The sequence below is a fragment of the Haemorhous mexicanus genome, chromosome 3, assembly GCF_027477595.1.
Source record: "Haemorhous mexicanus isolate bHaeMex1 chromosome 3, bHaeMex1.pri, whole genome shotgun sequence".
In the NCBI taxonomy this organism is placed as follows: domain Eukaryota; kingdom Metazoa; phylum Chordata; class Aves; order Passeriformes; family Fringillidae; genus Haemorhous; species Haemorhous mexicanus.
Genome location: NC_082343.1, coordinates 46,322,732 through 46,466,910, shown reverse-complemented (window position 1 = coordinate 46,466,910; position 144,179 = coordinate 46,322,732). Strand labels below are relative to the sequence as shown.

At 39.4% G+C, this 144,179-nt stretch overlaps 2 protein-coding genes across 6 annotated transcripts; both read left to right on the top strand.

The window, feature by feature from the left end:
- Positions 1-49,454: 49,454 nt before the first annotated feature.
- Positions 49,455-126,841, top strand: LYST (lysosomal trafficking regulator). 3 transcript variants are annotated; one of them, XM_059841643.1, is made up of 53 exons: positions 49,455-49,569; positions 62,766-62,850; positions 64,042-64,240; positions 65,161-65,251; positions 67,176-69,252; positions 70,850-71,882; positions 72,796-72,957; positions 73,564-73,720; positions 76,083-76,309; positions 77,023-77,089; positions 77,886-77,995; positions 79,024-79,447; positions 80,507-80,651; positions 81,415-81,588; positions 82,980-83,140; positions 84,547-84,737; positions 86,272-86,517; positions 88,076-88,249; positions 88,511-88,660; positions 89,296-89,433; positions 91,144-91,342; positions 92,544-92,675; positions 94,792-95,434; positions 95,878-96,055; positions 96,940-97,109; positions 98,514-98,744; positions 99,653-99,819; positions 100,299-100,451; positions 101,621-101,812; positions 102,309-102,487; positions 103,466-103,672; positions 104,922-105,098; positions 105,555-105,631; positions 106,549-106,737; positions 107,460-107,605; positions 107,694-107,790; positions 108,459-108,520; positions 108,903-108,958; positions 109,964-110,116; positions 110,453-110,697; positions 111,382-111,448; positions 112,318-112,474; positions 112,860-113,000; positions 113,410-113,627; positions 114,968-115,198; positions 115,897-116,086; positions 116,961-117,097; positions 117,842-117,940; positions 121,383-121,522; positions 121,817-121,914; positions 122,916-123,072; positions 123,283-123,354; positions 124,707-126,841. In XM_059841643.1, the coding sequence occupies exons 3-53, from the start codon at positions 64,049-64,051 to the stop codon at positions 124,843-124,845; spliced, it is 11,418 nt and encodes a 3,805-aa protein (XP_059697626.1). In that variant the 5' UTR covers positions 49,455-49,569; positions 62,766-62,850; positions 64,042-64,048; the 3' UTR covers positions 124,846-126,841. The 3 variants fall into 3 exon arrangements, with proteins under 3 accessions (XP_059697626.1, XP_059697629.1, XP_059697627.1); XM_059841644.1 differs by lacking the exon at positions 49,455-49,569 and adding an exon at positions 50,176-50,784; XM_059841646.1 differs by lacking the exon at positions 123,283-123,354.
- Positions 126,842-130,200: 3,359 nt separating this feature from the next.
- Positions 130,201-143,955, top strand: GNG4 (G protein subunit gamma 4). Of its 3 annotated transcripts, XM_059841641.1 has the most exons (4): positions 130,279-130,405; positions 130,674-130,715; positions 136,739-136,844; positions 143,181-143,955. In XM_059841641.1, exons 3-4 carry the CDS (start codon positions 136,749-136,751, stop codon positions 143,307-143,309), a joined length of 225 nt encoding a protein of 74 aa, XP_059697624.1. In that variant the 5' UTR covers positions 130,279-130,405; positions 130,674-130,715; positions 136,739-136,748; the 3' UTR covers positions 143,310-143,955. The 3 variants fall into 3 exon arrangements, with proteins under 3 accessions (XP_059697625.1, XP_059697624.1, XP_059697623.1); XM_059841642.1 differs by lacking the exon at positions 130,674-130,715 and having other exon boundaries at positions 130,201-130,405; XM_059841640.1 differs by lacking the exons at positions 130,279-130,405; positions 130,674-130,715 and adding an exon at positions 130,455-130,673.
- Positions 143,956-144,179: the final 224 nt, after the last annotated feature.

Sequence of the window (144,179 nt, the reverse complement as noted above, 5' to 3'; positions counted from 1 at the left end):
TCCCTCTTGTACCGCAGGCTTCCCCTGAAAACACAGTGTTTCTTGTGTTTCCATGTCTCTTGTGTTTCCATGTCTCACATGGCACCGCCCAGAGATCATTTTGCCATTGTGACATCTTCCTTCCGTGCCCAGTGCTCTCACCACTGCGCATAGACCAGAGCTGCTTCTAGGGCTTTCCTTTTTAAAGGGTGCTTTGCCCAGTTCCAAAGAAAGCAGTGTCTCTCACTTTTGGGGACACCTGTTCCCCCCAAATTTCAGCTCCTGGGACCAAGGGGTCTGGAGAACAGAGATCATCATCTTCTTCTTCTTCCTGAAGACAGAGAGCACCACCACCCTCCTCACCCATCATCTCTGTTCACACCACTCCTTCACATCTCATCACTGCACTCTCTTGGCTCTAAGCCATTGCCTCCCCCCTAAATGCAGTCTCTGCGTCACAGGAAAAATGGTTCTGTCCATGGCTATACAAGATCAAGAGTGCAGCCCTCAGAATTTGCTGCAAAGATACATATGCTGCAAATGCAGGATGGGGACTAAATCAGTAGCACAAGAAGGACCTTAATCCAAATGATTGATGTTATGTTGAAGTGAAGTCAGGATTGATGTTGTCATAGGAAAGGGATCCTTATGAAACACATTTAAATTAAAGATTCTGTCATTCCAGTTACTAACAAGGCATAATATGAACAAAATTATGATTTTAATGTAGAAATCTAAAGTATAATCATGGGTTTGGAAAACGAAGAACTACTGCTGTATCAGAAGGCTATGCTTCAGATGAGACCTCTTATAATCTGTATCTCTCTGATGATGCTGAAACATTCAGCAAAATACTTCTCAGTGCAGTGTACCTTCTGGCAAACCTCAGAATTTATTCCTTACTGCTGATGTCAACCATCAAGTTGTAAAACACAACTAATGTTTTAAACTTTTAAGTACTGTATTAGTGTAATCAGCTAAATAGCCATCTAACTACGGTTTATCATCCTCAAGTTAGCCATAACATTGCACATGGCTCAGGTATAATTTTCTTAATTTCAAAACTGCCCAGTATCACTTAAATTACATTAATTTCTGATTCAGCATTTCAGGTGGTTAAGCAAGTCACTAATTCCAAAGGGAGAGCCTTCAAGTACAGTTTTCTGTTTGTTTTCATGACTTGAGATGCTTCCCAGAGTTGTGCAAGAGAACAATGTTTTATTCTTTGTATCTTGGATCAGTGTGCTGCCTTAAACTCCCAAGATGCATCCAGCTGCAGCTGCCTCAAATGGAAAATAGATTGGACATCAGAGAAGGTTTGGGGTTTTTTTAGGCTGCTTGTAATCAGATCCCACAACCTATTACTTTGCTGTGCAGTCTCCTTAGAGCACTCAAATGGCTGTAATTCTTGTGTTTTAGAGAAAAAAAAGAAAGTAAAATTGAAGTTATTCTGTAGAAAATGTTACTTTGAATTAATCTTATTGCCAGGCAGCTGTTGAATGGTTTCAAATGTGCTAAGTTACAAGCTCCAGATGTGTGGGAGAGACTACGTGCAACCTGACTGACATCAGTGAAAAGAAATTGTGGTGGGTGCACTGATTTGTAATATTCTTATAGAATAAGAGCCTGCTTTGTGCTTGTATGTGCAGTATCACTGAGGAAAAGCTCAAAGAGGACTCTCTTAAATTATGGCTAAACATCTCTGAACTCATGAGTTTCATCACTGACTAGATGTCCTTCACGCACAGCACAGGTAGCTCCAAACACCCTCAACACTTGAGCTGATCAAAGAGTCTCAAATACACTTTTTAAAAACTCAGTTTTAAGTCACTCCATCCCCCATTTTCATAGCAATAAGGGGGATTTGTTATTTTTCCACCACAAAACCGTACTTTGAAACTTGTGATGCAAAGACCGAGCTCGAGTCACTTTTCTAGTCATTATACTGCAATTTTCTATGTAGCTGAATTTTAATGCTCCTTTTCTGTTTCTTCTCTCTTGCTTAAATGAAGTCTTTGAAGTGTATTAATTCAGCAAGTAAAGAGTTAATGTGGTTTCCTTGGTCGTGAATGACTGAGGCCCCCTGGTGCCTTATTTATTAGCAGATCTGGGAACACGATCGAAACATTGTGGTTCTGTTTGTCCTTTGTGTTTAATTACACGGGTAAAACAGATAATGCTCTTTGCCGCTACACATTTAAGCCTGGACCCCACGTTTCTTCCGTGCTCTCATACCGTTTCTTTTTCTTGCAGTTTTCCTCTCAACAGCTCTGCAGTAGCTCTCAAAGGAGAGGTAAAACACCACAAATACCAAGCTGCACAACACACAGAGCGTTTCATTTTTCTTCAAACTGACTTTTATGGTCCTTTGATGCTTGCTAAGTTGGACAGTGGTGCTGGTTTTTGCCCTCTGGACTTTGCATTGCTCTCTTTTTTCTTCTCCCCCTTACTTTTAGAAAAGATATTTTGCATTGCTCAAGCCTGGCTCACATTCCCTTGGTTGCAGTTAAGGTGCTCTGTAGTTCATTGCTTCTGTTTATGCAAGAATCCTCATCAAAGACTTCATCTTTTCCCTTTTAAAAGACCATACAGAGATCAAAAGTAAGACTTGAAAAGCCAAACCTCCCTTGAAAATACCATACCCAAAAACATCAGCAAAAACTGTAAGCACGAGAATTCGGCGAGTCTGAAGTTTGTTTTTTGATTAATGCAGCTGTGGTTACAGCTCAGGTAACTGGACACCATCTAGTGGCAGAAGATCAAAAAATAATCTGATTACAATAATGTTGATCCCTCCTCTGGGGTTTATTCAAATGCTCACAGTGCTCTGAAGGTTCTTTCTGAAGATCTTTGTGTCCACAGACAAAAAATTTACTTGTTGTACTGACTCAAAAACTCAGGAAATTAAATGTCAGCTTCTTGTCAAATAATCTATTAGTAATTTGCAGCCCTCAAGAGGGTATTTACCATTTGAAATTATTTTCCAGTGCATGTGATCAATCAGTATCTTGATTAGGAGTAGTCCAATGTGTGAAATTCAGTAAAGCATTTAAAACCAGTTGGCTCCTAAGTGTACATGGGATTTTTATTTGGGTGTGAGTTGGGTGTTGGGTTTGGCGTGGGGTTTTGTTTTGTTTTCTTTTGTCAGCTCTGATTTAAAAGCATGAACCATTTGAGTGTAGTATTTAGAGCAACTCAGCAAGGAAAGTGCTGCTTAGTATTTGCAACACATAATATTTGCTTAAAACTTCATGTATTCGTTGTTTGGAGGTTACTAGAGATTGCAGTGTCTTAAAAAACAAAAGACAATTCAGTGTTTACTTTGGATTTGGTTTATGCAAACAAGCATTTGTTAAGGCTTTAGTGCCATTTGCCCATTTTTTGTAAACGAAATACTCCTATTTTTTTTTACTTCTACACTGCAAATAAGATGTTGAGAAACTCATTTTCTGTTGGCTAGCAGAGCGTGATGGATGAGTTGTAGAGATTCTTGGCTGATAGTGTAGATTCCTTGTCTTGGTTTGTTCATAGCATAATAAAGCCTTATTTAAGAATAAAGAACAAATCTCAGCCTTCATTATTGAGTTGTTATGTACTGATAGTATTTGCTAAAGCTGAGAACAGTACTGGATACTTTCTTCTCTAGAGGTCTGCAAGGTCTCTGGGATAAATATTTGTCAAAATAAGGTGAAACTGAAGAATAGTAAAATTGAAACTCATCCCTTTCCTCTCTAAAATACGTATTTCTTGTAAGCACAGGAAGCTGATACAAAGTCTGTGCCTTTCTCACTGGACCTGTCTCCCAACAGAAGTAGATGTCACTATTTCCCTTCTTTGTATGACAATCCTTTTCTCTTCAAGACCTAAGTGAAAGGCAAGGTCACTGCTTGGAAATGTCTTAAATTGGCATTTAATAGCAAAGCTGCTGAGAACAAAAAAGAACTGTCCCAAAGAACAGACCAGCTAATTCACAGCATCCAAACAGGGAAGTGCAATTTAGGAACTGTGAACTCCAGTCCAAATTCTATGTTTGAAGAGGAGGTGAAATTTGAAACTTCACAGCTGGATCTCATTCTCTTTTATGAAAAGACCCTTAACTTTTACCAGAGCTTTAGGCTTTGCACAGAAAATTTGAGACACTAACCTCTGTCTTGAAGTAAATGTGTTATGCAGGTTATGCACATAAAAGCAGAAGGAATGAGGGATCTTTTGCATCGACAATCCTTATGAAAAATCCCAGTAGATGTAGTCCTGCTTTATCCAGGGTCTCAAATGAACCACAAGTAAAATTGAGATCCATGTAGCTCGTGAAGTAAATTTAAAACCTTTATGAAGTATAGCTCAAGCATAACTTTAAAAATTCCAAGCCTTAAAACATAGCTTTACATTCCTTTATACAGGAAACACAAATGGTTTAATCAGTCCCATTAACACTAGGAACAAAATATTTGCAGCATCAAGTATTAAACATCCCAATGTTTAATTTTCTCCTCCCTCACTTTTTCCTGAAGCACCTGTGAAAGCCCATCCTCAGCCAGTCCTTGCGGGACCACCCAGGGGCCACATCAGCACTGCTCCCAGACTGCTGCCAGCACTTTGAATGACCTTTTCTCCATTCTTAGGAAGTATCAATGCACCAGCAATCTTACACAGCTGCAGGTTTTCACACACCCAGCCACCACCATCTCTGTCTCTTTCCAGCCCAACATCAGGAAGCTTGCCCTAAACCCATCCTCCTTTTATAATTTTGCTGGCAGCTGCCTGGTTTTGTGTAGCTCTAGCAAAGTTGTCTTTGATGCTGCTTTTGGCTGAGAACTCAATTGCTGGCAATCCCTGTTATTAGAAAGACCTTGGATTCGTGGGAAGCTCTGATTTATTAGGGCTAACAGCCCAGGGGAAACAGTTTTAAGGCACAGGTGTGAAATACAAGTAACATACTTCAATTATGGATTAAAAGTAGCCACTCTGAATTTAAGAGTATTAGCACCTACTGAGCAGAAGTTGTTAGAGAGGAAAAAGGTTTGGTGGTTAGTGCCTGTTAGAGTTAGAGGTCAGGAGGTCATCATGTGAGTTAAAGTTTTGCAGCATTTGTTGGGGGATATGAATCTGTCTGATTCCTCTGCTCTGTGATCTCCTGTGGGTGCATTTTCTGCTTGAATGGTGTGCAGAATTGCAAGCTGTGCATGGTGAAACTTTTACAGGCTTGAAAAGAAATAATTGGCAGTTTCAGAAACATTATGTGTTTTAGTTCTTATGCAAGTCAACTGTGGAAGAGAGTGCTGAGCATACCACATTCAAAGCTTAAGCACAAGGGTCTGCATTCAAAACTTTTCTGCTGATAATTTTGAGGCAGAAAGACAATGTGACTTGCTCATTTATTTTGCTCTAAAATTGGGGAAAATAAGAGCTCCTCACCCCATGGGTTTGTTGCCAGGATCAAATTTAGACCATGAGTATGAGAAGGGCTACAGAATTTCCAATTGTCAGAAACAGGGCAGATGCAGCTTTGGTCTTATGTGAGGAGGTGCAGGAGGAGAAAAGCTGCCTAGATCTGCCCACGATGGCTGCTCCACTGGCAGGGACAATCATGAGCCACAGCTCTGCTGCCTGCTCAGTAAGTCTGTCTGTTCCTCACTTAGACACAAGAGAGTCCTGAATGAACAAGCTCTCACACAGGTTGAGGGGCTAAGTCCTGACTCATGAAGATGGAGGAGCAGGAGATGGAAAATTTTTGGCCCCTTCTGCATTTTAAAGAAATGGAACCCTGCACAGCCCTTCTCTAAACTAATGATTGGGAAAAGGCTTTGTCAGCATATCTTTGCTGCCTAGAAAAAGGTTCTCAAACTTAAGGCAATGAAGAGCTTTGTCTGATGTGGTTTGATTTAAATTCTAGTCCATATGTATATGCATGTGAGATAAATACATCAGAAAAATTACAGCACCATCCATGGAGGGTTACAGGCTTAAACAAGATGTGTGATAGGTAGGTGAGCCTGAACAGCGGGCTGGAGCTGGGCCAGATGAACAGAAACCAGGTAAAAATTGTGTCCCTTGTCTTCAGTGCTTACCTCTGTTATTGGGTCGGAGTTAGCAGGATGCATTAGAGAACAGCATTCTTTTAAATTGTACCACTGGTGGGTTTGGTGACTTGCAAGAGGAAGGTTTTTCTGAGGTAACCTGGGAGGCAATGTGAAAGTACAGGAAGAGAAGTAGAAAATCAGCCTTCTGCTAGGATAGAACTAGCCTGTGAATGTTTTTGGAGCAAGGACAAGAAATACGTAGGAGAGGCAACAGGAAGTTTCAGAAATACGTTACATAAAGAACTGCTGAACAGTAATCATCCCATACCTCACTACAATCCCCAACTAGTGGGCTGTGATCCTTTGTTGGTGAAAAGCTGCTAAGTTGCAAAATCAGCTGAAAGAAAATGTCAAGAGTTTTTGCAAAAAATGTCTACTTTTCTTCCAAAGAAAGTTGAGGTTAGATAGAGTTCTGCACTATTGCATGTTTTCACTACATATTTAAGCTGGTGGGATAATTAACATTTCTTTTGTACTTTAAAATCTGCTAACTAGCAAACAAAAAGCAAAGAGGGGGAATTTCAGTCAGAGAGGAAATATTTAAGGTCAGTACTCACATGCCTCATCTCAGCATGAAATATGAATGCTCTGCAGTGGCATATTCACACTGATAAATCAGGGAGCAGAATCAGATGTAATATTTTATCTTACAGCGACACTTACTTTTTGTGGGACGTTCTTCATCTCTGTGTTTTGGGGAGTGTTTTTAAGCGTCCCCTGTTGTCTGGTTTCTCAGGGCCAGCATAGCATCAGAGGAAAACATAGCATCCTCAAATCTTCAAAAACGTGTATTGGTTAAAATGTTACAGTGTCTTTAGCCTAATATGTTTTCCACACCTTCTGTTGCAGGGCCTGAAAACCAGAGTAGAGGTAGAACAACTTTGATGTTGCCGTGTTAAACAAGGAACCCTTCTTCAGCTGAAGGCACGTCCTAGTGTCCTAGCTTTTTCCTTCCTTCTGTCCTTTCCCCAAGCTGGGTTGTGTTGGTTGTGTAGAGTGGCTGAAGGGTCCTGCTCCTGAGAGCAGGCACGGGGTGTCTGCCTAGGCAGCTGATGGCCACAGCTGTAGTTTGCCCAAAAGGACCAGAGCCACTTTGAAATTTGGATCTGTCTCACAGATCAATATCCCAGCTGGCTACCTAACCCTGGAAGGGGCAGTGAGCTCCAGAGAGCAGCAGGTTCTACTGAGGCAGTCCTTCAAGGTCTCTGCTCAGACACAGATTTAGCTCTGTGTGCTGCAGGAGTGACAGATGGTTTGGGCAGAGCTCTCCGTGGGACAGACAGCCAATTTGGATCAAAGAGCCATGGCGAGAATCGATGCTGCTGTTCAGAGCGGCTTAGGGAAACACCCCTATCAGCCCGAAGGTGCTGCAGGAGCCGTGCCTGGGAGGAGCACGAGCAATGCCTTTTCTCCAGACTTCGCCCAGAAACCGTGAGATGAAGTTCGGAAGCCCGGCGGGCTGTAGGGGATTTGTCCCACGGCACTCTGTGCGGGAGCAGTAGGTACCACTAGGTGGTGGCGTATGGACACAGAACGCCTTTCCACAGCTGCTCTCCTGCCGAACCTGGAGCAGGGGCAGCCAGGCTGAGCTTGGAGCAGGGAGAAGCTGGGCAGGCTTTGGACCCGCAGAGCTCCTGCTGTGATTCCTTGACTACAAAGGAATGTAACTTTGCACGTTCCCTGCAGAACCTGTGGTGATCCTGAATTTGAATGGTAACATCAGGAAATACAGAGGCTTCAGAAAGTAAAATGTTAGTAGAATATGGAACAAAAGAAAGATAAACAACCAGCTGGGAATTAATCCCTTTTCTTCCCATTGCCAATAAAAGAGCAGCAGAACAAAGAGACAAGCCATAATCTGGCCGAAGATGCTGATGAGGTACCCCTTGGTATGGCACTGTCCCAAACAGACTTTGTAGGTGATTGCAAAAAAGCTGTTCTGAGGAAGCTGCTATCAGTTTATTAATCTGGCTTAGAGCTCTCAGCAGCTATCATGCTACTGAGATGACTCTGCATTAAGGCATCTCAGCCCTATGCAGTCTTTAGTTTATGGGTCCCTGGAGAGTGCTGTGCTTCACAAAAGATCTTCTGAAAAGCTGAACTGAATTAGAGTTTAGTTCATTTCTATCATTGCAATATACCAATATATATTGCAGCAATTGCTGTTAGTTTTCTTGAGCAAAGACATTATGAATGAACCTCAACATTGACAATCTGGGAGACTCAAACAGGCAGAAAGGAGCTCAGACCTGTGAAAAAAAACTTTGTTCTGCTCTGTACCAGCAACTGCCAGCAGTAACATTGGGACTAGTTAGTGATCCTCTCATTAACTAGCTCCCTGTGGAAACAAAGTTTCAGCAAAGCAACTTGTTGTGAAAATTTATTCCAGTAAATGCTCAACAAACCCCAAAATACCGATTTTTCTCCTAGCACACTCTCCTGACTGTCAGTCAGTCCATCTGCCTGGCAGCCCATTGGGACCATCTGCCATGTCAGGCCACCGGTGTCCTGGGTTACCAACATGTCCCCAGCCTTGGCAGAGCATGGAGCACCTGCCCATCAGCCAGCCAGACTGCAGTGGAGCCACTGGAATGGGCTGTGGGAGAAGGTTCAGGACTGTGACTCATCTGATATCACTGAATCTTTGCAAAATGTATTTTTCTTGTGTTTATCCCCCTATTGTTTTTTTCCAGTCATAGGGGGAAAAAAACTCCAAAATCTTCCTTAGGATAGAAATTGTGGCACCTTTTCAGGACTGACCACTGTGCCTATCAGGAAGGTGTTGTAATGAATGTCTTCCCATCTTTAGAGAGCCATCGCCTTTCAAGTCTCCCAGGATTTTCATCCACCTTCCTTTATCAAACAGGGATTGTCAGGCTGTTGATGTAGCTGAGCCAATTGAATGGCGTTGTAGTTTAAAAAGCCCAAAATATTCAAAAACATCTTCTTCTGGAGCGTCATGACTGGTCCTTGAGCCAGGGTCTGAATAACTCTGAGGTAGATGGCCTAGCTGTTTTCCTACTCCAGTGTTTCAGGGAGAGGTTCCAAATTCTGAGCATAGTGATTTAAAAGAACTTTCTTATGGAGTAGTTCTGGGCATTACAACATGTTTTATTAATTAATGAATTAATTGACCCCTCTATGTTTTCTATTATAGCCACAAAATACTGAGGGTAGTTACTAGTACCTTGCAAAAAATAATGATGGAAGGTTTAACTACAATAATAGGATCATCTAAGTGTTTGGAAATAAGGGATAATACAAAGCGAGAATATCAGAGATTTTTTTAGATTGTCTCTACATTATTGTGCCATTCAATTTCCTTCTCTGTGCAAAATATTTTTTATACATGATACTTTGAAATAGCAATGTTTTGAAGCCAAGAACTGAATTAAGTACACATTTGTAGGCTTTATATTGCACGGACTTTAGCAAATTTGATATAGCACTTAGCAATTGTCTGGGAGCTTAGTACTTGGAGAAATCTTCCAAAACTGAATCCAGTTGTCTGCCATTGTAAGCAGCCTTGTCATATTATCCTTTTAAAGGATTTATTAGGCTTCATCTTAAAACTGATTAGGCCTTTTCCAGTTACTGTTCCTGACAGGAAGTCTGTTCCAGTGCATCACTTTATTGATGAGTAGAAATAATCCCCAAACTCCAGCCTAAATTTGTATGTGGCTGGTTTACAGCCATATGTTCATGTGCCAACATTATGTCATTTTTAAGCCTTTCTTTCCCCCTCTTCATGTCCCTTTCCAGTGTTTTTACAAAAAGCAATCATATGCCCTCACAGACTTTTTGAAATGAAACAAACTTAGCTGGTTTAGTCTCCTCTTATAAGATAGTTTTAAATCCCCAGCATCTTTCTCTGCATTCCTTCCAACATGAGTTAGGTTTTTTCTGAACATGGGGACCCACTATGCTCTGCCTTGTCCTGAAAAAAGCCTCACCCAGGCAGTGCCTCACAGCGTGGCACTCTCACACAGGGTTCTCCAAGAGTGCTGCACTGCGTACAAGCTTTTGGCAACCAATCCCTTCATCCATCATCACAGGCATGCCCAGCTCAGTTGAGTGTCCTATGTCTTTACATCCCTTCTGCTGAGAAAGCAAACTGCAGGGGAAAAAAAATTAAAAGAACTGGCACGAAAAGGGAAATTCATCTTGCAGCATCTTCCCTTAAACAGGACACATCAGACAATCCTTTGAGCGGTGTGAGTATAGGCTTTGTCATTTCTGAATTGGTCAAGCCGTAATAAGAGTGTGGGTTTTTCCCTGATTAAATCTTTCCATATCCCAGTTCTATAAATACAGTGGTAAAATACTAGGTGCAGCCTGTGGTATATATTTGATGGGATTTGGAGGTCTTCCAGTGTGGCCAGATAATGTCTGATGACAAAGTATTCCCAAGTAATTTTGAGGCATGTGGATTGGTAACCAGTAAAAAAATATAACAAAGGGTCCCAGATACCTGCTACACAGTGCAGGTATCTTTTTATTCCAGATAAAATTTAATCCATGATACTTTATATTCCAGAATTTTTTGAAATTAGAACATTTTAGGCCTACTAATGTTATTTAAAGGAGAAAGCCATATCTGAGTTGTGCCTAAGCCTGCTCTAACTTAGCAATCTTCCTGTAACTGGGAAAATGCCTTTCTGTATTTGCTGGATTCTTAGTTTGTGACAAAATGGAAGTAGAGTGGAATTCTCACCCATGAAGAGTGTTTGGAAGGACACCGTAAGTTCTTGTGTTAGAGATGCCCTAGGGATAGATACAGCTACTGTTTTTTGAACTAAATTCTCATATTTCCTATACCAGGTAATATTGGTTGGCTCCTTTGGAGTAACTTCTCACTTACACTGGTACACAGTCAGAATACAAGGATATGGAAAAGACTCCAGAGAGTGTTTTTACAAAACAAAAAGCAAATAATATATTTTGTTCAGTTCCATGTTTTTTTCAAGATAATGTGGCTCAGTCTAAAGAAATTAATAGTAAAATATGGCATCCAGAGCCATTTTTAGTCCTTGAGTCTATTTTTTGTTCTTTCTATGTATCATGTTCCAGATTTGCTGCATTTCTTTCTTCAATTGTTTTGTTACTGTATAAAAGTCAATGAAGTGTTAAAAAGATAAAAAGCTGTCCAGATGCAGAAGCTCATGACAGCTAAATAGATCAGCTTGATCATTTTTTTAAATAGATCTTGAGCCAGTCAATCTGTTCTGCTGCCTTGCTCTGCTGAATAAGGCGTACTTCACTAGGCTACACTGCCTAAAAGGCAAGCTGTACAGAGGACAGGTGTGTAGCTGCATCTTCCTCTGAAAAATTATCAGGAAAGTATGTACAAGGAAGGGCTTCATCAGTAAACTGATCAGCTAAGAGAAATATTGTCAGCCTGGGAAAAATCACATAATCCTCATTCTCTTTCTCATTTTTTGCTAAATATTTATTATTAATTACTATTTTTATTGAACTGTCACTGTCTGGTACAAGAGAATAAAGATGAGTGCAAGTTTTTATCAGAACCCTATTTTTCATTAGGCTGTACCCAGTGAGAGATGTTATTGCCTCAGTATGTTGCAAACCATATGGGGAAAGTGTCCTGTGAACTGCTTTTCTCGCCCACCAAGGAAAGTCCCTCAGGAGAAGGGATTTCTTCAGTATGAGGCATATAAAGAACCACTAATCCAGAAAGATTGTGCTGCGAATCCCAGAGTTTAGTTTCGGGATTAGGTGTTCTGCTTGAGATTTTGCCCTCATTTTCCATCTCTCTGATTTCTGAAGGCCTTTTCCTTTTTCCTGCCTGCAGTCTCTCATTCTTCCTCCTGGAATGACAAAGTAAGAACAAACTTTGCATCTATTTTATGATCTAAATGCTTGGAATTGCCATAGAACTTCTGCTGTTGCTAATGATGGGACAGACATCTCAGTTGCATACATAAGGCTCATGCTCAGTACTTATCAATAAAAGGATTTGATCACTTAAAGATCTTGACTAAATCACAAGCAGACTCATGCTTTAAAGGTTACTAAGTATAATAAAGGTAAGTCTTTGCAGACAGGACAGGTTCTAGTCATAAACTTTTAGGCCATAAATTTTAGGCCAACAGACTTCTTAATCTATGGAGAGCACCACATAATCGTTGTCCTTATTAAAACCTCTTTTCTGTTTTGCTGTATTTATACACTCAAATTTGAAGTTTCTCACCTCATTGAACAATTAGCACAGGTAGAGTGTTTTGTTTTGTGCAGGTCCAAGAGTAAATTGGGGCTGGGGGGGCCTTTTGGTTGTCTCTTTTTCTTGTACATAAAGTAGAGAAGAGGTCCTAACAACTGCATGCTCTGATGGGGGACTGGAGATAAAATTAGCAGGCTTTTTAAAATACACATTTTACCTGAAATTAATTTGAAAACTGAACGTGTTATCAGGAATTGTCCTTCACTGTCTTATTTTTAGAATTTGTGGAAAATACCAAACCATGTCATTTAGGCTGACAGTTGTTCTGTTTCCTCAACTGGAGCTAATGAAACAGTGGCAGATGTTTATAAAGCCTCTTCTGCAAGCTCGTTATGATATATGCAATAATTAGCTCTCCTGGGAATGTATTTCTCAGCAGCCTGCACAAATGACTCACACTGACTTCAGTGGAAGCTCCGTGCAGGGAAGTGGGTGCCTTTATGTAATCTTGGGAAAGGAAAACGCTGTCATCCCTACTTAGAGAAGACAAGTTAAATCTGCAGATACAGCTGACTATTTTTATGTCATCCTCCCGTTTTACCCACTGCCATTGAATTCTGCCTAGTTTTATTACTCTCTCAGAGATTCCTTCCTCCCACTTCTCCTGTGGTGTTTGATCTACTCAGGCACTGTGACCCATGTTTTCCTTTTAGGCACATCATCCCCACTGATGGCAGCATCACTCAAGATGCAGAATTGATTCCTCTGGCTCTGTCTGTAAGAGAGTTCTCTTGTCTCCTAAAGTCCCCTCAGTAACAGGCAGCAGTTCAGAGTTTCATCCTCCTCTTACGAACTTCTGCTATACAGGACTGCAGCTGGGATGATTTTAGCAGACCAAATCCTGGCATACATTGGTGTCAGGGAGCTGACTGCTCTCACTGTGTTTTGCTTAGGTTTTAGCTGTCGTGTTTGCACAGTGCAGTTTGTGAGCCTGACATTTTGTGCATTGTATAAGCTCCAGATGATCACAGAGGCAAAGATTCATGGGAATCTTTCCAGTAACTTCAATAGGCTTTGACTCAAGCCTCTAGCACCCTCGGCTGGAACAGATGGTGTGTCTGCAGGAAAGCAGGCAGCCTGATGGACATCATTTAGGGCTCTGTGATGTCACTGACACTGATTTGCATCAGTTGTTAATGAAACCATAATTCACATACATGGCAATATGGAGAGGCATTCACAAAGCCTCTCCTAAGTGTTGCCATACTGAGTGCAAACCTGTTGCCCCTTTATTCCATTGTTCCATCCCTGACAGTAGGGAGCAGCAATAGATAGATGGGGGGGGTAACTCATTTCTATTACAATCTTCTCTCCTAAGCATTAGGAACTGGGACTGATTTAGCTCCTAAAGCATGGGGGGCTTTTGATCTTTTCACCTTCTCGCATTTATTTTTTAAAAATTCAGCATGGAGGGGATGAAACACTTTAGTAGAAATTTACTATTTGTAATTTCTACACAGAGAAAACTGGAAATGGTAAAATTGACTTCAAAGGTAATACAGTAAAATCTGCTTACCCATGACACAACCTTTCTGAAGTCACCCAGTGATAGAGGGAAGCAGCCAAAAATGTATGCTTTGGGGTACTCGGAAACCTTTAACAGTTGTGGAAGTATCACCAGGTATTTGCTGTCTGTATAAAAACAAAATTACTCCTGCTATGAAATTTCCATCCTAAGAGCTGACAGCAGGTAAATCACACAGCACTCTGTCCTGCTGTGGGAAGGACTCACGTTGTAAAGACTCGTGCCTCTAGGCAGGCTACACATACATTTGCTGACTGTCTTTGAAGGGACATGCAATGACCACTTCCTTTTCGTTGTCTTACTCTAAATGCTTTTATTTAACAGTAAAATTCTGGAAAGGGTAAAAAACTTCACCACTTCTTAGTCTGGGTAATTCAGCATTTTCCTTATGCTGGCTTTGTCTGTCAGAGCTACTGACCCCCAGGCCAGCGTGATAGCAAACTCTCAGAAAGAACAAAATTCCTACAGGCTAGGAGGGATAAGAAAGCTCTTCTGTTCTGCCTTCTAAACTTCAGTGGTGGTTTAGATAATTTACTGAGCTTGTAATTTTCAGTGAGAATGAAACTGGGGAACTTTCAGTACAAAATAGCCAAGCAGCCATTGATCAAGACACAGAATGCAAGAGTGAAAATTTAAATCTCTATGTTTCAAAAAGCATATGGAGGTGTCAAACTGAGCACTTTCTAGATGCTTTTCTAGAAAAAAAAGTTGCAATCAACCACTTTCACGTGGTATAATTTCTTCTTAACCATTAGCACAAGGACCTCTCTCACTGCTCACGCTCCAACAGGCTCATGTTTCAGTTTTCCTCCTGAGGCAAAGGATGGGGGAGAATCCTTCTCATGGAGAGTACAAACTTAATCTTCAACTGAACAAAGGCTCCGTGACTCACAAGTTTTCTCCTCAGGTCAGGTCAGCCACTGCCAACAGCTTCCTCTGTTTACAGTCTGCTGAGCTGCAGCCAGGGGTGTGGATTGTTCATGTTGCTGCTCACTGTCATGCCACTTATGAAAAGAGACTTTGTCTCTAAATAAAATGTTTGTCTCTAATAAAATCTGTGAAGTGATTAAAAAAATTCAGGAATGAAGTCACCATCGTCTTTAAAAGATAAATCTTCAGAGATTTGGTTATCCTTCTAATATTTAAAGGAAAACAGACATTTACCTTGTACTGTCCCAAATTATTAATAAAATGCTTATAATCTTTAGGGAGAAAAACAGTTAATGGCTTTTATTGGCTTAGGACTTTTACTAACTGAAATTATTCATAATTTGAGTTTGTAACAGGTATCACATATTTTAGAGTTCATTTTTTCTTGGAGAAAACCAAGATATTGAACAGAAAACATGGGTTTGAACAATACATATAACATGTCTGTCTGCACATATACTGTCAGATATATATTTAATAATGATGTACTGAATCACAGGGTTCTTTCCTTCATTTATGAATGTCATTAAAAATTTGGCTCAGTACTTTATGGAAAAACTTCCTTCCTGAGTGTCATGTTTTGCCAGTAGCTGAAGCTTCAGGATTTTTCATATATTGCCTCAAATAAAAAAATTCACATTTACTATGATATTAATCTGAAACCTCAATTTAAAAAGTGCATGCAAATCTACTTGCAGGTAGTGAGGAGATGTCAGTGGTGGTCTACACAGGTATGGGGCAAACAAAGAGATGAAGAAAAGAGTTACTAGCTGTGAATTCACATGTTTTTATTTTAAAAGTGGTCTTGCAGGATTTCTTCAGCAACATGTGCCTGTATCGAGGCACAAATTGCCTATAGTGGCTGGGAGAAGTTCGCTATCTATGTGTTCCCTGTTCCTGCTTTAGGATATTAGACCGCTCCTTCTGCTTCCTCTTGTGGCTGAAAACAAGCTGGCTCACAGATAGTCCAACTCTGTGTGCACATTACTAGAGATAAAACCTGAAAAAGGAGAGGGCTGTTACCCCCTTTTTGCTGTTCAATGACAGAAAACGAGTTCATGGTCAACATGCAGATGTGCACACCACGGAAATATCATGGCCAGAAGAAAATTACACATCAAACTCTACTGAACTGGAGGGAGCTTGTTGCTCTGTATGAAAAAAACTCACAAAAAATTTTTTTTTTCTTTTCTGGGAAGGACTTATTCAACATCTAAGCAGTAATTTAGATGCAGCAATAAGATTAAGCAGAGCTAGATTACTACTTTTCAATTTGGACACCCCTAAGACCAGATAAATAATGGCATCTTTAGCCCTTGTGACCTGTCTAGAGCCATTGGATTTCCTCTCCATTGTCACTGCACCTTCTCACAGAAGTCTGGCTAAGTACTGGGGGCTATGTTTACAGGTATAACGTCACACCTGTGAAAGCAAAGTCTTCTAGCATTTCAAGGTTTGTTTATATTTTTTCAGCATTTGAATTTTTTTTCCATCTATGTTATAATGCATGGTTGAGAGCTTGAAGAAGCTTTCCCCTTTGTGTGAGCCACAGCCTCTGTGTGCTTCCACTAGAACAGAAGAACACTGATTTCTAATGGTCTGACATTTGTCTGGTTGAAAAGAGCCAGAAGGCAACTCTTAGGATCTGGTGGTGGATTTCATGTACATTGAATCAGTCCGTGTCAGGATTTCAAGTGCTGCTCACAGGTGTCATGCATAGAAGCTCTTCATTTTAGATACAGACCACATTTTCCAATGCATGTCAAGTTATACATGGTGCCATGGGTCATATATCATGATACTTTCCTCTTTTGCATCAATATGTATGACATCTTTGGTTTCAGTACATCTTGCAAAGTGATTATTTTATAAAGCAGGAGTATAAAGCTGCAGCCTCTCCATGCATCACAGAAACTGACTGATTAGCAGAATCAGGCTGTTATTATTCTACTTCCTTAAATGTTCTGTGTAACTCCATGTGTAGTGATCAGTCCACGTCCAACAGTTTACTAGCATGACCTACAATGTGTATTTAACTATTATTTTTTTTGTCTGAGACCATAATTTCATTTAACAGGCTGTTGGGCATAACACATTTAACAGGATCGTCTGTTGCACAATGTCTAAAACCTGAAGAGTTAATAGTCCACATTAAATAAAAATGGAGTCCAAAGCCTGTGGATAAAGCATGTACTTTTCACTGAATATGGGAAGAGAACGAAGAAATCTTATGCTTTCTTAGAATAGATGTAGTCCCCACAATGTACTTCATGCTCAAGAATGAAAGCTGAGGGAGAGCACTGCAGAGCCTGCTTCCATCACAGCACTAATCCAAATAAACTGCTGTCCACGAGAGCTCATCTTGAGTTAGCTTGTCAAGTGTGAATGTCAACTCCAGAGCTGCACGGATTTGCACTGCAGAGCAGCTCAGTTTGTACTCTCAAGTTGCAAACATGTGATGACAAATCTGCCTTAAAATTTTCCTCTCTCCCTCCCCGCTGCAGCTGATTCAATGGGTTGTGTTACTGGACTCTGAACTGTGTCTGAGAGAATCTGTATGGGTGACAGCATCACCTTCTACAGGAGAGGAAGGGATGACATTCTGGGTGCAGGGAACCTCTTCAGCTGGATCTTTTGGTGATGGAGCCCCTGCCTGCTAGGTCTGTGAGGACAAGCCTGGGAACTCATAGATAGTTACAAGATGAGCTGCTTTACTATGTGCTGTTGTGTTGTTCCTGTACCTGTCAGAAGACCATTCCAAGCACATCTCTATCTCTGCTTATCACTGGCCCCTCTGGACTGTACTCCCTCTCTTGCACTGTCTTTTGTGAAATCCCAGAATAAATCATATTGTGTTCATCTCTAGGGCTGACCACTTTTTACCAACCACAGCTCTTCAGAAGTTCCAGGAAATTCAGCAGCTGTGAGACTTTTCCTCTGGGGCTGACAGCAGCAAACCCACTGAGTCACATTTGATCAACTCCTGCTCTCTGCAGAGGCTGTCTAAATCAGTCAAATGAAATGAAGTGAGTGACTTTCTGTTTAGCTGGTGTACAGGAGAGATGAATTACCCACATGCTGGACTTAAAGGCACAATTCACAGTCAAAGGTCTTCCTACCTCATCAACTATTTTCTAGAATTCTGGCTGACAAAATCTTGTGCTCACTCTTTCCTCCTTGCTTTCTTTTTCCCCTCCACCCAATTAACAACAAACTCAATGGGAGATTGCACCATTACAGGATTGCATACCTGGATTAGATGTTTATTTTTGGCATCATTCATTGAAAACTATTGTGTGGTTGCCTTTTTTTTTTCCCCTCCATTGAAATACTAGGGGTTGTATTTATCCCTGCAAGGGGATACATTAAAATATTCACAGAAGTGAATGTTTAAGGAAAAGAAAAGCTCACACTTTGTCTCTCTTACTGGCTGGGTTTCCTCTCAGTATCTTAGCAGGGTCTTTGCCTTCAGTTCTGCTTTATTCTCCCTCCTAAGGACCTCAGGTAGGAGTTCACTCCAAGCTACCGTTGTTGTCCTGGTCTGGATTCAAACTTTGGGGGTTTTGACTGGGATAACAAGATTGAATGCCTGCCTGAGCAACTTCTGTGGTCTCCTTGGCTACCCTGGCCTCAGATGACCCAGGCAGGATTCACATATTATTAAACAGATAAACAGTGAAAGTTCAAATATTAAGGCACAGCATGACTTGTCAATGCACCAGCATGTGCATGTACACTTAACACTCCTTAGACACCTTCACTGGCAAGAGGTTACTGGACACTGTCAGAAGAAAATATTCTTGGAAAAATAGGTCTAGTTCCTTCTCTTCAACATCCCAAAGAATTGTGTTCCCTCTTGTGATTAGATATTATTCTTTTTTATTTTGAACAACTACTTGTTTTTATAAGATAAAATTTCTCCCACCAGTTAATACCTATTTTATTTAGTTAATGCCTAGTGCTATTTGTTTGCTTGAGAGGAGTAAAATGCTATCTTCCTTTACTTCCTTTGCAATTTGCACTCGTAGAATATCCTATTTCAGGGATTAGGCTAGCTACCAGAAGCAAATGTATTAGCAAATGTGTAAAGTCTGCAGAGTGTGAAACAGAATCATGGTAGCAACTTAAGTTGTTCTATCAGAGCATATGAAAAAACTGTAAGAACCTCCAGTTCTTCACAACAGAGTACCAACAGTGTATTATGCATTTAAAATTAATTTCCTTTTTGAAGAAAAAGTAGGTATTCTTTTTCTTCATAATGTAGAAAAATAATGGGAATAAAGATGAGGCAGTTTTTCTAGACAGTCTCAGAATCAGGACAGGGACCTACAAGGGAGGTGGTGGGTTTTTCTTGTACAGAATAGGTGTACCACTATGTGCTTGGTTCCAAGTAAATTTGAAAATTCAGAATTGAAAGCTCATGCAAATATGAAAGCCAGTAAAATCATAATTAGCTGATTTCTGTTTTGCAGAAAGCAAACTCACTGATTTCATACAGAATTGGTAAAAACACCCAACATCCTCCCCTGCAGAGCTACCTATAGAAGCTAGGAGAGATCATAAGCCAACTTACATTATTAGGCAGGAATCAGGAAGAGAATGTATAATTGGGCTCATGGGTATTTCTTAGTTTAAAAAGAAACAAAATAGTATATTCAGCTCTTATACTTTAATTCTCAAAATAATTAGGAACATTTTTATATTAAAAATTACTACTTAAAAATTTTTCAGCCTGTAGGATGATGGGAAGTTTAAAATTAAGAGTTCATAAAAGCCACCAATTGACAAGCTCTCTAATCCTCTGATTTTAGTAAATAAAAACATTAGGTAATATTAGCAAACATCAGACTCTTTCACAAGCTTGCTTTTAAAAGCCGGAGTTCATAACATTGGGGAAAAGTCATTGGTCCTTTGAAGGCCAAAACAGTTCTTTCTGTCTACTCTTTGATGGAGGAGGATCAAGTGGACACATTTTCCCTGTGGAAATTGTCACAGAAATTAGGTCAGTAGTAGGGGTTGTGATTTTGGAACTTACTTTATTTTCAAACATATTGATTGTATTCCAACCCTGCTCATTAGGGGTACTTGAAGAAAATGTGACTCATCAGCTACATGGCCTTGCCTGAAGAGATGAGATTTCAGAGATCTTCAGTGGTTGATCTGCAGTTACTACTAAGGCATGACAAAAAAGATTTCCTGGAACTGTGATCATGTGAGGGGAGGGAAGGATAGTCTTGGATTTTATTAGAGTGACTCACCTTCCCTCTGGAACAAACGTGAAAAAATCTATTCTCATCAATACATCCTGCACCAGCTAAGACATGACTGCAAGGACTGCATGAGCAGACCACTTCTAAAATTACATTAAAACAAGATATGTCATTGACATTGTGTGATTTACACTAGCTGGCTAATGATTTTTAGCTGAAATTACCACTATAACTCAGCCATGGTGTGCAAAAGAATTGAGTGAGTCAGCCTCTGTTCAAAGGAACATGAAAGTCATTTTTCTTCAAAGGACTTCAGATTTGAAACCTTCTTGTTTCAAAAGCCCTCTCAACCTAGGCAGTAGCACAGGGCCTATAACAGCTCCTGGTTCTCTGTAGAGGTAGCAGCCATGTAGGAGCTGGTGTCTTAAGACAAAAAAGGGAATTGCAGTCAGTGTTGTCAGTGCCTGTCTTCACTGGCAGCAGGAAGCAAAGAATAGATAAAGATGCGCTATTTTCCGGTACACTTAACTTCTAACTAAGTAACTGGAGCCCAAAGGGGCATGTTCTTGCATGTATGTAGTTGCTGTGGATGGAAAAGCTGCTGACACTTGCACCTCCTTGAAATCAATAACATGGCTCCCCTTGCTTTCAGGGGGAACAGAGGCCAAAGCTGCAAATCCTATTGGATAATTATGAATCAAAGAAAGAGTTGCAGTATACAGTAAAGCTCCACATGGCGATGAATCAGAAAAGTACTCCGTGGTCTTTGTTAGGGAAGTAAATCATGCAGCAGCAGGAGACATCTTCTGCATTCTAAATGCTCCTCAGGAAAACTAAACTCAATTTTGACTGTGCAGGTTTATGGACCTGATGCCTTCATGAAATTTTTCCACCTTTGAGGACTGTTTGTGATTGTTTCCTTCAAAAACAAAAACAAAAAAAAAAACAGAAACAAACAAAGAAACAAACAAAAATCAAACCCCAATTTTCTCTTATTTTAATATTTTCCAGTGTGCATTTGTTTCCACAGCTGATCACTGAAAACCCAAGGAGGCAACAGCTGTTGTGAATGAACAATCAGATTGCCCAACTAATTAATGGATTTAAATGGACTTTGATGGTTTTTTGCCACTCCTTCTTGTGAGGTCAGTGCTGATGAAACTAAATAAATTCTAATAAATTCTTAATGAGGAAAAATGTTACATAAATGTTGGGTAAAGCAGGTCTTTTGTATTCAAAGCACAACACATAGTTTAAATGTATCATGTATAGAATCAGAGCTTCATTTAACTCATCTCAACCTACCCACTCTGTGCTGAGATGAATATATCCTGCTTCTCATTTGATGTGTCCTGTTGTGTTAAATGTGCCACACTGATCTAAAAATGGCAGATTCTGTGGGTGCCCAGGGTTGTTATCAGAACCAGATGCTGCACTCTTGCAAGACTGCCTCCACAGAGTGCTTCTACTTAGAAGAACAAGAATTGTGTAAAATTATCACACTTCTCCTTTAAAAACAGGTTTCTAATCTATTTAATCCATTCCTTGCAAACAATCAACTGAAAATACAATTTCCCTGTTAAAATTGACAGTGTATTATTATTTCTTTTTCTGTAGCATTTCCTGGTTTATTAATAGTAAGATTATAATCAAGAAAGAACAGTCCAACCTGTAAGGAATTTTTTTATTAGTTGGAAATCATTACTTTTAATAATTGCTAAAGAGGATGCCTTCTTAACATAAATTTTTGAATCATACTATTTTTTTCCAAGAGCTTTCCCAAAATTGCATTTTAAGAGCATGATTTTTAAAGACAGAGTGTTATATTTTAGAATCACTAAGCAAAGGTTAAAATCTTCAAAGTGGAATTTTAAGGAATCATATATTATGGTAAACTCTCATTTTTTAATAAAATAGGTATGTGTCATCAGCTCTCTTTCTGGTGTAAAATTCTGCTGTATTGTGCTGTATTGTGTGTAACATTAACCAACCTCAGAACACTGAGAATTATCTAGCTCCTCTTCACTGCCATGGGAAGAAGGCTATGTAAAATTATGCATATCATACCAGAGACCCAAAAGCCACAAATCAGTCTTCCTATTAAAAAAAATGTTTTAAAACTCATCATGTTTCTGAAAATACTAAATATTAATTTAGTTTTTAGCCTTCTGTTTTCTGAGACTTTAGCACTTTCATTTTCTGTGTTTCGATTTACAGCTCTGAAGATATGAGTAACTTTTAAAGGGGAAGTGGAGTTTCTTCACTGACCACATAAATGCAAGAGCTGGGCTTTTATGAAAGATAATTAAATATTATGAAACCAGGGGTGAACCAATCCAAATTGACATGGCTGAGACAACAGCCCTAGAGCATGAAAAGTACTGGGTGCTAATGAACAAGAGAGAAGGGAAAATAAATAATTCTGAATCCTGGCATTGCATCCCAACAACCAAGTACCTGCATCCAGAGTTCAGCTAAATTGTTCCTTTCCCTTGCAAGGACCAGACAAAGGTTTTCTTACATGCCCTTGTCTATATTGCTGGGCAGAGATTTATCTTATATACCTAAGGTGAAACTATTTGATGATTTCTACCCATTTACCACATGTGCCCTCCTCACAACTTTAGTTTTTATTGGTGTTTTAAGAAAGAAATTTGGTCCTTATGCACCTCTAACTCTGAGGTTAAATTTTCTTTAAAAGCTGTTGGCGTTGCAAGGTGCTGAGTATATGCAGTAACAAAGGTACACACGCTTCTGACCTATATTCAGGGGCCAGAGATGTGGATCAGAAAGAGAATGAGCTTTTCCTCTGTTTTGGCAGTGATATCCCAGCTGTTTTCATTGCAAATGTTGGAGCAGTGCCTCTGTGACTTCAGTAGGTAAGGTCTGCCAACCTATTAGCTGAGTTGTTTGGTGTGGACTTTGATTAACTTTGTACAAATTCAACTTTCTCCTGGAAAACCTAGCTGTCTGTTTTCTCTTGTTGCTACAGTTGTGGCTAATATATTGAGATCTACATTGTAAAAATGAACAGATAACTTACTGTATTGATACAGACTTTTGTTTGGCATCAGCAAGCTGCATTCATGATTACTGACAGCTGAAGCAGCCAGATGTGTGTGTACGTGCACAGTTCTTCAACCACATGGGCTTTTGCACAATAAGTCCATTAGTGCTGATTGCTTCCCTTTCTCCAAAAGGCCCTGCTTTTTCACTTCATTTTGCCATCTCTTTCTCTAAATCAGCAAATAGCTTTTAGTAAAATCCTAAAGGGCTGGACATTTGTGAATTATATAATTTAATGCATTAGTCACAAAATTGCAGACGAATTTGTTAAGGGTGACTCATAACTTTATTGCCCACATCTTCTAGATGTAAAATGGACCTTTATCACTTGGGTTTTCTTTTCTTGCCTTCAATCTTCTTTATTTTTTTCTGAATGACAAATGCCTTGCCTGTTTTATGGCTAGGAACACATATTGTATGATAAAGGCACCTGTTTGCCCTCTGAGAGGGAGAGACGGGGTCAGGGACCATCTATGTGGTACAGTCGCTCGGTGGCAGAACATCCACCTCTCTTGAAGGCAAATTATAAGTACATTTATGGATGTTGATTGTCTTGGACTTGAAACACAGCCTGCAACTTGAAAGTCAACATTCTTTCACAATTGGTATGCTACTTTGGAGTCTGGCAACTGAAGGTAGTTAGAGAGAGAAGTGATTTCCCTGTGACCCCAACTATTTGTTTCACACCAATGTTTACAAAAGTGTTCGCACATTTCTCAGCACCCAAAGCTGTACATGGTGACGAAGCTGTAACAACACCACCCTGCCAGCAGAAGGAGAGGGCTTCCTTCCTTTCCATCCCCATCCAACTGCCCAGTCCCCTGCTCTCCATTCTGCTGTCTGCTGCTTGTGTGACTGGTCAGAGAGCTGGGCTAGCCCTGAGGACAGCCCTGAGGGCCAGAAGAGGAGGAAGAAAGAGAAGGCTGGGGTAAGGAAGAAGATTCCATTTCCTTTTGACAGTTCTAAGATCAGCTAGTGCCACAGCCATAAGGCATGTAGATTGTCCCAAAGTTTGAGTTTTCCCTTCCCTGGGTGGTTAGTCCATGAGTCATTGCCATGCAATACAGAAAAACATTTTTTGAAGACTTGGGAAATGCATCTGGATGATCATGAGATATGAAAGCCTCTATTGGTTCCTCCTCAGGGAAGAAGCTTGTCACAGTTTTTTTCTCAAAACAGTCTCCCCAAGTACACCCTTAAGTAAGACAGAATGCAGCTTCTTCATGAGGTTGGTCCTCAAGACAAGGTCCATGAGTCAAATTCTTACTCATTTCCATTGACATGCCAAGGAGTCTTTTTTTATTTGCCTTCTCGGCAAATAGTGCCATCAGAAATAATTGTAGTGATGCAGCTCTTCCTTCCAAACAAGCCAACATTTGTTAATGCACTGGAAATAGTTGTCAGTGCCCTTTGATTACAGGGCTGAGTCAAAATTCAGATTATGTCTACAGGTGCAGGAGTACCCATGCAACAAACTTTGCTTTTCCCAGAAAATATCTTGCTGCTTTCTCTCCCTCTAAATGATTCTTCTTATACAGCTTTGCTTACTATGGTATGGTCCTTTAAAATTTGAATTGCTGAAGTCACTCCTTAGCTATTGGACCTTCTGTTATCTCCACCATCATGGTTTTCCCCTTAGGAAAACAGCCCAGTCATCTCTTGACAGAGCTCTTCATACCAGCCTGCCTGCCCTTGGTGCTGTTTGCCATAGTTTGCTTTCTACAGTGAAAGCTAGTGATCAACTGATTTCTGGCCTCTTCCCTGCCCAGCAGTACACAAGGAAGCTGGAGAAGCACAAATAAAAATGATACCCAAAGCCCCTCTCTACCTACTGAGGGTTTGTGTAGGGGTACAAAAAGAGTTGCCCCAGGAGTCTGGAAATGTTGCATAAAGCAATGAGTTAAGTATTCTCATTCACATGTGCAAATGGAACTTGTCAGGAGTCTCCAACTCATCACCTGCATCTTTGAAGACCAGGAGTTTTTATGGGCTTTGTAAAAAAGGATGTTTTTGTCAATGGTTAGCCAAGTCATTAACAAGACTAGGAAAACTGTTAATGATGTACTTACCTGAAAGCGCAGCTAGAGCAATTTGCAAAATTTGCAAAATGAGGTATCATATCCACATACATATACAGACATATATATACAGACATATCCCAGGGAAAAATGGGCAGAGTGTCATGAGTAGAGTGCAAGCTTCCTGACTAACAGGGCAAATAATACAATCAGGGGAGTATCACTTGGAATGATTCTTTCCAAAAACCAGCATTATATAGGGGTAAAATTCACTCCAGTTGTGGTGGACTTCATTTCATTTTTGCCTGCCCACATTTATCAGAGCAATAACTTGTGCCAAAGAGTCTGACTCAGGAACACCCAGGTTCCTGCATGTTGCTGTGCTGATTGGACACTTTTGTTATGCAAACACTAAACGATGTGGAGTACAGGCAAAAAAGAGAACTGGTTTGCTCTGGGGCCCTATGGTGCTCAGTCACCCCCTCCATTTCAGCCCCACCTCTGAAGAAAATGGCTTCTTTGCTTATGGATGCTATGTAGAGTGCCAGTGACTGCATATTAACGCCTCCTTTGTTCCCTGCCTTTGCATGAGATCAGCTTCTCAGGGACAATCCCACTCCCTGTGCCACTTTTGTACTAGCCTCAGCCTGTGCATTGCAGCAGAGTGTGCTCATCAGCAGGGCATGGTTTTGAGAGGCCTCTGAACCACCATGGGCATGCTGCTCTGCAGGCTGGGGAAAGGCTGCCACTCTCTCCCACCTTTCACTGCCTCTCTGGGGGCCTCACTGACAGCAGCAGCTGCTGGTCTGTTCAAAGGCAGCTTTCACATCTGTCTGTAGCCATGGTGACCAGTGACTTGGGCCCCGTATCCTGCAGTGCAGGAGCTACAGATGCAAGTGCATGTGTAACGTTTCTCTTCTGTGGCACCTTCTCTTTTTCCTGAAAATAACTGCATGTTCTCCTCATACTGTAGCCCTGGAGTTCAGGTTTATGGAAAGGAGTTTCCCCTTGCATTTTCAAATACTTTTAGAGGCTGTTTTTCATTTCCAAGGGAGAAACACTCAGCTTCAAAGAATATATTTAAGACAACATCACTTCTGTGATCATCCTTCATGCACTGGATGCATAAAAACATATTCAGTCAGAAAAAATTCACAGAAGATTATTAATACAATGCAAATCTTATTAAAATATGATCTGTCCCTTCGTTTTGTATTACAAACTGTGTGTTTGCTGAGTACTTTCTCTTTGTATTGAGGCTCAGTATTGCTGCTTGGCTTTCTGCCACTTTTCATTGCTTAACTACTTTTGATATTTAGCAGCTCTTCTGTTTATTAGTTTTGTATTAGTTTAGTAAGGCATCTCCACTGGGCATGGGTAAATCTCTCTCTCTCTCTCTCTCTCTCTCTCTCTCTCTCTCTCAGCACTCCTCATACTTAGTGACTGCTTTCTCCTTTCTCTGCAACTCCATTTAGTGACCTCCCAAGCTTCTCAACCTAAAGTGATGCACACAGTCAGTGTCACAGCCTGCAGCAGTGCAGGGCAGAGGAGTGTCCTTGTCACAGGCTGACCCCACAGCCCACTGCTCTTGTATAGGAGTCCAGATCCCACGGTGGCTGCTACACAAGTAAATGGCAAGCCTGGACACTGGAGGCTTTGCACATCCCTGGGGATCTGCAATCAGAACATGGTTAAGCCCTAACCTTAGAGACTCTCATATAAACCTTTTGAAGAGAAGCAACATAAAAGCACCAACATCTGTGTAATATGTTTGTATAATGAAGTTAGAAAGTCACTGGGTATCAGAGTGACCAAAGGGGGTGATGTGGGTTCTGCTGAGGCCTGGAGAATTATTTTTGCTGCCTCTTGTGCTCTGTTTGGGCTTTTAAACTGAATTTACTTTGTCATGTACACAGCTTCTATGGAAGCACATCGATGTAAATATTTACTAAGATAAATACACCAGCTTTAATAAGTGTCTCCTCAATGAAACCTGTCCATCTGGTATAACACAGTACAAATATTAAAAGCAGGGGTAACAAGTAGAAATTTCTCCTTTTGTGTGTCACAGTAGATGTCAACAAACTTACCTGTACTGGCATGACACTGTTATCTATACCATAAGTGGTCTCTAGGCTCACACACTGCTTGCACTGGGGAGATGGAAGAGAGGAGGGTTTTCCTCAGCACAGCCAAACTTCAAAATGGGAATTCTATCCTTAAGCATGACAGAGATGACCTTGTTTTTTTCAGGAATGCTTTTAGAGTGCCTGGGAACTCCATTTATCTGCCACAGAAAAACCATGGGCTGTAGGAGTCACTGCCACAGCCATGTCTACTGAGTGTGTAGCTGTCACACGGGCAAAGCTCCCACAGCCCAGGGGCTCTGCAGCTCCTCACTCCCCTTGATCTCTACAAAGTGACAGACCTGCTCTGCCTATGTTGAAATCTCTCAGCCTCCACGGAAACTACCTGAAGTGGAAAGTTCTAAACACTTTCCAGGAGCTATTTGACACTCTGCAAGCTGAAGCTGTAGCAGTTTGTCATTTATTTATCTTTCATTTGCATGTTGGCCACCTTGCTGAATGGTGCCTGGTGCATACTTACACCAAGGTAAGGCTTCCCTGGATCTCTCCAGTTAAGGTGTGGTGATGGCACTCAGTCTATGTGAAGGTGCACCTGTGTGGTGAATATATGGTCTGCAAAGCCCAAACTACCTTCTTTCCCCTCCCCCCCCCCCCCTTCCCACCCCCTTCCCTCTCTCCCTCTCTTTCTGAAAGGCTGTCAAATGCTGCTTCTCTGCTGTGCACTGTCAAATAAAGGTGCTTGCGAAGAGACAAGCTTGAATTTACAATAAAATCTGATAAATGGAGGAAGGAGGAAAAAAAGAGCAAGAAAACCTAACTACCTGCGTACTGTAACTTGTCACTGGTATTCTTATGTTCCCTTCAGACCACTGAACCCTTTTAAAAGAATAGAGGTACAGCATATGACATCTCATGCTAGCAACAAACTGGAAAGTTTGGAAACTGAATCTCAGGACCTGTGCCTACTGAAGTCTGACTAATGTTTTGTGTCTTTGTTACATTGACTTGATCTCCGGTTCAAATTACAGCTCAGAAACTGAGACCATAGAGAGATAAAAGAGAAGTTTATCTGTATCAGACATAACCTTGTGCTTAGTCTCTCTGTGGCTGAATTGGCATAGCTTGACAGGATGTGAGTGAAAAAGGAAATAAAATATTTTCAGATATTTTATCTATACAAGAACCATCCTTGCTCAACTTACTCTACTTTTGCTTTTCTTTTATTTTCTACCAACTTTTGCAAAAGGTGTTTCGTTTTGCTGATATTTCTTGGAGATTTTTTTTAACAGACCAGTTTTAGATAAACTCACTGCATAGCAGAAATAATGCATATGGTTTAACGAATGAGTCACATGCAACAAATAATGAATTATGGATGGTAGAAGTCAAAAGAGAAGTCACAAGCCTAATGCAGCATTTAAATCCTGTTTGCAACATCAAATGAATGTGCTTGGATTCAGTTCTTTGCATATTTGCCAACAAACTGGCAACCTTTCTGGTTTCCATGACCCAGAATGGAATGTCACTGATTCCCCTTTGTTTCTTGCTTTCCAATCTATTAAAATAAAATTTAAAACAACAACAACAACAAAAATTAAAAATAAAAAAGGAAGAAAAAATAGGAAAACACAAGAAACATAGAATCAATAATTGTCCTTTAGGTGAGACATTAAAAAGGGCAGCCATTGCCCAATGCACAGACAGCACCACAGCTGCCAGAAGTGCCAGCATGTCTGAAAGAGTGAACCCAGAGAGGAAGGAGCAGGTGCCTGTGAGAGACAAACTGCTGCAGCCCCTCTGCCCCCATCTCTGCAGCCCCTGTACCTGAATGAGGCACATTAAAGGCCCTGCTTATGCTGGGCTTGTCTTGTGGTTAAATATACACAAATATACACACTTTCCAAAGTCCTCATTTTGGCATTTCTCACAAGTGTTCTGATCACACATATTAAATTCATACGTGGGCATGGGTAGAAGAAACACAAAGCACATTTTAGTTAGCTGCAGAAGAGTCTGAGGTTTGGAATAAAAGTGTCACTGCAAAATTCATAACATCCCTACTTTGTGACCAAGATTGCATCTTTTGTGTATCAAGCAGTCAGCCTAAATAGATGCTTGTTTTTGCACCTCCTGGCACAGACATTGGTATGCTCTTGATTCTACACCATCTTTCTCTTCAGGACCACACAGCTCAACATCTGCTCTGCACATACCAGCCTGACTCTCTGACCCCACAGGCAGAGCTGGCTGATGCAGGGAGTGCATTTGGAGCAAAAGCAGGGAGGCAAAGCTGGCTGGCATTGCTCCTGGACTGTACTGGGTCCCTGCCTACCTCCTCTGCACATTGGCTATCAAGCCCAATCTCTTGCCATTCCTTTTTCCCAGTTCCTTCACTTCCAGCCAGTTTCACTGCCTGGTCTTTCTCTTTGTCCATGGTTTACCTCCTTCAGCTTTGGTTTTCTCTCCTTTCCCAGATAAAATTGTGATGGTCTGTTTTCTCCTCCCTTGTTCTACTTTTTACTAGTGGGCACACCTGCAGTGCAAGCCCCTTGCAGCAAAGCCTGCCTTGCTGTGAGTTTGTTCAGTGCCCACCACACAAACGTCCCGATGCAATCTGAGCCCTCTTGCTGTTGCTTAGCCAGCCCAACCACTATATGAGGAGAGCCCTGCCCTCTGTCCTGGGGATGTAACAAGGTGATTTTGGCCCCTACTCTCTCTGAAGGCCCAGCTGAAGTCACATCTCATATGGGAGCTGCCTGATGGTGAGCATCATCTTCAAGGAGTAATTAATTCTGTGACAAGCTTCCTGAAGTCTTCACTTCTCTCTTTTACCCTCTCACTCTTCCACCGCTCCATGGCTTTTCCACCCTGCAGCTCCAACAGCCAGTGGAGGCAAGGTCCTGTGTATTTCCTTGTCCATGCCTTTACAGGCTTGGTGGAAGCCTCGGGTATGATTTCCTCACACTCCTAGGACTGGAGGTGGCGAAGTGGCATAGGCGGAGCAGGGAAGAGACACCCTGTTTCTCACAAGCAGGCAGAGCTGTCCCAGGCTGGTGGCCTCTTTCTGCTCTGGCTTGTGAGGTTGTTGCCTGCTGCCTCCTCCCCTGCCTGAGGTGAGGGAGCTGCCTGCCTCCTCCAACAGCCCCAGCCGGCCCAGCTTGCCAGAGCAGCCCTGGGAGACCTGGCCTGGCAGCGCCTTCCCTGTGCCTGCGAGCTGCAGGGCTGCCTCTCTCCACCCAGCACCACGGGCTGCCGTGGGCTGCTGCTCACTGTCTGCAGGCTTCTGGGCAAGGCACAGGCTCCAGCGAGACTTCCCAGGCTTGCTTGGGAGCCCAGCATCAGCTTGTGAAAAATGTGTATTTTATGATTGGCTTTTTGCAAATATTAAAATGAATATTATATGTGTTACATTAGAAAGTTATGCTGTATTAATTCTCTTAAGTAGTGTGGTAAATATAGTTTTAGGTTATAACAAAATGTTAAAATAGAAACTATGCTATGTAAGATACTTTTTTTAAAGAAAGAGCTCACACTGAGATAGCAGCCACAGGACATCTAAATCTTTCAGAGAAAGGGAATTTATTGCTCCATTAGCAGAAGAAACAAACTTCTTCCTGCCTCACGCATTCGGGATGACGCCGTCAGGATTAAGAGGAAAAAGCTGACACTGACCAGACAGAATGCTTTGTTTGAATGGAATTTATGCATCATGTATGAGGTGTATGAATATGCAACAGGCTATTGTTTTTAAGGGTTAATCCTCTGTTATGGTGGGTCCTTTTGCAGGCTTGTGCTGCCCAGAAAAAGGTACCCGGACTGTCCGTAATCTTTGTTTCTATTGTCTCATGTTGTCCTAATCCAAATTGTCCAAATTATTATCACTCTAATTGTATTACTATTTTTATAACCATTCTATTACTTTTAAAATTTTAAAAACAAGTGATTGGCTTTTTTCACAGCTGAGGAGATTTGGAGGCTGCCCCAGGGCTGAAGAGGCATCTGGCCACATTGTAAGGAGCTGAGCAGGGTCTCACCATTCAAACACAGGAAGACAAAGTAGAGCACTTTTCTTTCCCATGTGCTCCATGTCCATTAAGTCAACCTAGAAAATGTTTTCCTGCTAATACTCTGTTAATGTGTTGGGATTTGGGGAGGTCTCATGGCAAAGAAGAATTCTGGGAATGGGTCTGTGAGAAATGGTCCCAGAGAGCTGATGCTCATGTAGAAAAGGCAGCGAGATGTCTCCTTCCCATAGGCCCTTTACAAAGCACCTTTGCAGGGACCTTGCTCCAGCTTGCCATCCTACCCCTGCAAGCAGCTGCCTGGCTCTTGCAGTTACCCAGGAATCACTGTCTCTTCTCCTCCCTCACTGTAAGGAGACAGGAGTTTTGAAAGGCTTCTGGAACCTCTGTTTGCAAAAGCAGTTCCTCCCACCTTCTAGCCAGCAATCAGAGGTTGCCATAGGAAGTAATGTGGGCACTTCTGCCACGTAGTTGATCTTTGTGATTCTGTGCCCTTGCGAGGCAGTTTTATCTCTGAGCTGCCTATGGAACCTGCTTTAAGCCCTGGCTCAGGGCAGTCAGCAGCCCATGAAGGTGCCTGCTAACAGAAAGGCCATGGAGAAGTGAGTCTGGCTACTATTTATAAGGATAGACATTATTGTCAATGAACCACTCTTTGTGTGCAGCATTTGCTCCCACTCATGACACAATGTCACTCAGCCTGTGGCCTTATTCTGTAGTGTAGGAAAATGAATACTTTTGGTCAGCTGATCCATTCCTATTTGGAGGCAAATTTCATGCTGCAAAATGAGTGTTTAGTTTGCTGACAGAAAGGAAACAAAGGCAAAACTTTTCTCTACTACACTGAATGTTTTTATTGTTGAAAATGATGCAATTATAATGAGCCCAATTCATTAGCTCTCTTTTAAGTCACACACCTTTGTGAAGATATTGAGAGATAACAATCTAGATTTTAATTCCATTTCTAAGTGACTCGGTTTGACCTGTTTTGCTAGAAATAGTAATCCTGCTCATGAATGCCATCTGCCCATTCAGACTGCTCGTGTACCAAATAATATCTTAAAGGCCGGAGCTTATGGCTTTAACTATCACATGATACACAGTCCCATGCCTCTTAATCAGAGCATCAAGTGATTTATTCAATGTGCTTTTTTATTTCCTGCCACGGCCTGCCCTCTCAGAAGTTTCCAACAGCTTGAGGCAGACAGAATTCATTCCTAGGGCTGTCTACTTTCTGACCAGCACTGCTGTTTATAAGCTGCAGCCTTTTCTGCTTTATCTTGCTGTATTTATTTCTCTCCTTGTAAACTTCTCCTTGTAAAGTGAAAGCCCATGGGAGTGGGGGGTGGGGAACAAGATGATCTTTAAGGTCCATTCCAACCCAAGCTGTTCTATGATTGTACAATTCCCACAATGTCAGACGAAGCACATAATTCTGCAACGAGTGTAGCAAGATCTTCTCTGGCTCCAAAACCTGCTTTAAGGAAGAAGATAATTTATTTGTACCCCATCTGGCCCAATGGATCCCTGAACCAAGGCCAAAGTTCAGGCAGTACTGCACTGTAAATGTAACAGATTGACAGGATTGCATGAGTAACACTACATGATGTTTCTGTGTCACATTGCTACAGAAAATCTCAGTCTGTAATGTATTTGGCAAGTGGGGTATTTTTGTGTTTATTTTGCCATGACCTGGAAACAGCATCTCATAGGTGAGCCATGGGTCAATCACTACAGCACTGAATGCTTACTCCAAGCTTGCTTTTAAGATAAGCAGCCACACTGATTTAGACACATGCAGAGCATTAATTTAGTCAGGTTTTCTGTTGGAAATGTAGCTAGCCCTAGTTAACCAAAATTTGATCTAAGCACCACACTTTAAATCCAACATGTTGTGGTTTTATTCTTAAAAGTTCTTACAATCCTGTAAGCTAAGGAAGCACATCACTCACTCTTTCCTAGGGCAAACAGAGACCAAAACTGCTGAGAAAAATTTTGAAAAGCTTAATGTTGATCTCCTGACTGTAGCCTTTGATTATAATCACAAGACCGTCCTTTCTTCTGTTTAAGTAATAAAAAGCAACAACAAAATCAGTCTGAAATGAGAAAAAAAAGTCTCTCTTTTGTTGGAAAGTGATTAAATATTAAGATTAAGGATATGTGTTGCTGTTTGTTATTATTATAGGTCACAGAGGAGTTAAGGAAGGGAACTTTCTCAGCACCCTCCTTTAAAATGTTTGTCTCCCTGAATGTAGGGATGATCATCAAGATGATTTGATTCTGGCCATTTTATTGCAATGACAGCCTCCATCTGTGACTGAGTTGCACTGTGTTTCTCTTACAGCTGTGCAAGCAGATTGTAGGAGCTGCTACACTGTACACAGGGTTGGGAGGGAGGGAGGCTGTGATGAGAGCACTGGAGCACAGAGCCAAAGGTACCATTCCCAGCCTTTCCTGACTCCTAAATTACATTCTGCATTTTTGTGTTTTAGGTGGAACGTTACAGTGGAGCTGAAGAGCAGAACTGCCTGGGATGAGTCATTTGTATATCCTGTGATTGTGGTTTTGTTTACCATCCTGCCAAGATAAAGATTAAAATCCTGCGAAGGATGACTAAAAATTGTTGTATGTTGCTGCTAAAAAAGCATTAGCTGTCTAAATTAGTGTTATCTTCTAATTTTTGTAATCTTTCTCATTCATCTCTTAAAGATTTTGTGCTAACAGGAACAGACATCTAGCTTTCTTAAAGGGCCTGGCACTGCTATGGCTGGCTGGGACAGCATTAGGGCTACTGAGGTGATGCTTCTGGGGACATCCAAAGCATAGAGCAGGATTTCCTGAGCATGTTCAGTACAAGTAGGATGTGCTAAAGCAGCTGGCATGTAGAGTGCATGCCACAGGGGAGAGTCTCTGATCTCCAGCATCACCTTGTGAAAAATATGCATTCAAGAGGTGACCTGTCAAGGCATCACCAGTGTAAGATAAGCTGATCTCACTTGTGCACTGTAGAGACATCATTCCAGATGCAAGGGTCCTTCTTCTGTCTCCATGGTGTCCAGATGAGTTCTGTCTATAGCCATGGTGACTTGGACACCAGCCTCAGGCCCCTGAAGCAGTAGCATTTTCTAAGTTTTCAAACAGGGACCCTGTTGTACAGTGGGAGAGGATGGCATACATAGTCTGCTGGGCTACTCCACTCAGTCCCCTACTGCCAACACCAGTTTAAAGTTATTTTTTTAGAAGACAGATGAAGATGATGATAGGCTTTCATTTCCTTCCTGGTCATGAATACCTGAGAGGTGTCTGAGTTGATTTCAGGACATGACAGGACTATGTAGGAGGAACCAAAGCCTCAAAGACCACTTCTAAAATTCATGATGTTGTCATCAGACACCTTTTAGCAGCAGCCTGCTGCAATGGCTCCATGCTGCACCTGAAACAATTCTTTGTGACCTCTTTTAGATACAGACTCTGACCAAAAACTGATGTTCTTGGGTCTCAAAGAAGACTAGCAACTGTAGAACAGCTGGAGGGGGAATGAGTCTGAGTTTTCATCAGGAATTTGGCACCACTGCTCCTCAGCTCTGCCAGTTTGAAAAGGATCACAGCGGTGGCCATCTGGAAACTTCTAGTTTGTTCTAGGCAGTGTCACCCAGACAGTGGCTAGTGGCTGGGGGAGCTGCAGTGGGCATTGCTGCAGTGCTTGGAAGCAGAGGTGAATGGTACAGCAGCACTCCTGGAAGTGCTGATAGATGAGGTCCCCAAGAAACCTCAACAGGAACTTAGTCTGATCCTCTTCCCCAGAGAGTCCTGAAGAACCATAACCTAACCTGATCTGTGGTAAAGCAGATGTTAGAGACACGTAGGGCTGGGGCATGGATATCACATGAGGGGACACACTGCACACAATTATGGTCCATATAATCTTTTTTCTGCTGAACTACACTGGAGCTATTGTTACTGTCTTGCTGAGCATCTGACTGAACATCTGCAGCAAACATTGGCAAGAATTTCTTTTGACCACTTGTGTGACCACATGTAATATTACTTGTGATTTTGATTAACTCTCTTGCCAGGATGAAATTTAGTAGAAATTGATGAAGAAAATGCTTGAACAAATTACTGTAATAAATAACTGACATCTGATGCCAGGTTTTCCTCAGTTTCCTCAGGAAAGGACCTGGAATGCATGAGCTAAGTAAAAGTTATTTAGAGATACAATCACAAATAGTGTAATGCTGCAGTTAAGAAACCAGTACAGAGAAGATCTAGTAGCTGATCAGGTGATGGTAATTTTATAATGTGGTATTTGCAATGAGTATCTTTTAAAGGCAAATCTTAACAGACTCCTCTGATTAATTTTATTTGTCAGCCAAAACAGACATGTGGAAACAGTACCATTTGTGAGTGTAATTAATATACTTGTGGGAAAACCAAGCATTTCTGTAGTAGAGAGAGCCAACCAAATACTTAGTGCAGTAAAAACTGACAAGTTATGTGGTATTTTACACCTCAATAATGTTTTGATATTTAGTCACAACTTCATTCATAATGAATATTATGTACTTTGTTTTCTCTTCATTGCCAGTATAAAATGCTTCAAAAGAAAATCCCAAATACCCTGGATTGCGAAGTCTCCACAGTGCTAAGCTGAGCTAACAAGAACACCCTGCAACTAAAAAAAAGAAAGAACAGTTTTCTGCGCATCAGGAATAACAAAAGAAGCAGGAGCTATGATCATTACATTAAGCTCTGCAGCCAGTTGCCAAGTGCTAATCAATAGACACAGATTTAGAAACAAACGTAAGTCCTTTCCAGTAACAGAAGTAAGCAGAGAGCTCAGGAACAGCATAGCAACAAACCTGCTGTGCCTGGAGGAAGCCATTTCCATCACTCGGGCTCCGCTGCCGTCAGCGGTGACACACGTGGCCCTGGAAATGGGACTGCTTCAGCTCTGAGTGCAGGCAGCACTGAGGCTTCTCTGCTCCCAAATTACACACACTCGCCTCCTTGGCTGAGCAGAAATGTCTCTTTAAAATTGCACTCACGGTAAGATTTATGTTCTACCTGGCCTGGAGCCAGCAAGTGACAAATTGACTTTGTACAAGATGCATAAAGAGTTGCAAGCCTGATGCTCTCACTGTCAGCCAGAAGAGCATTTCCAGACTTTTAAGTCCTGCAGACTTCTGGACCTTCACCAAGTGCTTGTGCTTGTTTTCCAGTGTGGTGGGCACACGCTCAGGGTGAGCAGGATTTCAACTCTACCCTGGCTCTGGACCTCTGCACTCCTGCTCAGAGTGTGCCTCCTCTGCCCACAACAGCCACCCACCCGAGAAAAGAGACCCCTCTCCCCACCCCCACACAACTGCATCGGCCCTGGTGCTTCCCAGCAGCCTAAGTTCCACAGGCTAATGGCAGCTCAAGAAGTTAGAATAAAACAGGCTTGCACAGGTTTCTGACAGACCTGAGCCTTGCTCAGACAGCACCTGACACACACAGCTCTAGATTACCCTCACAGCCCACTTCATCCTCATGAATCTGAGTTTTCTTTGGTTCAGATCCATCTCTTAGTGAGTCCAGAGGAGTTCTTTTCCTTCTTCAGTTTAAGGCCTTGTCTTCTTTTGCCTTCAGTGGTGAGGAGGGGAGAGGGGCATTTTCAGGGTTCAGGTCACCCCACATATGCATATGTGCTGGATGGATTGAGTTGCCTTCTGGAGGCTACTATCTCTCCCCACTTACCATAAAAGATTTTTTATTTCAACTGCATGTCTAATTTATTGTAGGGAGAAATTAGGTAAGACAAAGATCAAGATCCATTTGCCTACCACAGATTTCCAAGCAAAACTCTAAATGGCACCAAAAGATTTGGAAATGTCCAGATGGATGTGCAAACTGATTTCCTGGTCACCTGAAGGTACTACAGCACCAATGCAGGAATTGCTTTAGGTCTCTGTGTCAGACAGAAAGTTTTGCTGTAGTATTTCATGGAGTCCTGTGCTGCATTTTGTCTCCTTGAAATTCAGAAGAAGCTTCCTCTTGGTATAAGAAAAGAAAGGACTTTTACATCTGGAAAAATTCAAAAAGCTCAGCAAAGCTGAGAAGTCAATCAAATGAAACAGTGATTACATGTTTTCAATAACATTGCACTGGCCGTGATCTGTGTCTTCTTCCTTCATAGCAGCTGCTCCTTGTGCAGAGATTGCCTGAGTTACTCCTCAGACAACTATAATTTTGTAGTAAATCCTCTGAAGTTAAGGTGGTGTATGTCTGGTGACTCTAAATACAGACTCAAGCATGACAGAACTGCACTTAACTAGGATCTGTACTGTCCAAGTGTGTGGTGAACTTTGCCTTCGTGGTGAGGCTTAAGAGGTGTTCATGCAGGCTGAAATCAAAAGGGGTGGCACTGACCTTCTTCTTGCAGGTGCAAGTCCCCCTCCTGCCTTGTGTTGGCAAAGTACTCGTGACTGTGCCATCAAAGAGATCAACAAGCTGATCCAGTGGAAAACTTGCCCTAGAAAACCAGCAGATTGTTTTTCAGCTGGGTCAGTGGGCTGATCCAGCTGACTGCAAGATCAGACAAGCATGAGCATTCCTGTTCCAGCACCTGAGCTTAGTGAAACTTTGCCCTGAGATGCAGCTGTGGCTATGCAGAAAGTACAAAACTAATATGCCCAGCAAATACTTGAGGCAAATCCCAAGTCCATATTATACAGGAGAAGCCATAAAGGTAATTCAATTTAGACTAGTAGGTCATGGTGATGGTCATATGTGTCAGGAAAGCTCAAAGAAGCAGTCTTAACCATCAATTCTTCATAAAACCCACAAATATTACACTGACAGTTTCAGGGAGGTGCATCAAGATTTAGTGACTTAGTGTTTTTGAAACCTCAGCACACTCACAGTGCTAAGGCAGATCACTGTCGTAAAGGGTTTCTGGCTCTGGATCTCTTCACGTTTTGCTGAAATCTGCTCACCAGTATTAGCCCTAAGAGGGTTGATGCCTATGCAGTTGGGATCATACACATTTAGATCAAGTAATTTGGTGGTTTTGAACAAATAAAATTTCTCCAGTGTGACTAGTATAAGGGGATCTTGGCGTTGCTATCCTTGCAGTTGGAAATTCAAAAGGAGATATCTAAAACTGTAGACTCTGAAAGGTGTATGTAGACTTTGAATTGCGAGGTTTGAGCACCCTTTTCCTTTTTTTTTTAGTTTTTTGTTATTTTTGTTGTGCTTTGAGAAATGGCATCAGTTGAAGACCAGAAACAATTTTTGCAGATCAGCTCAGATTGCTTATTGAGAGCCTTTTTGGCAGAACAGGACAGAATTTTGAGTTTTTCACTCAGCAGTCTCTGTTCATAAATGTGGCCTTAAGGCCACATTCCACTGTTCCCTCTTTATACGCCTATATACAATACTCAAGCAAACAAAAAGGGATGGCACATTGGAAAGCTTTTAGGCTCTTGTACCACTTAGCACAGGCTTTGTAGCTGTCTGCACTGTTTACTCATCCTCCTGCACCACTGACAGTAAAAGCCTGCAGGAATCCTTTTGCTTTCCTTCCTTTCCTATATGCTTTTTTTTTTCTCCAGCAGCACTGCAGACACAGCATCAAAACCAACTCAAAGAATAACAAACCAAAGCGACTTTTGAATTCCAAGCCTCTGCAGGACAGGCTGCTTGTGTGAAGCTGAAAAGGAGCCAGAGCATACCAGCAAGGAAGCTGTGATTTCATCCAGCAGTCTGACAGAAAACCCAAGGTTCCACTGCAGCAGTTTGTGCAGATGCAGCAACCTCCCTCTGGCTGGGTCCATGTCAAATGCTAACAAGAGGAGCGCCCAGGAGGTGGATGCCCATGTGATTCTGTGTTGCTATCCCTTTGCTTTTTAGTAGCAAGTCTCTGAGGAAACCAGGTATGCTCTACAGGTTTTTAAACAGTTTTTATTCCTTATGGTGATGTCTAATTTCTACGGGAAAGGGAAGCTGCAAGGAAATGGGGAAGATGGTTGAGAGGAAGAAAGCTCCCCAGGGAGGGTCATTCTTCTTGCTGCAGAGTGGGGGTAGTGGTGTGTGAGGGTGTGCAGGAAAATCAGCCTGAGTGGAGGTGGCTGGGGCATTTGCCTGGGATGCAGGTTAGCAGGGAAGTCTCTGGTGAGGTCTGGTGTGAGGACTCAGGGAGGATTAGCACCTGAGTCACACATGTTTTGGTGTTTGCCCAGGGACTGATATTTCTGGTTTGGCATCTGTGCATCGGCTTGTATGCTAGGTCAGCAGGCAGGGAAGAAACACTGATCAAGGAGGGCACTAAGCTTAGCATGGTGTGTGCTGGGTCAGGAAAACATTAAAGATTGTATCAAACCCATTTGCACCTGTGTGACTCTGGAATGACTCTGCTGACAGCACTAGAGGAGTACCGACAAAACTGTGAACAGGATTTTGCCTTTTAGTGTGAAAACGAGAAGATTTGGCAGAGGGCCTGGATGGGTGCTGGGAGGTAGTCTCTGAATGTATGTGTCTCTGAAAAAGTCTGTGCCAATTGCTGGAGAGATGTCTGAAGCCCTACAAGCCTGCGTCACCCTTCCCTTCACAGGAAACAAAGAGGCTGCTGCACTTCAGACAGCCTGCCCACTGAATTATTCAATGCAACTAAATAACTGCAGAGCTCCAATGAGTTGCATAAAACTGCAAAACTGGCTCACTCCCTTGACTTGAATCAATAGTATTGTCTCTTTCGGATCAGTACTTTATAGTAGTAAATCTGTGGCTTGAGGCAATGCTTAACACACTTGGAGGAAGAGCTGAAAACGTAGTAAGAGGAGTGTGGAAGTGAACTGACAGAGCACTGTAAGAGAGGTTCTTGCTAAGGAACAGTCTCCTGCTCCTTGTAAGAAAGTGACAGTGTCCGAAATAGAGCATGTTTTGTGCCCTGTTGTGTCTTCAGAGCTAACGCCTGCCCAAAAATGCTAATCTGGAGACAGACAAGCAGAAAAGCACAATGGCTGAGTGTTGTTACAGAGACTACTTAATGTGCTGGGTTTATTCCAAAACAGGCAATGCAAACCCTGCGTACCATCCATGCTGGCTCTCTTGCACCCTCTCACTTGCCAGGATCATCATTCTTCCTGTCAGATTCCCCCACTGTGCCAGAGCTGAAGCTGTGTCATGGTTTTAAGTCCAGCGGGAGATGAAACACCACACAGCCTCTCTCTTAACCCAAAGGAATGGGGAGAATGCAAGTAAAACTTTTCCTTGAGATAAGAACATTTTAATAATTGAAAAGAAATTAAAATACAACAACAACAATAATAATAATAATAATGGGAAAAAACAAAGAAATGCACAATGTAATTGCTCACATCTGTTGAACAATGCCAGACCTGCCCCCCCCCCTTCCCAAACCCAGGTCAGCTGTCCTTCCAGGTAACTCCCCCAGTTTATATACTGCACATGACATTCTATGGTGTAGAATATCCATCTGGTCAGCTTGGATCACCTTCCCAGCTGTGCTCCCTCCCAGTTTCTTTTGCTTACCTCCTCACTGGCAGAGCAAGACAGAAGGGAAAAAAGAGTCCTTGACTAGGGATAAATGACTTAGAAAAAAACAAAACATCAGTGTGTTATCAACACCATTCTCATTACAAATGCAAAACACAGGACTGTAATAGCTACTGAGAAGAAATTAACTCTACCTTAACTGAAACCAGGACAATATCCACCCCTTTTTCCGTACCATTATATCATGCCAAGTTTCACACTGCCCAATATCCCATCACCTTCCCTATTCATCTGTTTTGATAGGTATACATACAAACATCATTCTCTTAGTCTATGGAATGCCTCTGTCAAATGTTCATAAAATAGCCACACACACACACACACAAAAAAAAGTTTATAGAATTCTTTAACTCCATGACTTTGGCCTTCATCTTTGATAAAAATTCTTCAGGCAGGAAACATGGTGTGAGGTGTTGGATTGTTGCATGGTGCACATTTGAGTCAGTTCTCATTCCTGCACTGCTGCACTTGCTCTGTTTTATCAAAGTCCATTGTTCATTGGTGTGAACGTGGCAATCAGAGGGAAGTCAGGCTCAGATCCCTAGAATGCTTGTGGCTGAGATTGATGCCATGAGATGCTCAGTGAGGTAATGCACATGTAGCCACCATATATATAATATTACCACTGGATTGTTATAACATAGTTTAATTAATTGTTTATTTTCACTCCAAGTCAAATCCATTTGGGGCACACTAGACTTCTGCATCCTGCCACATCACCCACCAAGTGCATCCAGGTTTTTTAGCAAAAGCAGTCCCATGGTCTCGTTTGCCTTCGCCTGAGGCAGGACTACTCCAGGTTTTCCCCAGCATGTCTTAAACATGTACTGCAAGAACTTCATCCACTTCTACACTATGTAAAATGTTTTAATTGGGCAGGGCCATCCCAATTGGCCCTCTGGTGCTGACTAACAAGGTGAGTGTGTACCCGATGTTTGAACGTCCCAGCACCCATTGCTGCCAGTGTAGTCTTTAACAGTCCATTACATCGTTGGATCTTTCCAGAGGCTGGTGCATAACAGGGAATGTGATACAACCACTTAGTGTCATGTTCTTTGGCCCAAGTGTTTCTAAGGTTGTCCAGGAAATGAATTCCATTTTCTGATTCAGCTCTTTCTGGAGTACCATGTGGCCATAAGACTTGCTTTCCAAGGCCCAGGACAGCGTTCCAGTGGTGGCATGGGGCACAGGGTGTGTTTGCAGCTCTCCTGTGGTTGCTGCCACCATCATAAGTACATGGAACTTGCCATCATGGGATTGGCCGAGTGTGATACAGACAATCTGCCAGGCCTCCCCACACTTACATTTCAGCCATCATCCTCTACACCAGAGAGGCTTTACCCACGTGGGCTGCTTGATTGCAGCACATGTTTGACACTCATGGATAACGTGAAGCTGGCATATGTACCAACGGGGAACAAAACTTCTCCAAATATCTGGAGCTGCTGGGCTGGGGAGAACAGTCTGTGCCCATTAAAGCAGCTCTAGGGAAACATCCTGTTTGCAGCGCTGACATGAGCACGCACAAACACTGTGGCTGCTGGGGAACAGGCACTGAACCAGCCCTGCACCTCCCCCTGACACCGCACCTCTACCTCCTCCATGGGGAACAGGCAGCCATGAGCCATCCCAGCACCAGAGGAGTACTTGAAAGCACTTTTGTGATTGCTCTGTGTCTGCTTTTCCAGCACCCTGAATGCTGCTTAGCATTGTGGACGGAGGTGGGTTATGTCTTCTGAAGATGGAGACACCTGATGGTTAGGAAAAAAGTGTTTGCAGATATTGAACATTTATCTTTGCTGAATTACTTTTTCCTTTCCAACAAAGGAAAGTCACTAAGAAATTAATTGCTGGACTAGAAACAGAACTATGAGATTGATAATCAGAAATCACAGGGAGAAATGCAGTATCAGTCTCATGCAGAAATATTTTAAACAGCTTTCTTTGTTTTTATGTAGCATTAATACGTTGGTAAAAGTCATAGTCAGTTTGCCAGAAAATTGCAATGTTTGCCTCATAATTTATTCATAGTCTTGTGATTAATAGGTTTGTGTGGTTGACCTGCATTATGTACTTTTCTTTTTTAAAAAAATCAACAAAAACTAATCAATATAGAGTGACTATAGGTGCTATTTTAGTGAAAGACAAAGTTTTGCTCCTGAGTCTTTCTAATGTGACACTGACTACACTTGAAATTCATGATATTTAAAGAGGTCAAGCCTTAAAAAAAAGCTGCAAAAATATTTAACAAATTGGTAGAAAATATAATATATAATGTAATTAGTAGGTATATAAATACATGTGATATTAGGAAGAAAAATTGATATAACTTTTATAGAAAAAAAATAATCTCACATCTTGACGGAGTTTTTTGGGCAGTGGAAGGAGATGGAAGTCCCCAGTGAAGTCTCAGAAATCTGCCCCTGGAATTGTTTTCCTTGACATAGAAGTTATCTGGAAAAAAAAAAAAGCATAGTCTGAGGTGAGAGATGGCAAATTCCTCTAGGTAGCAAGAATGAAAGTCAGCCAGAAAAAAGGGGTTTCATGCTATGAGTTGTTGGGTTAAAATTGTAGGAAAAAAATCAATGTTAACAAAAGAATCCTAACATTGTGTGCAGAGAGAGAAGTGCCGGAGAGAGAAGTCCCATTACTCAGGCAGAAGAGATCCCTGAGTTATGACAAACAGTTTTATAAAGGGCAAGAAAGCTGAACAAATGGTACACAGTGAATGATTAAATAGCCAGGGACTCTTCAGTGTGGAAAAAAAAAGAAGCAGATGGGAGATTTGACAAGGAGTCTTAAAAACATGAGCAATGCAGAGAGAAGAACTAGAGAGTCATTATTCTCTCCTTCACAAAGCAAAAGAACTAGATGAAACTAAGAGAAATGGGTGGGTAAAAAGTCCCAAACAAATTAAAGAGGTGCTTTTCACCGGACATGTAATTCACCTTAAGGATACTGCAGGACTTGGTGGGTGCCGGAGGCTTTTGGGGTCTCACACAGCTACTGGGCAAATCAATGGAACACAAATGAATCAAAGTCTATAAACCATGAAGACACCCCATCTGTCCCAGGATGCTCTTGAACTGCAGACTGCTGCAAACCAGAACAGGTACTAAGTGTCACCTTATACATGTCCTGTTCATGCAGCCTTCTGCAGGCAGCTGATGCTGGGCTGAACAGGTCTGCTGTGACTCAGACTGGCCCTTTTGAAGGTGAGATTGGAATCCATCAGGAAACTGAAACAGTGAAAAAGACACTGGAGGTGTTTGCATTGAAACAAAATCAGAAACTGTTCCCGTGTGTCAAACCAAACAGCAATAAAGAAAGTTTAGCTGTCACTAGAATAGTGAGGAGTATCAGATTGTTCCAACTGTGTCCAGGCAAAATAAATAGGATTTTCTTTTTGGCAAGTAGGAAAAGGAGAGATACACTGGAAGTGTGAGAAACAGGGTGAAAGAATTCTACATGAAAGCTTGGCCAAACTTTATCCAAACAAATATATACTTCTATCACCCCTACCATAGAGTTCATGGGGTTTGGACCTGCAGCTCCCAGAGCTACCATTCTGATGATTTGCTCCTTTAAAAAACAGATTGCTATCTTAACAAATTCTTGGGGATAATCTCTATTAGGATATGAATGGATAAGCAAATTATGAAAGAAATACAAATCTGGAAACAAGGTCACCTTCAGGGGCCTCTGCATGCTCTTGTGAATTTCTCTTTTTGTACTGTTTACTCTTTATAAAATATCTACCTATTCTAAACTCTGAAGTACAATCTTAATTTTTCAAGAAGAGCAGTGCAAAAACTCAGAAATGGTGCATAACAGGTGAAAATTAAAATCTGCTAGAACTTTTCCGCTACTAAAAAGAAGTTTTTAAAAAATAATACTACTTTCTATGAATTACACCAGTTCAAAGCATTGATTGGGATAAGATAATATAAAGCATCTGTGTTATTGAGAACTGCAGATATGCTTCTTGCAGTGGATTAGGAAGACAGTATTTTCCCATGGGTTGTAGATCCAGCTAAAGACAATGGTAGGCCTAATAAGGACACGTGAAAACTGCAGTCTGACATGCTTTTAATGAGATTTCATCTCAGTTTCACCTCTTGAACTATCTGGCTTCAAGAGCACATCCTTTGCCTGACTGTTTACTGCAGGAGATGTGAGTTGTTTGACACATGACAACGTGTAACTCTAAGAGACTGTGATCTGGTGTAATTCATGCATTTACAAGCCATGAGTAGGTGCAAATTGAGACTCTAAGTCCTGTCTATGTTTTTAAACCATTTGCATTTCTCATTAGGCTTCTCTCCTTCTTTGTAGTGCGGATTATTTGAGTTTCAATCATTTCTGCATAAATCAAGTTTTCTTACATCACCCAAACTCACTTCACTAAAGGCAATTTAATTCTAGTTCAACACACATTACAACCAGTGATTTACCTCAGCTGTTTGTGAGTAAACTTTAAATTAGATTAATTCCTTCTAAATGGAAAAGCCGAGGCTGGTCAAAGTAGACTCACTGATTAAAAACTGATAACGCAAGTAATTTTTAATTCTTTTATCTAGATTAGATATTGAACAAGTTTAGGGGTCATACAATGTATTTCCACCAAGATATCTGGCTACCTCCTGTTCTGTTTTGGAAATGGGTCCTAGAACCATGAGTAAAAACGTCCTGGTGTCAGAGTGTGCTGACCATGAATAACTGCAATAAAAAATCAAGCACGACAGGAAATCAAGTCCTGCTTGCAGTAGGCAAACCTAAACAAGGATTATAAACAACCGAGGAAGACTTTCTACCGCTCCTGTGCTTTAAACCACTTTTGAAAGCATTTAATTTCACCTTTGCTTTGTGCCTACTAGATAATGTTTTCCTTTTGTCTCTGGTCTTTCTATACCACTGTGGCCATGAACAGTGAAACATGAAAAATGCAAACCTGAAGAGTGTTCAGCCTGTATTTCTTTGTCCTTGAATTCATTCAACAGCTAACTCCTCCAACACTGATCTGGAATTGAGTAGATAATCACAGGCTGTTTCTGCCCATGATACAGATTAACCCACACATAGACTAGTATGTTTTATAATGTTTTTTTAACAATTTCTTGATTCCCTAAGTGCAAAACTGGTTTTATACTTTGTTCACTCTTTTGATTTTTTTAAAGTACTATAGGAATAAAAGAGTAATGTGCTTCCTTGGGAAAACAGAGTCTTATTCATTCTCTGCTGCAAGGCTGCTCATCTCAGCTGACAAAAGTTGCCCTTTCCACAAACCACTCCAATTCAAGATCATGGACTTAACACAGATTACATATTCTATTAATTACTCCACAGTTTTAAATCATTAAAACACTGGTAAATTTTCCAAGACAGGTACATACTCATTGGAAAGGAGAGAAAATGAGACTGTAAAAGGGGCTAACAAAATCTAGGCCTTTCATTACATTATCTTGGCAAGGCTTTCAGCTGAAACCTTTATGATGAGAGTAGATGGACCTTTATTGAAAAATGTCTAGTGGGTACTTAAGAAATTCCAGGAATGGACAGTGGCTCACTGAACACTAAAATTTTGGAACCATTGACATCAGTCCACTCTCTGCGAACATTAGTACGACACACTGAAGAATTTGAGTACCAGTGTGATCTGTGCAGGTCTCAGTGCTGTGGACTTGTTCTACTGCTCAGGAGAACAGTAGGGAAATACCACTTGTATTCTTGCTCCTTGCTTGTTTCCCATCTTACTATTGTCTCCATTTATGCAGAAGAGAAAGAATTATAGTAGAAACCCAGGAACAATGATGCTGAAGTAAGAGTCAGGTACTGTTTGTAGGATAGAGGGAGTCATCAGTGAACCAGTGACGATAAGAAGAAACAGACTTGATCTGAAGTTATTCTAGTATGAACTGGTGTCATTCTTCTCACTTTCATGAAGGTGATGCAAATGTATAATGATTTAAATTAATTCAGAATGCTTAGTACCTTACTGAAAAACTCTGATTTGAAATTGAAGAGCAAGCATAGTGTATCTGTGCAGGATCTTTAATTATTGTAATTATAAAAAAAAATCTGCATGGCTGAAAGGTTGTGCTTTGAAGCATTCTAGTGAGAAAAACATCATCGTTCTGATAAAATCTGTAATTGCCCCTACTTATCTTTCTCAACAATATTTTTAGTTCAAACAGTTTATAATCTTTTTTTAACACACATGATAACTGTTCAGTGCAGTTCTACTCAGGCTATGGTATACTTCCCTTCTAAAGATTTTAGTAAATACCTTGTGAAGATTCACTCAGATGTTTGTATGTGATGGCCAATTTTCTCCTGAAAACTCTTATTTTCAGTAAAATTTATGTTACCAATCTGAAATGTTCATATTCTTTGCACTACAAAATCTAATATTCCAAGGGTTAGTTTATGTGCTGCTGGCCATTGACTTCATTTTCATTGCTGCTGTGACAGTTTTGCTGTACAATCACACAAGGCAATGTACAGCCTGCTTAGCTTCACTGGTCTCCTTGAGAAACCGTAGATAATGTGCAAATGTCAAGCACTGTGTTTGTCCTGTCCTACATCTGCTTCTGAGGAAAACTGGGCAGCAGCAGAGGGAACAGCAAAGAGCCTTGGAGGTACTGGCACGCAGGAGTTTTGCGGGAGAGGTCAATAGAAACCTCTGTCTTCAGGATGCTGCCAGCAGTGAGAAGGGACACACACAAGCATTCATCATCTGGCAACTGTAAGATCTGAAGGAAAGATAAAGTAAGTGGTATCTCTACTTTTCAGTAAACAGGAAGTCCTAGTTCTGAGGTAGAAGAGACTTCTCTTTCTTCTCAGCTGCAGGAAGTAGAGAGGATTTGTGAGAGCATTATTAGGGCCAGGACTTCCTGAGCCTGGGTTTGGGAATCTTGGCTCACTTTCCTCTCCAGTAGCTGCAGTGCCAGATGGGATGGGTTGGATTGAATCCTACTACATTCTCCAGGAGTTTAAAATAAACTGGCTTAAAGGTAGGATTTAGTCTGCCTGAATAAGCAACTCTGGGACATTGATTGAAACATTGATTGAACTTTCATTTAAGTCCTCTGTGGCCACTGAAGAGGCTTGGGTGTCTTTGAAAGCCACTTATCTCTCTGAGCTTCTCAACGGTGGGTACCTAAGTGGGGACATGGGGTGTCACTGGGGCTCCCACACCTGCAGCTCTGTGACTCTGCTGTGTAACCTCGCTTAGCAGCAAAGCAGTGTCAGGCTCCTCTCCCTTCCTTCCTGTTCTATTGGAATACTGGTGGTGCTTGCCTAGGACTGCTTTTCTCGAGGGATTTAAACAATTTTTGAGCGCAGAAGTGTTGCCTAGGGGCTTAATTCCCAGAGAAAGGCACAATTTTGGGGCCTGCATATCTGGTCCTTGCAGGGAAGTTGCTGTCTTGGCTTGGAATAGAGATCTGTTTAGCCCAGTACCCATCTGACAGGGATAGCTTGCTCCCTGTCAATAAGGTGAGCACAAACACGGGACAACAGCCAAAAGCAGGTGCCAAGGGAAAAAAAGATGAAAGGTGGCCATAAGTAGATGCCATGGGAAAAAGTATGAGAAGCAGGGTGTACAGGCAGATTAAAGTTTATATTTGCAAGATTTAACTGCTGTTACCTCGTGTGAATCTAAACTTACTTTGGCAGGTGGGTCCTGGGATCCTGCTGTTTGAAGCATTCCCAAGATCTGTCTCTGTCCATCCATGTAATCCTTGCAGGCAGCCTGGCTTAAGTTTTACAAAGCCAATGACACCAAGGTAGCCAGCAGGCCCTGGGATGATAAGCAAAACGCAATTACACAGTCCTCACCAGAAAAGGCAGCAAAGGTCAGGGAGTAGGAGGCCAATGCACCAGGGAGAGGCATAAGGATGTGAGGATACACTTGCTCACCCTCTGTATGCACATTTTTTGTGATTTCAAGAATCAAAATTGTGATGCCAAACCTAGGCATGCATAAATATATGAAGCATATTCTTATTAACATTGCCTGTGCCATATTGCTCTCCCTTTCATAAAATTACTGAGTGCCCTGGCCGTGCAAGGTTAATTCCCAAAGCAGTCAAGAACAGTGACATGCAGTCAAGGCTCACTATTTATTTATTTGCCTAGAAGAACCTGTTTTGTCAGGGAGTTGGACAAACAGCATTCAAGACAAGCGTTTCTTCTGGGCATTCCAGGCAAGTGCCAAAGCCCAGCTCCGCAGCCGTGAATCTGCTCCAAGAATTTACTCTGAGCAAGCACCGAAACAGAGCGCAAACCCTCCGGAGCCCTTCGTGAGCCAAGGCAGCGCTGCAGTGACAGCGGCTCGCAGCAGCCCGGCAGCGCCAGACGCCAGCGGGCGGATGGCCACGGATACGTGACACGCATGTTGAGGGTGCTTTTAATGTCGACGTTAAAGCCGGGCAGGGTAGTGGCGGTGGTGGCGGTGGAGTGAACCGGATTAGGGGGGACGTCCTGCCCGGTTGGCTCCCCAGCAGGAGCTGCAGGCCGGCCGGCTGCCCGTGCGGCACTTGCCGGGCGCTGTCACGGCCCGACCTCAGGAGCAGGCGGAGCCGGCAGTCCCAGGCTCGCCGCGGCACTTCCAGGGGCGCCCTTGCACCGGCGGCCCGGCCGGCCCGGCGGAGCGGCGGCGGCGGGCGCGGAGCGGGCGGGAGGCGCGGGCGGGCGCGGGGCGGGGCGGGCGCTGTGTTGCCGGGGAGACGGGGGCGGGCGGCGCGGCGGGGCCGGGCAGGAACCTCCCGCCATGGGCTGCCGGGACGCTGTCAGCGGGATAAGAGCGGAGCGGGCGGCCGGGCGCGTCGGCTCTGGCGGGGAGAGGAGCGGGTAAGGGCGGAACGGGCACCGCCACCGCGGGGGGCTCGCCTGGCGGCGCGGGGCCGTGGGAGGGCGCTCAGCACAGGCCCTGCCCGCGGGTTTCGGCGGGCCGAGGCCGGCAGCCGGGGCGGGCTGTCAGTGGCGCTGCCGCCGCCGCCGCCGTCGCCTGGAGATGCCGCTCCGGCTCGGGCAGCGCGGCGGCGGCGGCAGGAGTAGGCGGAAGGAGCCGCCGGAGGTGGCGCGGGCGGGGCCTGGCCCGCCCCGGGGCTCCCGGGCAGCGGCGGCCGCCGGCGGCGGGAGGGGCGCCGCGGGCTCGGGGCCCGAGTGTTGCCGGGGCCGGCGGCGGGCGCTCGGAGGCCCAGAGCGGTCGCCGCTGACGTGAGGCCTCGGCCTTTGCCGAAAGGCGACGTTTAATAGCCCGTGTGCGTGTCCAGACGGTGCGTGCGGGTTCTCCGCCGCCCCCTCCCGTGTTACCGGGATGCTGTGCGGGTGACCGAGCACTGGAGCAGATTGCCCAGAGAGGTTGTTGCAGTCTCCCTCACTGGAGGTGCTCAAGAACCGTCTGGACTCAATCCTGTGCCACGTGCTCTAGAATGACCCTGCTTGAGCAGGGAGCTCGGAGCAGATGCCCCGCTGTGGTCCCTTCAGCCCGAGCTGTTCCGTGTGCGCTGCCTGCGGTGGGCAGCGCTGTGCGAGGTGCTGGCGCAAAGCGCGAACACAAAGCCTGTGCTGTCAGCGAGGCGTGTGTTGCACATAAGGATTGAAGAAAAGCAAATGAGGGCTATGCACGGAAACGCGATAGCGCTGGCGGACGTGGAATATACAGGACTCGTAGAGTTTCAGCACCTGAGCTGCCCATTTTCAAAAACATGCATCAAAATGGGTGGACAGAGGCGCTATGGAAACTCTTGTACTTGTTCTTTGACTGTGGGGAGAATATTCGAAGATGCTTCTCCGAGAGAAAAGCAAAAATCTAAGAATTAGATATTGCTTGATATCCCCAGAGGAACTAAAGAGCTACGTTTTACTAACTTCTGCAGTGAAGGGAGAAGGCAGGAAAAGCAAGTGCATCACTGGAAGTGAAAATAAAACTTATTGTATAAGAGAAAACAGAGCAATTGAAGAAATTCAGAAAGAAGATCAGATGACTGCGTGTCATGACCTAGGAGTTGGAAAAGCATCTAATGTGGTTATAAGTGGGACTGGCTAAAGAAGAAAATCTAGGTGGCAGACTTTTTTCTTCTTTTTTCCTTCTTGTTTGCAGTGCCAGGTGAATCAGTAAGACTTCATTATAAGGGTCTACACAGAACTTTGAGCTAGTGACACAAGCTTCTGTACTGTTGCTGATGAGGTGGTGGGATAACTATCTGTTTTAGTCATATGTATCATAACCTTGTGCCTGGTAGCAGAAAAGAGGTATCTGGAGCATTTAACCATTCGTGAAGAAAGGATCAGATTTTGCTTGCTTGGACAAGAGACCATGCCTGCATAGAGCTTTTATCATAATGGAGCTGCAGTGTGATAAGGATTTGGGAAAATCTTCTTGAGTCTCCTTTTTGCCTGTATTGTAGGCTTCCAGACCATCAGTGCAAAGGAGAAAGCATCCTCCCAGGTGCTTTAGAAAATTTGTGCTTTACTGGCTCTGAGAGTTTCTGGTGGATGTTTCGAATAGAGTGAATGACAAATAATATTGTTTTCATGTATTATCATAGGTAAGGAAAAAAACCCCATCTTTTTCCTAAGGGGTTTTAATTTAATTGTTCCTACTTGTTGTCCTTTGGACAGAGACTCTTGCAAGCTAGAAGCATATGGTTTTCAATGCTTTACTTCTAAAATCAAAGGCGGTTGCCAAAGGAAGTCAGTTGTGAGTTGGTTTATAAGACTGTATACAGATTTCTTAAGAGGAGCTTTTTTGATGTCTCTCACTTCCTGCCTTCCCTTTCTCCTTACCCTGTGAATTTTTTTAACCATACTCAAAGACAGCTTTCCATCAAAAATGTTTGATTGTAAGAAGTTTTTCTGTAAGGTTAATAACCATTTAATTAAGATTCTCCTTTGATGCTTCTTTTGCTTCCTCCTTTCTCATAGTCCCTGGTAGGCTTTTTGTGTGTGACCACATCAGTTGTTAATGCAGCTTAAGATAGTAGGGAAAGAATCTGTGAGTACTTTGAGCAATAGTATGGGATGTGTTGGAAAGTTAGACGCTGGATATGTAAACACCGGAAAAGAGACTTCATTCTTAACACTTATTGAAAGTAAGTTGCTGTTTTGATATAGTTTTCTTTGCAGTCAAGCTCAAAGAGCATGAGCAAGTACTGTGATTCTATTCACAAGCACTTCAGGAAGCTCAGCTCTGTATTTCTCCTGTCAGTGATTTCTGTAATAGACCGTAGTGCTTCCTTGTTAGCTTGAAACTGTTCACCCTTCCAGCTGGTCATTTAATAGTTCCTTCATATTTGCAGGATTTTGCCATTGCCATGGTGGTCTCTTTTCAAATAAGATAATATTGCCCATAGAGGAAATCTGAAGCAAAACTAGTTTTGATACTTGTCTTTTGAGGGCAGAAAAGAGCAGAGGGAATGTAGGGTGAAATTATTATTTTGTAAGAGGATTCTGCTGCACCCGGAAGTCCTGTCCAGAACACACCTGCTTGTCTTCTGTGGGTGAATTTCATTTCTTTTCAGTGAACAACTGTCATTGACAAGACCACACTAATACTTGTTTTATTCCTTTGTGAGGAGTTGTCAGGCTCTGTTGGCTTCCTTACCAAGAACTGTAGTAGCTATTGCATGAGATGTTACTACTCCATCTTTTTTGTTATGTTTGTTGGAAAATTGGATTATATTGTTAGAAGAGGATTGTAATGTGCTGTGGAGGGAGGCCTTTATGTATATATGCCTGGGGCTACTTTGTCTTTTGCTTTCTTTTCCAGTTCAGAGATGGTTGTGAGACTATCAGGTACTTTGGCAAATTATTGCTTGCTGAAGGTTCATGGGCCTTTAGACAGTATTAGCTGGTGTCATTGCAGCTGTTGGTTCCTGTGACAGTTCTGATCTGAGGATGGTATACCTGGGACAAGATCAGGTAGAAGAGACTTGAAGTTCCTTCTATTGTGTGATTTGGACTGGTTTGTCTGAGGTTGCTAAGCTGATTGGGCAGCTTGTTACTGCTGAAGGAGGAAATTTCCCTCCTGCAGCCTTCCCTTCACTGACAGTGGCAACTGCCTGATCCCTCAGTATGGCAATTCAACAGCAACAAATCCAGCTGAAAAAGCTAGTTTTCTGCAAAGCTGTCGGGCTGGGCCACATCAAGAAGGAGCTGGATGAGTGCAATGCTGGTGATAAAAGGAAGAGAGGAGTTGCTGGGGAAGAACAGAAGCATCTTTTTGCTAGTCATATGTCATCAGGTGGGCTGAGCTGTCTTGTATAACTCTACCCTAGCTGCATTTTGGGAGATGGGGGCTTTTACTGAGGTTGAACAGTAGATTCAGCTGTCATGGTCTGTTAAGAACTAATAAAGGAGCGTGGTATGCACTAGATCAGATTTTCTTTTCCTCTGCTTACATTCAGGTCTTGCATTTGATCATGGCTCTCAGGGACTTGGAAATTAGTGCAAGGTGAAGCCTTGCTTCAGATGGAGCACTCTCTACAGAAGTGATACTGAATGTGTGATGGGAAAGGAAAAGGCTAAACTACTGTGTGTAGTCTTGAGTTTTTCCTTGCTGTAAGCCATTAGCTCTTTGATTCATGTTTGTAGCCTGGGGTCTGATTAAAATCTCTTTCTAGGAAGTCAGGTTTTTTTACCAATTATTGAAGTAGAAGTGTGAATCTTCTCGGTGTGGTTTTTCAGTAACTGTGTTGTGTGAAGATACAGGTTAGATCTGATGCTGAGTAAGAGAGCAAGATGGAAAAAACGCTGTGAAATTCCTTAGCTTATGTTTGTTGAAGAAGGGATAGGTGTGTAAAACTGTTATCCGTGTGATGGTGAAGTCCTGGCATAGTGCTGTATCTTGGTGCCTGTACCTTTTGGATCTGTTATTGTATCTTTGTTTTGGATATTTGGATATTTCTCTAAAGTTTCCCTAGCTTTTTTATTTTTAGTCACTACTGCACATTTAATCTTCCTTCATATTCTGTACCTCATAGATTTTGTGATTTTGGGGTGTTACAAAGGAGCCAGGATATCTATTCTTCTGCTTTTCTGTCTTCTGTTTCTTAGTTAGCTTCTCTTCCCTACTGCCTGCTCTTACCGTGAAGTGAGGTTTTGCAGTGACCATGCTGTGGGAAGCACTGAAAGGGTTGTCCTCTGCACTTCTCAGCTTCTGTAGCTTCCTGCAGGCACCTGGGGCGTGCCCTGTGACACTTGTGTTTGTGTGGGGTTGTTGAGGTTGTTGAGCCATGTGGTGCAGAGGCGCTCTGGGAATTACTCTCACTTACATTATGGAAGAGCTTTTCTGCACTTCTTGGATATTTTAAAAGGTGGGAAGTGGAAGGCAGGTCATGAATAGTGGTTTATGAAAAATGGTGGAAGATTGTGCCTGTTAGACTGTGTCTGTCAGATGCTTGCTCAACCACTCTGACAATCTCAGCTAATTCTCATGTTTATGAATTCTTTGCTCTTTTCCTACACCTGAAAGTTGAGCTCCTTGGCTTCAGATGGAAGTTATCACCGTGGTCCGTGGAGAAGTATGGGAGCATGAAGTACTAACTGTGAGGTGGGAGGAGGGAGTTTCTGATTTTTTCAGCTTTTGACAGTAGAGAAAAACCTTTCTGTTCTCCCAAGAGAAAATTGGGAAAATGAAATATTAGGAGGAATTACTGTCAAGTAGTGCCAAATGCAAGGGTTTGCTGGAAGTATTAAAACTGATGTTAACTTCTGTGCAGTTTTATATCAGCAGACACTTGACATCATCTATTCCTCTGTAGTATTGTGGAGGCATTTACCAAAGATTGATGTTCTTTGGGGGAATAAATGACAAAAAGTGTGTAACTAGATCTGTTAACTTCAGTAAGCTACTGATTTGTTAGACCTTAGGTATTAACTGAAAGATGGGGACTGAGTAAAGGAAACATCTCTGAAGAGATGAATAGCTCTCAATGCCTCAATTCTGGGAAAATGTGAATTGGTAAGGAAAATATTTAAGATTTAGAGCAAGAAATGTTCCCGATAGTTTATAATTCTGTTGCAGGACCTGATAAAAATCCGGCACTATCATAATTGTTACAAGATTTCGAAAGTTGACCTCTGTCCAGTTTTGATTCACCAGTTTAAACAGACACTGAAATAGTCTTAAAATTAACCAAAAAAGTGCTAGTCTTTCTGTTGGAAGGCAAGAGTTTAACAATCCTAGTTTTCAAGAACTGAAATCAAACGTTCTTATGATTTGCTGTAGAGAAAACAAAGCAAAATCCCTCCAGTGTAAAACTGTGCTACATGACTATTAGCACTTTTCTTTATATTACTTGCATGTTTCAATTATACAGGAAGATTTGAGCCAGTGAGGAATGTGTAGTTTCATTTTTTATTTGCATATTTCAGTTAAGGAAAGATCAAAGGAAAGCAGAAAACTTCCTTCATATGTCTGAAAATCTAGAGGAAATGCTGGGGGGGATGTGTGGGTGTATTTTCCACTCGAGAAGGTACTCCTAATTACTCCAGAACTATTTTTAGAAGCCTAAATTACATCAGTTACAAAGCCAATTTGATTATTGGAGTCCCGCTAAGTCCTTAACATTTGCAGCAAAAATTATCATGTGATGTTTGCTTACTGAAAATGCTACTTGGCTACATATGCACCTTCATCTGGCATACTTTGTGCATCTCAGTAGTGTAAAATCTTTCTTTGGTGTATTCATGAGTGATACACATTTATAATTGGGGACTTCTGAGTTTGGCGCTATTTTTTTCTTTGCATTGTGGATGGATTAAAGGTTTATTCTGGTGATTCAGCATTTTGTTAAATGTTTGCCTTTCTAGTAATAGGTATACTGGGAAATGTGGTATTTTTGGTCATTATTATATGTAGTAAAGTGTGATTATTAATTATAATTTTTCTGTTGGAGTCTGTACTCCTTGACTAATTTGGAGTACTGTTTAAACTTCAAAAATAAGTTAAAAATCCTGTTGTTCCTTATTTGTATTCCTATTGGAGAAAAGCTCTGTAAAGTGAGATGAGTCATTTTGCCTATAGTTATCTGGAATGTTGACTGGGTCCTCTGAGTCCAGTTCAGTGCAAGAGGGGCAGCTGAAACAAATGCCTCTTTGCTGTGAAGCCTGGAAGAAATACAGGGTCTGCTTCCCTAACACCACCAAAGCTGTTTTCACTTTGTAAAGAAGCTGGCGTACTGAGCTTAACAGAAATAGCAGTATATGTCACTCTCAGATATTTGGGTATCTGTTTAAATTGCCACTTTTAGACGTGTTTACCTGCTGTTTGTCTGCATCTGACAGCTAATAGACAATACCAACTTCACTGATCAGTTTTAAAGCTTCAGAAGTGGAATTAGTCTTCAGCCCTTTAATGGCTTAAAAAAAAACCCCTCTGATAGTTGATCTTCCCTTCTTATTTAACTGCTCTTAGAGGGTACTTTAGTCACAATGTCAAAACTTAGCTTAAGCACTTTGTAGTTTTAATCCTCTCACTACTAAGCTTTATTTAGGATAGCCTTTACTCATTCATATTGCTTCAGCAAGAGTGCCTCAAGCACTCAAGAGTGCTCAAATCTTCTTCTCTTTCTCAAAGTATTGATACAATCAATGTGTATAAGATTATAAGTTACAAAAAGTTTTGTATGATCCACTAGATCACGACTTGAGCATACCTTTGTTGTTTGAAATGCAGGGTGGTCTGTGTGCTTGTAGTGTTGCCCCAGATACAGTCCCAGAGGCCACACTATCTCCAGTACTCTGGATTAATGTAAGAGCATATCTCAAAGTCTGCCTGGTCATGCAGGGCTGGTCTTTGTGGGCTCAGTACTGGAGACAGTGGCACTGAACTTTGACTTACCTGCCATGGTAGACTGCTGCTTTCCTTTCCATTTGCAGAGTCTATGGAAGTTAGTCTTGATCTTTAGATTTAATTGTTACTGTGCAGCCGTGACTGTTGAGGCTTGCTTGTAGTGTGGTCTGTGTTTAGAGAATCAAACCTAAAGTATGGAAGAGGGTATTTAGAAGCATTAGTTGTATATATTTTAATTTAGGGAAAAACTTGTTAGCACTGACTAGTGTTCAGAACAAGGCTCACTTAGGAGCATTGCCTTGCCACTGACAAATGTTTTACAGATAATCCTTCATTTTTCTTTTGTAGGAACTTTCTGGTCTTTCATAGATTCTACCTTGTGGAATATTTGTCAGTTCTTTCCTTTAGTAACATATGTTTGCAGAGGTGTTGGCCTCTGACACTGTAGATAAGATCTGAAAGAAATCCTAGTCTTCAACCCTGCTGACGTTTTCGTGGTTTTGGTAGAAGCATTGTATTCTTTAGTGCTTTTTAGCTGATGTCCACGATAGCAAGCATATTTGTTTTTGACAGAGTCAGTGCTGCAGTGATTACCTTTGAAGGCCCTCAGCTTTGCCCATGCCTCTTGTAAGGAATGCTTACTCTCCATGCCTGTATGCAGTGGCCTGAAATACAAAAGTTTTAAACGAACTGGAATGGATTTAATTTGGCTAACAACTATGTTGTAATTAATGACTTTGGATAGTATAAGACCACAATCTTAGCATAAATTTGAGTATAGCATATGTACAGGGCTAATGTGTAACTTGAGTGTAGGTGGTTGTTTGAGAGCCTGTCTTTCATTAGTGTTGTACTTTTTATCTTGTTAGATGAGTCATCTCTCATTTTTTTGCTTCATTTCAGGCTTGACAAGAATGTATTCACAGGTGTTTCATATTGTTTGATGACTAAATAAAATTCCACATGAAGTTGAGAAGCTGTCTCAAAACACTTGTCTAATATGTAGCTAGCCTGTGGGATTCTTTGCCATTAGCTCTGTCTCTGTGCTATTTCCCCCAGATTCAAAAGGGTGAAATTGCTGATAATCCATTAACTTGTAGAGGAATATTGTTCTTCATAACTCAGAGCAAAACATGAGAACCTGCTGAATTTTAGCAATAAAAAATGTCCCAAGATGACACTTTGGAAACTGTTGAACACTGCAGGGTGTGGAGGGGGTGTATTGTTTATGTAAACAAGAATAATGTGTACATGTTAGTCTGAGATATCTCTGAGTTGTGTTTCTGTCATTTAGAGCTGGTTTCACCTATAGTTATGCTAGGCAAGTGAAATTCTTGAAACAGTCATGCTGGGGGGAGTGGACATAAACACAGGTCAGAATATATCACAGGAAGCTGATTAAATGCTAGCAAATACATTATAGGTAACGTTTTGAAAGAATACATTGACTGAATTTTGGAAGTGTAGTCTGAAACGATTTTTTGTGCCTAAAGACATTACCCATGAGTTTGATTTCAAACTATGAAAAAAATCTGAGGCCTGAAAATCCATGGGAAATTATAATTTGAGAGTAAGCAAGGGTTTGGCTTTTTCTTTCTTACATCACTGTGTGGTGCACCACAGGTCTGGGTCTTGATCAGAGGGATGACAGCTCTGAAATAGTTTCTGGGGTGACCTGCCTGCACCTGCTGTCATGCCTCTGTGTATCTCAAAGTGTCTGTAGCCTTGGGTATGTTTGCTGACTTGATTTTATAAATATATATATATGACAGGTATTTTGGAAAGCAGCTGTTTCTTTTATTTGAACAAATCTGGCTTATTATTTGTCTAATCTCATTTGGTTTTTTCCCTTGGCATTCCTTTTCTATGGGGAATGGCTGGTTTAGCCATCATGTCAGTGTTCCCTAACCATACACAATATAGAAATATGTACTTTTATTTTTTTAAGAACTGTTTTTTCAGTAAGCACAGAATTCCTTTAAAGCTTTTTTTTTTTTTCAGTGTAAGATACAATCACTGAAAAAAAAATTCCTCTTGCACATCCACAAGAGGTAGAAATTTCCTAATTCTTAGGTTGTATAAGCACTGAGCTTCATGGATTAAATTTTTAATGCCATGGCAGTAGAACACAAGTAAACAACATACTTATAGAAGGCTTATAATACTTAGAGAAGCAGGACTCTCAAGCTTCAGGTGTTGCAAGACAAACATCCTTCTTGAGGGAGATGGGAGTTTATACATAAAGTGGCAATATTAAGATTATACAGACATAAACACAGTTGTGTATTCTGAAACATCATTATTTTGATGGTCTGACCATACTTTTGAGGGTTCATTAAAATAATACTTGTTTACTGTCTTGTGCACTTGACACACTTTCCTGGCTTGTAGAAACGACAATGCATGTGTTATTTATCCAAACATACCAAGCATTTTTGGTTTTCACCTTTTTCTTTTTTTGGGGGGGAGACACTCTGAATAACTTGTTCAGAAATAATATTGATCTAGATAATTACGCATAAGGCTAAAAGCTAGTTACTGAACTCCTTGATGAAATCAAGAACTTGGTCAGAAATAGCACTGTGCCAAAAAGATTGACAGCTACCTGCAACCTTATAATAAATTCTGTATGTTAAGGAGTTGTTTTTTCATGTGCAATGCTGTGATTGGAGCAGCACTGCCTTAGTATGTAATAGGTTTTCTGCTTCTGTAACTGCAAATAGTTAATAAATAATAGCAGAGGACAGAAGAGAAAGTGGTTGAAAATATTAAGTGGGAGGTCTTCTGTGGAGCTGGAGTGTTGCCTGGTATGTCTGTTTTGAGAAAGAATCAAACTTAAAAGGTCCTGGTTTTGCTTTTATTTGCTTGTATTTTTGACCGAGTTGTTGGGTGGTTAGCAAATGTTTGCTGTGTTTTGTAAGCTATTCTTTTGGCTGATTGCCTGCATCAGTAATGTAGAGCATCAAAGTGTCTCGGGCTTTCTGAGATGTTCTGCTTAAACTGCAGGTTCCTGTTTTCTTTCTGTGTGTTGCTCCTGCTGTGTAACCTATTTTGGCAATGTCAGCTGTATTTCTTTCCAGCTTGTGTAAAGCTTTGAATCATACCAAGAGAAAAGAAAAGGAAGAATGCTGATTTCGGTGATGCATTACTTTGAGCCTTCACTTGCATTTTCCCACCATGTACAGATTTCAAGGCAGCACTATACTTCCTATTTCATTTCTGACCACACTAGACATATATTACTCTGTTGCATGCTCTCATGCACTTTCTTTTCCTCCCCAGTTTACTCAGAGGATTTCATTCTTAGTCTGTTAGTTATTTTCTTTAACCAGATAATCAAAATTGCTGTCTGCTACTAACAAGCTAAACTTAATTTCTGCAATAACCCTGACAATCTTTGCTACACTAGCAGAAGCCTCTTGTGGAGTGTCTTAGTGTTAATAACATGCTGTTGCTCTTCATTATGTATGTGTCTTCTGCTAACAGAAGCTTGAGCTTAAATTGAAATTTTAACCCCAGACTAAATCTTATTAAATAATGATAGATATATAAATGTTAAAATCCTTGAAAAGGTAACAAGCATGCTCTCCAGAGCATCAACATTAGGTACAAGCAATGAGGCTGGAGTAAGCATTTGCTCCTTGAAATGAATGCTATATAAACTAAATGTAGTGTTTGTTGGCCAGAGGTTACTTGTGTGTGTATGTATTTATGGATATGTGTGTGTGTGTTTGTGTGTATATATATGTACTGTATTCTAGAGAATGGGTGAAAAGGCTACAAGGTTTGAACTGGAGGCCAGAAAAAGGTTGATTGCACAATTTCTTACAGAAACTAAGGGCTTTTTCAAAGCATTGGTTTTGATAGCTGCTGCAAAAGCAGCTTCATTGCAGTCTGTACTGAAGAGGACTTGTAGCCATGCCATGCTGGGTCAATGTTTCTCTCTTACCTGAAACAGAAAACTAGGGAAGGTAAATAAATTAACAACTTCCTGTAGCTGTATGCTATATTGTTCTGTTTTACTCTTGCTGTAGCTGTTGGGCTACAGTTTCTGAAAGTAATAAACTGGTACTATGGGCTTTAGAATTAGTACTGTGTTTTATTATGATGCTGCTGTTTACTGGACATTCCAGGCCTTTCTGGGCAAAGTATTGTTGAAAACATAACCAAGGAAAAGGCCCAGTTCACTTTAATATACAGAGTATTAGTTCTGACTCTGTGCTTTTGTTGCATTTTCTATTTTCTTCTTTCCACAAATTCTACTGTTAGAGGTAACATCTAATAATTAGGACAATGCAAATTAGGTATGTCAATGATTCAGTATTCAAGATTACAAGGATGGAACTCTAAGACCAATTTAGCAAGGACAATTTTGATATTTTCTTTCAAAGTCCACTGAAGTACAAGACAGTCTTACACTTTAAGATGCTCAGTTGATTAGCAACTTCATAGAACTGGAAGGAGGTTCAGAAAATACAATTACCGCAACAGTAAATAGGAAGTTACTCCCTTGAGAGGTGAGGCAGGAAGGGGCCAGAAGGCAGACATGATACACGTTGAATTATGAGCATGATGCAAAAATGGGCATGAAAAGGGCAGAAGAATATCAGATTATTTACAGTTAAATAATTCCTTTTATAAATAAATATTAGGTAGTAGAGGTGTTTTTTATGAAATATGATAATCATATTCTTTTAGCAAATGAAATGGCTCCTTTTTAGTTTTTTTGAGCTGGCTATATGAAGCCCTGACACTTAAGTGTATTTCAGAACTGTAAAACTGTTAACATCTCACTGGGACTGTGTACAATATTCTAGTAGGTTTCTTTCTGCTCTTATACAACTTAGGTTTTATCATGAACTGCTTCCAAAGATATGTTTTTTGCTGTCAGTCTGTTTCAAAGCTTCATTGCTGAAAAAGAAATAGGTACAACTCGGAACTAGCTAGCACTTGTTGAAACAAGCCCTAAAAGTGCCCCATTATCCAGCATGGTATCTCTTCACAATTTTTTTTTCTGCACTGTAGAGTGAGAGCATCTTAATTCCTTACCCATCCTATATTAAATTATTGTGGTAAGAATATATGCCTAATGTCTTTTTGTGTTAATGGCAACAAAATCTTACTTGATCTGGCTACTGATACTGGGAATCCACCCTTTTGATAGAATATGGCAATGTATGTTAAATTCATGTAAGCAAGGAAGCAGTACAGGAATCCTGGAGACTAAAGGCTTCAGCTGGAAGGACACAAAAACATGATGGACAGCTTATCTCTATGTTTGTTACTCTGGTGCAACTGCAGAACCACTAGCTGCTTAAACTATTCTATTTCAATAAATTGTGACAATTAGCTGAATGGGTAAGTTAAGTTAGATTTTTGTGAGGCTATGGATGAAACATGTTTCCTAGTGGTCAAAGGGAGGCCAATTATTAGGTGCTTGCCTTGGTAGCCTATAGTGTTTGTCTCTTTCCAGAAGGAAGTCTGTCATGTAATGTTCATGCTCATCATAACTTTAAGCTGAAGTTTTTATTTACTTGCCATCTGAGAATACTAAACCAATTAATTTAGTGTTTTTCTTTCCTTTTTTTCCTGTCCCCATCTGTTGTGTTTTGGTTTTTTTTTCTCACAATTAACTGTGGATGTTATAAATGTATTTTGAATGCTCACCTAGAGACCTTTAGTAATTTAATGGTTTTGAGGCTTTTCTTGTTTACTACCCTTTGCATTCCCAGTGATAAATTTCCAATTGATGAGTTTCCCACTGACAAATTTTCAGTTTTTATTAACTACATCTTCCCCAGTGCTTAGTGTAATAGAGAATTAATATTCTGTCAGGACAGACTAGGACAGATAAGATGCATTTATGTCAAGGCTTGACTGCATAATTCAGTTTTCCTTCTGTCCCTCACTTGTACCTGGAGTTGCAAGTTCTTCAAAAATTATATATGCAGGCAGTGACCACTAAAACGTCATACTGTTTCTAGAGGGAATTATTTAAACTTGTGTACCTAGCTCATTTTGTATTTTGCAAACTGATGGATTTTATTATGTTAGCTTATCTCATGTATGCCGATTTTTTTTCTCTGTAATAGGATTTCGGTTGTGCACAATCTTAAACTAAAAGTGAAAACTGGGGCTTTAAAGCTCAAAAAACCCCTCAAAAACTCTTCCTAAATTTCAAATAGCTGTCATAAAATAACTTGAAAAAATCATATTAACCATTATATTTTTCTGTTTTTAAAAACAGGTGAACCAAGAGTGAGATTTCCAGAATATATTTGCTTGTTCTTTCAGATAGGAGATAAATGTGTTAAGCTGGCAAAGTGATTCTGGTAAGAATTTTTTTGCTACTTCTATAGTGAATGTCATTATATGTATAAGTGTTTGCAGTTTTGCTATTAGAAGGAGCTTTCTGTACCGTTAGTGCAAACAAACTTACTTTTACTTCCAAGGTCTTATTTTTTACCTACTTTTTACATATTAATCCATATGTTATGTTTAAATGTTACATTGAAAATTATTTGGCACTTTTTTTTTGTTTGCATGTGCTTGGATATGGTGAAAGTATTTGACTTTTGAAGCTTTTACTGCAGCTGTTTATACAGAAATAGGAGTTAAATGTACTGTAGCACTCATTAAGTGAGGTTTGTGTGGATTAAATGATCTTGTTTCAATAGCTGCCATCACTGATTATTGGTTTTGTTTTCCTTTCTTCTGTGATCCTCTTGAGAGTTTTCTACAGCTGAGTCTTGCATTTTGTTTCTTGTTTGATTTAAATGTTTCTCCATGTACTACTGCTGAGCATCCAAAGCAAAATGAATCCGTCTGGGAAGCAGAACCAATATTTTTGGTATTTTCTCCTGAACAATGGCAGCAGAATTGTCTCTTGAATAAAGCACACACTGGTAGTGACAGCTGCCCATTCAGTTATGCCAGAGGGAATACACTGTCTGGTTTAGTTGTAAATGTAAAACATTGTACTTTTGCAACTCCCAAAATTATCTGAACTTCGTAGTTTTTTATTTTCCCCTTGAAACAATTTGCATACTGGTTGAATACATAACATGGTACTGTTCAAATAAACTATTAAAGAAGAGGATTTCTGTACAATGGTGTGTAAGTGCTGTGTGTTTTGCCCTTATGCTTCAAGTCAAATAGCTTTTAGTAGCAGACAAATGTTGAAGCTTGCATAGGGATTACAAAGAAAAGCTGGAACAATGTCATTAACTTTCATTTTTGCAGTGTGAGGGAATGCTTTGTTGCAGGCTTTTACTTGTTAGAGCTATGAAATCAGGGTTTGGGGTCCTGGGCCGTTAGCTAAAGTTTCACTGAAATTCTGTACATTTGTTCTTTTTTTTCCTTTCTGCCCTACATGGGTATATTGATTCCTTAGTTCAGCAGACACTGTCTTTTGGAGGGGGTGAGATACTTTCCTGTCTCTTTCCCGTTTTGCCCCCAGTCTTTTGTCTATAAGGAATGTATTTTCTGATGGAGTTAATTTCTGTCCTTTCTTCTACTTACAGCTCAGACATGAGCAGTGCCAGTAACTCACTGGCACGGGAATTCTTGACTGATGTCAACAGACTGTGCAATGCAGTGGTACAAAGGACAGAAGCCAAGGAGGATGAAGAAGAAGAAACTCATATGGCAGCACTGGGACAATACTTAGTTCAAGGCCGTGGGTTTATTTTGCTTACCACTCTGAACTCAATCATTGATCAGGTAATAGCTTTTCTTAAGTGGTTATAGTTTTTGTATTGAGCTTTGACTGCATGGGTTTGTCTGGCTCACATTGGTTGTTCTTGGTGCTGGTTTTCTTTCCTTTTTGTGGAGAGTGTGTGAGTTTATTGGGAAAACTAGAAATTCAAGAAGGTATGTTGTAGTTGCATTCTGTCCTTCAGCAGGAATAGAAAGTGAAAAACTAGGTAATCATAGACCTGTTTGCCAACTCATATTTGACCAAGGCATGTGTGTAGCTAAAGTGCGGTAGCTGGGTGGAAAGAGACTTCAGCTGCGTGTCCCGGGATCATGTGAAGTGCCAAAATGCTTGAGTCAGCTTTTTGTTTGAAAATTATTGATCTGTAGGACTGAAACCATTCTGATAGTGCTGCAAAGCATTCCATAAAAGAATGGTGTTTGAATTCTGTGCTTTCTGCAGTTCTTCCTTGCACTGACGTTCTTAGTATGTAAATGTCAGAATCCTAGTAGGAGTGGAGGTTTTTGGTGGTTGTTCTGTGGTTTTGATTTTTTTGCTGTTACATTTTTAGAACAAAGTTTCGAACTTGTCTGGGGCTTCCTGTTGACTTTTTAAAATCACTGTTTTGTGCTTTTGACTTTTCTGGTTTTCTTTTTTGAGTAATTCTTTCTACAAGGAGGATTAGGTGAGCTTTTGTATAGAAACAGTTCAGAGGTGTAATAAATATCTTGGATATATATTATCATTCTTTAATTATTACTTATCATTCTTTCTGACTGGCTCTAGTCAATGATTATAGCACTCTTTGTAGTTAGTCTGTTTTTTCAGTGCTTAACCAGCAGAAGGACATAGGGAACTGAATGCTGAATGGCTTGGTAAAATAAAGAAGGTTAATCTGTGTTTTAAAAGTACAAGATCTTTTATTTTTCTTTTTTTCCTAACATAGGAGCTGACATGTCGAGAAGAACTTCTGACCCTCCTCCTGTCCCTTCTGCCATTGGTGTGGAAAATCCCTGTCCAGGAAGAAAAAGCAATAGGTATGTTTTATCACTTAGAGTATTCAACACTTAAAGGAAGTGATTTGTGTTTTACTACAGAGCTGAGGACTCTGTGCTAAATAGTAGTTCATTGTAGTACATATCCTCTGACATGAAATGAAGATGTGGATTCTGCAGAGAATTTAAATTTCAAAAATGCCAAAAAATTGTGCAGAGAAGGTAAAGGCTTTTGTTCAGTGTGAAAGGCAATGCTTTTGTTGCTGTGTAAAAACTGAACAAGGAAATGGCAGTGATCTGAGTCAGATTTTTTTGTTTTGGGCTCTTATATTTGTCTGATGTATTCTTTTCCCTCCCAGAGGGTAAAACAAAGAGAATGAAGTAAATGAAATTACCTGACTGGCTTTTTTTTTTTTTTTTTTTTTTTTTTTTGCTATTTGCAACTCCTCCAAATGTAAGGCTTTTGTTAATGTTTGTAGACTTGTAGTCTTTAAAGGGTCAGTTTCTTAGAAGTTTTATATAATAAGCTTTCCTGCCTTCTCAGATGCATCATTCTTTCGTGCTTCTGATGGAATTAAAGATTCTGTGACAGCTTAGTGGCTTTTCCAGGATTTGTTTAAAAAGCTGTTGTGTAAATAGGTTTTAAGATGTTGTGGTTTATAAACTACATAATGCATAGCTTTTACTTCTACAAATTAGCCTCTCTTAGTACTGAAAGAGTAAGCATGCTGTATCCAGTGGTGCACTAAGTCAGGTTTTTTCTTGGACTGAAGTAAGTTCCCCTGTATTAGGCAGCTTTTTTCTTTCAGTGCAGGTAATATCCTTTGTTTGATAAAGTACTCCTGATTAATTTCCTGCCTTCAAAGCAGATGATGTTAGTTTCTTAAGTATCACGACAATGACTTTTTAAACAGCATGGCACAGTCGTGTTTCTACATGGAAGCATCTTTTCTTTCCGTTTAAGTAATGTTCAGCTATTATGTGGGCTTCTGGGGCTTTGTGATGGTGGGGGCTGTTGTTGTTAACTATGACATTTTTCTAAATAATGAATTTATGGGGTAGAGGATACTTGCAGATGTTTTATGGTAGCTATTTTACTGCCAAAGCATCCAGTTACAGTTCTGTCACTTCTTAAAAATAACAATGGACTTAATCCAAGAACATTCAGAGTTGTTTCTCTGCTTGCTTTTTTGATAGTTTAATTGGATTTTACTGGTAGAAATTAAGCAGTAGTATTTCTGTTTTATTCTTCAAAATGTGCTTGCTCATTGACTCAGATTTAAATTTTATACTGCATACTTGAAAGTTGGGGTTTTTTTCTTAGCTTTTGTAGGAATATTCAGAAATACCCTAAACATTATTCCTTTCTGTCTCCCTTTTGTCCCTGACTATTTTAAAATCCCATACTTATATTTCTGCTGCTTGTATTTGGAATAATTAATGCTGAAGTAAAAAGACTGAGGTCTGTATACTTGAAGATTTGCACTGATAATAAGGAGAGAAATTTATTTTTTCTGCTATTGCTAGTACACTGGTAATGTCCTAATGCATGCTAAGAGGACTGTGAGCTAACACACCTGGCTGAGTTGCAAAAAGTGGAGCATCAAGTTAAGAAGATCTTTTCCTCCCTTTAGTTTGCTTACCAAAAAGTCCTTTCACCTACCTAGATGAGATTTTTTTGAGAATAGTTGTGCGAACAAAAAGTTCTAGGAAACCTTTTATCACACTTTTGTTTAACCCTAAATAGAAAATGAAATCATTTTTCTAGGATTTAAAAATAGCCAGCCCTAAACTAGAGTTGTTGCTGCCTGTTTTATACTGAAAATGTCTGATACAGGTACATGCAAAACCATGACCTATTAAGATACAAATTTGCTGTGTATTTTAAATCTGGAAGTATTTAACTATAAAATTAGGAAAAATGCTTCACATATTCTAATGTTCCTTTATCTTTCTGTTTCAATAGATTTTAATATACCCTTTACAGTAGACATATGCCTGACCAAAGAGAATAATACAAGTTCTGTGAAATCTACTCAGGAAAAACTAAACTTAGATGGAAGCACTCATTCTTCCCTTCAGACCTCTGTAAAAGTCAATCTTCGATCTCGGAGAAGTGGCCGTCTCCGCAAAACCACCCACCGCTACTCCGTGCGGGATGCGAGGAGGTCCCAGCTGTCCACCTCAGATTCTGAAGGCAATTCTGATGAAAAGACTGCCGTAATAACAAAACACAGGCGCTCCCACTTACTGCAGCCCTTTTTAACCTCTTCTGTTAGGGACAGCTACCCTGGGGGTAGAAGAGATTGCCAACCTCCTGAAATGGTACCAGGTTCTAATACCGATGCCTCTCATCTAGAAGGTTCTGGCAAAGTTATTCCAGCACATGAGATTTTGAATGAGGCAGCTGCAGGAACATCTGAGACCAGCATGAATAACTCTCCTTTTGACTTATGCCATGTCTTACTGTCTCTCCTAGAGAAAGTGTGCAAATTTGATATTACTTTGAATCACAGCTCTGCTCTTTCAGCGAGTGTTGTGCCCACATTGACAGAGTTCTTATCAGGATTTGGGGACTCCTGCAATGTAAGTAGTAACACAGAAAATCAAGTAGTTTCTGCAGGGTGGACAGAAGAACCTGTGGCTCTGATCCAGAGGATGCTCTTTCGAACAGTTCTACATCTTATGTCTTTAGACATCAGCAATACAGAAACAATGCCTGACAATTTACGAAGAAATTTAACGGACTTACTTAAAGCAGCATTAAAAATCAGAACTTCCTTGGAAAAGCAACCTGGTCCTTTTGCTCCAGGATACAAGAAAACACTACAGCAGCTGGTTCAGGAGGACTATATATTTTCTAGATATCGTCACAGAGCCTTGCTTTTACCTGAGGCTATAGAAGGGGTCTTGCAGATTTTGATCTGCTGCCTACAAAGTGCAGCCTCCAATCCGTTCTACTTTAGCCAAGCTATAGATCTGGTTCATGAGTTCATTCAGCAGCAGGGATTTAAGCTGTTTGAAGTAACAGTGCTTCAAATGGAATGGCTGTGTATGAAGAATGAGGGAGTGCCTGGGGAAGCCTCAGAGCATCTGAAAGCCCTGATCAACAGCATCATGAAAATAATCAGCACTGTCAAAAAAGTGAAATCGGAGCAGCTCCATCAATCAATGTGTACAAGAAAGCGGCACAGACGATGTGAGTACTCTCACTTCATGAATCACCACAGAGATCTCTCTGGACTCTCTGTATCTGCTTTTAAAAACCAAGCTTCCAAAAATCCTTTTGAAACTTCTGATGGAGAAATTGATTATCCTGAGAGATGCTGTTGCATTGCTGTTTGTGCACACCAGTGTTTGCACTTGTTGCAGAAAGTTTCTTTGAGCAGTACCTGTGCTGAGATTCTCTCAGGTGTACATAATGTAGGAATATGTTGTTGTATGGACCCAAAATCAGTGATTGTCCCATTGCTCCATGCTTCCAAGTTGCCAATATTAAAAAATTTTCAACAGCACATACTGAACATCCTTAACAAATTTATATTGGATCAACTGGGTGGAGCAGAAATCTCTCCAAAAATTATACAGGCATCATGCAATATATGTACTGTTGACTGTGATCAGCTCGCTCAGCTGGAAGATGCCTTGCAGGGCAACTCCAGTGATGCCAGTCCCACATCTAGTTCCTCTTGCAGAGTTCAGGGCATTCTGCCTAGCACTGGATCTGAAGATGTGTTGTTGAGATGGCATGCACTGGAGGCTTATCAGGACATCATTTTTGAAGAAGACAAGCTACGTGGCGCACAGATCGCAAGCCATATTTGCCACTTAATTCAAAAGGGAAATGTAGTGGTCCAGTGGAAACTGTATAACTGTATCTATAATCCTGTGCTGCAGAGAGGAGTTGAGCTAGCTTGCCATGCTCAGCAGCAGCTTGGACTAAGTACAGCTGATAAACTCATGTGCAGTTACCACAGCCAGGATTTGCCTTCTGAAGTGCTTCAGGTTTATTTGCAGATGCTCCCTCTGTTGCTAAAATCCAGGTTGGTTGATTTTCTGTTTATTACTGGGAAAAGTGCTAATTAGTACAGAGCTTTGTATATTTGTTACTGATTGGAATGTAAGTTTTATTTGGACTGTAGGTGGTGTTTGGCTTTTGCAGGTGACAACAAGATAAATCCCTGAGTAACAGGATACAAGCCTAGATTAATAAACTATAGGAAATGAAGGCTCTCTACTCATGAATTATGGTCTTTAACAAGCCAAACTCTGTAGCAACAAATAAAATCTTTGTCCAGTGTGACATGCTCTCTGCCTCCTCATTCTTTGTTCTAAAATTAGTCAGGAATGTTAAACATATTGATGTGTCATTTTTTCATGGGAATTAAATACATAGTTTTCTGATCTGTTTCCTTTTTCCTTCTAGAATGGTCAGTATAGAAACTACCTTTCAAAAATAAGGCTTGATGTTTACTTTTCCTGTAATAACTGTTTTTTAACTTAGAAAATCCTGTTTGTTTATGCACAGTTTAAGAACAGGAACCAAAACAACCCCAAAACACAAAAAAGGCACAAACAGTCTCTCAAGGCATAAAATAGATACTTTTTATTTATTGTTAAATTGATTAAATAATTGTAATAAATATATGGAGTTTTTTTCAGAATATGAATTTGTGCTTTTGTACAGGAAAAAATGATTTTATTTCTCTTGGAGTCCTGAAGTCAATTTAGTGGTTTATCCAAGACAAAAAGCAGACTAGTACTCCAGTTTATGTAAAGGGATTATCTAATATTGTTTTAACTTCTAACCTAAACAGTATCAGAAGCTATTAATTTTTGAAAGTGTACTTAATGGCAAAAAGGCAAGAGAAATAAAGCTTAGATGAAGAGAAGTTTAAAATGTCCTTTTTTTTTGGCTTAAAGGTGGGAATAAATAAGTAAATGATCCATTTGATTCTAGAGTAACTTGATTAGAGTAAATCTGATCCTATGGGAAGGAGATGGGAGGTAAGTAAGGTAGATATCTACAAGCAAACATAGTATGCTAAAAAACTTACAGATCCTTACCCTAAACTTTGTATGAACTTAATATAATACTTGGAGAGTAGAAGAAGGGAAAAATGGACTTGGGAGCAAATATATGGAAAGTTTTTTTGATATTGGACATGCTGGCATAACAATTGCACAGAAACTTATGTTTGAAAGGTATTACAGAATTTGTCTGACATTCATCATTCATGCAACTAGTAGACAGCTAGGGACATGTGAAGTTTATTTGAGAAAGAATCACTGCTTTCTGGTGAAATCACCAAACAGAGAAATAGCTTCAATTGCTAATAAAAATTTTGGGCAAGGCAATACCACTAAAGAGTAAATGTCATAAATAAAGTTAATTTAAGCCACCTTTAGTGTTTTGAACATTATATATTTTTGTGGTCTGCATTTTAGAGGGAGATTTCCTACATTATATCTCACAAAAATTGAATTTTCCACTACCAGCTGGACAATGATGAGTTAGGATCCTAGAGTGCTGCAGACAAGTTCCTCTTCTCTTTAATTTACAGTAATTTATAGCAATTGCTGACTTACATGAGTTTTTGTCTGATTTATAAGGTAACTTTCTTATACTTTCTTTTGCAGAGTAATTAGAGACTTGTTTCTGAGTTGTAATGGAGTGAATCAAATGATTGAGTTAAATTACTTAGATACATTAAGAAGCCATTCTTTGAAGGTGTTAGAGACCTTGATACTCTGCCTTGATGATCAGCAGGAAGACCAAGCAACACCAGAACTGGAAGTCCTGAACAGTGAACAAAAGGAATCGGTGTCTGACTTGCCCACTTCTCTTTGTAGCCAGCAGGCTGTTACAGAAGTTCCTCAAAGCCTGAGCAAGTTTTATGCTGGCTTGAAAGAGGCTTACCCAAAAAAGAAAAAGTTTTTCAGCCAAGATATTCACGTCAACACAATAAACTTGTTCCTCTGTGTTGCTTTTTTATGTATAAGCAAAGAAGCAGATGGTGATCTGGATTCAGCTAATGAATGTGAAGATACGTCAGGATATGATAGCACAGCTAGTGAGCCATTAGGCCACAAATTACCATATCTGTCCCTGGAGAGCCTTACTTTGCCCTCTCTGGAACATATTCATAGGGCTGCAGATATTTGGTCCATGTGTCGTTGCATCTATTTGTATAGTTCAGTTTTCCAGAGGCAGTTCCACAGACTTGGAGGCTTTGAAGCATGCCAGAGATTACTAATCCTGATAATTCAGAAACTTGCAAAAAATAAGGAAAAGGAGCAAGAAAAGAGGGAGAGAGTATTGAGTGAAAGCAGCAGAAGTTCACATGGGAGTCCTCGAACTGAGCTTCTCAGCAAGGATGACTCTGTTCAGCTGGCTAAAAGCAGAGAGGTGACACAATTGGAGCTTGATAGTTCTGGCAGTCCTGCTGGTGCTGAGCAGCTGGTGCCTGACTCTGGCTCCTGTGACAGCCCTGTGAGTATGGAACACACTTTGGTTACTTCAGTTGCCAGTCTTGAAGGAATAAGGACTTCTGCAAGAGAAGAGACTGAGTGGGCACTCCAGGGTATCAGACTTCTAGAAGCTCTGCTGACCATCTGCCTGCACAGTGCAAGCACCATGCAGCAGAAGACAGAAGTGGAGATGTTTCACCAGGTACTGTGCAAATTTCTCTAGCTTCCTTTGCTCTTATTTGTTTTATATTATTTTAACAGTAATTTAGTCAAAAGTTATTCTAGGGAGGTAAAAACTTTATGCAGTTTTTATTGTACTGTATTTTGTATAGCACTGAAAGTGTACAGCTAAATAATGAGCTTAGTCAGAGTAGTGGTGTGCTTGAGTAGTACTCTTTTCAGAAAGTATTCAGTGGAGAATGTGTGTGAAAGGGATGCTGCAGGAAAGCTGTGTAGGCAAGATGTGACCATTATACCTAGTGTAGTGATTCATGTTTTTTGAGGATGGTTCTGAGCAGAGCATGGTGCAGGACAACTGAAAGGCACAGATACTGAAAGGACACCTGAAAAAATTATTTGTTAAGCCTTAGAGGTGGAATAATTCAGTATTCCACAAGAAGTTGTTAATTCACAGAAGGCATCTTCACTTTTCTTTAATGTTTTAATGACTATCTTGAATTTTACTGGGCAATTTATTGCAAAGCAGGAGGCATTAAGTGCAGGAAAGAATTGGAAACTGGAGTTCTGTCTTGAACATTCACTGTTTCTGTGATCTTGGACATGTCACACTCTGTCATGTAATGCGGTGTGGTTTGAATGCACAGCATACCTGAAACTGTTTCAATGATGTTTATTTTTGAAACAGCACTTTCACCTGCAAATTTTAGATAGCAGCATTTTGTCAGATTTTTTTTCAGTGTGCAGGTTCCAATGAAATCTGTCATGACATAGAGGATGAATCTTTATTATTTCAAGAGACTGGATGAAATCTGGTGGTTTTAGATGAGAAGTCAGATTAAGTGGAAGGAGAAACTCTTAAATGAAAGAGCTAGACTATTTCTGTTAGCTTAAAATAGTAACACAAATCAAAATGTTTTTCTCCCCCAAAAACACAGAATACCTGTGTGGATGATATCTTACTTGAAATAAGAGAGCAGCTTGCTCAGTCAAAAGTGATAGAAACTGACTTGGCAAAGCCTCTGTTCGATTCGCTGCTTCGTGTTGCGTTGGGCACTTTTTCTGCTGATCTGGATCATTCTGAAGAAAAAGTTGAAAAGGTATGAAACACCAGCTAAACAGTCTCATTCTGAATAATGCAAGATTTTTTCAGATTTGTTCTCTGCGTCTTTTTAAACCTGATAGGAAATGCTTAGATGTGTTTTGATTATTGTGACAGTTGAAAATGAAATCTCTGCTTCTCATACCAATGTGGAATGCTGTTAATTACTGCTCAGAAATGAGTCATGCTTTTTCATCTCACAACAGCGTGATGAACTCTTAAAGGAAGGGCTTCAAATGGGAATGCTGAGTGACCTTAGTGGTGTAGACATCTTGACCTTAGTGGCTGTAGACATCTTCACCTTTGTGTGAATGTCAAGGTGCATGCTGATGGGGATAGTGATTTAGAAACAGTTTTAATGCTGCTTCCTAAAACTTTGATCAGGTAGTTAGTAAGAAAAATCCCTCTTTGCAGATTCAGTTTTTTACAAAAGAATGAAGTATTTTTAACATATTGCAGGTTTCTTGGAAGTGTGTGATTAATTTGTTTCTTTCCCCAGTGGGCTTGGAGAAAATAGGCATTTGGATGCGTCTAAATTATTTGCTTTTCTGATCCAAAGATATTTTTTCTGACCAGTGACAGTCTATTTGGTTGTATTGGACAGACCCATTACACTGAGAAGGAGCCTGTGTCACAACCTGGAGAAATTTCTGAAGAAACTGAAGAATCACAATGCTGTGGTCTTAAACTTTTTGCTGAAGAGGAAGGATATGAAGCAGATAGTGAAAGTAATCCTGATGATAGTGAAACCAAGAATGATGGTAAGTGAAAACTTTCTAAATATACAAAGCTATCTTTATGATATAGCAAAGCTTGTTTGTTTTTTGAGATGTACCAAAACAGTTCAAGCACCCTTAATAGATAGATAGAAATAATTAACTTTATTTACTGCTAGTAGGATGAAGTTACAAATGAAGAGATGATAAATATTCTTACTGAGTGTTACAGAAATTGTTCTGTCTTGGTTGTTTTGGTATATGTGACTCTTGCTCTAAACTCATGTTGCTCAAGTGTGTTATTGGCATCTAGAAACTCCAGAGATATCCATCAGTAGTTTTTTTGAAAATCAGTGCTCAAGTTTGTTTGGTTTTTTTTTTTTTTTTTTTGGATGGTAACTATCTGGTGAAAATTAAATAGTTTAATTATGTTATAGAATACTAGATTGAAAGGGACCCCAAGGATCATCTGGTCCAACCTTCTTTCACAAAAGCACAATCTAGACAAGGTAGCCTGGCACCTTGTCCATCTGAATCTAAAGTACCCAAGGTACCACTTCTATGGGGAGATTTATTCCAATGTCTGATTTCTCATTAGGGAAAACTTTCCTGTTGTGTCTATATGGAATTTCCCCAGAAGTAACATGTACCTTTTACCCTTTGTTTTTTGTCTATGTGACTTCTTGTAAAAAAGGAGTCTACTTTCTTTGTAGACAGCTTCTAAATGGTGGTAAGCTGCCTTTTCTCAAGACTGAGCAAGCCCAGTTCTCTCAACTTTTCCTTCTGTCTTTTTTATGTAGTGGGGACAAAACCAAACACAGCATTCCAGGTGTGGCCTGACAAGCACTGAATAGAGTGGGATAAAGGTTTTTTTATCCCTGTTGATGATGTCCTTGTTGATGCAGCCCAGCATCCCACTGGCTTTCCTTGCCACAGCAGCACATGTTCACTCATGCTGAGCTTGCTGTCCACTGGACCCCAGCTCTCCAGCCAGGCAGATCCCAGTCTGTGCTGCACTCCTGGATTCTATTTTCCCACGCGAACATTACATTTTTCCTTGTTGAACTTCATAAAGCTCCTGTTAGTCCACTTTAACAGCCTATCCAGGTCTTCCTGCAGGGTGGCTCTCCCTTCCCAGTGCCCATTTCCCCACTCAGTTTGGTATCATTGGCAAACTCCATCAGGGTGGATCGATTCCATCACCAGATCACTCCTGAATAGATATTGAACACCATTGGGCCCAATGTCAATCCCTGGGGACCCCACTTGTGACAGTGTCCAGTTTAGAAAGGATTTACCCCCCTCTGGGTGCACCTAGGCAGTCAGTGCCCACCCACTGCATAGACCCCTTGCCTCCACCCTAATGCATCAGTTTATCTGGGAGTCTGTGGGAAACTTTGGAAAGCCTTGGAGAAATCCAGTTAGACATCACTGCTCATTCCATATCAACCCAGCAGGTTTCTGGCTTGTGGAAGGCAATCAAGTTTGTCAAGCACTATTTGGCTTTTCCCAATCACATGCTTCATTTGACTTGATAGCCCCCTTGTTATACAACACATCTCATTATGCTAAACAATTGATGTGCACATATCTTGCTGTATTCTGTTTGTGTAATTAATTTTAAACATGAATTTGCTTTAATTTTTTTCCTTTGTGCTGAGCACACCTGGGTGCCTGTGTTCTGGTATGAGATCAGCATGAACAGCAACAGCCTTTAATAGAACTGCATCAAACTGCTGCTGTTTACCTGCATGACTAGGCTTTATCAATAGATTTACAATATTTTTAAAATATTTCTGAATTAAAAAGTTAATCTGAAAAACTTCCATGATACATTATTTAAAATTATTTGGTCTAGACACATATTACATGCGAATATATTTTAAAGTCTCTCCAAAATGTAACAGGGAGGCTTACATGTTTGGGTTTTTTCTTTGATTATCATGCATTATAATTCTGTCATGGGCATTTTCAGAGTTAAATATTGCTTCATCCAGTCTTTTAACATGAAATTATTTAAATTTATCTCCTTTCTTGGTAGGTTCAAAGTCTGTGTAGAAGCTTGGACCTCTGTTACAATGATTTTACTGTTGCGTTTCATGAACTGCTTATTTTGCCATTTCTGTATGTGTCCAATTCCCAGGAAATGAAGACAGATAGTTCAGAGCATGTAATGGGAGAAACTGCATCCTTACCCTTCTGTGTTGGCAGGAAAATAGAAATATCTGAAGTGGACTATAAAGCTATGATAATCTCTGAAAATTGCTTATAACCTAGTGACTATTTTTGGATTTTTGGTTTCTACCTGTGAGAAGGTTGGAGATATGTCCTTGGATGTTCTGCTTAAATCATGCAAACTGTATTCAGCTGAGTAAGTTTCAGTAAAATGCATGTGGTTTCTTTTTAGGAGCAGACACAAAGGCGGAACCAGGATGTACTGGTGCTTCAGGTTATTTTAATGGCCTGGCTGAAAACATCAATCAAGGAGAATTAATGTATCCTGAAATTTGCATGTTAGAATTAAACTTGCTCTCAGCTGGTAATGCAAGTTTAGATGTGCTTGCTCATGTATTTCAAAGCTGCCTGAATATCATCAATCAGAAGGAGAGAAATGCCACTGTCCTTATAGAACAGGTAAAGATATTATTAACAGAGGAAGCAGTTTAGCAGTTGTATATATTTAATTTTATCATACCTAATAGAGTGGTCTGGAATATTCTCACTTTTTATGGGATTTTAGAAGATGTGAAACTTGTCAACTGCATTGCATTTAAGTTCCAGGAGCTAAGTAATTTATTGAAGGGTATCTGTCCTGCAAACCTTTTGAGTTTTGCAGGTGTCTTTCTTTTATCAAGACTGTTCAACCCCAACAGGTGGATTTGATGATTGTTAAGGGCTTTAAGGAAAAAAGGGCAGATATCTGCTTGTATGTATGTGTATGACAGCATTCTAAACTTTTTATTGAATATGTACTTTTAGAAACTGTGAATCATGTACCTAAAAAATATTCCATGCTTTTTTTTCTTCATAACTTTGTATTAGAAGTTAGTTGTGCAAATGGTCATGCCCTCATGATCCTTTGGAGTTTTTTAGTTGCCTTTTTTAACAACTAAATTGAGTATCCTTCCTGCAAAAGGTAATGATTTGAAATTCAAAGTCTCTCTTCTGCAACTGAACTGTACAGAACACAAAAGATTGTTCATTGCCAAATATAAAAACAGTCCATAATTTTAAATAATCGAAATTATCATTAAAATTGATAGCAGGCAGGAATTGATTAGAAGAACTTAGTTCTTTGAGCTGGGGGATATTCTTCAGATATTCATTTTACCTATTCTTTTGTACAGGGAGCTGTTAAACATCTTTTGGGAGGATTTCTGAATATATTGACACAAACAGAATCTAGTTTTCATGGTGAGTTAAAGGTCCAAGTAACTTAAATATTGGTTTTTAAAATCTAATGTATACACAGTCAAACAGTGCAAAATTGGCAAAGGAAATTCATTGGTGTGTGAATTTATACAGCTGCTTTTTTAACTTGCAAGAAAGTTTAGTGTAAATATAGGGTTATTTCTGAGTTAGTGGAACAAAGAAATACTGGCAGATGTGAAAATGACAATTGAAACCATAACCACTAGTGTGACAGCGTTAAACACTGCTGGGAAAAAATAGCAGCTGATGAATTCTCATTCCATCACAATGTAAGTCTATATTTCCAATTTCTTTGTAACCCAGATCTTGATGATGCCTTGAGTTTTATTTCTAACTGGAGAGCAGCTAGCTAATCCAAGAATGTGGAAGCAGAGGAAATGTTTGCCCTAAGGCAGCTTCATGTAATGAGGGTGCTTCACAACAGAAGGTGATGTAAACCCATCCCAGGACTTGGATCCACGGAGGCTTTGTGGGGAAAGCCTTTGCCAGGCAGACACTTGGTTCTCAGACTTCCACTCCATTTTGCAAACCTGGGGCAAAATTTAGCATAGCACTAATTGATTCAATGAAATTTTGAATGGTAGGAAGTGAATTATCAGGAAGTACTGTTGGATCTCTTTAGAATTCATCTTGTAATTGTTATTGATTCCTTAATTTGAAATGGTTTTGAAAAACACTTCAAATTCCAAATTCATCTTTCCTCATAATACTACAGAATATGAATTTTTAAAGCTTAAAAAAATCCATTTAAACAATATTATTGTCTCCTTATTTTTAGCATGTCAGATGGTGCTGGTAGATCTGCTAGTTTCCTTGATGAGTTCACAGACTTGTTCAGAAGAGCTAACTCTTCTTCTGAGGATATTTTTGGAGAAGACTCCTTGTACGGTATGTATGGAGTAGCACATAGCAAAATTCAGAGGTCTAATGAGAAAAATGGAGCAAAAAGAAAGTCCTTTTGTGTCCAAGAATTTGAGGGAATAAGGAGATGCACAGCAATGTTTGAATGGATTGGAGCAAATAAAATTTGTTTGTAGAAATAGTTCCTTCTCAAAACTGGAAAAGGTAAGAGAAAATGAGAAGGGCTTTGAAGGGCGTGTTGGTCCTGGGAACTCTCTTCAGCACAAGAAACCAAGAATCCTCTCAGGGAGACTGATTTTGTGGTTATGGATGACAGAACATAATACTGAAAAATTAGAAGCGGTTCCTTTAAAGTTACAAGGCATCTCACTATTTTGAGAATGCTTTAGCAGCAGGAATTAGTTTCAAAAGTGTCCTAAGTTGGTTGGTGTGATGCTGGAATCTACTGCTTGTGTGGGATATAGTGCTGAAATAACTCTGTTGGTTTCTGTGAGAGTCTATAAAAAAATACAGGTGGAAGAAAAGAAAAAATAATTACTGCACAGTGTGAAATAATTCCAAACCAAACAAAAGAGTCACAAGTCAAATTTTCAATGGTAGCATGTCATTATCAGCCAAATAACAAGAGAAACTTTTTGGCTTAAGGACTCAGCTAGTTTTGTTACTGGTTATGCCATAACAAAGTCATGGCCTGTGTGTGCTTTCTTAACCAGCCTCCAAACACAGGGTAAAAGGTGATGTCTTTTTATGCACATAACAGAAGTGAGATAAGATTGTGCAATGCCCACCTGCTGCTTTTCAGCTGATTCCTAAGCAGGCTAACTTGGAGTCTGATCTGCCCAGACTAAGTCCCCAAAGCTTTGTTGGCCCACAGTCTGTTGCTACCTGATGCTTTGCCAATGTGTGTAGGTTTGGATATACAAACTCACTTCTCTTGGAAAAACATGACTCCAAGTTTAAATGAGGAGTAGGCTTCTATTTAGTTGCATGATACTTGACTACATGGTGTAAACAGTCTATTTTTTCTTCTCATTTATTTGTTTTATTTCTTCTAGGAGGTACTACTCAAGGGTGTGTTGAAGATTGTAGACACTAATATTTATATAAATCCATTACAATACCTTGCCTTTCCTTTGCTGAATGGCACAAATTTGAGTAGCAATTCCTCACAAAAATGTGCTGGCATTTCCAACAATAAAAATGCTGGACTACCAAAAAGAGCAAAATTGTCACAGAGTAAGAAAGAGGCAGATGGTGAAAACTTAAGTCACCAGCTACTTTCTTCTTGGCATGTAGCCCCAATTCACTTGCCTTTAGTTGGGCAAAATTGTTGGCCACACATGTCTGATGGCTTCAGTGTCTCACTGTGGTTTCGTCTGGAATATGCTCATGAAGCAGAAAATTCAACAGAAAAGGGAAAAAAAGTCAAGAGGAGAAGCAAACTCATAGCTGTAAGAGAGAACAGTTTTGACAGCACAGGTGAGGATATAATCTATTTTTTTATTTAGGTAGCACTGAAGGATTCTGGTTACAAATATTCCAATCTATGTACTGTATACAAAAGTTTGAAATTTTATGATTGATATTGAACAGCAGTGGTAGTATTTCTGATTTATTTTTTTATGACTACTGTACTATATACTTAGAGATAAAACATTTCCAACCCTAGTTCTTAAATTAGAATAATGTCTGCTTCCTTAGAAATTCCTTAGAAATACTCTCATTGAATTTGCAACTTCAGTAGCATTTATGCTACTTCATGTTATGGTGAAAATAATAAATGCTGCAGCTGTAGTTATAGAAAGCAACTGCTCAAGTTTATTTGATTTCGTGTATTGATGATCAAGCCTCAGGCTGACTCAGTATAACTCCTCTTAACTTTCCTTGTGCGTGCACCGTGTAAATACCAACAGATGTAAAATAATTTCCGTTTATACTTTTGTAGGGACTCAACTGCTCTAAGCAGAATCTCTTGGATTATAATTTTTAAAGGGAAAATTCCTTGTTTAAAATGTGTCCCATTCACAACACTTGGAATACCTTGACTCTTTTTTCCTTCTTTAAATAGAAGGAGGGAAAACCCAGCCCTGAACCTTGAAAATCACTAGAGTTGCTTTTGTTAGGTCTGTGCTTTTGCTTGGTAAAATAAGAATACTGATCATGCTTAAAGGGTAGGATGATTTGTGAAGAAAAATCTGAAGATTTCTAGGTGCACACTGATAGTTCAACATAGGAATGTAATAGGATATGTCAAAAGCATCATTGTTGGAGTGTATTCAGCTCAGTGAATTTATATATTACAAACAGAAACGTACAAAGTGCTGAGTTAGTGTGAAGTTCCTCTATTTCTGTTTGAGACCTAGTTTTCTAGGGAGACTCATGCTTATTAGTCAACCCACTTAAGAAAACCAAACCACCTCAACCAAACAAAACCCAATTCTATGCAGTACCTGAATGGTTTCTTTTCACACTTGGTACATACTGTGAAAGGCATTGTTGTTGTATTATATTGTAATTGCAACATGTTTATATTTCTAGAAGAAACAAAGTCTAGAGGAATGGAATGTGTAAGCCTGGGAGACAAACTTGTTGAAGATGGCTGCATTCACATAATTTCACTGGGTTCCAAAGCTCTGATGATCCAAGTTTGGGCAGACTTGAACACCGGAGCATTCATTTTTCGGTATGGTGCATTAGTCCAGAAGCTGTCCTGTGGACATATTGTATTGTTACCTGTAGTAGCAACTTGCAGAGAATACTGATGGAGAGTAGAGAACTAATTTCTATAGTAGAGACATCTTGCACACATCAAGTGTGTTGGATACAGAGCTATAGGTTTATCAGCTTCAACTGTTAAGCTCTGGTCTTGCATGTTTCATGTAGTCATTTATAAATAACTGCCCACAAAGTAGCAATTGAAGTTCTAATGAAATGACACAATAAATGTGAGAAGATGGAAAAGATTTTTGCAGCTGTAGGTTTTCACACCTCAGCTGTGAAAATTATTGCTATGCAATACTTACTGGGACAGGCTTGGTTTTAATCTTCTGAGCACATTTTAGCACTAATTTAGTTCTCGTAAATAATCCTTAAGTATTCTTGAAATGTGTCTAGAACTACCATTTTAGAACACTTTATTTCCATGTTCAAAGCACCTGCATTTTTTCAGTAAATTGAATTCAACTTTTCTCTAAAATAGAGATATTTTTATCTTAAATGTAAGCAAGATTATGCAGATAAGTTAAATAACAAAGGTGAAAGTTTTGTGATGATTTCCCTACCTTATGTTGACTACTCTAAAAATAGATCTGTGATCAAAAAACTTATCTATCAAAGTTAAGGAACACAATCTCAAGTTAACTGAGGCCCGAATGTGCAGATTTGGGGCTTAAAATGGAAATATGAAAACACACACCCTCATTGTTTCTTTTTTGTTGTTTACATAGTATGTGCATGGATCCAAATGACGAGATGAAAGCTGGTCTGCTGGCACAGGCTGAATCTCCAGGGAATGTTTTCCTTGTGGGCAGGTGGCAGCATTTGGCATTAAAATACCTGCAGAAGCCAGAAGGCAAGAAAAATTTCCATGGAAAGCTGTTGCTCTGGGTTTCTGGTCAGAGGTAAAGAACACATTAGTTGTACCTAGATATTTATTTTCTTTTACAGATATTTTCTGTTAAGAACACATTGCATTATTTTGGTGCAAGCTGCAGTTAAGGTCGGGTAGTCTTGTAGGAGGATGGGAGAAGGGAGTATGTTACACTGGTAGGAGTTTTTTAGAGTATTAGAGATATCCAGAATATTCATGGATCACTTTGAGAATTGTCAGTTTATACCATGGACCAGTGCAGACATCAGTGTTTTTCTTCATCACAAATAAGTGAAAGAGGCAAGTACTACAAGATTGTGAGTAAGATCCAAAATAAGCTATGGCATAAAGTTAGCAGTAGGCATAATGTATCTGGTTGAATCCAAATTGAGGAGGTGTAGGTCAGGCAATACTGCTGGAAGTAGGAGAAAAGGAAGTCACTTTGTTCCACTGAGAAAAATGAATAGGGAAGAAGATTAAAAAAAACACTTCAGACAAAAACTGATAGTGAGAAGTACTACTTCCACTGCAAAGTTGAGGTCCCTGCTCCTAAATGAGGTACCTGATGCTAGGTTGAGTGGGCCTGTGCCTGCATGAACTATTCACTGGTTAGAGAATTAGGAATTTATTAAATATCAGTCTTTACCCTTTCTTCCTAAAGTCCAATCTGCGAAGGCTATGTTAATTCTGGGCATGCTGGTATTCAATAAAGTCCCAATATGGAGATATAGGGGAAAGCTAAAAATACTACAGTGTTCTCCCCATGTGTAGTTGTTGAGACCTCTCTATATATAGATTTAGCTGCTAGTTTGATAATAGTTAGGCTCTTTCAGGAAGCTTTGAATGACCTTTACAGTCAAATCATTCTGTTTATGTAAAGGCACTTAAGTTAATTGGATGCTTTCTGAAAGTGTCAGGCTTACTGCCTGTGGCTGTGCAGCTCGCCAGTTCTGACAATGTTTCCTGGTCCAAGCAAATCCTCAGCATGGTGTTTTCCAGCCAATGGGAACCACAGTTTTCATGATGTGCATTAGCATGCTCAAAGGACTTTTGACTTGTTAGGAGTAGTAGAAATGATTGAAAAATTGTGGTATTTTAGAAGTGTGTAGAGTGTTACATACCATTTCCTCTTTGAGGTCAGAGGAAAGAAGGAAGGTATTTCAGAGCTAGGAAAACTTGATTTCATGCTAGCTGGGACTCTATTCATCTGTTCTGTGCAATATTGGAATTCATATATCTTATGTTACTGAGTTGTAAGGTGCCTGGATGTTGAAGAGGACTTCAGTAATTTATTGTTGATGACAGCATGGCTTCTCACCTACTGAATATTAAAATGAATTTTAAACCTCAGCTGAATATCTTAGATAGCAATTTTGATCAATTCTTAGTATTTCAACTTGTTTGTTTTATATGTATTTTTAGGCAATGTGAGATTAATTTAGATTTTGCACTACCAAGGAAAACAAGCTTATCATCTGACAGCAACAAAACATTTTGCATGATTGGCCATTGCACATCATCCCAAGAAGATCTGCTTCGATTGTCGGGTAGATGGGATCTTGGAAATCTGCTTCTATTTAATGGTACTTTTGTATGCTTTTTTCTTGAATAAGTGCCCATTTCCTCTTTCCTCTCCAAAATCAATGGCTTATTTTAATGTCTTTTTTAACATGCCAAGTTTTTACAGTAAAAACAACAATACACCCTTTAGCAGCATCATATATCAGGGAGAATGTAGGCAAATGTTTCAGTATTGGATACTTTCTAATGTATCCTTCTGCCCTATTTTCTTGCTTTCTGTTTAGTGCCATGATTGGCAAATTTCTTGGCATTTTCGAAAGATAATACCTTGGGGTAGGGGATAGAGAGAGAGTGACATTTGCTCTATAGTTTTTTTTTTTCTTAAAGCACTCAGTCTCTTACCTGGAAAATTGATTTCACTTACCTGCTACTAACCTGATAGCTTCAAATTGTATAAAGCATATTAAAAAGCTAACAAAATCTGAACCACTGAATGCTCTGAGTTAAGCAAGCTTATTTCTGGAACTTGTAGTGATTTAGAGAACTTGTAGGACTTTAGAGATTTCTTAGATGTATAATTCTCTTTCCTTGGGAAGTCTTATCTAGTACTTCTGGGTTTTTGCTTAATGCTGAAGGCTGGAACCCTGCTGCTTTGTCACCTGGCATTTCAGATGATGTGGCCCAGTCAGGACTGCTCCACAAGTGAGATCAGTTTGCCCAGGATGTGTGGTGCATGCAGGTCCTGTGTGTACAGATGTGCATTTGTGGGCCATAGGTGAGAAACTTGTCCTAAATGTAACCTGTAGAATCTACATGGTCTGGTTGCCACCTGCCTGCCACCTGCATAACTGTTGTATCCAGAGAGCCCTGGATTTGCTGCTGTACAGTTGTCATGCACCCACACCTCAGACCTGAGTCCTTCTGGATGCTTCTTCTGAGTTTGTGTTCTCAGATCACAGAAGATCCAAGATGTGCTGCCCAGAAAGGGGAGGAAGGTTCATTTGGTCTCTCTTCATACAGTTTTTTATTTTCCTTCTGTCAGTTGTAGAGAGCTGTTGTTACATCCTGCTCAGTCACTGCCCAAGTCTCCAAGACTATGCAGCATGTTGTTGCTATCTGTAATCTCACTATGATTTGAAAGCTTTGAGGAGGCTTGGATAGATGAATTTTTAAGTCTAAAGAGGAAAATTATTCAGAGATGTCAATCTTCAGTTCATGCAGGTAGTTTTCTTGACTTGGTTTCAGTTGCCTTTGCCACTGAATTAATCTGGCCTGTGATGGCCAGATCAGAGGTCACTGATCTACTGTAGCTAATAGCAATCATTAGGGCTGCACTGATTGTTTCATCATCAGAGCCTAAAAAATCCAGCTGGTGACGTTCTTTGTGAAGTCTCTGATCCTATTAGCCAATGTTTGAATTTTGCTTTATTGTATAGTAAAGAGTTAATAGTTATTTTCTGGATTTTAGGTGCAAATATTGGACCAGAGGAAGCATTTTACTTATACACGTGTGGCCCGGACTTCACATCTGTAATGCCTTGTAAATATGGCAAAACATTGACTGACTGCTCAAAGTACATAAGTAAAGAGATTCTACAATGTGAACAAATTAAGGAGCTCTTCATGACAAAAAAGGAAGTGGATGTTGGGCCTCTAATTGTAAGTTTCCACCTAAAAATGGTCCTTAATCTTTTAGAACTGATTAAGAAAGTGGGAATGTGTTTCCTGCTGTTTCCCAAAGTGCTTAATTTGATCAAAACAGACACGATCAAATCCTCTTCTCATTAAGGTCATTGTGGGGCTCTTCCTACTTATTTTAATGGGAGCTGACCTCCACACAGGGTGACCATTTCATCTTGCTTTAGGTTGGGTTCTGAAAGTTTCTAAATGTTCCAGCATCTATAAATAATTTAAATCATGCACATTAAATCAGAGTGGATAAACAGGTGCCTCCAAAAGCTTTAGGATGGATACATAGCTCTTCCCTCCTTTAGTGTAAAAGTAGCCAAGGAATGCTAAATTAACCTCTTAAGATTAAAACTGGGAGAAGAGGAGAAATGAGGATTTATGTGGCTTTAAGGAACCAAAAGAATTAATCCAAAGTCCTTGAAGGTTTTGGAGGAATTAAGTTTGCATCACATTTGGCTGAAAAGTCATTTTCCAGCTGGGAGATTCTGCTTTTCTCAACTTTCCTGCCTGAAACAGCCCTGCCAGATGCAGGTGTAAATATACTTATTGCTAGCAGAACAATAAAATAAAACGTGCTTATCAGTGAAGCCTACTATGCTCTGGCAATTCATACACTTGTAATTCTTGCTGTATGAATTGTTCCCACTAGAGGGATTTCTCTGATTTCATTTTGTAGCTGTAGGCAAAGGCTCATTCTGTCTGGATGTGATCCTTGTAGACAATGGTACTAAACTTTGGGTAGGTTAAGAAGAAATGAATTGGATCAGAGCTTAATAAATCAGTCATGCAACTTATAAGCTTATTTTGCCTGAAGGAACACCAGATAGGCAGAGGGAAGAACCATGTGCTCAAGTTATAAATCAGTCTTTACACTTTTGCATAGAGTGCAAGCTCCTTAAATGAAACTATTTCTCTGTTTTAAATAACCTTCCAATAAAGATAGTTTTACATTTCTGTGGAAAAAAGTTAGCTTCTTCCCATGGGAGCTTTGGTTTTGGTTTAAGTCTGTTTATTAATAAAACTTGGGTTGAGTTTGTCTTATGACAAAACTGATTAAAGAATAGAATTAAAAGAAAATGCTGGAGGAGACTTTAAAAACCATCAGTATTTTGATCTTGCCATTTTAGAAAAGGAAACTCTCTACTCAATAACTCTATATGCTCATTTTATTTTAAATTTGTGAGTAACTTTGTTTTTTATGCAAAACAGTTATGTAAGTCTTAAGGTGATGAGAGGGGGATCCTTGGTGAAATTTCTTAGTGTTTTCTTAATTTTCTGTGCTTTAGCTATTGCATGAGTTTGCTAAGATTTGGGAATCCTGCTGCATTTTAGTGTACATGCATCTGCATGCAACCTCAGTGCATGTTAGTGGTAAAGTAGAAATGAACAGCCAAAGTTGTTACTGCTTGCTGTTAGGTGACTTTTGTGTTTGGCTTTTTGGATCCTTGGGTGGGGGGGTTTGTGTTGAATTTCTAGAAAAAAAATTAAATTCCTTTCTTTTCAGGAGAGTCTTGCTGTTGTTTATACCACGAGCTGCCCTGGTCAGTACACCATATACGAGCCTGTCATTAGACTGAAAGGTCAGGTGAAAACTGTACCTTCTCAGAGACCTTTCAGTTTGAAAGAAGTTCAGAGCAATGTGTTGGACTCTCATCACCTAAAAGCACTTCAGCCAGTTGAATATAAAACTCTTCAGAGCATACTACATGAAATTGGAGGCACTGGTGCATTTGTTTTCCTCTTTGCTAGGGTAAGGGGCTGGAGGAGTAGGGTGTGTGTATGTGTTCTCCCATATAAAATGTTCCTTGTACCTTGTGTAGAAAATCACATTATTCTAGCTCCCTTGCTCTATTCTGCATGTGATGCTTTTCTGTTAAAGAAAACTTGTGGAAAATACCTGCAGCATAAGATGGCATCATGCAGGTTGTCTTAAACTGGAAATGTAATTATAATTCTGTTGTATTATGGTTTTATATTATTGCCAGTGTGTAAGATGGAGTTACATTATGATTTAGAAATGGAGCTTTTAAATATCAAAGGAGATTATCTTTAGGGGTGCTTTAGGAGTGATTATATTTTTTGTCTCTGATTTTGAGGCACCTAAATTCATTGCATATCTTTAACCACAGGATATTCACAATGCAAGTATTAATAAATATGAAACTACACGGTGTGCAAAGTTTTGTTTTTTTTTTTAGTGACTAGTGAGAGCTTTTTGGTGATAACTGTTCACCTGTCTTCAAAGGCTTATCCAAAGAAAAATTGCTATTTGAAAAATAGTAAAGCCTTAACTTACTGTTTAGCTCTGACCTGTACATAGAGAGGCTAATATTTGTGCTAGCAGTCTCGAAGTTAACTACAGTTAATTGAAAACACTACTGTAGGCCTAAGACTTACCTGATTTATATACCTCTGGTATTGCTCTCAAAGATATGGTGAGAGTAGAAACAAGTGCACATTAGATAATGGTTATAAAGACACTGGCTGTTGTAATTTCACCACTGGTAGTGAAATCTGAGGTGAAAATCCTAATCCATGTTATTTTATTATGTAAAATTATGCTGAGTATTTGCTATAGATCCTGCTGAAGACTGTTTGCATCAGTAAGGCAAGCAAATAATAGATCAGCTGTGAGACAATACAGGTCTTATATTACAGGTGTATAAAAGTGTAAGTGCAGCAGAATTAACAGGTGCATGTCAAGAGAGCCTACAGGACCTGAAATCTCATTAATGTGAGATTTCATTATTGTATTTTTTTGGTAAAAATACTAGTTGCTCTTGGACTTGAAGAATTTTAGAAAGCAAAGAGAGGGAAAGAATTCCTGGTTTTCATCTGTAAATTTACTGGTCTCTGTATGGATAAAATAAAACTTCAGTGTTAGACATTTACAGCTAGACTTAGTCCAGAACTTCAGGAACCTTTTTCTTATAGCTTAAACACTTTAAAAAAATACTTTTTTCAGGGTGAGCAGTTGATTCTTATTAGTGGCTCATGTATTTCACAACCTTGTGTCTTTGTAGTATGGCAAGAACCTTCTACTTAAAATTTATTTGGAACAGATTTTTTTCTCTGAAAGAAATTCTTGTAATGGGACTTGTATTTCCTTAGCAGATCATAATTTAGCACAGTAGAAATGATCAAGTATAATATCTGAAAGTACACACAGACAAAAGGAAGGCTATGTACATAATCTGAAATGCTTTAGAAGAGATTTAATCCATAAGTAGTTATTTAGGAGTGCAACAAAGCTTTTTTTCTAGATGTTTTCCACTTAAACTGTCTTACTAAATTTGCCTTTTCCTCAGGTAGTAGAGATTAGCAGCTGTGAAGACACTCAAGCTTTAGCACTACAGCTTATACTGTCTTTAACAAAATACAACCAGCAGAGAATACAGGAGATGGACAACTGTAATGGTTATTCTATGATTCGTCGGGTGTTGATCAAACCAAAATGCATTGTTGGATTTTGCATGCTGAAGGTAAAGTCCTGTTCTAAACCTGATATTTTGTTCAATAGTAGGACAAATCTAGAAACTTCTGAGATTTTAACTGTACATTTGATGCTGTTTTTACAAAGGCAGGACAGTGATTTGAAGCAAGATTAGTGTTGACCAGGAAGATATGTCTTGCCTATCAAGATTATGCTGTCTCTTTCAAGATTTTAATTTTTTTATAAATGGGCTAGAACAACTACTGCTATGTTTTGATACTCAAAAAAAAAATATTCCCCCCTCTTTAAGACTCTCCTTGAAGGATGCTGCAGTGATGAGATTCTCTATACAAACGAAAATGGGCAGTTCCAGCTTGACCCAGATTCTACTGCAGTTATTCAAGATGTCCAGTTGCTAGAAAAGCTGCTGCTTGACTGGAAGATATGGTCTAAAGCAAAGGTAAATACTTTCCTTTGGAAATACTTCAGGTCTAAAACTCAATATTTTAAAAAAATTAGGTATTATCATGTCTGAAATTAATCTCTCCAGTTACATGTTAGCAACTGGAGGAGTAGTTGTAGTTAGTTAATTGCTACAATTTTCTAAAATTAGTGTTCCTTTTTTTCCTTTGACTAGCTGTTTGTGATATCAGTCTCCTGTGATCAACAGTGCAGGTAGCCTTAGTGTATTAAATTCTGTAAATGTGCTGTATGCATATGACTTCTTAATTGAATTGATAAATTTTTTTGGAGAAACTAAGGAGGACCTGTTTTCTCTTGGAGTTAAACTGTTGAAAATAACTGTTCAGGGTTAATATAGGTTAGTAACTGTTCAGGGATAAAAATGTACAAAACTGATTTTAGGCAAGTAATTTTTTTTTGTCTCTTAATCATTAAAACATGCTGAATTTTGTATGAGCATGACTTCACTGATGAGTTTCTAACCTGTTCTGACCCGGCCACTTGTAATCATTTAGTCATTATCTTAGGCGTAAGACTAACTTGACTTAGTGTTTGGTTGGTTTTTTTTTTCCCCTCAGTATTTAGACCCAGAAATATATTTTTAAAGCTGCATTCCTGTTTTTTGTTTTTCAGCAAGGTGTTTGGGAAACCCTGTTAGCAGCTCTAGAAATTCTTATCAGAGCTAACCATCACCAACAGATGTTTAACATCAAACAGCTATTGAAAGCTCAAGTGGTCCATCACTTCCTGTTAACTTGTCAGGTCCTGCAGGTACTTCCACTCTTCAATCCTACTTTGTATGGGCAAATACTTGGTTTTTATTTGGGGAGGGTGGGGTAGAGGGACTAAATTCTGTAGCAAAAGTTGAGTAGAGTGTCCTCTGTGCTTCCAGGCTACTTCCATCCTCTACAGGTATTGTTGCTGTAAACTGGTTCAGTTCCCTACTTGGGTGCTCTATTTACTGCTGGGCAGGAGGGACAAGAGCTTGTGACCATCTGGTGTGATTTGGAAACCTAGGCTCTAGGTTGCTTGCACAGCCATACACCAGCAGGAGCTGAAGTGAACTGTCCCTTTTATACAGAAAGACCTGACATGTCTCTGGCTGGTTCTTGTCGTTGGGACTGAAAGGCAGAGACTGTGCAGGTATTGAAGCTGTCTGTGCTATATCTCATCAGACCTAATGGGGCAGCCTCACTGCTGTGCTCAGTCTGAGCACTCATCTCAAAATTTTGGTGCAGTAGTAGCTTCCTCCCTGGCATGGAAATAGCTATGCCGGAAAGGACTTCAGAGAAATGCTTCAGTCCTTTGATAGACACTTGTTAAGAACATGATTTTGAAATAGTTTCCTGTTTATAGTACATGTATCCATTTGTGAAAATAAGTGTTGTAATCACTGTTTCCTGTACTCTTATTTCTACCTTACATTCCTTTTTACTCTGAGTTTCTCACTTCAGCACATAAAATGGATTTATTGGGTTTTTTACTTCTTTTTATGATTTTTTTATAAAAATATTTTCTTCATTTTAGTGTCTGTAAAATTTTAGGTTCTTCATTTTTATGTGGTGTTCCCTGCTCTTGGAACTTGTTAGTGATATAGTTAACTTCTCAAATTGTATATTAATGCACATGCCTAGATACGGAATGTTTCATAATATTTCTCCTGTCATTTTGCATATTGGGAAAAAAGTTATTTTCTTGATTAAAAAGCCACTCACATTGGTCAATGATTGACAATTTTGTGGGGACTGATGGAATGAAGGTGAAATTATATAAGCCATTCTCATTGGAAAAACTTACTTAAATTAACTTCATTTAATCTTTTCTCATAGCAGTCTGTTAGGTTGCTTGGGTATCAGAAAAGGAGGTAAATTTAGAGAAGTTGGAAAGAAAGAAGATAATCACCATGCTCACCTTTTGGCAGGGATTCCTACAAGTTTCTTGAAGTTTTGTTCTAAAATCCATATTATTTTAATAATTTTTTTCAGGTAGCTGTTGTTGAACTATATAGAATACTTGATTAAGCTGAAATTATAAATATAATAAATTAATCTCAAATATTTATGTTCATAAAAATGGCTACTGAAGTGGAAATACAGATGACTGTGTGGTCCTGTTCAGAAATTTATTAATATATTTGAATTACTTTTATTGGCAGCTATTAATTTCTCTACAAATATGTAATCCAATGACAATAAACTATAATTTCAATGGTGATTCATGTTCTAAAGTTCCAGCATTTCTTGGCAGGGCAGTATAGTATGGAGAAGATGCTCATTTTCCTAAAAATCAACTTGCATAGCATATGTAATATTTGGTTCATGATGGACTGAGATGACATAGAGTAGCTCCTCTCATAATTGAAGAATACAGCTTTAGTAGCTGAGCTTCTCTTCTTGTCTGTTCTACTACAGCATGACAAAAAAAGACAGTGTCAACTTAAAATTGCAAGTGGTTTACAGTTGTACTACTCTTTCTTTCTAGGAGCATAAAGAGGGACACCTTGCATCCCTGCCTCAGGAGGTTTGCAGGTCATTTGTGAAAATAATTGAAGAAGTACTTGGTTCTCCCCCAGACCTGGAATTGCTGACATTGGTCTTCAATTTCCTCTTAGCAGTTCACCCTCCCACTAATACATATGTTTGTCACAACCCTACCAACTTCTACTTTTCTCTGCACATAGGTAAATATGCCACATATGATAAACAAGAAGATAAAAATCTAGGAATAAACTATACTTAAAAAAAAAAAACTTCCCTATATTTTAATGACTATATATTAAAAATTATTGAACTGTTGGAACTTAATACTGTAAGCTACTTTTACTTTTCTGAAACAGGTTACAGTTAGACTTTGTTTACTTGGAGAGCTTTCTTCTGTCTGTAGCCGTAGATAATTTTCTCTGGTGGTTATGCCTTTAACTTTCTTGAAGTTTGATGCTGCTAAATGGTATGCTTAAGTTTAGCTGCCTGTGTGGACATTTGTCTGTGGGCAAACTTAGAAAAAAACATCTAGCTTAATTGTAAAAGGACCAAATAGAGATTTTGGAAGAAGTTCCATTCTCCACTTGTACTTTCTTGCTTCCTGTAACTGAATTCCAAGAAAAATAAAGGACCCGTGGAGCATTTTCTGCAGTTGATAATTTGCACTGCAAGACATCATTGTCAGACACCATCAGTTCATTGCAGACAAGCTCCTGGCAGGGCTTGTGGGCTTTGAGGGGAGCCCTAGAACAACAGCTGCTGTAATATATCTGTACTGGATGATCATGTTGGCAAAATGATGGATGTGAGCTTTAAAAGCTATTTCTTTGTCATCTTAAAAATGTGAAACAATGTATAGTTTGTGCTTTAATATTAGCATTGTACAACCTAAGCTATAACTTGGGTAAACGTGGAAAGCATCATCCAAGTTGGAAATGTGTTCTCCTTTTGCAAATACCTGTGTACCTCAAGTTGTAGTGATCAGTTTCAAAGGCAGCACAGTTGTGTTTATCTGTATCTGTCCTAAACTACTGTAAAATTCTGAGTAAGGGGAGAATGCATGTTTTGATACTTGAAACCTTTTTAGGCTGTTTGAGAACAGCCAGCTGTTTTTGACATGACAGAAAGTCAGTTGTCACTACTTGTATGAATGCAAGGACTGTCTTTAAATGTAATTGCTTTAGTACATCATAATATTTTTATTGTTCTAAAGTAAATTTTGAACTCGTACTGCTAAACCAAAAAGTGCTTTTTCTCAGTTGTTTGGACTTGAGCCCTTCTCATTAGCCTCCAGTTATCAGCTCCAAATGTAACCACCACTCACTACTGTGAGTCTAATTTATCAGCAATGCAAACATAAAAAGCTTTTATGTAACTTTTCCCCTTATCTTTTCTTTTCAGATGGCAAAATTTTCCAGGAGAAAGTTGAATCACTTAGGTACCTGAGAAATTCCAGCAGTGGTGGGAAGTCAGTAGACAATTCAGCATTTGTGGTTACTTCTCCAACTGGATTTACAGCTTTACCACTGGAAGGTAAAACAATACTGGAAAAAGAAGGATGTTAAGACACAATCCTTTGGCAAATGACTAGAGTGCCCTAAAGTGTTACTTTCTCACAGATATTTCTTACAAATCTCCCCCTGTCCCTTGGAGCTTTATGCCTGAACAGCAGAGTAAGAAGGATGGAACAGAAGTGCTACCTAAATTGCTCTTCATTCTTAAGTTGAAACAAATTGCCAGGCTGATGGCTGAGGCAGTGAAATGCACCAGATAAGCAGAAGCATTTCATTTGTTTACCAGACCTGCTAGAGATGTATGAGAGTGCCCTGACCAGGCAGCTGCTGAAGTAGTCAGCCATGAGCAGCTATTTTATCTGGGCAGAGAGCACTAAGCTGATACTTTGCTTTTGTTGTGCATAATCCCTAACATCCACCCATATATTTCAGATCATGTGTGACTGGCTATGTTCTGGGTATCACAGTGTAATACCTTTTACAATTGATATCTTGTTGCTATTTTGTTTAGGAAAGGGAAATTGAGTCTTCAAGCACTACTTCAGTTGAAACATGTATGTTCACATGTTTTTAGTTTTTCAGTAAAGAAGTTGTATGAAGAACCTATCACAGTACTAAATTGTGTATGGAATCAGTCCTTTTCCCCATACAAAAAACGTATGAAAACTCCTTCTAAATAAGTACTTTTACTACTTTTTTAAAGTCAGTATTACCAAATTCTTGGTTTTGAACAGAGATTATTCATGTGTACCAGAGGAATACTCAACATAATTTTTGGTGAAAATGTTTGTGTGTTTGTGATTCTTAATTTGAATTTCCAAATTTATATAAATAAATATATAATTTGTATAATACTCTTATATTTAATCAGGGACTATAATAGTGATAGGATAAGGAGTAATGGGTACAAATTAAGAGGGGAAGTTTAGGTTAGATAGTAGGAAGAAATTTTTCACTGTGAGGGTGGCAAGACACTGGAGCAAGTTGCCTAGGGAGGCTGTGTATGCCTCAACCCTGGCAGTATTCAAGGCCAGGTTGGATGAAGCTCTGAGCAGCCTGGTCTAGTGGCAGATGTCCTGCCCATGGCAGGAGATGCTGAGACTAGAAGACTCTAAAAGTGCATTCCAACACCTTAACACTGTGTGATTCTATAAAATAGAGGAACTTGCATGGGTGTTAGATAACCTGCTACCTGCATGTGGATTTGCAATTTGTTGTACTACCTGCTGATGAGTGTGAAAGCTTGACTGTAAGATTCCTGCAGCTGTGTAGATCTCCCTTGATGTGTGAACACCAGCTTGGTCTGGCTGTGTTGGTACATGTATGTGTGTATGTATAGTCATGTATTTCTTTTGTATATTTCATAGATTTCTCATATAAAAAATACATTCCTAATGCATTGTCATTGCCTTAATACTAACTGATGCATAGTTTTCAAAATATTTGTGAATGTAAAAATTCTCATTTTCCTAGTCTTAACAGGTAACTGCTTCTACTAGTCTTGTATACAGACATCTTTCTTTCTCAAAACTATATTTTGTTAAAGACTTGTAATATGCTCTGAAAGTTTGTCTGTTGCAGGTCAAAAGGTGCAGTTAAAAGCAAGCAGTGTTAATTAAAACATGTAGTTATTTGCTCTAAATTTTAAGTATGTGTAAAACCTTGGTGAGAAAGAGTTGCTGAGTAGAAATTTGATGTCCACTGAAACACTGCAGATTGGACCTCTTAGACAAAGCTCCAAATAGAACCAGCTGCTTTATTTGACCCTGCTTTGAACAAGGATTCTCGTGTAGCTACCTCCAGATGTGCCCTCCACCCTCTGTGATTCTGTAAAAGTTCCTGCTGAGGGTTAGGTGAAAGGATCAAAACTTAAATCTAAAAATTCCTGTATATTGGCAAAAATTATTTTGCATTTTGTTTCTTTCACATTTGTGACTTGCTAAATATATGGCTGCATAATAGTTTAATATTTCTACTTTGATTAACCAAATCTGAGCTATGTTAAGCGTCGAATCAGTTTTGCACATAAAATTAACTCAGCTCACAACAATTTTAAATAGGTGTAGAGTGTAACATTATTAGAGAAGCTGGGTTTTAGTGTGAAAGGAATGCTTAAGATATCCTTATTTCTCTAGGGAGCACTTCCAAGGCTAGTGTACAGCAGAAGATAAGCTCTCAGGCACCTAGAAGGCGTTCTAAAAGCTTACCAGCATCACCTAGTTCCTCGCCCCAAGTTCATCGAAAAAGACTGACTGAAAGAATGGGAAGCAGTGTTGATGACCTGCAGATCCTTGGTGAACGTGACGATGTTGATCTTCAGGGTAGAATTGGTTTTGTGGAAAGTTCTGAAACTATAAAGAGAGTACAGGAAGAACTCTTCCTTAGCAGCTGTGAGTCTGCAAAAACTGTTTGTGACTCAGAGCTAACATCTGCCGAAACATTTGAGGATATTGCAAAAGAAGTAGAGTTATCTGAGAGTGCATTAGAGAGTAAAGAAGCTGATACAGACCTGAAATGTACTGAAGCTGCTGCTGATGGTGTTGCAGCTGAGGCATCACTGCGGCGTCCAGACAATCTGAAAGGCCTGCCTTCATTTCAGAAGGGGCAGGGTAACTTTGCAGGGTTGGGCTTGGCATTCTCTGTTCTTGGAGCATCATCCGCCATTGCTCGCTGGCCAAGCTTTGTTGACAAGAACGTTCTTCCTGAAGACTGGGACAGTCTTGCTTTTTCTTCACCTAATGAGAATACCCCAAAGCCATCTGAAAGCCCCGATGACAGGTAAGCACAGGAAATAATAAGTTAACATGAGCTTTAATTTTACAGTTCTTGCTCTTGATTAGTATTCCATAAAAATTCCAATTCTGAAAACTAATTGAATGTTTTCAATGGCTGTTATACACAAATTTATTAAGCTTTTAGTGTGTAGAATGTTCTGTTGTTTCAGTTTTTGCTGTATCTATATAACAAATTTTAAAAATAGGGATTTTTGCTGTGTACAGTCGAAGTGGGAACTGCTCATAAAGAAAGTAGTTCTGGTCTGTTTATCTTTTTTACTATCTGCCATCTAAAAATAATTGTTAATGAAGATTGGTAGTTAGGACTTTAGGAGAAATTGTCTTCCAAATTTCTAACCTGAACCCTCTTTCTGTCCCTCAAGAATTTCAATTTTGCATTTTTTTTAGTCTTTCCTGCTGTGGTGAAACACATTCCTCTGTTTTCAGATGTGCAGAAGACTATCTTGTGCTTATCTGTTGTGGGTTATATGATCTCTTGCGTGGAGTTCTCCTAATCTTACCAGATATCATGCTAGAAGATGTGATGGACAAACTTATCCAACCTGATTATCTTATAGTTCTGGTGAACCACCCATCTCCTCTCATACAACAAGGAGTCATCAAAGTAGGCCAATATCAAATGTTTTCTCCTAAAAAGATGTCAACCAGTATGGTTAACATGTTGGAAATGTGGTGGGGTTTTAATATTTTTGTTGACCTTTCTTCAGTTTTCTACATTTGAGTTTTAAGATAAGTTTTCACCCTATGGATTTAAAAAAAAAAAACAAAAACAAAACCAAGCAAATTACAAAGCAACATAGCATAAACACAGACACTTTGAATAGAAATAGTCCCTAATGTAAGCCGAAGGCTTTAAGAGCTTATTGATAGCATGACCATTGTAAATGGAAGCAACAATGCAGAAAGTCAGTGACACAAAATATGATGCAGTGTCTAAAAGTGCTTGCACCTTGGTTTGACTTGTAAAAGAGTTGACTTTGAGTTATTCTGAGGAGTCGTCCACACATTTGTGGACTGAAGATGGACTTGAGGCTTCAAAATGTTTTCAGAGATTTTTGTAGTATTATGGACAGTGTTTCTGTATGATTATATTATGTAGATAAAAAACTTTGAGTAGACTTCTATTTTAATTTGAGAAAGAATAAGACTGTATGGCTTTATTGAGAATGAATGTCATGCATGCATGTGCATGCACACTGAACTGTAAGACTGAACAAATAGAAAAAGTTTTAATATTTATGTATGCATTTGCTAACTGTTGTGTTTGATTTCATCTGCCCCAAACTTGATGAAAAATGTCTGTTCAGATCAAAAATATATTGTCAAATATTGATTGTAACAAGGACAGTGTAGATTGCAGCTGCAGTAGTATAATTGATGTTTGCAATCTTGAAAAAAAATTATTTCAATGACTGACAATGATTTTACTTTCAGGGCAGTTATATTAAATGTTTCATTCTTACACCATAATTATGCATTTATTTTTAGTTGTTGGATGCATATTTCAACAGAGCAAGGAGGGAGCAGAAGGAAAAATTCTTAAAGAACCGTGGCTTTTCTTTGCTAGCCAACCAGCTGTATCTTCATCAGGGGACTCAGGAAGTTGTAGAATGCTTTTTGGAAATGCTTTTTGGCCGCTCTGTTGGCTTGGATGAAGAGTAAGTAATGCTTTTATGTCCTCTAACAATATGCAAGTTACAAGCAGGGCACTTTGCTGGTCAACAACCACAAAAAAGAACTATTCAAAACTATTTTGGTAGGTTTTGCTTGTTTAACATTGAAATGTATTAAAATCCTTAGGGCTATTGTGTGGCCCTTAAGCTGTTTGTAAGCAACTTCATCTGATGGAGGCTCTCAGCAGGGATCTTGCTGACTCTCAGACTTTGAGTGCCTCAGAGGCCTTGAACTCAAATGTCATGAATCAGTTTAACTCTCTCTCTGATCCTACATGAAACTGATTTGTGTCCTTAAAAGTTTTAAGTAGTAGTCACTAGACTTCTTCTCTTGGATTTTGGTAGGTAATTAAGGAAAAATCTTGATGCCACAGTTGCTTCCTTGTCTTGGCTCCAGATTTAAATTGCTATCTCTTAAGGAAAAAATCCTGGAGAATACACCTTTTCATGAACTGAAGAGTCACCTTATATTGACAGAAAAGGAGATCACCTTTAAGCAGACAGCTATATAAGTAAATGATATTTTTTAGAATTAGTCTGACTACTTAATGCTTGTACAGAAATCACCAGAGTAAATATATTCATTGGAAAAATCTTGCAATAAGTTCCTTATCAATTGCTGCCTCTGCAGGATTTGTAGCCAAATTACTTTTGCCTCTTGACCTGATCTTCACTCAAAAACTATTTTTTTTGAACTGCAATATTTAGTCATAGCTGCTTAATTTGTCCCAAGGCAGAGAGTGGTTACTTCTTCAGGATGCATTATGGGGCTGGAAAGAGTTCTAATGGCTAAAGTTTTTAGGATTGTGTATAATAGTCATATGATGGGCTGATAACCTTATAATAGTAATGCAGTTTCTTAGAGCACAAATAAAACAAGGTCTGAAGCACTGCTTTGAATTCTGCAATCACTATAAGCCAGGTGCCAAACTTAATTAAACCTCAGCAGTAGTGGATATAGGATATATCACACCTGCTGCCAGTCAGTTTGTTATTGTCACAGTGATGACAAGCTCTGTCTGTTCCCTTGATAGTGTCTACATTAGTTATAATAGCGACATTGGAAGGGTAATGCACCATTTTTCTACACTGATTAAAAACTCCTCTGTTTTCATGAAGTCTGTATTGTAGACAGTTGTTAGATAGCTGAAGCATCAGATTTACTTTTTAGGCACTTCATTTCTTTGTGGCTCAATGAAAAGTTTATTTTTCTCTTATTGGATTTTTTAGTAGATAGCTATTGTTACTACAATGAAATGTAGGAAATTACCATGGACATCTTTGCCAAAATACAAGCATATGATACATAACTGGTATTCCAGTTATCTGTACTGTTGTTGGTATCAGAGTGTTCTCTAGGATGCCATTTACTCATATTTCTGTTAACAGATTTGATCTGGAAGATGTCAAGAATGTTGGACTCTTTCAAAAATGGTGTGTCATTCCTGTTCTGGGTCTAATAGAAAATTCCCTCTATGATAACGTTCTGCTGCATAACTGCTTCTGTCTTCTCCTGCAAATCATAAATTCCTGCTCAAAAGTTGCAGACCTGCTGCTTGATAATGGTTTGCTCTATGTGTTGTGTAATACACTGGCTGCTCTCAACGGACTGGAAACAAAGTGAGTATTGTTTCTGTTGCTAACAAATATTCTAGGCACAGCCTTAAGGATAGCAAGAAATTACTGTATTGCATTTTTTCTACTTTTTGAAATTATCAGAGAGCACGTACAAAATACTGGGTTTGATGTTTTCAACTTTATACCTGTAAGTTAATGTTTAGTCAGTTCAAATAATGGAATATAAAATGTTCTTTCCACACCTTAAATGTTCAAGTGAAATGACATTTTAAAATATGAGTTTGTCACACTGTCTGCACTTTCAAGGCTTTTCTTAATAAACCTGAACAGTAAGATAAAGGCCCAGGAAATGGTATGTTCTAGTGTCTCTATGGCCAATATCAAAACTGAAGAAAAGTCTCTCCTGTACTGCCTATGATTTAATATTTGAGATTTTGAGTAACTTCAATGACTTTATTAGAGATAAAGATTCTGTGCTTCAAAAAATATTATACAGGGAACAAAGGAGAGGCAGGGTTTTGTTATTTTATTTCATTAGTTGGTATCCTGAAGAAATGGAAAGGCTTCCTTTTTACTTCAGTATAGTTTTTGTTCAGCATGATTACAAAATGAGATTGTCCTGATACTTTTTTGAGAAATACAGGATTTCAGACTTGTTCTTCAACTTAAAAATCTGATAGTAATACATCATTGCTTTTCCAATGAAACTGTGCTGCACTCAACATTAGAATATCTCAAAAGTTTGCAAGCGTTCAATCTGCCAAAGTTAACACTAAAGAAATGTCTTGAGTTATAATGTTCTAGTCTTCAGCAGTGACATTTTAATATGAAGTACAGCAAAATATTAGGTACAGTTGGCAGAAGTAGCAAGGGAAATAATAATGGGTCTTGTTAAGAGTTACAATCTACTAGAATTGTCACGTTTCTGGTAACTACAACTTTGTTTGCAGCATTCCCTTGAATGACTACAAGTTACTTGCATGCGATATACAACAGCTGCTGGTAGCAGTTGCAATTCATGCCTGCAGCTCCTCAGGTTCTCAATATTTTCGTGTTATTGAAGACCTCATTGTGCTGCTGGGTCATCTCCAAAATAGTAAAAATGCAAGGATGCAAAGTAAGTTGTCTGCTAATTTTTGGGGTCATGGGACTGGAAAAGTAAATCCCTTCCCCACTGTTTTCTGTTTAATATTCCTGCTGAGGGAGAAGGGGGAGTTTTCTGGTAATGAATCTTTCTCTTCTAAGTGGTTCTCAAATTAGTAGTTTCCCTTAGGAGCTTGCCTTGTGGTCAAGAATTGTGTACTGCTAATCTGAAAAAAAAGTGACTGTCTGAAAAAAGTTCCTTAAAGATATTTAAATGAAAACATTCTGTACAGTTTCATTTAGATTGTTTTAGCGTGATCAAATTCAATGGCTTTTCTATGACAACTCGTTTCTGTAGTGTCTGTATCTGTGGCATAGCAAAGTGACTTTGTGTGACTCCTGTGGAATCTAGAGTTTTGTAGCTCTTGACACATGTTGTGGTTTGACTTGTTACAAACAGCTGGTAAAAATTCCTGAAGATGTCCTGTACACTTTGTATGCCTCTCTCTCTAGATATGGCAGTTGTTCTGCAGTTAAGAGTTCTTCAAGCAGCCATGGAGTTGATAAGAACCACGGCAAGCCAAGATGCTCAGGAGCAGGCCAGTTCAGCCCCGGCACCCTCAGCTCCACATCGCGCAATGTTTCAAAAGCGCAAAGGCATCGCGGGTGAGTCGCAGAAGGGTGGCATACTTGTACTTGCTCCTGTATGTATTACTTGATCATTCCATGGTATTACCACCTTTGGGGATTCTCTTAAATTCACATGTTGCTTAGTAAAGATGTTTTTCAAGTAATTTGTAATGCCTGTAATAGCCAACGTCACAGTAAGTTAATGCCAGAATCAAGGTAATGCTTGTAACTAATGCAGCTATGAAGTTGCTTTGTTGCACAAGTTTTCATTAGAGACCATCCTGAAATAAATACCTGCCACTCCAAATTTATACATGGAAGTGCCACTGTGGTTGTGTTTTTAAAACCCGGGTTGAGTTCTAGCTTTAGTAGTAATACTTTCCCTGTATTTGATAGCTAGTCAGTCCTTCTGTAAAGATTTTGGAGTTGGATTTAAGTTGGTTTTGTAGGTCTCTTACAAATGCATTAGAGACTCACAAAAGGTACAGTTTATTAACCTGGCAAATGCTTACTATTTCGTGTTTACTATGGGAATGTATCTCTTGCTGGTCAGCTTTTGAGATCCCCCTCTCCATCAACCTAGTGAAATATTTTATATATATGTTCAGTACAGTGAAAATATTTTTATACTAGTGAACTTGATAAAGCACTAAAGGTAAATAAAAATAGTTGTTTCCAAAAGAAGAAAGTACAGTCAAGGCCTCCCAGTTCATTTCAAGAAAATTGAGGAACATTCTTGTAAGTTAGATACTGTCCTTCTATTAGTGTCAATAGGTATGGTACAAAATGTGTTTGCTGATATGTCTGGCTCATCATTTGTTCTGATGAACCCACTCTGCAATATGCAAGATTTTGTTCTATCACTAATTTTTAATCGTTTATACTATTTATACAATAAAAGCAGGAATGAAAGTAGTGGGTTTGAATGTTTAGCAAAAAATGTGGAAGTCATACAACAAAACTGATCTTGAGATTAACTCATTTCATGGTATTATTTTAAATTTATATATTTATTCTCAAAAAGCCTTAAAAGTTAAAAATAAGAAAGACAAACACCAAATGACATTTGTGTTCCCTTTGCTACTGATACATTTCAAATGTTTGTTTCATTAAATGATGTGAAATCTTTGGATTAAAGTAGCTGCTGAGTGATGGAAGTTTTTTTGCATTTTAGCAGAATTCTATTAATGCTTCTCTCCTTTAAGGTTCCAGGAAGTTTTCACTTGCTCAGTCTGATGCTCTGCTGGTGAAAATGCGCTCACTAGCAAGTGAGGAATTCAACATGATGATGCAGCGGAGAATGAGCCAAGAAAATCCTATCCAAGCCACTGAGTCTGAGTTTGCACAAAGGTTACAGAGGCTGACTGTTTTGGCTGTTAACAGGCTCATTTATTTAGGTAAGATTTCTTTTGGGTTTCTGTTTTGATGAAAAATGAATTCTTACTTTTGGAATGCTGAAGTGTTAGAGAGGAAAGTTGTTCTATTTACATGAGTTTAATGGATTTAGCCATAAAGCATCGTTCTCTTTGGTTTGTCTCTCAGTATTATGTAACTGGCAATCTGGGTAATGTTTTTATCTGAATGAACTGAACAAGTTGTTTTATTTCTGTATTAGTCCATTCATGTGTTAACTGCCTGAATTATTATGTGAGGATTTAACTGCCAAAGGGAGCATCTGCTCTCTTAAAATGAAATTGTTCTATGAAATGGCTACATTGGTTAGCAAGACTTGATGACTTTTGAGAGCTAGTTCAAATTCTGCAAAAGCAAGAGAGAGTGTAAGTATGGTAAATATATCAGTAAAGGCAGTATTTGATATAATGCCAACTAAAGGTTTGTAGGATTGTCTTGCTTGAGATGGTACTGATCAACATGTACCTCTTCAATTTTAAGCCTCTACCGAAGAGTGCCTTGATGTACTGGGTATAACAGAAAATACATGTCAAAGCAGACTTTCGGCATCCCAGCTAGAAGTTCCCGAAGAGGAAAGCCAGCAAGAACTGTCTAGCAGAATAAATCCTTTTCTTAAAGAAATGGTCAAAATGTTGGTGGAAGGAATCAAAGTATCCATTGTAAGTAATTAGATGCTGTCCACATTAAAGCATATTTTATAAGGTTCCTTTATTAGGAACTTTCATGCATAGTGTATTCTGTTCATAAATGCTTTTCTTACTGCCTCTGTCCACCCAACTGTGGCATTAAAAACTGTGGCTTCCCAGTTACTTTGCAGTTGTAAAATAAAAAATAGATCTGTTCTGATTTTTACCTTTACGTTTAGCAAAGTTCTTCTTGAATGAGAACACAGAACTTAAATAGACTTTCTTGTACTATGAAAATTTGCCTGGTCTCTTAAACTTCAACATTTAGGTTTGCTGAAGCCTATAAAACCAGAACATCTGTGCATCCACAGGTGGTGGAGATTTTTTGAGCAATTTGTTTATAGTATATTTTAGAGTTGGGAAGGAGAGCTTTCTCTTTTTTTCAATTCTTAATAAAGTGATGAAAGTCTTCTGACATACAGGTGTTAACTTGTCAGCCTTTTCAAGGCAATCAGTTTTTGCTTGGATAATACAAAGTGTGGTATTGCTCTTCCTGAGGTCATCTTGGTAAAAGCAGTTCTACCTAATTTTCTTTCTAACTCAGAAAAAATACATTGGATAGGTGTATTATCTTTCCATTGTGCCATATTTGTAGTACTTTTCAAAGATGGCAAGTTTTTTCTTGTGAAAACACACACCTCCTTCTAATGCTTGTTTTCTAATCTTTTGAGGTAGTCCATTCAGAAAATTGGTGATTAATGTAAAAGGGCTGTTGATTAAAATGAGCAATAAAGAAACCCTCTGGTTTTTAAATTTCTACATCACAATTTGCACTTTCTGGATTGTTTTAGTAGAATGCCTTTTAACCCATAATAATAATCACTATAGTAAACCAAAATACTTATTTTGATAGGTAAAACTTTGTCTTGCCTTTTGATCATTTTAATGTGAAAAACTTGATAGAAGAAAGTGCTAATCCTGTAATATTAAAAAGTTGTCTCCATTACTTAGGGCACCAGCAGAATGAGCACTCCAAAACAGCAATGGAGCAGAATCCTGTTGTTATGTAAGGACACATTCCGTACGCAGCTTGGGAGGCTTCTTGTGCATAGCTTGTCTCCTGTAAGTCCTCTGCAGGAGAGGAAGCAGGCTTTGGAGATGGCACACGAAGTAAACCAGCAAGAGATTTTGCGTGACTGTCTCAGCCCAACTTTGCAAGTAAGCTCAAGAGTTTTTGAGAGAAGTTTCTAAACCCTATATTCAATTTTTTGTCTAGATTTTACAATTATTTAGAACTGTATGTGGCAAGTGGTTCACTACTACTTGTGCAATGTTTAGTGACTGACAGTTGTCATACAAAAGACTTGTGTGTACCTCTGCAATTGCTATACTATCCTGAGGACAGATAGAATTAAGTCTGGGTATGTTGGTGCTGTTCTGCATCAAACATATCCCCTGTGCTGTGCAGAGACAAAAGGTGATACTAGTATTGACATGAAGGATTTTACTGAGGAAGTTAGGAATTACTTTGCCCTAAAAAAGCGTATTAAGGAAGGAATTTTCCTTGCTTTGGAACTCTTAACTGCAGACTTCCTGTAGGTTGTAAGAATTGATTGCAGCTAGATTTTAAGAAGCAGTAAATCCTCAACCAAAGCAGTACTCTCTTTTCTTACTTGGCCTTTATTAGATCTTCAAGTGGGATTATGTATTTCATGTTCTTCAGTTAAAAAGCTGAATAGGCTCTCCCTGCTTTTCTGAGTTTGTCAGAAGAAAGCTTCTAATGGTGCTATGTTAGTGCAAGCTTGAAAGCAGTCATTTCTTTGAGTCACAAGGAGAAATGAGGTAGGAATGTTGCAGTTGGAGATCTTCAGGAACTGCAAGAATGAAATAAAAAACATGCCACAGTTCGAGTCACTGTATACTAAGGAGAGAAAGTATTGGATTAGCTTATGGCACCTCACATATTTCTGATCACGTATACATTATTCAAATAAATAAGTTTTATCAGGTAGAAAAGAGCTGATGCACTAGCAGTGGCTTCTGTGTGCAAGTGTCATGTTGAGTGCATTTATGACTTATGTCTGCCTAACTTCATTATCTGTCACCTCTAATTTGATTAATCAAATGAGGTGTAGTGTTCTTGGCATGCAAAATTAGAAGTATATTTCCTGAAGTATAAATAAGGCTGTAGGGGCTGAGTACTGGGTCTTGCAAGCCATTTGAAAAGTCACAAGATGCTGGGGCAAATTTTACCGTGTGAGGATAAAATTCATCATGTTTTTCTAGTGTTATAAAAGTTTATCTTTAACCATTAAAGCTTTCTTTTTCTTTAAATTAGAGAATAATTAGAGGAAATCTGCACAGTCTGACTAGAAAAGGGAATAAAAGTAGAGGGGAAAATATTGCTCAGTGTTGTGGAAATGAGCATAACCATACATTCTCCTCTTTCCCTCTTTTCATCTTCTAGCATGGGCCTAAATTAGCGCTCTATTTATATGAGTTAATGCACAATCACAGAGATGGAATGACCAAAGAACAACAAAGAGCAGCAGGAGACTTAATGAATACACTGAAAAGTTGTGGCTTTAAATGCATTCCCCTGAGCCCACGACCAAAACCAGATTTATTAAAAGCTTTGAAAGAGGTTTGTGAATAAAAACTTTGCTTTAAAAACTGGGTATATTTGAGACAGTTGTCTTATGTAGGATCAGAGTTTAACTGCAGATTGTGGGGTTCTTTGGTGCATGGTTTATGCTTTTGGGAATTCTCTTTGGGTTCTCGATATTTCTGTCACATACTCTCAACTCTTCACAGCAAGCTCACAAGCTTCTTGCTTAAGTGTATTTAATCCAGAGGAAGATGAGAGTTCATAATAAGCTACTAGTATCTCTTATTTTCAATATTTTTTTTTTTTAAAAAGTTATATATAATATAATAAAATGGCAGTAGTTAAAATGAAGCCTTGCTGGTTTTAAATGCTGTGAAGGTATCAGTTGAACAGTTTTGTCACTCCTCCTTTTTGAAACTGGCATACCCTTTAGCCTCCCCTTCCTTATTTTGTCCATCTCAGAAGAAAATAATATGTTAAACTTCTGTTCAGGATCAGAAGAAATATGAGATGGAAGAAGGTGTAAACAAAGCTGCTTGGGAGAAGACAATGGCTAATAATCGGCAGAAGTAAGTACCTTAGAGGGGCTGCAAGAACTTTAAGAAATGTTCTCTGTTCAGCACATCCCATTGCTAAGTTGCCTATGTGATTATGGATGTTTTTTTTCAAATTAACAGCATCACTAGCTTTCAGGCTTTTAATTATGCTATTATACTATAGGCATATGCCTTTTGGCAGGTTGTATGATAAATGGCGTTGTGTGAACCTCAATACTGAATTGTTTTTTTGCGTATTTGGCATTTCACCCTTAATTTTATGACTATTGCATCTGTCCAATCACCTCTCCTGTTGCTGTGGTCTGTGCAATTAAATGTCCCTACAACTCACCCTGATTTTCAACAAATGAAATACTGTATTCAGTATACAATTTGAATATTTTTGTGAGCTATGTAGACAACTGCTCCTTGGCGCAATTGTAAATTTCAGTACATTGTGGTAGATTGAGTTTTCCATTTATTTAAATTTCGGACTTTGCCGTGAAATCAGATTTGAGATGCGCACACAATGTGCTTTAAAGTAGGCACGTGCAGGAGCTGTAAAGGCAGCTTAGTCAAATTCATGCAGACAAGTGTTAAGACTTTGTTCTGTTGAATGATTTAGGAGATTTAATCAGTGGGTAATTAGTGTCCTTATTCCAGATTTTTATTGTAACGAGTATACATTAATTAGTCAAGCACGTTAATACATAGCCATTGATTTTCTGACTGGATTGTCTTGTCTTTGGCCAAAAGCAATAGGTTTTTTTGATGACTAAGAAGCAGAAGGTATTCATGAATCTCCTTATGTAGGCTAAGTTGTTCTGCATCTGCTGTAACAGGAACTCTACATATTTACTGCCAAACTGATTGTATTTTATGAGGCGTTTTTGGTCTTTCCCTTTTCAGTGTGTTTATTTGGCATTTTAAAACGCAGCTCTTCTCCTCAGTCTCTTTCAGCGTCTAGATACAAAGTCTAAAGACATTTCTAAAATAGCTGGAGACATCACACAAGCTGTGTCACTGTCACAAGGAATGGAAAGGAAGAAAGTAATCCAGCACATCAGGGGGATGTATAAGGCAGAGCTGAGTGCCAGCAGACATTGGCAGGAACTAGTTCAGCAACTTACGCATGATCGGTGAGTTTTCTCATCTCGGGGAAAAAGTGAGAGAGACTTGATGCCTGACATGTGCTTCTCATTCTAATCAGAGGCATATGGAATGGAGATTATACTAAAATTAGAAGTACTTTTGCTAACCATCTGATAGTTAGACTTGTGAAAGACTTGACTTTTTTTTACCCTATCTTTTAGGGTCAGTAGCCAAGTAGTATTTCTATCCCATTTAGACAGTTTTTTTCAGCATATACGTTTTGCTGTGCCTAATACAATGAAGAGTGTCCTAAAATTTTCATATCTTGCATAGATGGAGTAAAACCATGTTTTTGGTGTAATGTTACTCACATTAGCATCTAGATACTCTGTTCACTAAACAGTGTAGAACAAAGGATGTTAATGTCAAGAAACCAAACTAAGGTATCTTCACCACTGCAGAACTAGTATTATCTTATGTTTGCAGCACCAGAGTTTTCAAAATAATATTGGATGCATTGTATTGCTGTTTTCATTAGAGTGAGTAATTTCAAGAACAGTCTTACAGTAGCAGCTTGTGAAAAGTCATTCAGTGGAATAGCTCATGAAAATAAACTAGGAAATTCAGTCTTTTAATACTTTTTCAGAAAAAAATGCCCAGTGTACTTCTGTGCAACTTCTGTATTTCTACTTGTTAAAGAAGAGCAGAATTTATAAGCACATATACTGCCTCTGCTGCCAAACTCCTAAAATTATTTTTTTTTGGTCAGAGCACTCTGGTATGACCCAGTCTATTACCCAACTTCTTGGCAACTGGATCCTACAGAGGGCCCAAACAGAGAGAGGCGCCGCTTGCAGAGGTGCTACCTAACTATTCCAAACAAATACCTTCTCCCAGACAGGCAAAAACAGGAAGGTAATTAAAACATCTTCAATGCTTAATGAAGCCTAATGTCTGAATTGTAGTGACTGTTACTACCTTATTATTTGTGATGTCTTTATAGGTGTGATAAAAACTCCATTGTCTTACTTATTTGAAGACAAAACGCATTCTTCTCACTCCTCTACTGTAAAGGACAAAGCTGCAAGTGAACATATAAGGTTTGTTTTGGATAACACATGCTTCTCTTTCCTGTCTTTTCCCAGTCAAATGAAACAGCTGTCTAAAAAACTTTTTTTTATATCTTAAAAACATTTTTAAAAGAATCAAGTGGGAAATGTGACCAGTGTCAAAAATACTAGGCATTTTGCTTTACTCAGAAGCAAAAGACTAGTGCTGTCAAATACCATCTGGTGTGCTGTGGATAGGACCTGTGGGATAACCTGATGAAATCTCTTATTTTTTGCTTAGTAGCACTGCCTGTCCTAGATATCTGAGATCTGGTAGGTCTTTCCATCGGAGTTCAAAAGCAAATTGCCTTTCCATCCTCTCTGCTTTTATCACTGCATTACTCAGCTCGGCAGTTATGTCAATTTGCCACCAGTTACAGGCACTAATACAGCCTAAAATAACTGCAGAGAACATGCAAAGAAATAAGTACAAATACACTCATAAGACAGTCTAGAAAGTTGAGGCTAGAAAGTTGAGGTTCTACTTCTTTATCGCTTTGGGATGTGAACCATTTGTCATGTTGTTGGACAGTTTTTCTTCAGCTACAGCTTGGAGGCTGTTTGGTTTAGGTTGGTTTTAGGTCTGCTAAAAGGTACATAAATCTATAAGGATAGGCATTTCCATAATCCATAAGCATTTCCACTTTGAAATATTTCAGAGTTAATCGAAGATGTGTAAGTGTAGCACCTTCTAGAGAGACTGCTGGTGAGCTGTTGCTAGGTAAGCAGAATTTTCATTCTTTATAAATACATTTTTGGTGTATCTTACTGTATAAATACAGTAAGAGTCTGCTGTATATATAAACCTGGCTATTTTTTTATAAGTAATTGAGCTGTTGCCTGACTTTGTGGATTACATACTTTATAGATCAATTTTGCCTTTCTTCTCTACTGTTTTCATGAGTGCTATTTGAACTGCCAGTAAGTTTTAAGATCTGCAGACCACCTGGTAAAAGATGTGGAATCATAAATTGTGTTTCTGTCAAGTGCTATCTTGCCCCAGGTACTATTCTTAGCATTCTTAACTCATGACTACTGTTTATATAACCCAAAGATGCATTGTGCAATTTCATGTACTTTTTCATAACTATTTTTTGCTGTAGGAAAATGTGGCATGTATTTTGTTGAAGATAATGCTTCAGACACAATTGAAAATTCGGTAAGTGTTAGAATATATTGTCCTCTAATTTTTCCAAACTATGGCCATGAGCTTTCTTCTTCAGCAATTTCAGTGGCAGTAGTACTAGAATTAGAGATCTCTGGACAAAGCTAGCCAAACTCATTAGTTTGGCTTGTGTTGCTTCTGTTAACCCTGGCTGTGGAATTGGTGGTGATAGAATAATACAGGAAAGATGTGAGCCTGGGGCTGGTAGGGAATGAGGAATGGGTGATGTTAGAGGCTTCTGCACCTTGCAGTGCATTGCTTTGATCTTTGTTCATCAGCAAAGTGCACAGAGTTTGCTTTGATCTGTGCCTGAGAACTTGCCTCAATGAAAGCTGGGGCACTATGAAGTGCATAAAGTCACAGGTGTATGGATTGTGCTGTGCTCCACAGCATCTTATTCTTGAATTTTACATTATATATGATGTTCTAGCTCCTCCCTTTTCCTATACAAGAGGATTGTTTCATGAAGTGGGAACTGAGCTTCTGATACACAAAGACTGATGTGTAAATTGTTTATACGTCCAACAAACATGTAAAAGTAATCAAGATACGGATTGCACTACTGAAAGCTTTAAGCTGCTTTTACGGATCTCTTCTTGCATCTACTGAACAGACAGGTCCTGTGGTTTGAGGTGCTACCAGCTGCTTTGTTCATCACAGGACTGTCAGAGCTGGGATTCACCACAAAGCTTTGCTTGCTCTGATTGGCTGTGCAATATTTTTAGCTAAAGAGCCATTGAAAATGTGGCATTGCTTGCTAGTGCTGGGTAGGGAACTGGGGCATCTGAGGAGTATGTGTCATGTTCTGCCCACTGCTTTGAGGAGAGTAGAGGATGGGGAAAGTAGCTAAAGAAAATCACAACAACTTATTAAAACATTGCATTAAAATTCAAGTTTGCCTTATGATATGCTGTATTGTTATAAGCTGGTTGCATTGAAGGGTTTCTTGTTTGGAAAATCCACTATTTAAAATGACTTTCTAAATTGCAAATTCTACAGAGTTTTCATGGAGAAACTGAACCAGCATCATTTTCTTGGACCTATGAGGAAATTAAGGAAGTTCATAAGCGCTGGTGGCAGTTAAGAGACAATGCTGTGGAAATCTTTTTAACAAATGGCAGAACTTTACTCTTGGCTTTCGATAATACAAAGGTACTGTGGCACCAATGCAGAGTAATACACCAAACATTTTGCTGTGTCTTTGTAACATGTATATTCATGCATTAGGTTTTTAAGGAGACCTGTTGCATGGACTAATTAAATTCTGCCTAATACCTTTGAAAGAACTTGGCTCAGCTAGGCTTCTGGCTGATCATAGGCATGTTGTAAAACACATCTCTGATATATTAAGACATTAAAGAATCTTAGTGATACTAGACATTATTCTATTACAGCAGATATCTGGAAATATACAAAATGAGAGAAACTTACTCTTGGTCATTTTAAACTTCTAAATTGTATGATTAAATCTATGGTGTTTTCTTCTAGGTCCGTGATGATGTGTACCACAACATCTTGACTAACAATTTGCCTAACCTTTTGGAATATGGAAACATTACTGCTTTGACCCACCTGTGGTGCACAGGACAGATTACTAACTTTGAATATCTGACTCATTTAAACAAACATGCAGGTCGTTCCTTCAATGATCTCATGCAATATCCAGTATTTCCTTTTATACTTTCTGACTACACCAATGAAACGCTGGACCTAAATGATCCCTCGGTATATAGGTAATATGAAATGCTTAAAACTCTTTTTTTCAAATACTTGAACTGATGATCCTTATATAGCTTTTTAACTTCATTGTACTAAACTGCACACACACACACAAATGGAACTATTCAGGGACAAGCGTCGTCTCTAATAACTTGGGTTTTTACAGTAAATGGCTGCTTTGCCTGGGATATGGAAATAAAACAACTGTGTAGATTCATATGCAGGATATTGGACTTACACTGTCTTATTAGGCTATGTATAATTCACAGAATTAAATAGGAGCTGTATGTTTAAATTCATATGATTAGACTTCCAGGCCAATTAGCAAAAATTTAATAGAAAAGGAAATAATATTGTAAATTACTTAGCCAGTTACAAAATCAGTCTTATTTGAATGGCTTTGAGTGAATCGTCCCACCCTAATAAATTTCTGTTATGCTAATTTAACATTTGTGTGCACTAAGTCTTTGCCTTTATAGGATGCCTCTGATTTGACTGAGGTGCTTGGCATTTTCTTGCCTGTTACTATGCTATGGATTAGTTTGCCTTTAGCACTAACTAAAAGTTTTATTTTCTGAACTTTCTTGAGAAGTGTTAAGTTTTCCTTGGCCTTTCATTGCATTAAAGGTGTTATTCTTAATGATGTGAATCAATATTTTAATAAAAATTATAACATATCAGTACTGCTTTTGTTGCAGGAACCTGGTCAAACCAATAGCTGTGCAGTCTAAAGAAAAAGAGGATCGTTATGTGGATACTTACAAGGTAATTTGGATAACTTTCTGTTCTTGCCTTTGTCCCATGTATAAATGACACCGTATCTTTGGTTTTTATAAGATATTTGTTGGGGAAGAAGAAACCACAAATATAGTATTTTGTGGCTACGGAGCTCTTACTTCCAATGTATTTTCCAAGAAACATTTCCTCGGAATTGTTTTATAACGTGCTTGGAACTTGTGTTTTTTCCTGAAACGTCAAATCAATTTAGCCCATCCATGTGATACTGTTGAGGAATTTAAATGGGTACCACCTTATATGGGAACTTGTATACATATAAAGATCCCTAAAGATCAGGAAGATAATTTACTGCTGTTTAGTTGATGTTACTTTGGTGAAATTTGTAGCTATTTGTTCTGTTTGATAACAGAGAGGCTGTTTTCCCTCAAGCACTTTATTTTAACATGCCCTACTATTGGGGCTTTTTAATTTTTTTCTCCTTAAAATGTTTTAAAGGCTATAGGAAATAGCAACATACTAGGGAATTAAAGCATCTGCGTCTGGACTTTCAAACTTGTCTGTGTCACCATGGTCTACTATATTATTTGCAAATACTGTTTTATCTGTGAGACTTCTGTGTTAGAAAAGAAGACGGGGGAGTGGGGAAAAGCAAATGTAATAAATAATGGAAAGTAGGTCATTTAAATTGGCTGAGGACTTCAATACCTAACTGGACTGTAAAAGTGATTGTGTGTGTTTAGACCCTTATGTGTATTTGATTCCAGATCACTTTTGAATATATGTTTCTGAAAAGTGTTTATTCCTAAACAATTTAGGCAAGCACTTATTTTTGTTGTTGGAATGCATCTAAGAAGAAGGTTTGTGATTTTCTTTTTAATTCTCTCCTGTTTTTCTAGTATTTAGAAGAAGAGTACCGTAAAGGAGCACGAGAGGATGATCCAATGCCCCCTGTACAACCATATCACTATGGATCTCATTATTCTAACAGTGGAACTGTACTTCATTTCCTGGTTAGGCTGCCACCTTTCACTAAAATGTTTTTAGCTTATCAAGGTAAGGTTGCATTTGCTTTTACTTACCTTTTACATATGGGCCTTGTTCTAATAACTCAGGAATGCTATATGTTACCCTATGTAGCATAGGTTTTCCAGTTCCAGATAGCTGAGCCTGATAAGATTAAATGCTTTAACAGTAGATCCACTCTTGAAATTATCAAGGTAGACCATAAAGCTGCTTATCTGATGTTTATACCTTAGTTTCTGTAGCATAAAAAGCCAACTTCTATTTGACTTGCAGTCAATGTGTAGCACGCAGCAATTGAGATAAGAATTCTAAATGTTCTCAGCTAACTAGAGAGCAGTTAACAGCATGAAGTTGCAGATGTGCAACTGTTAGTGTTCATCATCAATGTAACAATTGAGTTTGGATTTCTTTACAGATCAAAGTTTTGACATCCCAGACAGAACTTTTCACTCTACCAATACAACCTGGCGCCTCTCTTCGTATGAATCAATGACTGACGTAAAGGAGCTTATACCAGAATTTTTCTACCTTCCCGACTTTCTAGTTAACAGAGAAGGTATACTAAAAGGACAACAGAACTATATACCCAAAAGAGTTGTATGATTGAGCTTATGGGTTGAAACTGAGAACATTTATATGCCTTGGCTGAATATGCTAAGTAGTAGATGTACGGGAGAAATCTGGTACAAATTTTTGGGGTATGCTAAAAAAGCTGTTATGTAGGAGTTAAGCTGAGCTTTTCCCTAATTTTGTCAGCAGGGCAAAGGAGTTTGCAGTTTTCTCATTTTTCCATTCAAATGAGTATGTACAGCTGAATATGTTTTGGAGAGACTTGTTAATGATGCTGCTTTGTTGATTGTTAATCATCATGCTTAATCATTGAGGTCTGGGTCTGTAGAACCCTACAGATCTTTTTAAAGTTACTGCCAACTAAAATGTTGGAATATTCACTCCCCTGTTTCTAGGCTTTGATTTTGGAGTGCGTCAAAATGGTGACAGAGTTAACCATGTCAATCTTCCACCCTGGGCCCGTAACGATCCTCGTCTGTTCATCTTGATTCATCGTCAGGCTTTGGAGTCTGATCATGTTTCCCAGACAATCTGTCACTGGATTGACTTGGTGTTTGGTTATAAGCAAAAAGGCAAGGCCTCTGTTCAGGCTATTAATGTCTTTCATCCTGCAGTAAGTATTTGTTAAGCAGCGTGTTTGTTCATTGTCCTTAGTAACTTAATGGGGCAGAGTTTGGTCTGACTTACTTGGAAAACATCAAGCATGAAACAAGATCCCTTGCTGATGGAGTGTTGAGGAATAAGAAAAGGCTTTAACAATTTCAATGTTGAACTGTAGGATCCCAGTGGGTATTGTGAGAATTAGCGAATTTTTGTTCCTCTTTCTTGCCTTGAGCTAGGTGTGGAGCGTGATCAGATCTGGGGCTTAGACCTTGTGGGTAGTTGTCTGCAGTGGCTTGCAGTACTCTGTTGTAACTGTGTGTATCTGCTTCTGCCTAATTCTAAAGCTTATAATTTAGGCAGGTGCTGCTATAGCTTTTGATAGGATTGAAATAGTTCTGTGTGTCCTGAGCTCATGGTGTTTTCCTTCATACACATCCTGTGTTCTGTCCCTCTAATGAGCACTTTTTTCTGCAGTAAGTTTAATTTCATATTAGTCTTCATTTAATATTAGGACTTCCAAAGTTTTACTGCCTAATTGCAACATGGATATCTTGAGTTGCATTCTGTAGCTTCAATCCTTACTATCACAAGGTTTGCTCAGCATGTAGTCCTGGTTGTAAATGCATTCAAATGTTTCCTGGTTTTAGTGTTTGTTCTGTGGCTGTAAAAGCTAATAAAATAGTAGTGTGTGGCAGTGATGCCTTTTTCAAGTAGCCATCCAAATACTTCCTTTTCTTTTACTCTTTTTGGGCTTCAGTATTGATTTAGTTAGTACCGTGAGCTTCAAATATTAAGTTTGTATATTCATTATTTTTTAAAGTGAGAAGTCAAGGCCTTTGTGGCTGAGAAAAAGTATGTGATGCACAGTTAGAGAGGCTTGAAAAAGACAAATAGAAGGAAATAATTTCCACTCTCTTGAAGTATGAGGTTTCTTTCTCCTTCCCTACCCCAAAAGAGAGTTTTAATATGTTCGTTAAAAAGTGGTAAAGAAAATAAACTTCTCCAGCGCTTTCTGATTCTTTTGTTTATCATCAGCAACCCTTCCAGTTTTGCACAGATTGGTAAAGGTCTCAAAGAAAACCTTCAACAGAAATTAGTCATGGGACATAGGAGCAGCTCACATGATAATCCTTGAAGTGGTAGTTTATTCCAATAAAGAGGAGGTGACAAGGTTATGTTCTCGGTGGCTTTTAAGTCAGCACAGTCATTGTGGGATCTCTTCTGGTCCACACCTTAAGCAAACAGCTGAATAGTCTGCCTCTGAATTTGTGTGCATGTGTTGCAAAATCTTTCCCAAAGAGAAACCTGATGAGCTTATTCTTGCCCCTCTCCTTTCTTTTTTTGCTACAGACCTATTTTGGGATGGATGTTTCTGCTGTTGAAGATCCTGTTCAGAGAAGAGCCCTTGAAACAATGATAAAAACATATGGACAAACACCCCGCCAGCTGTTTCATGCAGCACATGTTAGTAGACCTGGATCCAGGCTTATCATGGAAGGAGAACTTCCTGCTGCCATGGGACTACTAGTGCAGTTTGCTTTCAGAGAAACCAGAGAACACACTAAAGAAATAATTTACCCAGTAAGTAATTTTCAATTGCAAGATGGTTTAGTTAATATCTGTGTGCTGTAATTGTTGTACCCTGTACCCTTGGTTTAGAATTTTCTTCCTAAAAGTACCACTTGCTATATTATACTGTCAAGAAAATACATAAAATTAGGAAGTGATAGTGAAAATTACTTTCATGCATTGGTGATATTTTGTGTAAACTAAGATCTGAGTTTGTCTTGGTTTTGGGAAATAGGTGTTGGAAAGCATTTCAGTTAACCAGTTTAGAGTTTCCATGATGAATTGTGGAATCTTTGTGCAGACCTATAGCAAGCAAACACATACTGTGCTTTCTTCCATCCCATCCTCAGTTTTTTTACTGCCTGTAGGACAAACTTTCTTCACTTCAAGCACTTTTTTTCCCTGAAGTCCAGTCAGAAACTGCATCCTTGGATTTAGAGATCTGTATTTTTCACTGAACTTATTTTGCTTGAACTAGAAGCTTGCAGCCTATGCCTCTAAAGAAGGAGTAGAACTACCTTAAAGTCAACAGTTTAACTGATGGTACTAAAGTGCTTTGAACTTGTCTCTCTTGTGGTTTTAGAATAAAGACTTCAGCTGTCTTTACCATGTGATTGCTTACAGAAAACTGACATGAATCATTCTACATTACTAATGAAATTGTTTTTCTGAAAGTTCTATAATTTGAACCTTGTCTGTGCTTGTTTTAGAGTCCATTACCATGGATAAAGGGCTTGAAGTGGGGAGAATATGTTGGTTCCCCAAGTGCTCCAGACCCTGTTGTCTGCTTTAGCCAACCACATGGAGAAAGGTTTGGCTCTCTCCAAGCTTTACCAACTAAGGCTATCTGTGGCTTGTCCAGCAAGTTCTGTCTTTTGATGATATATAGCAAGGAGCAAGGTATGAATTTGGGCTTTATTCTCTATATGCACAATATATGTGAAATGAGCCATAAAAAAATTAAATCTAATGCTACTATTATTCTTCAGCAAACTTCCCAAGTTTAGTTGCTTTTGTCAAAGATTAATTTATAATTCCATTAACAGCTTCCACATGTGTGGTACATTTACTGGAGGGTGGATTCGTCTTATAATTTTCAACTACAATAGAGGCATTCTGTAATTCATAGTTTTCATTGAAGTGACTGAAGCATGAGAATTTAACTTTAGAACTTGCCAGCAGATTGGGTCCAAGAACTGAAGAACAGGTGAAAAAACTCATGTAGCAACAGAAAGGAAAACTTAAGAAATGGATTTTAGAGGCAGACAATGAGAAGTTAACAGTAAAAAAGCAGAAGTGAAGAATCTTCTGCTTTCAGTTAAACTTCTTGGAGGGATTCTTATTGAGAATGTACAAACAAGTTCTCACAGTCTTTTGTTTTCTTGATGACATATACTAGTGCAGGCTTTCTAAAAATAAATCACTTCACATTTAGTCAACAAAAATAAGTAACATTCTCCTTGAAGTTACAAGTACTCCTTTCTCTAGGTGGGAAGTATTTGTCTGCCCTTTTTCTCTGTTCTCAAAAGATGCGTCTCTTCTTCAAAAAAGTTTTGTCCAGGTTGCAAATTGTCTTTGGAGAAGATGGAATGTTCATTTGGTCTCGGAAAGCTGTTTGTTTATAATATGTTACAGACAATACCTTCTTTTGAAAGTTTGGGGGGGGTTATATTATAATTTGTGATAAAACATGAACCTGAGACTTTTGTTGTTGACTGTGTAAGTGTTTGAATCTTGCCGTGCACGTGACACAATGTTGTGTGCCTTCCTTCAGGCGTGAGGAGCATGCACAGCACTGACATTCAGTGGTCAGCCATCCTGAGCTGGGGATATGCCGATAACATCTTACGACTGAAAAGCAAACAAAGTGAACCTCCTGTAAATTTTATACAGAGCTCACAGCTCCATCAGGTAAAACGAAATCAGTCTCTTGCTCTTCAATTTAATATTGGTAGTTTAAGTGGTGGCATGACTTGGCAGTGGGGTTCTCTTGCTTTAGCCATTTTTGGAGATAAGCATCCAATCACAACTCCTTTTAGTCTTTTTGATTTGCTTTGGAGTGTGTTCCTCATAACTCCACTGTTTTATCTTGTTCCTTGTCGTTTTCTGGTAGTAGATAAACATTCCTTTTGAATTAATTTGATTTTTTTGTAGTGTTTCCTTCTTATAGAATATTGCTGTGAATGTAAAAAAGTTTTAAGTTTTGTCCCAAGAAAAATCAATACAGAAAAAAAGTATAGGTGCTTCCTGTTAGAAGAACAACTCCACTCTAGTTTAGGATCCATTTGAAAAAGATTGTCTAAAAGATTTTTAGGGAAAGCTACATAATCTCTGTCACAATCCAGTGACTGGTAAGATCTTGCAAAAAGATTTTGGTGGATTATCTTGAAGTCTGCACTAGTCTGTGCTGTTCTTTAGCTATGAATTCCAGGCTACATAAAACTCCCTCTTTACTCTGTTTCTGACATAGTAACAAATACAACCTAGAGTAGGTATATTTTAGCTCTTGGATTTCTTTAGCTTACGTGTTTTACGTGTCTTTTCATAGGATAACTAATAAAGAATCAGTTTGACCAAATGCTGTGGCATAATGAAAACAGCAGTTAGAATAGTTTTTCTGTTCTAATTTTTTCCTGGATGTTTTGTCTATTCAAGGTAACAAGTTGTGCTTGGGTGCCAGACAGTTGTCAGCTGTTCACAGGTAGTAAATCTGGCGTCATCACAGCATATATGAACAGATTCACCAGCAATACGGTAAGTTACATTGAGAATAATTCATAAATAAAGGATTTTGTGTACTCAGTATTACAGTCTTTTTTTTAAACAGGAAAAATGAGAATGGATAATGACTAAAAAATTACATGTGTTTTTAGTATTTCTTTTGGAGGCTCCTCTGACACCTCAGCCTGTTTGTTTGCCTGTTTTTCTTATGCTGCTGTTTACATACAGCCAGCCTTTAGTCAGCCCTCATCACCTGAGTGCACAACATGTGCAGTTCTGACTGTGTTCAGGACAGGGCTTGGAACTGAAGCTCTCTGGCACAGTGAAGCTTCCCACATTAAGGCGTAGCTTCTTCCGTGAAGGAGACAGAGCCTTTCAATGCTTTAATTGAAGTTGTGGAATGCAATTCCCCAAAGTATACAATAATTCAAGTGCAGAAGGCACTCAGACTACAGAGAGCCAGGATGAATTCTCAGACAGTGTATATACTAACCACCAAGCCTCTTTACTTTGTCATATTCTCCAAGGGGCAAAGTTGTGAGTAGGGAAGGCAGGAGTAGCCTGCATTACTTAATCTATTAGTGGAAAATACTGAGAGTAGTAGAAAGTCCCTTGATACTCTTTGCTGATAAACATAGCATAAATAGAAAAAATAGAAAGCATAAATAAACTCAAAGTTAAAAATCTAATTCTGACTGAGTTTTGAAGCTTCTGTCTGAATCTTTCATTCTTTCTTTAGAAGTAACTTCTATTCTCCATAGTTTTAACAAAGAGTAGACAATTTTCCTAACAGCTTATTTTAGGTGTGTCTGCAGTATTACCCATAGCAACAACTGAACTAAACTGATTTCTTAAATGTAACTTGACACAGGTATTGGCAAACGTATTTGGTGGTGTACTCCTTGATGCTCTTCAGTCCTTACACTGGAGAGAGCCTTGCTGTGGTCTGCTATGCCTACCCACTTTTCTCTTCTCAGTAGTGGCAAACAGCTGATGCTTAGACTAGGAAGAACATAAACAGAGTGATTTTTTTAGAATTTTTTCCCCTTGGCTTTCTTCCAGTTTCTGGTGATCTGCCACTCACACAGCCTAAGCTCAGCAGCACTTTGAGTTTAGGAAAAGAAGCAGAGCTTCAAGCCTGCAAGCTTTACTTAGTTGGATCATAAGTCAGGCACCTTAACTGCTTCCCAGAATAGTGAACTTGTAAATAACCTGTACTGAGACTTGGATTCCAGTTATTTTTTAACTAGATATTAAATATACTTGCCTTCTGCAAAGCTGAAAAGAAACTTTACTTAGTGGGGTTATGGTTCTTGAGTTCCTTTGGTTTCCTAGAAAAAAGTGATTTTTGTTCATCTGCACAGATGATGTTCTTTGAGACCATCTTTGCTGAATTTCTCAGCACTGACAGTCTTATGTGCCCCAGGCAGAGGGACATTGTGTCAATTTTGTAGCTCCTGTCATTGAGTCAGTTACCCAAGTCAGGGCTGCAGTGAATGCAAATGTTCTTCCTGACATCTGCTCTGTATCCATCTTGTCAGCTGATCAGCGATAAAGTGAACTGTTTGTTATAATGCAGTACTTGAAACATGAATATTTTGCCCTGTTTCACATTTGTATAAATGCAATGCATGGGCATGAAGTAGATAGTGTTGTTAATTGGGTATGGGAACTCAAAGGCATGCTGTCAGAATTCAGAAGTGGCTCCATGTTGTGCTCCAGGTGCTCTGTTTTTCCTTGCCTTACAATGGTGAAAACCCCATGAAGTACTGCTCTGACTCTGTGATCTTTGCTGACAATAAGTCACACCTGCATGAGACCCTCAGCCACAGGTGTTTGGTTGTACACATTATTTCAGCCTTCACTTGCTGACTGTTAGGGGTGTCTTGCAAACAGAGTGCAGGTGGAGGACCTGTTTGGGTAAAACTGAGAAGAATTTAAATTCCCCACTCCAGTCTTGTAGGCAGAAAGGGCTGCTGTTTAAAGATAGATATGTAAATGCATGTTTTCCCATATCTAGATACCATTTTAGGGCTTGTCACCTAAAAGCAGGGGGGGAAGTAAGAAGGAAAAAACATTTCAGGCCTGAGAAGTACCTATTTCATTACTTATTAGAACTTAATATAACTTAATACAGTTGGTGTTAGAATTCCAGTTTGTCTCATTGCAGTATCATTAATATAAAAATCAATAAATCATTGTTGTTAGTGTGATAGGGAGAAGCAGTAAAAGGTGGGTGCTGCTTTTGGTTCAAGTGTTAAAATGCAGATTAAGAGGAAACATGTTAAAGAAAGTAGGAGAACCATAGTAAAAAGGTTATCAAAATCAGTTCTTCATAAAAACACAAATCTTGTTTGTTGCTGTTATAGAAAATTTTGGTGTATTTTTTTTTTCTCCTCTTAACTGAGAAAGGATTAAAGAAGGATTTTTATGTGTGAGGTGTCACTGAGAATGACACCTGGGTACTTCCATAAATGTTTTTCATGGATGAGATGATCAGTAGCAAGAGCAAACTAGCAAGTCTTTCTGTTGCCAGACTGTGCATTGCCTTTTGCAGTATTACATAGATTAGATTGTCTCTTTTCGTGCAAAAAATTTACATTTTCTACAACCTATGACTTAAGCATATGTGTACTTGTCTGTTTGAACTTTCAAGGGTTTTTTTGTAGATCTGCTATAGGTAGGCATCCTGTAACCTCATACAAAAATGCAGTTGATGTGCTCTGACAAGGGTGAGGAAACCAGCAGAAAATTGTTCTCTTCCTTTACCAAGATTATTCTAATCTCTGTACAGCAAGTTGTCTTAAATAAAGTATTAGCATTCTGATTAAGCAGATCCTTCAACTTAGCCAGTTTTCAGGAAGTCTGAGTCATTTCAAATTATATTACTTGAATAAAAAGTGTTGTTTGGTGTTAAATTTTGCTGCTTTAATTTTTACCTAGCAATTTCTGTATTTAAACTTGACTTCCTGCACATTTTTCCAACTTTATCACTGAAGAACTTGGCACCAACTTGAGAAATTCCTAGTAACTTGCTGTATGGAGAGTGACAACTTCCAGGCTGGGTTTTCCTTTTATGTTTCCAAGCGTCTTCAGTTATCTTCACTAGATGCTAAAATATTGAGAACTGTCATTTCAGTGTTGCATGGAAAGAGCAATCTTGCAGAAAACAAGTCAGCTGACTTCAAGCTGTGTAACTGAGACAGAACTACAGTAGTTTTTCATTCTGGTTCATCGGATCACATCAATATATTTGCTGAGGCTAAAGCACTGGAAGCAAAAAGTTGAACATCAATGATAGCTGTGTTTCATCACATCATAAAGTGTTAAACATATCAAAGCATGAACATAGATGCTAAAATTAAAAGCAATGGGAACCGTTCTTTGAAATCTAAGACTTAAATAGGCATATCATTTTTAGAAAATGAGACATTAATTTTCTTTTTCATGAGTTTCTTATCTTGCTGTTTTTCAGCCTTCAGAGATAGAAATGGAGTCACAAGTCCATCTGTATGGACACACAGCAGAAATAACAAGCTTGTTTGTGTGCAAACCATACAGTATAATGATCAGTGTCAGCAAAGACGGAACCTGCATAATATGGGATTTGAACAGGTACGAGTATATAGGTAACTTTTTCCCATACCTTTCTTATAAATACAGGTTTTCCCACCCTAGGGTAGCTTTGTCCCTTTGAAGTTAGTTGAATTTGTTCTGTGTATATCTTATTGGGAAGTTAAACGCTTACTGTTTTTTCTCATAAAAGGTGCTAAAATTTTATTAATATGAAAAATACCATAATTGTGCAAAATGTTGTTTGAAATGAATATAACTATTTTTAAAATTTTCATCAAAGGACCTTTTTTGCATTTGAGTCTGAAGTTTAGGCTTTCCCTTTGTTTTCTTCAGGCTGTGCTATGTCCAGAGTCTGGCTGGACACAAGAGTCCCGTGACTGCAGTTTCAGCAAGTGAAACCACTGGTGATATTGCAACAGTTTGTGATTCAGGTATGTTTGTCAGTCAAGAAAGCTGTTTTGACTTGAAGATGAAATAAATCATGAGAGTTGTAATTAAATTAGTTACTGAGTGTGTATTAATCATCTGAGGATGCATTCAGTCATACAGGAGCAACATTTTGCTTTTTTTTTTTTACATGGTAACATACAAATTTCTCCAGAAGTGATTAGGCAGGTGTTTGAAGGTAATGTAGAGATATGAAGGCCAACAGCTTGGTCTCTTTATAAAAAGACTTGGAATTTCAAAGGTGCCTAGGAGACTCCCATTTTGTGATGTGGGCTTCTTTCATTTTGATAGAGATTTTTTTGTCAAAAGTACAATTCTTCGGGGGAGTACCATGTATGACAGAGCACAGGCAAGGGGTATTAAAGGACAAGGGGATGTTATTGCGGCAGTTTCAAAAAATATGTAGATTTTTTTACTCATTTGGAGACTTTCAAGTCCATTTCTATAGCTCACAAAATATTTTTTTTCTGCAAAGCATTTTGTTTGTTAATTAGTATAATGGGCATTATATTTCCTTTTAAGACAATTCCTTTCAAGACAAAAGCAGTAATTGGGTTGTTAGTTTGTTGATACAATCAAATAATGCCAGATAACCAGGTAAGAGAACTGTGCTTGCTATTTAAGTATTTTGCTTAAAATGCAAGCTAAGGTATGAGAACCAACTGCTTAGATAGCTAGTATGAATTCCATCTTAGTGCCTTCCCTGTTAGTGTGTGAAAATTGGTCATTAAAAGTAAATTCACGTAGTGCTTTGTAAGTAAAATGTTCCATAAATAGGATGTGATGGCTTCTAAATCACTGCAGTGGCTTGGTGGTTTGTGTGCTTCCTGTCTCAGAGAGAAGTAATTGCAGACATTACTCAGTCATTTAAACCTTATGAACTCTCAAGAAGTTGAATTCTTTACCATGGAATATTTAAATATTATCGACTTAACTGTGATCGAGATTTATTTTCTTAATACTCCCGTGCTATGTTCTGTTACAGTTGGAGGAGGCAGTGATTTGAGACTTTGGACAGTTAATGGTGATCTTGTTGGACACGTGCACTGCAGGGAAAGTATTTGCTCTGTTGCTTTCTCTAACCAGCCTGAAGGTGTGTCTGTCAATGTGATTGCAGGGGGCCTTGAAAATGGGGTTGTAAGGTGAGCATTTGAAATTTTTATTTATTAAAATGCTCTATCACTTAGGCTCACAGTTTGAGAGCATGTAGCCAAACATCATGCTGGTATTTGGCTTTAAAGAAGGTGGACAAGCTGTTACTCAGCTCCCAGTCTTAGCAGTTGCTAAATAGATTGTTTATCACTGAAGTATTTGTAAAAGCAAGTGTGAAGAAAACTGGCTCTTTCTTTCAGACTGTGGAGTACGTGGGATTTGAAGCCGGTACGCGAAATAACATTTTCGAAGTCAGCCAAACCTATTGTAAGGTAAAAGGATCTTAAGTCTGCAATGAATGCATTTTTATCTTTAGGAAAAAAAACCCAAACCAACAAACAAAACCACAACAAAATAGTCTCTAGTATTGAACATGAAAATAGGAGGTAAACACCCATGCCTAAAAAGAGCAATGCAAACCTACTAATTATTCATGAAAGCAAAGTGAGCACAAGTGTACTGTATTGGTAATGACAGTAATAACTACGTTCTGCTGCTGGCAGATGGAAATTAGCAGGATTCCCTTGAAAACTGAACAATAATTACTCCTCTCATTTTTAAATTTAGTATTTTTCCTCAGAATCTGTGTTAAAACAAGATAACCTTAACTATGCCAGACTTAAATATACAGTTTTTCTTCCTCAAAATTAAATGAAAATACTGCCGTTTCCATTTTTTCGGATGGTGGAGGGAAATGGAGAAAGAGGCAAATTCAGAGTAGCCTGGAAGCTGCCATTTTGGAGTGCTTGTTTAGTTAGTTTTCTCCGAGTCCCCTTGATTTAGATGAGCAGAGTTCCCTTGCCAAAGTGTTTTCAGAAAGTGGTCAAAGGATTGACTCTTTGATATCCCCAGTGGTACAGTAGTCTGCAAAAGGTCTTAGAGTTATGCCAAAATTTTATCTTAATGTTAGCGTAGTAACAAATTACTTTGAAAAATTTTGTTTTGACTGTTGTTAAAATACCGTTTAAAATCCAGACTACCATTTTTTTTAGAAATGAAAAAGATTGTCTGGTAGCAGTTATTGTCTTTGTTACCTCCTTTAAGCAGCATATTTCACAAAGCTTGTAGATAACGATTTAGTAGCTATTGAATAATTTAAAGTTTCCTGCTTAAATGTGGCAGTAAATGGAGGCTGACCTTCATGCTCTCTAACATTACTCATGGCATGACTGGAGGGCTTTACTAGCCCTGTTACAGCTCAAAAAATACCCATCTGAACAAAAGTCCAGTGCTGTACCATGAAATCTAATGGATTTCGTTTCTGCCTTTGTCAGCAATGCAAGTTCAGAGGGCACTGAGCTCTGTTGCAGAAAATCTTTCCTTTCAGAAACTGAAGGGAAGAGGGTAGGATTTTGCTGCTAATCCTGCTCTTTGCTGTGACACTGCAAAGAAATGAGTATTAAACTGGAGGGGATGTTGAAGTGCTGGCCAAAGCTGCAGTTCAGCCTGTTTGGGTACAAGTGGATAAGCAGACATATGCAAACACATTGCTGTGTTAGCATAGGCACTGGGCCTCCCCTGACAGCTCATCTCTGTTGGCTGAACTCTCATGGGCTTTTAATGTCTCCTAGCATTATAAATAGCCACATTTGGTATAAAGATAGACTGTCTCCTTGTTTTGCAGCCTTACGTTTTCCTGCGACGGCCATCACTTGTTCACGGCTAACAGCGATGGGAATGTCATCGCCTGGTGCCGCAAGGACCAGCAGCGCTTGAAGCTGCCCATGTTCTACTCCTTCCTCAGCAGCTACGCGGCTGGGTGACAGCAGGGCCTGCTGCTAACTCGTGTCTCTGATGCACTTTAGTCCAAATAGGCTACAGGAGCTCTTAGTAACTGGACTTTGAAGTACTTTGAATGTCTCTAGAATGACTGAATCGGTGGGGTTTTTTTAAAAAGAGCAGCCTAAGGTGGTTGTAAGACTGCATATGTACATGCACAAACTTGAAGCATATCCAGGTCAGCAGGAAGCTCTGGTCATATTATCCAATGCCAGCAAAGCAACTAAGAAATGCTCAATGCTGCAATATAAAACACCAGTGGTATTTTTTTTAAATCACTTATTGGACAGAAGTATTTAAAAAAATCGATTATGCTTATTCCCCCTCTTAGTATGTAAAATATCAGCAGCATCAAGTTCTGTAAATATCTATTCAAATGTCAGCATATGTATATCTGATTAGTTGAGTGTGGTATGGTTAGCTCTGGGATAAGCAATCCAAAACTTAAAAATCAACGACCACTTAAAATTGCTTTTTTTGAGAAGCAAAGAACTTAGTAGGTGCTTTTTGCACCATCTTATGGCATTGTAATGCTAAAAATAGAATTTCTGCTATGTTTATATTTGTAATTTTTGCCATCTTCTCTGTTACTGTAATAGTCTTTGCAACAGACAACAATAAAATATTTGTCTTAGTGATGGGTAGACCCCTCATGGCATCATGAAACAGTGGTTAGATCACAATGCAGTGTGAACTCCCTAACTTTGTGCTAGTTGGCTATCACAGTTCTGTGGCAGAACATCTATTATGTACACACACAGCTTATCTTCCAGAGCTCTAAAAGGAGGTGTTAAGAAGGAACAGATGTGCTCCTGTTCTAGTGTCATTGAGGTTCAATGCACTGTAAAATGTTTGAATCTAACTGCTTGAATAATCAATGTTCATAAGCATCAGATTATTTGGAAAGGTTCACACAGATACACTGTGCAAATTTGTTGTGTATTCCTGGGTGCTATTTTATGAGGGGGAAAAAATAAGCCTCTGTTGTGAATAGCTTAACAAATTTGAAATCTTAGGCCACATGACAAATTAGTATTTCAGTTGATGGATTTGAAGACCTCTAAACGTGGCACCATGACTGAGTGCCTACTAGTCATGCAAATGGTAAAGCAAGAATGCTACGCAAGGCTGACGTAGTCACATTCTCCTTTTAAATTGCTTTGCTTTTTTATCACTGACATGTTCTGCTATTGCCATTCAAACTGCTGTGTCTTCTCATGTTTAAGGCTCACCTGCTTTCAGAACACTTCACATAAAGTTGTCAGGTTGTGACAAAGGTCACACACACACACACACACACACACACACACACACACACAAAAAAGCAATCTTTACATTTCTTTTGAAAATTCCAAATAGTCTTCAGAAACTCTTGAGACTTCCCAGTTTAAGAACTTTCCAACTAGAAAAACTTGAGAAAAATGTTCTCATAGCTCATGACACAAAGGCTCATCGTTGGTTCAATCAAGCAAGTGGCTGCATACTGTATGGATTGAGTTTTAAACTGCATATTATTGTAGCAGCATTGTATGGGATGGCTTTAGTCATATTTTTCCTCAGTCTAAATGTTAATGTAAGGTCCAAGTACCAACTGAAAAGCTTCCTGGCTCGTGTTGATGTGATGTGCTTTGTTTAAGAGAAAAAAGACAAACATTGTGGTTTTGGGGTGCTTTTGTGCTCCCTGTTTTGGGGTATTGCTCACAAAGGCTTATTTTTTTATAAAGTAGAATTCCACTTACAACCAATATGCAAACCTGCTGGCCTTGTAAAGAGTGCAATATTATATATTTTTATGTAAAAGTAAAAATGATTTTTGAAGCAAGGAATATTTATTCAGCTTAATATTCTGGAACTATTAAAATAACATTGCAATAGTGTCTGTGCATGATGTACTTAAATTTCCTGTAAATGTCACATTCCACACTGTATTTGTATATATACTGTCACATTGTTGGGTAATAAACAGATCTTTGTATCAAACCATTTTGAGATAATTAGAAACATGTTTTCAGCTTAGTTGCAACTTTCTTCTTTTAGGGAATCTTTCATGTCTTGCTCCAGATCAGTTTCTGCTGATTCCCTTGTCTTTCATATTTTAAAAATCATCAAGTGGAAAAGTTCCATTTATGGACTACATCCTGTGTCTGTCAAACTGAAGGTGGTGAGTGTAAGATGGAAGTGGGAAGCTATCTATATCACTTTGCACATGTGTGCATGTGTCCTTCCTTCCCATAGGATGGATGACTAGAATTTGGATGAAATGATGGCTCTGAAAGCAGAGACATTCCCCTTCCTTCCATCTGACTTCTTACTGAAAACCTGTCTGAGCAGCAAAGGCAGAAAAGCAAATTCTCTTTGGATTCTCAGAAAGACAGGTGGAAATTGGAAGACTGGGATCTCGGGGAGGCATCTGAAAGGACGTGAGGCTCTTTCTGCTGCCAGCCAGAGTCTGGGAGATGTTCATGGGGCAAGGCCTGTCTACCTGATTGCAGGATCCTGTGGTAAATCCCAACCTTTATACTCTGATAGTGGAGAGAGACATGGTGAGAAAGGGGAAGGGGAGGCAATAGCTGGGTATTCACTTGTGGTGGGAGAGGGAGTCTCCAACCCATTACTGAAAGGGAACCCTGATCTTGCATTTAGAGATCCACTGCTTAGACAAAAGCCTGAACTGAATTAGGCAAAAACACAATAGTAAAAAATATAACAATGGAACGGTGGGGGAAATATCACCTGGCTTGCTACTAACAAATTTTTAGTTTACCTTTTAATTTCTTCATGCCTCCTTTTCCTTAAAGCTATGTTGGGTTTTCTTCCTTGCACATGAAAAGGGAAGTCACACTTCTTATGCTGCTACTCTCTCATGAAAACAATCAAACAATTACTATTTAAAAGCTCTGCTTGGCTTGAAAAATATCAACTGGAATATTTAAGCCTCTGTACATACAGACACCTTTTTTTCAATTTGCAGCTGTATTAAGTTGCAAACTACTGACAAATGACTGCTGTTTGGAGATTTATTTGCCATTACTGCTCTGGAGTGGGGTCAGAAAGGCACCGATTTTGCATTGGAGTTTCTGTAATAGGCTCTGTTGTGTATTTCATAATTTTGAAAAATGATTAAAAATGAAATGTGGCTGCTCTGATTAGGCCCCTAAACTATTCTGGACTACACAGCAGAATGTAGTTGAGTAAAATGGGAGCTTGCTTACGGTTTCCAGCTTTAAGCTAGCATTCCCAGGGAAAAAAACAATTAAATCCTTATTCTCTAATGCAATTGACTGAAGCCCATGTAAGACTCATTAGGGCCAAGTTCATGTAAATTTAAGGAATGGAAATTTTTGTTGGCTATATGGGTATTGTTTTCAGAACCTGTAGGGGAGACTCCTGATTGTGGTGGAAGGTTAAGAGTTTGCAGATTTAAAAGAAGGCAATTTAAAAGAAATAGCTGTGTAATATATGATGAAAATACGTTTTTAAAAAATCTATTTCCCACCTTTATATTTTAGTTTAAGTAATAAAATTGTTAGACTCCAGTGGTAAAAATATTCTGATGACAATGGCCTCATGATTAGAACTATCTAACATGCTCTTTGCCTAACAGCATGTAAATCCCTTGTGTGTGGAATGGGGCCTTTTGTAGATTGATGATGTGGCTGAACATGAATGAAAGAGCAGCAGCATAGGCCAGTGAAGTCTCTATCAGTTTCTGGAATGCTAGTTATGGGAAGCTTGTGAACTTACCTAATCATATTTAGTGATGTTTACCTTCTTCCTGTTGCATCACCTTCTGCCAAGCCACTACCCCAAAAGCCATTGACTCCATCTCAGAAGAGGCTGCCCTTGCTCCAAAGCACATTTAGAAATAGGACTCTTCCTTGTTCTCTTCCATACAGAAAACAAATGTTACTTGGGAATTCTGCTCCATTATGATGGAATGAGAAAATGTGCTGAGGGCAGGTAGGAGAAAACATACACCCCTCTAGAGGGAATGGGCATCTTACTGGGGAGAAAATTAATAAGACTGGTGATCCTGCCAATGGGTTATCGCAGCTGACAAAATTTTCAGCTAAAGATGTTAATTGGCACTTTTAAATGCTGCTGAACCATACAGCTTTTATAGGGAGAAGCATATAAAAATTGATCTATGAAGCTGAATTGTGTTCTTCTGACATACTAGCCTTACTTAACAAGGTGAGTCTAACTGCTCTCCCACAGCAGTTCCATTCCTCTTGGCTGGCTTTTACATCACCCTTCTGGTTTTTGGTGTGAGAGGGCACTGTGGGCTCTCACCCCAAACCCCAGTGCCGTTTGGGCTTTGCTGTTGAGGTGCCATGCTACGGGCTGGGGCAGAGTGGCTGGGAAGTGGCCCAGTGGAAAAGGTTGTGGAGATGCTGGTCAGCACTCAGCTGAACATGAGCCAGCTGTGCCCAGGTGGCTGAGATGGCATCCTGGCCTGGATCAGCAACAGTGTGGCCAGGACAGTGACAGTACTGTGCACAGCGCTGGTGAGGCTACTCAAGGTGAGGCTGCACCTTGATTTGGGCCCCTCTATTCAGGAAGGATGCTGAGGTGTTGGAGCTTGTCCAGAGAAGGCAAATTAACTTGGTGAAGGGAATTCAAGTCCTGTGAAGAGCGGCTGCAGGGGCTGGGGATGTTTAGCCTGGAGAAAAGGAAACTCGGGAGACCTTAGCGTTCTCTACATGGGAAAGGAGGCTGTAGCCAGGTGGGAGCTGGTCTCTTCTTCTAGGTCACAAGTGACTGGATGAGAGGGAATGGCCTCAAGCCGTACCAGGAGAAGTTCAGTTTCGACAGTAAGAGGAATTTCTTCATGTAAATGGTGATTAAACTTTGGAATGGATTGCTCAGGGACGTGCTGGAGTCACTGTTCCTGGATGTGTTTAAGGGAAGACTGGATATGGCACTGATCGCCACGGTCTAGCTGAGAGTGGTATTCGATCAAAGGTTGGACTCGATGATCTCAGAGGTCTTTTCCAACCTAATTGATTTTCTTTCTGTGCTCTGTGATTCTGTTTGAGAATACCTGGACGATCGCTTGATCCCTAGCGCCGGCTGGAGCCGGGGCAGGAGGCGGCTGCAGCAGGAATCGGGAGGGACAGAGGCAGGCGGAGCGTGAGGGCGGCGGCACCGGGGGCCGCGGCCGCCCCGCCCCGCCGCGCCATGTGCCACGGCCGGGCTGCCCGCAGCCTCCGCGCCCGCACGGGGAGGGAGGGAGGGAGGGAGGGAGTGCCCGGGAGCCCGGGCGGGAGAAGGTGCCGGGAGGGGCGCCCAGCGCAGGGCGGGTCGGGCTTTCCGCGGGGCTTTCTCCGGCGCGGCGGTCGGCGCTGTGTCCTGGGAATCCCTTGGCCGCTCCGCCCGGCATCCCGGTGGTCCCGTGGGCTGCTGCGGGTGGGCAAGGACCGGCGGCGGCCGCGCGAGCCGGAGTTTCCCGGTTATCCGCAGGAGTCGGCGTCGGGCTTTGGGCTCCGTCGTCGCCGGCACCGGCGGGGAGCATCCTTCTCCGGAGAGCCCGCCCCGAGCCAGGTATCCCGCGGGCGGCGGGGAGGGGGTCTCTGCCGGCGTGCTCCTTCCTCCTCCGTCTCTGCCTGGGGCGAAGGCTCAAGGAAGTGGCCGCTTTTCCTGCTGGCTGGCTGGCGCTGACGGAGGAATAGCTCTCGCTGCCCGGCTGCTGCTGGCGGTAATCACTGATGTGTGCTGGCTGCTGGGAGCTGCTGCACAGCAGAGCCATTAGTGCAGCGCAGTGAGACAGAAAACTCGGAATTACAACTTAAAAAACGCTTCTGCCCTGCAGGTAATGCAGTGCCGAGCTCCCCGGAGAAGCTCTCCCTACATTGTAGGTTACAATTCTGTTCAAATGCTTTTAAGCGGGGTTTAAGAGGAATGATCAAAATGTCCTGTGTATTTCTTTGAAAGCTCACAGCTATCTTTCAAAATTAGCTAAAGAGATAAAACAGTAGCCAGGAAAAATCTTTCTGCCTCAGACTTTGGAAATCTCTGATGGTTTGCTGGGCTATATGTTCACATAACCTGTATGCTGATCATAAATAATATTGCACAAAAAGATTGTCCTTGGGAAATATCACATTAGTTCAGCCATTTTTTTCTTTGATTTTTTTTAATGTTGAGAAGCAAGATTATAATTTTGAGTAAAAATTTGGGTGTGATGGCAAGAATTTTTGGAACTTGACAATTGGACTGGATATAGTACTGGATATGTTAGACAAGAACTAAGCTGTTGGAGTTTCGCTGATTTGCAGTTACATGAGGCGAAGTTGTTTTCAAAGTCACCACCACATTTATGATATTAATATTGCATTCTTTCATTATTGTGAGCAATAGTTCTTGCCTTTAATGTAATAATTTCTGCTTGTACTACTAAGCTTCTCCTCAGGAGATGGAGTAAAAAGCTGCAGTAATTTTCTTGTATTTCTTTGTGCAGCCACGAGATAGAGAAAGAAAAGGATTCCTTACCCTGCCTCTCTCTTTACAGAGCTACATCAGTTGCTGTAAATCTCAGAGAAAGAACTGAGATAGCAGGGGGAGTTGAGTTTCTTTCCATTTATTTTTCTTTCTTTTTTTTTTTTTTCTTTTAATTTCTTTGGTATACCAGTTTGGCATCGAACAGCTGTGAGGCTGTAAATTTTGGTGTTTACGTTCCTGCAAGAGGATTATTAAATGTGGTGATCTTTCCTCAATGTAGGATGTGATTTGCAGGTCATTATCCAGGGATGATTCCCGCTAATATCACTGGGACTTAGTTGAATGATTGATTGGGTTAACTTTCCTTTTGGGCTGTGTGGTCCACAAAGTACAGAGCTTGAGTGGAAGGTGTTCTTTGGAGTTGTCAACCCCAGGTTTTCTAATCTAGTAATTTCAGGTCCATAACTCTAGGTTAAGGCAGCAGTTAGGTATAGGGCTCTTTAGATTGAGTTCCAGAGGTCACTTTTATGGTATGGCATGGTAAGATTGTACTTGGAGCTAGAGGGGGGGGGAAAATGCAGCTTTTCATCCCTGTTTCTTGTAGAAATCCATCCTGAAGAGCTTGAAAATTCCATTTTGCTTCTATGTTACTCAAGTTTTTAGACTTTTTCTGTATTTTACTAACAAGTATTTATAATGTTTAGTAAGCAAAGGTTGCACTCCTTACCCCAATGCAGCATCAAGCTATACCTGCAAATCTTTATGCAGCTTTATGCATTATAATAAGATAAATTTGCCTTTGAAGTGCTGTTGGGTACAATCATTCATTGTAAAACAAAAAAGGAAAAGCTGCTCTTCACAAGCATTTTTAGGAACCTGGGAAATGAAGAACTTCAGCACACACGAGTTATGTGCACCCAGAAAAAGGACGAGGTAAGGTAAACAAAACAAAACGCCAGAAAATGCAGCTGGCTGGGAGGCTGTCGCTGCGCAGCTTTCAGGAGTGATGCTTTAGGAAAGGGCTGTCTGGTGTGGGGTGCCAGTCAGCAGAAACTGTTTGGCTAAAAAAGGCTGTGTAGCTGCTGTCACTGCTCTTGGTTAGCCCAGCCGCTGTTCCCCTAAAAGAAAAGAGTCAATAGAGACCAGGTCAATGAACTCGGTGTGTGCACAAAAACACGCTGGATAAATGAGCTCGGTACAATCCAGGTCTGCTGGCTGCAGCCGTGACAGGCAGGCTGTGTGTAGGCTGCTCGTTAGCACAGTGACTGTAACTACAGGGATTATCAGGGCCTGTATTGATCCAACCTAAAAACAGCCAGGAATGAGCAGCAGCAAACCCAGCAGAGAATTTCTGGTTCCAGGGGTTTTAGGTAATTCAAATGATGGGGAGAAGCTGCTCCTTTTAAACATCAAAAGCAATGTGGTCAGCAGGTCAAGGGAGGTGATTCTGCCCCTCTACTCAGCTCTCGTGGCACTGCATCCACACTGCACCCAGCTCTGGGGTCCCCAGCATGGAAAGGACATTGACCCGTTGGAGTGAGGCCGGGAGAGGGACACCAGGATATCAAGGAGCTGGAGCACCTCTCATATGAGGAATATCTGAAAGAGCTGGAATTGTTCATCCTAGGGAAGCAAAGACTCCGGGGAAACTTACTGCAGCCTTTCAGTAATAAAAAGATGCTCAAAAGAAAAACTGGGACAGAAGTTGTGAAACAACAAAAGGTAATGATTTTAAACTGAAAGAGGGTTGTTTCAGACTAGACATAAGGAAAACACTTTGCCACAAGTGTGGTGAAACACTGTAACAGGTTACCCAGAGAAGCGGTGGATGCCCCATCCCTGGAAACATTCCAGGCCAGCTTGGATAGGGCCCTGAGCAATTTGTTCCAGCAGATGTTCCTGCTCATTGCGGGAACGTTGCATTGCCTCGAACCAGGTGATCTTTAAAGGTGCCTTCCAACACAAACCATTCCATGATCCTGCAGACTGGTCACCCAGGTACAATATAAAGATGACTGTGCCTTCCTGTGGGACTAAAGGCCTAGAGAATACTTGGACAGTTTTGGAGGAGTCATCTTAAGAGAGAGGATCAGATCCTTTTGTCAGGCTGCAGCCTCAGATGAAACACATCCTTTGAGAGGGTGTTTGAAGGAGAGGCTTCCTCATTCCAGGGGATGGGTGTGTAATAGATTCTCTTGTAATTAAAATTTCTGTTCTCTCCAGACTTGTATTTCTAAGTAACAATTTTATTTCATTAAAGACTATTAAGCTTAAGGTTATTATCATAGGTCCTAAGGAGAACAGAATCAAGTGTCATACAAAGTTTTGTCTGCAGCAAGGATCATTATCACAGCCTGGTTTGAAAGTGGGTACAATTCTCTTTGTCAACCTCACACCCTATGTAACGGGGCCTTAAATGATGCAAAGATAAGTACTGTGTTTGCAGAGAGTGAGAGAAGGTAGAGGTATATGTAGCTTGGTATGTGAGGAGAAGTCAGCCTCACAAATTTATGGAACCATACCTGTCTGTAGAAAATTAAATGGATGCTAAACACTTCCAGAAATATAGTAGTTAACTATTTAAATGTATGTAAAGGCCAAGGTTGGAGCAGGATTTGGAACAGAACAAATGTTTGTGCTTCAGAGCATAAGCAAACCTCTTGGTGGGGATAAGTGAAAATTTTCTCCCGTGTCTGAAATGCCTAGTGCCAGACATTTTTTTTTAGTTTTAAAGTTTGTTTTTTTATAAAGCCTCATATTCTGGTTGTTTTTTGATACTGTGAAATGCTTTACTAGTCAAGATAAATATTTTCTTTTTTAAATTTTCCTATTTGGTGTTTCAGAATGTAGGTAAGGATATATTATCTTTGTGGCACTGCTTTTGAAACATGGTTTGAATTTTTAGAAGCATTTTTATGCTTAATAGCCTTTTCAAAATTCTACTATGGACTTAACTCTGTCCTTATTCTGTAAATGCTTAAACACTGGCTGGAAGTGCTATGAACACTGCTCTTGCCAACACTGTTGTAGCTAGTGACAGTTCAAACTGTCTAACTCCAATGTTTATAGCTTTTACAGTATGAGTGAGTGAATTGCCAGAAAAGTGTGGGAGATCTGGAATTCTCTGGGCTGTTCAGGGAGTTGCAGTTGCTTAATTCAGTTTAATTTAAACGTTGGTGGCAAATGCAGAAAGGCCTCTGACTTGATTTAGCTTTGACATTTTTGACTTCATGATCACTAGTAAGGTAGCTGTGGAGATGATAAAATTTAAATTATTCGCTCTTGTGGGGGTATAATTTTGTAAACAAAGCTAAATGTGTTTATTCTAATTTTTATTGATAGGTTGGTACTTAAAAGTGAGGAGGTTGAGTCAAACAAAAAGTCCACAGATGAGCTGTAATTCAGAGCCTTCTCCTTTTGTGAATGTCTTGTACCCTTTCTGCTGCTTGACTTTCCACTGCAAGTCAAAACACATCTCGGAATAGATTGGAGGCTGTGGCTTGGTTGTGGATTTTCGTTCAGTACGTGGCATTTTATGCAAAGCCAGTTCCTCCACATGTATTCAGTCAAGTGCCTTGTAAGGAATATGAGATAAAAAATTGTAAACAAAGATGAAGACAAAGAACCTGCTGTGTTCTGACACGATTTTATTTCATCAGAGCACGCAAGGGGGAAGCTTGTGTTCCATTCAAATGACACAAGTATATGCAGAAAACCTGTTCTTTGTCTTGGCACATCCTAAAGCTCTTGTTTTGTTTGTTTTGTTTTAATATATTTTAAAGTAGCATTTCCCTACCCTGACTTATACTAGACCTGAAAGAAAAATATTTTATTGTTTCTTCAAATTAGTGTTGAGCATGGCTCACCATGGCATTTGTATTACAGCACAGGTTACTGATTTTTAGAAACAGTTTGTTCCATACCAGGCTGTGAGAAGAAACAACTGTCTTTGCCTTGTCTCTGAGCATTTGTGTTTTGCAAAATCAAAGTAGTTAAAAAATTATCCCTCCATTCTTTCTGTACTATGGATTGTGTACTTCCCTTGAGTCTAACAGGGGCATTCACTGTACATACAGTTTTTTTTTTATAAGAGCATTTCCAGTGCCCTACTTTATTTCTGTTTGTATCTTTCACTCCAGGGACTGGATCAGGTAAGCTATCAAGGTTCAAGAAGGGAAGTTTGTGTGGTTCTAGGTCTTTGCTTCTTATCCAGAAATAGGCTGGAAGTATTCATTTTGAAGGTCCTGAGCCTAAAACTGCTTTGGCAGCAGTGCAAAATGCCTCCTTGTGTGTGTGTGTGTGTGTGTGTGTGTTTTTCTCCTGTGTCCCATCTGCCTCTCACGCTCCGTGTCCTTTGTATTTTCCTGAACTTTGTATTGGTTTCTGAGGCTTGGTGCCAGACTAACCTGGCTGCAGGGAGCCCTTGTGGTAAGGACCACGGGGGAATGTTGCCTGGCTGAAACCTCAGCATCCAGTCTTACTGGGTAGTACAGCCAGTCTGGGACCTGTCTGGGTCATCTGTATCCCATCATCTTTCCATGTGGCCTTAGTCCAACCTCCAGTGACTCCAAAGCAGTGACTGTTCCTTGTGCTGGGTCAGTGCTGCGTAGAGGTGTCAGCACAAGGGGGTCTAACCTGCAGACCACCTCTGGCACAGATACTGTAACTTAGTCAAGGTCTGGATGCTGAGGACTGCTGGATATTGGGCTGATTTAATCCCTCAGATTTAATCCCTCCCTCCTCAGGTAGGAGCAGTGCAACAGAACCAAAGGCTGCCAAACCTTACCTAGATGTTCCTTCCTAAGAGCTGCAGATCTCTTAAAAAATAAAGCATCCTGTGCTGGACAACACACTGTACTGGCTTTAGTCATCTTTAGACTTTGCTGGGGTGTCTAAGCAAAAAGTTGGAAACCTCTGCATTATTTCTTCTAAATCTGTTACTTCATTTCTAAACTTCTTTTATCAATGGTCAGCATTCTGACTCTATCTTAAAATTTCTCCCTGATGCTTGGTGAGAGTGGTGTGGCATGAATTTCCACTGCACACACTTCTGAGCTTATTTTGATGTTTCTAGGTGTAACTGGGGCGCAGAGCCAAACTGTGCAATGCCTGCAAAGTCTGTTTGTGAGCAGCTGCTCTGCGTTGGCAACGTGAACCAGGGCAACCATTCTCACGCTGAAGTCATGGCCGTGTGCTCTGCCTTTGTATGTCATTTGCAGGATTCAGGCGGAATGCTGGTGACCGAGGATGCAAATATGCAATGCAATAAACTGCAAGAGAAGAGAAATAAATGGTGTCTGCTTTGTGTTCGTGACCAACAGCCTGGCAGTGCTGACGTGGTGGGCAAGGGCTGGTTAGAGTTCAGAAAACTGTCCTCTCAGTGATTGCTGCATTTGCTACCTGTTCTCTAAATGGTCTCAACTTCATCTCTTCCAGGAAAAACAAAATGAAGGAACTAGTGTCAAACAGTACAACCAGTATTTCTCAAGCCAGGAAAGCTGTGGAGCAATTAAAAATGGAAGCATACATGGATAGAATAAAGGTAAACTTAGACTTATTGTTGATATTTTGAATTCACTGACTAGTCCGTGGAACAGAATTCCCTTAATAATGCAGAAATCAAGAATCTGTGCTGAGCAATAAAACAATATTCAGTACTGTGAGTTACATACTAACTAGTAGGTTCTAGTGTAGAGATTTCCAAAGCCTGGCTTCAAGTCTGCTTCTGTGTGAGTGTCTGTTGCATCTGTCAAAAGTGGTATTTTGTGAAATGCTTAAAATCAACTGGTAGGTGCATAGATGGTCTTCTTTGTCACCTGTAGCTGAATATAAGTGCAGCTATGGTTTCTTGGTTTTCCTCCTTTAAGAATTGGAATAAGTCTTTAAGATACTGCAAAATTTTTGAATAATGATGAGATAGGCTGAACTGCTTTGCTTTGCTTTGTTTTGTTTTAGTGCAGATGTCATTGCACAAAAACCATGTACGATTGCAGTGTGCAGTTATGATTCTTCACACTTGATAACATGTTGTATGTGAAGATTTGGTTTCATCATGCCTCTTGTGGATTAAATATTATCATTAAAGGCACTATTAAACAGAGCTTTTCAGTTTTTTTAACCAAAAAATCCTGTGGATCATTCTTGCATGTCATTCTGCTTTCCACTAGGCTAAAATTTTGTGAAATATCAAGCACCTAGAAGCTAAAAATGCCATAGAACTTTTTAAGAAAGCAATGCTCATTTCTTTTGCTCTCTTCCTCTGAAAATAGGGAATAATTATTTCTATAAAAAATCCAGTCCCCACAAGGAAGAAGTTTTTAGTCTTTCCATCTTTAAAAAGTAATGCATTGAAATTACCCAGTTCTCTACAAACAATTCTGAGTTGTCACAAACTGTAACTGAGATTACTAAGTCAGTAGGACAATTTAAAAATGTTGTACATCGAAATCTTCATGTAGTCTTAACTCAGTCTGTTTGTCCATCCATCCTGTGTGCTGAAAGTCTGCACATAGTCAGCGTGGGAACAGTAGTATATAGTTATGATTTTTAAAATAGTCTCAGATCACAGACTCACCAGCTGGAGAAGTAGTATCTATAATTCAGAAATGTTAGTGCAATTCGCAATTCACATGAGTGGTCAGTCTTGCTGATATGAAAAAAGACATTCCAGTCACTTTGTTTTGTGGCAGCTTTTAGCATTGTCTTGTAAGACCAGTGAATTTACAAAAGTAGCTACTCTATTTCACAGCATTCGTCACAAAGTCACAAATTCATCACAAAGTCACAAATTCATCACATAACCTGTTCACAGGGACAGGTGTTTGCTTCCTGCAGCAAAAGAAGGTCTGCCTTGGTTAGTCCCAGCTCAGGCCATATTGCAGCTGCATGAACAGAACTGACAAGGGAGGGTGTGGGTGGCAGAGGAAAGGGTTGGGAAGATACAGCCCAGTTTACTGGCATTTGAAATTGTTGATTCTTAGTAGATTGCCCTAAACTTGCTCCTCTGTATGCAGTGGTAACTGTCGTGTCCCACATCATTAAGTCAGTTTTGCAAACAGCTCCATTAGTTCGGTGTACAACATTCTTAATTACATGTGCAAGAAAGACATAGCTGCAAGAAAGACACAGGTTTTTTTTACAGTCAGTTTAATTAAAATCAACACAGTTATTACAAATGTGGCAGACCTAAAAAACAGGTAGCTTGAAAGTGCAATTATTTCACTTTTTGAAGCAATGGGACCAAAAACACACCAAAGAAAATCTGGCAGGTTTCAGAATTATGAGGGCTCGTACACTAACGTAAAACAAATATAACTTTTCAAATTGCCCTAATTTCTAGAATTTCTCTGAACAATCATATGAGGGATTGTGAGAAGCGGTTGATGGGCTTTTTATTCCTTCAAAATCTGCTTGGCTTTTTAATCTTCAATCAGTTAATGTGTGTTTCAGCACAGTCAAATTTTACCAAGAGATTTTCCAGTGGTTTCAATGGGAGATTTTAAGTTCTCAGATCATTACTGTAAAGGTAGATAAATGAACTTACTTCCTTTTTTTCCTAGTGTTTTGCATCTGATTAAACTAGTTAGACATTTAACAAAAGATTGGGGCTTTCCAAATAATTTTATTAAACCCTCTTTTGCAAATAGCTGTAGCCAAGTTGTTATTGCCCCAATAGGCAAGACCACACTGCTAACGTGGAAGAGGTGTCTGTGTTATTGGCTGGGAAAATCAGAAGTTCCAGTTTATTTTTCTACTACAGAGGCACTTTGTTTCCAATGCACAGTAGCTGCCATAACCAGCAAGAGTTGGGTCTACTCTATTGAAATGCTGTAGTTAAAAGTATGTTGATAGTTGCTGACTCCCCACTGTGTTCTGGATTTTTCAACTAATTTAAGAAGTCCTGTTAAGTCCTCTAGCCAGTCAGAGCAGCAAAGAAGTGCTGGGTTCTGAGGTTCCACAAAGACAACTCGCTGCTGAGGTGTGAAAGAAGCAGGACAACTCGAAAGAGGAGGATGGAGTTATTGGTGTATTGATCAGCAGCTGGAAGAAGGGTTTTTTTTGTAAACTATGAGAATGCCAGAAGGATCATAACTGAACCTGTCTTACCTGGCAAAGGAGCAGCTAGAGTAATAAAGGAGAAATAAGTAGGAAGCTGGAAACGCAGATTCCAAACTAGGAAACACCAAAGTAAATCAGGTGAACAGTGGCCTTGTGACTAGTAGAATAATGTGTCTGCTACAGATGCTAGCAGTAAAATTGAGAAAGCAAAGTTAGTATTGGTGTTTATCAGAGTTGTCCTCAGAACGAAGCACTACTTCTCTTTGCAAGCAGAAAAGCAAGAGTGCTCTGACATTTAAGACCCTTGGCATATCAGTTACCATTCAATTTTCTTTTTCCTAAGGAAGATAGGAAGTATTCCTAACTGGTCCTGAATAGTGTTGGGAGATGAAAAGTGAGGGTGCCAATAAATGTGTATGAATGTCTTTGTTTTAGATGTAAAGGATAAGCAGAGTGGGTGTTGTAGCTAGGATGGTAATTAGTTGCCATCCATGACAAGGCAAAGACATTGTAATTGCAGCATTTTGCCCTGTCACTGAAGCTTATAATTATTAGTGCAGCTAATAGGATGTACTAACTCTGGCAGTTTTTATCACCTCAGCTATTTTGAAATATAATGGTAAAATTTCACAGTCCTCCTGAGACTAATTCTTTAAAGCATCAGGGTTGAGTGATTTGTTGGATTCTTTTCCCCCTATTGTTAATTTGATAACCAGATGTGTATTTTTGTGAAAGTAAAAGTAACTCAACAAAATGTGAGGTCAGTGTGATACCTATATACTCCATCTTTTAATCCATACACCTTAAAAGACTTTTTTAAAATTGAGATGTTAACTTTCTGATAGAATTCATCAATCAAACTGGAGTCAGATTTTTTTTCTTTAGCCACTTCTGCACCATGTATAAATTACTTTGAATTTGCAGACCAAGCCGTATTGCGTAGGAAAGCTGACATGATAAATGTGTAGGCCTCATTTGAATATTCAAATCCCATGCATTTATTTTAATTCTTAGGAAAAGCTAATTTGAAGCTGTCCAACAACGTTCAGCTACAAATAACCCCAAAGGCGAGTAACAGCCAGGACAGACTGGGCTCCATTTCACTCCTTCCCTGGCACAATGGGACCATCAGCACGTCCGTGTGTACAGCACGGCCCGTGGGGCACCTCTGGGTGCTGCCTGTGCCAAAGCAGCCATCCCTGCTGGAGCCTTGCTCAGGGCACAGACCTTCCACCACTGCTCAATAACGACACTGAGCAGGAAACTTGCTGCAGGCAATATTGTATTTTGCTCTTTTTCGGGCCACAGGTCTGGCTTTGCCAACGCCGCTCACAGCCCCAGGAACTCGTGTTTTCATTGCTCCTGGACTGTGATCAGCTCATTTCACTCCCTGTTGTGAATGGTCATTATTCCACTGTGCAGGCCTAAGTTACTCTACTTTTAGTGAAGAAAGGGTTATAATTCACTTTTTTTTATGATTACTGTAATCCCAGTGGGAGGATTTTTCCTCTCAAAACCTTTTATTTATTTAAAGGATGAAAATATATGGTCTAGTACAGGTTTAGTTTGTGACAAAGATCATGTTCCTCAGTTTCTTGTTGCAGGTTGATTTTTAAATAAATTGTACTATTTGTTTGTTTTAAAGCAAACTAAAATGTAACTTATACAGTATGGCATTGAAGGAAGGGTTTCTCTTCACAGAAAGGGGTGATGGGGCATTGGAGTGGGGTGCTCAGGGAGGCGGTGGAGTTGCTATCCCTGGAGTTAAGAAGAGACTGGATGTGGCACCAAGTGCCATGGTCTAGTTGGCAAGGTAGCGTTAGGTCAAAGGCCGGACTTGATCATTCCAAAGGTCTTTTCCAACCCAGATGATTCTGTGAATGTGTTACTCTGCTTCACAACATTCTTACCAGCATTACAGGACAAGTTAGACACAAAAATATATGCTGAGCTTTTACCAGTGAAACATCCTGGTTTTTTTTGTTATATCATATCAAAGCACAGTAATATGTAGAGAAACAGGAAATTATATTATTGGGGTTCTCCCTCCTAAGAATGTGGTCTGAAATTGTACTTCTCTTCCATCGAATGAAAAACAATATACTTGGGCTGATGTTGCTTATCCATGCATGAAACTAACAAGATCATTACAGGAAAATCATTACAATCCTTTGTACTTTGAGGTCTGTAACTTTCAACACATTTTTGTTTTACCTGCTTCTTTCTTGAGAAGCAGTGGTCCTTGTGAATCTCTCTTCTGATTTTTTTCATTTTTCTGTTTCATCTGTGCCCAGGAGCCTTCTGTTCATATGTAGTGTCTCTGCCACCTTTTTGTCTTACAGGCCAATTCAAAGACAAACTGATTTGAAATAACCTTAACATTCTTATTTCCTCCCTTAGGGGGATAGTTTATACTGAGGTTCCAACCACAGGTACTCCATAGGTTTAAGCATTCAACAAAGACATACAGAAATTAAAAATAAAGAAAATAAAGAAATAAATTCTGTAACTGTCTTCAGAAGTTCATTCAAATTCCGTGCAAATTCTGATTCAATACCCATTGACTTCATAGATCTAATCTGAAGCCTACAATAGGCTGGGTTCATGTCAAAGCATGCAGGGCGTGGGGAAGCTTAAAGCAAACACTGAGGACACACCTGATAGAAAAATACCAGAAATGGCATTTGTTTCTTCTCTTCACTCTAGTTGTGCAAACATGCTGATCCCAGTGTTTGATGAGGGACAAGCTGTCACAGTGCTCAGAGAAAAGACTTCTTTGTAAAAACTTCAGAATTCATTTTCTCAGCTATCAGAATATTGAAAACCCAATAATTCACCAAAGCAAAGAGATACAGATAGCTGTGAATATCTTACTGACTGATCAGAACAAAAAAAAATTGTATATACTTTCTAAATTCTTGAAAAAAATCAACAAGTCACTATGGCCTACTGCCACCAATATTCTTATGGCACAAAGCTGCAAAAATTACAAGGTTTAATATTTCATTTTTCATTTACTGCAAAATAGCTTTCATTGCAAATATTCAACACATTGCTGCATTTTTTGTGTTTGTATGTATTTGTATTTTTATAGACTTTCCAGTAAGCATAAACCCATGTTCTGAATTTGGAGACTTGAGAATTATTTATTTTAGAAATATTAAAATTTTATGTTAGAAATATTAAAGTAGTGCTCAAATTTAAATGAATGCTGTGAATAAAGGACTGCTTACAGTAATTTACTAAGCAGAAGACATTAGTCTTGCTTCATTGAAAAGAGCAGTATTTAACTTAAATAAGAGCTATGACACATGGTGTTCAAGTTTTGTTCCTGATTCATTATTTCTTTTTAATCCCATGGTCATGTGCTTAAAGAACTTTTTATTTTGCAACCAGAGGAGCAGAGGGTAGGGAGAGTGTGTGTGGAAAATCTTAAAACCAATGAATGGGAGTAAGAGCTGAAGCAGGTTTCTCTACAGAAGCAGACACTTCAAGAAGAATCCTTATTGCTTATGGGTGATTAACATATAAATGTTTTAATGACTATGTGCTCCTGACCTGCTTCTGATGCAGAGGAACAGCTCAGTGTGGATGATATCAATCAATACCATCTGTGTCACTATGTTAGATAAAATGTGTGTAAGGATTATTAGGCCTGGGAAGAGCAAATTGAGAGATGTGTCTAATATTTAAAAGATAAAGCAATCTACTCCGTGTTTTACGATAGCTTCCATTATCATTTGTTCTATGAAAAATATTTATGCAATTCAGATTGGTCCAGAATTAAGTGTTACAGTAGTTCTCTCTTCTCTTCTATTAGGTATCCAAGGCTGCAGCAGATTTATTGGCATATTGTGATGCACACATTGGAGAAGATCCCCTTATTATTCCTGTACCTGCATCTGAAAATCCCTTTAGGGAGAAGAAACTCTTTTGTACTATCCTTTGAGTCAGTTTTCAATTAAAAATGTCATCTGCTAAAACTTGGTATCAGTGTTGCATGCTTTTAGCATTTTTTTCCTCAGATGTCAACACTTAGCCCATAACTACAATATTTTTGGAAGGTAGTGCAATTTTGGCTATAAAACCCCCCTAAAATTAAAAAAAAAAAATTTAAGAAAGAAAAATTCAAGGCAATTCTTATCTTTCAGAACAATGTACAAGTTTAATTTCAGTACTTCATAAACATTCTTTTGGTCTTAGTGAAAATACCAAGTACAGTATCAAATTGTAGATATCTTTGCCAGTAATCGATTTTTCTGGGATCTAAATGAGTCATATCAACTCTTGAAGCTATTTTTAACATTCTTATTTTCTTTGGAAGGTGAATTCAATTGAATTGCCTTTACAAATTTCTATCTAAAGAGAGTAGTGTGACCTTTTCCTCAAGTAGCACTATTTAGGAAAAAGTCCCAGTGATTTACAATGTTTAGAGTGATTGGTCTTATACAGTAAGTGGTGTCTATAAATATGTTTTCTGAAGACTGTTTTTTCTTGACTACAAAAACAATCCTAGTAAAGTGCCATTGTAGCTACCAGCAGAATGAAGATGTATAGTTACACATCAGGACTGCATCAATAAAAATGTAGAAAAATGTGGTTGCTTGTATCTTATTTTGAATGATAATGATTTAAATCATTTAGAAAGTAAACTGAACTGTGAAGTAAGTGTTCCTGAGGGTTTTAGTGGGAGGTGTGAAACTGCCCTGAACAGCACAGGGAGGGGGAATTACATTTTCTGAGCAGCCCTCTACATGCTTTTGCCCATGAGAGTAGGACTTTATGGGGATGTAGAGTAATGGTAAATAAATGTTGTTCT

What these genes read in the sequence shown, in the direction of transcription:
- LYST (XM_059841643.1), top strand. Translation starts at nt 64,049, where the DNA reads ATGAGCAGTGCCAGTAACTCACTGGCACGGGAATTCTTGACTGATGTC. An exon ending in TGGAGAAGACTCCTTGTACG is followed by an intron (nt 77,996 to 79,023) that starts GTATGTATGGAG and finishes TATTTCTTCTAG; the next exon opens with GAGGTACTACTCAAGGGTGT. An exon ending in GATATATAGCAAGGAGCAAG is followed by an intron (nt 116,087 to 116,960) that starts GTATGAATTTGG and finishes GCCTTCCTTCAG; the next exon opens with GCGTGAGGAGCATGCACAGC.
- GNG4 (XM_059841642.1), top strand. Translation starts at nt 136,749, where the DNA reads ATGAAGGAACTAGTGTCAAACAGTACAACCAGTATTTCTCAAGCCAGG. An exon ending in CATACATGGATAGAATAAAG is followed by an intron (nt 136,845 to 143,180) that starts GTAAACTTAGAC and finishes CTCTTCTATTAG; the next exon opens with GTATCCAAGGCTGCAGCAGA.